Source organism: Psittacula echo, assembly GCF_963264785.1.
Source record: "Psittacula echo genome assembly, chromosome: 5".
NCBI classification, from domain to species: Eukaryota; Metazoa; Chordata; class Aves; order Psittaciformes; family Psittacidae; genus Psittacula; species Psittacula echo.
The window spans coordinates 67,177,158-67,292,129 of record NC_137739.1 but is presented as its reverse complement, the minus strand read 5'-3'; the positions used below and the strand labels follow the sequence as shown (position 1 = coordinate 67,292,129).

Here is a 114,972-nt window from a genome sequence, read left to right as displayed (position 1 = left end):
GGGTTTGGTGCTGAGGTCGTCTTCTGTCAAAGCATGCCCTTCCTCTTCTTGACTTGGCCACCCCAGGGGATGGTGTGTGGTAAAGAAAGGAGCTCACACGTCGTTCGGGAGCTGGGGCTGCTGTTGGCAGAGCTCACCTGGTGCAGGCAGGTGCCCGTACCGTGTTACAGCACTGCGTTTTCGTAACAGCTGGTTGCTTGTTTGATTTGGTGGAGGAGGGTGGAACCCAGGAGTATCAAAACACGCTTAATATATCCAGTAGTTACTCTGCATAATCATTTTTAAGTGTACAAAGAAGATGATATAGGTGTAAGTAGGTCTAGTTAGGAATTAAAAGCAAGAAAGAGAAGTAATTTGTGTGTATTCAGTATACAGGTGTTCTAGAAACAAATCTGTATTACAAAGAATATGAACCTCTGTAGGAAAAAAAATGCTAGAAGTGGTGGGATTTGGGGAAACTTGGTATCTTGGGGGATCTGGCAGCCTAGATCTAGCCTAGGAAGTCAGATAAACTAAACATTCTAAAGTGTAGTTTATCTGACAAACTTCATGCCTTGAACTCTATTCTACAGTGTAAGTAATATTTACCGTGCTTTTAGAGACATGAACAAGGATAGACTTTGAACATCACCCAATAAATAAGTTTGTCTGTTACTTCATCATCAGGACTACAAGATGCTCTGCAACACCTGACTTGCAGAAGAAAACCAATGGACTTGCATGGTGTTTTATCTTCCTTCCTCACTCTCAAATTAAGCTAGTGCCTTACTCTGTGTCAACAACAGGAATTTTGGATTCGAATACTCACTTCTTGTGCAAATGATCTGTATTTCTGTGCATACATATATCTGTCCAGGTGTGTATATGCTCAGGTGGTACATGTGCATAGCGGAGCCACTCTCTCTGAGTAGCAGGCAGGACCCTTTGCATGGATTTGCCTCTATCTGGCTTGCCAAGGTCATCACAAAGTCTGAAGCAAAGCCAGGAAAAGTATCCAAATCTCCTGGCTCTCTGCTTTTGCCATAGGGCTGCTGCTTCATCTCTTCCTTTTCTGTTGCCGGTAGAATATGTGCTTTACAATGTGTTTGTAAAAAGCTGTAATTGACTTATGCTCTCACCCTGCACTGATGAGAGCACTCCTGCCAGCATGAGAAGGTTGAACTGCAGACGTTGGAGCCGGGTAGCGGTGCGCAGCACACTGAGCACAGTAGTGCGGGTTTGCCAGTCCCAAGCCCTGGCAAAGCTGAGATCTGTGGAAGTCCTGTGCACGGGTGTGAAGAGGTATTGAAGTAAACTAAGCATTGTGTTACACATTCTTGTGTTGCTGTTCCATGGAAGCAGCAGTCACTCAGGTAAAATCTGGTGGATAGTTAGGTAAAAATCCTAGGCTAGTTGATACAATAGGAGTTCCACTATTACCCTCAATAAAGCCCACGTTTAATACAGTCCAAATTAAAAGGGGCTGGGAAAGGGTGCAGACGAAGGGGAATTGTGGGGCAGGAGTGTTTCTGTCTTATGGAGTCACGTTTCTGACTGGCAAAGTGGTTTTCAACTAAGAACTTTAGAAGAAATTATCGAGACCACAAAAATAACAGCAGCTGATTTTGCTGTTTTATTGCCAATAAATGGCAACATTGATTGGTGCTGTTTTTTTTCTGTGTAGCAAAGCTTGCACAGGGAATGACAAACTGTATAGCAGCTACTGTCTATTATATTTCATTGTTGCTATATTCTGTTTCTCCCATTTAAACAGATGAGTTTCAAATGTATGCATTTTCTTCTTAGAAATTTGGCCATAGTAAAGAAACTGCTTGCATAGGTTTCCTGTTTCTTTGTTGTCCATAAATATTCTGCAATGTTGTCAGGTGCTACTTAAGCCGCATGCACAAATCAGAAGGTGATTTTTTCCTATCTAAATGCTCTGAATACTCAGATAACAGAATTATGCTTTCTGGTTCTTGTGCTATTGCTATTGCTAGTGATTCCATAAGTGGGACTTAGATGACAATGTTTTGTGTGTTATCCAGAATAGGCTGCAACTTGCGCTTTGAGCTGTACTGGCTACAGTGCTAGCAGCTGTAAAAACTTGTTTTTGCCAGTAGGTTTGGAGAATATGACTCAAAGACACAAGAAGCAGATCTGCTAGTTAAGGTGCCTTTTTATGTCACTGTTTTGGCTGTCCCTGCAAACAGAAAACAATATGATACAAAATGACATCATTGTGGGGAAGAATTTAGATTTAATTTTTTTTCTGGACATTAAAAGTCCAGAATTTTTCCAACACTGCATTGTACAGACAGAGCAGACCCTGACTTCAAGAACGTTTGCAATCAGGGCAGAAAAAAATACTGAAATTGATTACAACTGCTGGACAAAACGTAAGGATTGATTTTAATGTATTCTAATGCACGGATTTTGAGTCTTAATTCTGGAAGAAGGATTGCAAATGAAGAACTGACTGAGGAATTTCTGTTCTACTCACCTCACTTTAAAGGCTGGGGACTGAAGGACATCCGCTGGTAGAGGCAAGTAGAGAATCAGCTAATGTAATTGTTATAGCTGCCTCATTATGCATAGCAACTATGACAGTATACACCTGCTGGGAATCTGCCCAAATATTAAATCATTTTAGTTTATACAAATATATTAGTTTTGACTGATAATTGTTAGCTCTGGTGCAACTTTTTGTGTTTCTGTAAGCCTTTACAAAACACATTTTAAAATGCATTACTTCCACAGAGCTGTAACCACTATTTATGCATTATTATTCCAACACCTTACTGGTTTTTTTTTCTTGTAGAAATTCTACAGTAATCCCAATCAGTGGAAGATTCCCAGGACTGTTTCATCATCAGTGTTGTCTTTAAAACTAATTACTTTGGTTTGAAATAATTTTTTGTATTTGTTTTTAAAATTGCAACTTCCACACAATACATTATCTTAACAGTGTTTTATAGTAGGAAGAAGTATGTGATTTTGAAAATGGCGATGGCAAAGCTATTGATAGAAAAGGAATGATTACTGTCTGCAGCCTGAATCAATAGTCCATGCTCAGTTATAATGAGGCCCAAGTGCAACCCACTGTAAAGCCAGGGTGAAATGTGATTTCAGTGTCAGAGAAAACAACAAAAAGAGAAAAAGTTTTCCTCCTCAGCTTTGTGTCCTGCAGAGACTGAGATCTGAAAGTGGAAGAAAATTTTGTGTGTGTTGACTTCTTCCTTTGATCTGTCCCCATTTAACTTCCAGACTTGCTTTTCCACACAGGAAAAGAGCAAGTCCCCAGGGACAGCAGAGAGTGGCTGTGGCAGTGCAATTGCTCTGCATTCCTCATGGATTGGAGAGATTCAGGCTCTGGGCTGTGACTGTGAGAAAATAGGAGCAAACAGTGGTGGTTCCTGGTCTGTATGCCTCGTTTAATTCCTTACCTGTAAGGCCAAGCACACTGTGCTTTGCCTGCAGAGCCATGTGGCATGTTGCATGAGACATGAACCTTCGTGATGGGATCTCTATCAAGTGCCGAAACTGCACTAATTCCACCACCAGTTGATGCAAATGCCTATACGGATCATGAGCTCTGGGCAGAATCTCTGGAGAGCCAGATTAGAGCATTGCTGTCATGGGTTGGCACAAGGTCAGTGTTCAGAGAAGTGAGAGAACTGAAAATATCTCCTTAGTTTTACATGAACCTGATGCCTTGTAGGTTACAAAGGACAAGTAGCCAGTTGGTGGTGATGCTAGCTCTGAATTTGACTCCATCTGTTTGAAGCTAAAATGTGTTTTATAACAAGCCTCTTCCATTCCTACTAGTGCGTGACCCTATCAGAGCTGCATCTTAAACATAAATCCTTTTGGATTCTTTGCCATCTAAGCCAGGTATGTTACTGTTCCTTCCACATCATTTCCTGAGTGGTTGGTACTGAATTAAAGACTTGATTCGCAAAGTCAAGCTGTGACTGGTACTGAATTGAAGACTTGATTCACAAGGATGGGGAGAGAACAGATGACTGCAGCAGACATGATGTTTTCAAGCACAAATTAGTAACTGATGTGCCCGAGAGTTTATAGGAAGTAACTGTCTTATAGTGGTGAGATAAATTCATATGGTCTCAAAAGCTGAAGTCTCTCTGTGTGGATTTCCCTGACTTGTGTTTGATTTAGATTGTATCTTTCATTTAAATATTACCAGAGGCAAAGAATCTCTGAGCAATCCAGGGAAACTGTCCATGTGGTTGTTCCCCATCACTGTTGGAAACTCTTGCTTCTGCTCTGGACAGGCCTACTAATGACAGCTTCCAGCTATGGGATCTCTCCTGCCTTTGTCTTGTGGATGATCAAACTTTTACTCGCAACCAGAAATCAGCTCAGCCCACAGCCATCTCTTTAAGAGACTGAAGAGATTGAAATCTTGCAGTCTGTCACCAAAAGGCATCCTATTCCAATTTGTAAGCACTAGTGTGCACGTTTTCCCTATTTCATCTCCACCTTATCTGTTGGTCGGTGCTGCCCGTACCAGACATGAACATGGTATTCCAGCTTTAATAACACTAAACCCAAATACAGACATGATACATCATATTTTTCTGATGCCACATTGAAGAAGCTGTTTATCCCTCTCAGAAACTGTAACTCTGAAGTCTGGAAACTCAGGTTCAACTGTGACTCTCTTGCCTTTTTCAGTATCTCCGACCCTTCACCTCCATGCACGTATCCCCTATTCTAAAACTATGCTTTATTGTTCCTACAGTATGATTTTTAACTTGGGTCATACTCAAACGTGCATTGCTTACCTCAATGCAGTTTTGCAAACTGGTTTGCTTTGCACCAGTGGCACATTCTTTAATTTCCACCTCTTCTCTCTGTCTTGGTGTCATCTGCAGAACTCAGTAGTAATCCTTTTGTTCATAGTCCTTGATAAAATACCAGTTGGCGCAGATGAAGAACTGACTGAGCTGGGTTATAGGAACATTTTTTTCTGTTAAAAAATTGTTGATAAGTAGATGCCGCCTTGAAAATTCACACCATGCACTAGCCATCCCAGGGTGGGAAAGGGCTAGAGGGAAAATAAACAACTTGGATCAAACCCAGCTGATTACCAGGATCTGCCAGCAGGTAAAGGGAAGGAGTGCAAGAACTGAGGGATGGATAAATGGTTTGGAGGGGAACACTGAGCCAAACATGCCAGGGTGGCACCCAGGGAGCAGTGCCTGCTGCCCGCAGTGCCCGAGCGCCCTTCCAGGAACACTGTGGTGCTGTGTCGGGGATGATTAGTTTGACAACCATTTTATATGTGTCACGTTAGGTTTATATTGTTCCAGTTTCTTAATCAACATGTCCTGCTGCAACAAGTTGAAGGCCTTAAAGAAGTCCAGGAGTTTTACATCAGCTTCATTGCATGTATCACTCGATCTTATAATCTCCTTGGTGAAAGATAACAAGTCAGTTTGAAAGGGTCTCTTCCCATAAACTCCTGTTGATTGGCATTAATTATATCTCCCTCCTTTAATTCTTTGTTAATCTAGATCCATATGAGTCATTCCATTTTACTGCTGGGACTCGTGTCAGGAGACAAGCCTATAAATACTTAGGTCTTTCTCTCTACCTTTTCCAAAATCTTTCCCAACATCTGCTTTCCTTCAGAGCTTCCCCACTGCCCAGAAGGTTACTGGGGATCACACACAGCTGTCGTACTGTGCTTGTGCATTGAAAACATCCTTGCTAATCAGGCTGACAAAGACAGCTGGATTATATATGCTACTGAAAAAAGGAGGTTTGAACAATGAATTAACTCTACAATCATAAACTACCTTTGCAAAAGCATGGGAAGAACTATTTCATTTGCATGTTTATTTTGAGTTTCTGTATCACAACCTACACAACTATGCCTACAAAGGGCCTTTTTTAAATGCATGGATGATTTAAAAAAGAGGATTTATAGAAGACCAGCCAGAGGGATGCACAGCACAGATGGGTTTTATGTATGGTTCCCAGGATGGTGCTTCACAGCACCTTTGTTGTAGTGGTAAACTACCTTTTGCCTTCCACTCTCCTCAAACAATGACTGAAACCTGGGAGATGGACGAACAGTTCCATACTTATTACTGTTACTGTAGATGTGTACTAATAATCGCTTTTTTGTTTGTTTGTTTCAGAACATCAAGGAGATGACAAATAGATAACATATTTGGGCTTGTGTAATAGCAAAAGATGAGTTGCTGGTTTGAAAATATCTGCTAGAAGGTCAGTAGCTTCAAATTGAATTGGAAAAATTCCACATTAATGCTGTTGCCCCAATACTGATTAGAATTCACATCACATAAGACCATAAAAACACTTTTGGAGAGAGAGAGGATGTTTTATCATCTAAGCATAGGGCAGTTTTCAAGATGTGTAGAAAAGCAAAATTAATTAAGAGTATTTTAATATTATCAAAATAAAAAGCAGGAATTAGGACTGTATTAATTTAATTTGAAACACACAGGTAATAACCTCAACTCCTGTATTCATCTGCATCTGTGTTTATCTGAACAGGTGTCTGAAATTGCTGGTGAGCACCAGGTTCCTCCTGGCTGCCTCTGCATGAGCCTGGCTGGCACTCCCTGCAGGGAGGACATGCTCCCAGCTCGGGCTTTGGAGGAACAGAACATCTTCATCCCAAAATAGTAAGGCCACTGTCTCTGCTTCTTCCCAGCCAAGAGTGCCAGTCACAGCTTAGCCTTTTTTTCACTGATGACAATAAACATTCTGGGATTAGGTCTGTGGTCTATATGAATCACATAGCTTTGTATGACTTGCTAGAAGTGCCCAGCACTATATAAACCTAATAAATGAATAGTCCCTTTTGGCAGTGAAGTCTGTGCATGGTGCAGGTATTCTCTGTTGAGAAAATTCAGCCTGCGGCATACAGCTGAAGAGTTTTCTCCATGTATTATGGAGTTTCCCTTTGAATAGCTTGCATCAATTGTCTTTCCACATGTTATGCAGCATCACATGATTTACAAGCAAATGTCTAACTACAGCTATATGACATTAATTACCATTCATTGCTTTTCTTCCCTTTTGCCCTTCCCTTTTCTAGCATGATACTTCTCCTGGGACTTGTTGGACCAAAGTCTCTTTTCACTATTCATAGAAACACCATTGGAGTGACTGTTGCTGGGAGCAGAGCAGGCAGGCAGCCATAGGAACCCGCTTGCCTGGGGAGTGCTGCTTTGGGGGCTCTACACCCCTGCCCTGCCTCCACTGAATACCCACTTTGCCATCTACCTTCTCCCTGGCCTCTTTACTAGTCTGGCAACAGAGGAATAAGTCTTGCTGGCAGGATATACCCTTGCAAATACAGAATCTCATTGAGCTAATAAATAATTCTCGTCATTGCCTAAGGTTGCCAACAGTAACATTCCCTTCCCCATTTACAGGAGATGCTGAATCTGGCATTGGTACTATTAACACCTTTAACATTCCTCCCATTAAGATTTTCTGCCCATAAAAGGCTTTTCATAGTTTCTGTTGGTTGTGGTTTTACTTTCTTTCGTGGCTACTGAAGCTTGAGCCACCCGGACTTTGAGGGGTCAGCCCTTTAAATTTGTTTTAAAACTCTCACAGTAATTACAGATTTTTCAATCTGATTCTGAAAAGCAAATAGTATTGAAGAGAAGCATGGCGGTATGACTTTGGTTGCTTTAGGAACCTTTTTCATTTACCCCTTTTTTCAGTAGCAAGATGAAAAAAAAGAAAGAGAGGAGCAAAACACCCATGAAAAAAAGCCACCAATAATTTTTGATATAAAACTTCTCTAAGACTTATTGAACAAAGGCAAGGTTCCTCCTTCTGGAAACCAGCAGAACGGAGAGGACAGGGCAGATTTTTAAAGATTCGGTAAATGCTTGTTAATATTTCTCAAAGAGCTTTCACTGAAAGCACTTTGCTGTTTCTACATTAGCAGGTGAAATGGTTTCAACCCCAGTAAGCAGGGAGATGGGGGCAGTGCTGTTTCATGCTGCCTTTGCCCTGGGAGGGGAAAGGAAGCATGGCATCAGAGGGGCTGGGTCTAGGTGGGCAGTGGGAAGCTTCCCAAGGGAGAGAAGGAAGGTAACACACACATGAGACACAAAGGAGGATCTGACAGACTGGAAAAACATACAGATCTGAGGGATGGGGAAAGAGCTAGTGGATGGAAAAACATGTAGGCACTAAACCTGGGAGAATTTTTCTTTTGAGTAAACCTGCTCCTCTCAAAAGGAGGAGTGAACTGAGAGGCCATATTAGGTCCCATGCTGCATATGGTCCTGGATGGTTTGAGTTCTTGTTTCCTAATGCTACCTGGCTTCAATGAATATTGCAGTTGGTTACTGGGGGGATGAGCCCCTGTGACACCCTTTAAGAGGGGGAAAACCATTCTGCCTCCTTATGTGAAGCAGATGACTTGCTATGGCACTTGTCCCCAAGGGACATTGCTGAAGGCCTGAAGCATCACCTCTCAGAACCACCTGAGAGCAAGCCGGAGTTCACCTGGGGCTGAAGTCTGACTGCAATGAGTTGAGTGGGGATGTTTGGAGGATGTTAAAAGGCTCCTTTAATGGGTCTGCCCATTAGATGAAAACGTGTTGTTTCCGTAGGGCTGTGTTTGCTCCATGTTTGCCATCCACTGCCACGTCCCATTACCCCTTCCATGGCATTGTGCCCTTGGACTTCAGGATCTCTCCCAGGGCTTTTTTAGGAAGACCCAGCACAGACTGGGAGAGGACTTGGGAAATGCACTCTGTCCTCAGCAGGTAGCAGTGTAGGGCAGACACAGCCAATGCACCTCAGCAGCGCTGACAAATGCTGTGTAAGCATCCATACATGCACACCCATATGTTTATGTCCATTTGTGTGTGCATACATATAACAGGAAACCACCTTCTGCTCCTTTCATAACAGACCCTTCTGGATTCTGTAAGTATGATGCGCACGCCCCTTGGGAATCCATGGAGGCTAAAATGTATAACAGAGAAGGATTTATCATGCTCTCTGACATGAACCTAGGGAAAAGACTAGTACTATTTTCTAAAGTACTGCATTGGGTTTGGATTCAGCTATATTGCTTTTAATATTTTATGTATGTGAATGTGATGTACTGTAATGAAAACACCCTTGTATCTTTTTCTAGTAAGTGCATCTTTCAAAACAAGGAACGATGTCGAATGATGGAGAGGAGCTCTGGGTCTGGAAGGCACAAGAAAATGCATAAAAGATGAAGTCCTATTTATGTTTCTCGCATGCATAAAAAAAAAAAGCCAATCAAAAACCAGCCCACCTACATTAAAGAAATGCTATTCAAGCTACAAAGTAAAGCAGCCGGCATGTGGCTTCTCTGTACTTGCACGTTAGGATCCAAGCTTTAATTACAGAACTGCGTACTGCCTTTCCAGAAGCTCTGGCATACAGGACCTGCTTTGGGGATGCAGAGCTGTGTGTGGGAGAGGAATCCCCTTTGCTTTGCCACTGGAGGTGGAGGGGCTGCAGAACTCCTGGATGCTGAAGTCCAAGGGAATTGTGTGCAATCAGCTGTAAAGGCAGCACAGAGCCCACACGCTGGCCAGCGTGGAGGAGGGAAAGTCTTGGAGCTGTTCACAGGACTGTGCTGTGTGGTTAGCTGGGTTAGAGCAGGTACCTCTACCAGGAGCAATATAAATGCATTAGCGCAGCAGAGCAGGCTAATTTCCCCTAAGCTCAGCAGTTAAACTGCTTTAGGGCTCGCACAGGGCTGCTTCAGGTATGTTTCCAGGCAGGATTTTTGCTTAGCTGTTGCTCTGCAGGTGCGAACCGTCCATTTTGTGTGTGGAGGTGAGCCTGGCTGGGGAGCCTTGAGGAAACAGTGAAAGGAGGAACATGCAGAGGCAGCCTTCCTTTGGCCTCTCCTAAACTGGCAGCTCTGTAACCTCAGCTTTCTGAAGGTTGCTTGCACCCATGTTTACCTCTGCATGGGCACTCCTGGCTCGCAGGGAACACTGGAGGTTCCCAGCAGGCCCACCATGCTCTGGTGATGGGGCCAGCAGCAGAGCCAGAGCGCCAAGGCCTCCAGGCAAAAGCGTGACAGGAGCTAACAGAGTGTTCATCACAGTGGAAGGCTGCCATCCACAATGTGCCAACTGACATGAGGTGTAGAACCAGAAGGTTTAAGCTGATGACAGAGGAGAAATGCAGATGAGAATATTTTGTTCATCCAAGGCATTGAAGGGACAGGTCCTAATGGGGAGAAGGGACTCCTCTTTCCTCCTTTTGTCCTGAGGTCCATCTCTTCCTTTCCCGCAGCTCCTTATCCCAGCTTGTCCCTCCTCGTCCATCCCACCCCTATATCAGACTTTCCCCCTCCTATTCCCTCTGGATACCCACACCTCTATGTCCATCCCAGAGCTTTCCCAAGAGGTCAAACACAAAACATGTAGTTCCCCAGCCTCACCCTTGCCCGAGCTTTCCCAGCACGGCAGCTAGCTAGCACGTTGGGGGCCAGCCCGGGTTAGAGATTGAAGCCTGGCAAAGCGCAAGTGTCTGAAACAGGTTGTACAGTGAGAAGCCCGGGCTGTGTGACAGCAGGCAGCGCTGCCAGCCTGCGGAGACATCCTGTGCCTGAGCAGCCCACGGGACGGGCAAAGGCATGGCATGTTCCTGCAGACTCCGTGTAGCCATCAGAACACAACTTGTGGGTCGCTCTGCCTTATTAATCTGGGAAAATAACTGGCTTGCTTTCCATGGGCATCCTGCAGCGTCACCAGTGCCCGGCTGTATGGTGAGCCACTTCTGGGAACTAACTCTGCAGCAGGAAGCAGACTCTTCTGCTGGAGCCAGTGTCTTCTGCTTTACACCAGGCAAGGATCTGGCTCTGAAACGCGTTTCAGTTGCCCAATTTCCTGGGAAGCTGAATGCTTGCATGGTCTTGTGGGCTTGTAACCATCTAATAACTTAATAATAGGTCACATTAATTCATATTTTTGCTCTGCTTTTACTCTTTAGAAAGATGGAAGTAATTTTTTAAAAATAAAGCATGGCATATGCCACATGTGGGAAGTGGTGATTTCTAGCTGTGGACTGAGGGGGCAAAACTGTATAATGTATAAATGTATCATAAATAATAAGTCTGATGTCTGCGTTACTGTGATTTTACACTAGTCTAAAAGTGGAGTCATGAAGCTGAGACTCAGCCCCAATATGTTATCACTCCATTGCAGAGCTACTAAACATTGGGAACCAGATCCTTGGCTGAGCAAAAGGAGTTTCATTAACTTTATCCTTCAGTTGAGCTAATGAGCCAGGCTACAAACCCTCTGCATGATTCAAACCCAGTACTTCTGCACCAGAAGGTAGGCTGGGGTAGGTGTGGAGTCCTGGACAGAAATCAAGGGCTGGCAAGATGTCAGGGAAATATCTGCTCATCTGGTCTGCCTTCAGTGCAGCTACCCTGACTTGTCCCAACTGATGAGCTGGCCCTGAAGTCACAAGGCAGCACCCAAACCTGCAGCATGCTGTTCAGTGCTTCTGATTTCTTTGGGAGACATGGGCAGGATGAGGTCCAAACCTCCTCGGCAGTGTGGGTTCAGAGGAGCAGGCATTTGCTGCTGACTTGCCAACGCTTAGTCTTCCTCCAGCATACCCACATCTAACAGCAGATCCGCTGCCTTGGGGGGCTGAGATATTTGAGCTCCATTTGTGGCATACTCATTGAAATGCAGAATATGGGCAGGGGGATAAACCAAACCAAACCAAACCGACCCAACCCAACCCAACCCAGCCCACCAAACCAAACCAAACCGACCCAACCCAACCCAACCCAGCCCACCAAACCAAACCAAACCGACCCAACCCAACCCAACCCACCAAACCAAACCAAACCACAGCAACACAAAAAGCCAAGGTACAGCTGCCCAGGTGGACTTGTGTCCTTCCAGCAGCTGCAGACTGTGAATACAGAAGGCAGACGAAGCCAGCGTGAGGTCCTCTCTGCGCTGCTGGCCCCTGCCATGCCCTGTGCTGCTGGTGGTGCTGCACCAGGAGATGGTGAAATGTGGCTGACTGGACACAGCTGCAAGGGGCCCAGGGCAGGCTCCCCCCCAGTACACAGGCACACACAATCCCCTTTGCAGCATTCTGCACAGGGGCAGACCCATGTGCCATTTGTCCCTATGGGTTTATCCGTTCTGACCCCCTTAGGCTGACGCATCTCCACTCCAGTGCTGGGAACAATGCCCTGCTCCCCATGCTGCTGCTGCCCATGGCTGCCTGCACCTCTTGCTGCTGCAAGGTGGGCTGCCTCTTACTCTGCACATCTGCTGTGAGCTCTAAGAGCTCCTCAAAGGCCTGATCCTCCTTTTCTGCCAGGGAGACAGCTGGTATCTCTACTGCCAGCAGCAAAGTCCTTCTTGATGTTTCCCTGCTTAAATAAGAGAAAACTCAGTCTCCATCACTGCCAGAGAAAGGCTTCCTGGCCAAGGAAAGAAGATATGCCCTTTCCTCCCTTCTTACCATAAGCCCTTTCATTACAAGCATAGTAGACAGTTCACTACAAGCACACAATGGGGGAAACCACAGGTTCGGATGCCAACCACAGGTTTTCTAGTCCAGTGCATCTCATAGTTTTCACTTCCCCGGCAGCCCTGCTCATTTCAGTGCCACCCCCATGGCAGGACTCCTTCCTCTCCCTGTGCCAGAGGGATGGGATGGTCCTTCAGTGGGATTGCCTTTCCACAGGAGAGTAGACTCCATCCCCATCCCAGCTCCCCATCTCCACTGCAGCTCCCCATCCCGTGCACAGGGCCAGCTGCCACGTGCTTCCCCAGTGAGGTTACACAATGGAGCAGCGTGTCAGGACACGGCGTGTGAGTCACCAGAGGTACCGGAGTCTTACATAACCCCAGATTACATCTTCAGAGTGAGCGCACTTCAGCTGAATGGGCTGTCAGGAGCCCTGACAAAAGCGACAGCCTGGGAGGAGCACAGCAGAGAGAGCAAATACTGCTGTTCCTTCCTTCCTTCCCCCCCATCCTTACATCCAATCCTTCTGCTGAGACCTTCTCCAGATCCAGGAGGCTCTGGGCAGTCAGAGGACCAGGGCAGCCCTCGTGTGTCCAGTGGCGTGTGATGACAGCTCCTCCAGGGTGGGCTTCGCTGCAGGGTTTGGCTTTGAATCTGAAGTTTCCATAAACAGACTGATTTCACTCCAAAGCTCACTGTCCTCTGCTCCTGAGACAGGGCTTTGCCTTGTCCAACAGCTGAGCCTGCTTAATCCCACGTTTCCCTCTGTGCTCTTCTCTGTGCCTGTATGACAAGTCTTTCCTAGGATTTCTGCCATTCTGTCTACACAAGCTGTACATACTGGGGTATGGTATCAGCAGGACTGCACACCCAACCCATGACTGACAACACGTGTCTGAAACTTGTACAGGACCCGTTTCAGGATCTCAGCAGGGTCTACCTGGGCAGAAGGACTTTGCTGGACCAGCAGTCAATCCTGAACTCCAGCAAAGAGGCTGTGACACAAACCCAGCTGCCATGCTGGAAATGCAGCATGCTCAGAGGTGTAGTCTGAGAGTGTAGGCGAGCATCAGAAGAGTTTCCAAGTGATGGGATAAATTGCTGATTGCTTAATTTTGAACTGAATCCACCTTCTAGTTCCTGCACCAGGCCCAAGCCTCATGATGGAGTTGATGGGTGAGCTCACTTGTGACATCCAAGGTATTTAGTGTTTCAGGCTCAGCTGAACGTTGATCAGGCGGCTGTTCTGGCTCCAGGCAAACCCAGGGCCAGGGGAGTATAAAGGGGTTCGGCAGTCATCTGGACCACCAGGATTCCAAGCCAAACTTCATCCAATGCTTGCCAGCTCCCACCAGCAGCCTGATCCAGAGCTGTTGGGCTAAGCACATATCTGATCAGCTCTTGCTGGGCTGGTCAGGTTTCTCCACCAGCAGGAAGACAGGGAGTGGGAATCCTGTGGCCAAGTCCTGCCCCTGCTGAGGTTGAGTTGGGTTGGTGAAGGGGAATGAGTCACCCGGGGGGTGGGAGAGGGACAAGAAAGCAGGACAGAGTGCTTCTTGTGTAGGGAAGAAAACAGCAAGTGAGGGAATCTCTCTTTATGAATTGGATGATTTCTGCATAAACAAACCTTTAAGAAAGTCTTGGCTCCATCTCAGTGTGGAAGGGGAACACCGTTTGCAACCACTATATTACATGCTCCCCAGATGGCTGAGGCTTTATGCAGAGCAGCAGAGCACGGCATGGCCAAGGATTGACTCACCAGCAGCTAGGAATGGCAGCTCGTGGGAATGGGAAAACCAGAGGCGCAGCTCTGAGATGGATTTTGCCAAGCAGTGTCCACCATGGATGCCAGCTGGGGCTGGGATCTTTGCTTCCTCCAGGTGTGCGCTAGCTCAGGCTGGGGCACCCTGTGCAGCACCTTACCCCCATGATGCTCAGAGCCTGTGAGGAGATCAAGAGCCATATCTCATGGGTGAGAAGTCCCTCTTCTTGTAGGCAGCAGAACCCAAACATCTCCCCCATGTGTGGATGCCATGAGCCCAACCGCATACATGTGTATCTCCGTGTGCTACAAACACAGGCCAAACCTTCATGCATTGCTCATTCCAGCAAGCCCAGAGGGGTCCTGCATTTGAGCCAGCTGCTTTCCAGCTATTCCTCAGTCTCTTCCGCTGTTGGAGCCAGCCCTTTGGGGTGGTCAGGTTTTGACAGCCCCAGCAGCCTCCCGACGTGGACCAGCCAGGTGCTGCTGCGCGGGGCAGGGAGTGATGGCTCCAGAGTCAGGGCTTCCCGTCCCTGCAAAGCAGCTAATCTTAACCGGGTACATGAGCGTCAACAGGTGCCGTGCAGGGAAGGGAGACGAGGGGATATTGGTGCAGCTGGAGGAAGTATTTATAGCTGCTTTTCACAAACCCCCGTATAGATCACATCTCTGTTAACGTATGTAACACAATCGGGAACCTGAGCTCCGCATCATCCCATGGCTGCAGGATTTCCTTTGGAATCCCCCACGGGACACAAAAACAAGCTAAAAATAAACACATTAAAAATGAGACACATACTGAAACATGTGCATGCCCCTGCCTCCTCTCTGGCCAGTGAGTTGGGGAGTGGCAAGAGGGGCAGAGAAGGGGACAGCCCATGGAGAACTCTGTAATAACTGCTCTGGTGGGTTCCAGTCCCCAGAGAGCTCCATGCATGCAAAGGTGAGAGCATTTGCTGTTGACGGAGTTAAGGTGTCCAAACATAAAAAGCAGGAGGTTATGAAAACGTTACCTGGGAGGAGGAGAGCAGAAGCGGATTGGGAATCCCCAGCACTCCCATATAGTTTAGAGAAAGATGCAGATTAATGTTTTCCTATGAGTCAAGAGATGGACTGGGTCACAGCTGCTGGGCTGCCTGTCAGGCTGTGAGCAAAAGGCAAGGAGAGGGTTTGGGCCCTGGTATGGATGGTCATGGGCCAACACCCATGGGTAGCCCCATGACAAAGCATTGGTTATTGCTCTGCAGGGCCTCCCAAGCCCCCATGGGCAGCCTCCTGCTACTGCCACATCCCTGCAGCCAGGCTCTGAACACCAGCTCCACTGGAAATCATGGCTGTGATAGGATGCAATTTAGCTCCTTCCATGGAAGGAGCAGTGAGGAGCAGACAGGGCCTGGAAAGGGTGGCAGCATGGCCTGGCAGCTCAGCTTCTCACCCTCCCTAGGATTCCTCCTCTCTTCTGGAGGAGGACTGGGATGTCAGGATACTTTCTCCCTTACAATGGGCAAACCCATCACCTTGCTGCTGCTGTCTGAACCAAGACTGACATCTGCATTCACTATAGGATCAGCCATTAACAGCATACATCATTAATTAGGACAGCACCAGAGCTCCTTGGAGCTACAGCGTCCCTTGGAAGGAGGGGAGAGAGATTCCCTGGAGCTGAACTGAACCTGAGCTTCATACCCTCTAATTACCCCAGGCTGCTGTGATTCAGATGTTCCTTGCAGCAAACACGCAGCAGGCAGCAGAGCGAAGGAAGGTGGCTCTTTCTGCGGATAGATTCAGCCGCTGCCTTTGTTCCAGCGCTGCCGCGGCTGCTTACCCCGCACTCCTGTCACTGGATTTTGGCAAAGCACGTGATCCTGGCTGCCACCAGCCTGTGCTATTTGTGGTGTCACTCTGAACAGAGGCAGCTCTTTCCCTGTCCCTGCCTCTTACCACCAGCACAGAGGCAGAAGCATCACTTACAGCATGGACATCATGAGGAGGGATAGATACTCTGGTCACTGCTCTAACTGCCTATCAGAACCTTTCTCTTGCTATGGGGGCATGTGATATTATAAGTAAAAAGGTGCCTTAGACGAGCTGCTCTGCCATATGGTCCCCTTCACCCAGCACTCTGCTATTAGCTGCCAGAGATGAAAAGCTGCAATGTGCAGAGATAGAGCTGGAGGTGTCAAAGATGTCACCTGCAAGCTGCTCCTTGAGGGATGGGGAATGGCTGAGAACAGCCAGCTGGAGGACCAGAGCGGCATCATACTGCAACGGAATGCAGTCAGGGATCGGCTGCTTGGCCTTCTCCCACCCTGTGCCCACTGCACAACCCACCTCCTGCTCCATGTCTGCTTGCATCCCTCACACTGCAGGGGGGTGAGCTGCCAGCATTTTGGGGAGCCCTCCATGCATGGAAGCAGTGGGAGGGAGTGGCACAGCAGAAGTGCTGGGGAGCACAGAACTCATCTGCTGCAGTTCACCAGTTAAACTCCCTTCCCAAAGGGGCACATTGTGCGGAATGAGCTGCACATGTAAGGGCTGATCAGCTTTTAATTTTTGGAGTGCTTTTTAAGCAGCACCAAGGGAAAGGAGGCAGCACACTGAGAGAGAAATAATCTCACCCATTCTGTGCTAGTGGGGAAGAAGGTCCCCAGGGATGAAGGCTATCGGAGTCTACCTCTGTTCATGCCAGCCCATGTCTGTTTGGCTATTTCTGAATATGCAAGCTAGGGAAGAGGAGATAAGGTCCTTCATGTCCAGGCCAGCTGCTGTGGTGGTGACTAGCCAGGCAGGCTGGATTTAGCATCCCACTTGCCCTAGGCTTGGAGTACGAGGCCGCCTGAGTTTATCCCCTGCTGAGGGCAATCCCTGCTTTTCCAGTGCCAAAACTGAGATGAATCAGCCCCCAAACACCTCCCACCCTCTGCTGATATACTCAGAATAGTGTCAGGAGCACTTAAGAAAAGCAAAGTGCTATTAATACAGATTGGGGGGTGGGGGAGAAGGTTGTTTTTCAAAGCTGGATTATGGGGTATTTGGATAAGAAAGACTTGGAGTCTCTTTATGGCATCAAGGCTGCTGAGGAGGCAGCCACATCAGCCTGTCCTACTCCCCATCCCAGATGGATGGAGCAGAGGCAATCCAGTCCCCACAGCACTGCTAAGACGAGGTTATATTTTTGTAGAATTAACCATGAAAGTCCACTGCCCTCTCTCCACCTTTCATTAAACCCGTTTTCCTATGAAACTGGAAGCATTGATTAACAGCCTACTAGGGGAGACAAATCCCTGGAATCTTTCCCTGTGCCCAGGAGGTTGTCCCTGCTCCAGGGTAAATGTATGCCTCATTTTTTGCTCTGAAAAAAAAAGAGAAAGGACTGAGCTGTCTTCAAGGAAGCCACAGATCCACGGGAGAAGAAAAAAATAGAAAGAAAGCAGAGCATTTTCTTTGGAAGCTGTTTTCTCCTAAGAAGTTCTTTCTGCCTTTTTTATTAATAATACAACACCCTGGATGAGTCAAAAAAAAAAAAAAAAGAGAATACATCTCCTGGTGGGGAGCTCCAGCCTCGCAGAGCCAGGCGGTGCAGCCGGGTTGTCATTTGCCTCTTGGAATTTCATTGCCTAATCAACACGTCTGTGAAATCATTGTGTTTTCAAAGCTTAGTTTCCAGAGCTGCTGGGATCAAAGCCTGGGGAGGTGGGGGCAGAGTGGGGAGGGGGAAGCCTGCTGTCTCCATCAGCAGCCCAGCGCTGAGAAAATACCTGCCAGGGAAAGCCTGAACGAGGGGTGGTTTAGTGCTCAGAGCTGGGTTCAGTTTTTCAGAGCCAATCAAGAAAATAGGGATGCAGAGACCAGGCTTCCCTTTTTCCCTAAAAGGACACCCCCACTTTAGGGAAAAATATCCACTTGGAAACGTGGGCAGGGTCTGGCTGGCCCCACCTGGGGTGGGAGTGCTGTGGAGAGCCCTGGAGCACAGGGAAGGGGCTTCAGGGACCTTCCTGGAGCCACTCTGTCCTGCCGCAGGTGACATGAGCGGCACTGCCTTCACGCTGTCACCTCAGATGGCACCAGCACCCAGGCCCAGGATGGCCACTCGCCTGGCTTTTTGACTCTGGTTGTCCCACCTCCCAGAGAGACTTGGGCCAAGCACCTTTCCCCATCTGATCTCACAGTCATCAAGCAAGAGGAACTCAAATACATTGAAATTGCCCATGTCTGGGTCAGACAATGAGGTTTTTGCTTCTCTGACACCTGCAAGGACATTAATTCACTTGTCTGGCAGTCACCTGAAAGCCCTCCCGGAAGATGCAGATTATTCTTGTGTTTGAAGAGATTAGGAAGACTGGGAAGGGGGAAATCTTTGAGAAAAACCCAACTCTGGTGTCTTCATTTATCATGAAAAATGGGGAGAAACAGGTTGGAGCTTGCCTGATGCTGAGCAGATGGTTGTACTGTGAAACCACCACGTTGAGAAGCATCCCTTCGGTTCCTAGGCAAGAGGGAGATGCCCACCCATATATCCATAGCCTGGGTGACTGAGTTACTCGGCTCTGGGATGCATAGAGCTGTTGGCCACATGGATTTGTACCCACTGCTAATTTGCAGCTGCTCTTTGGGTGGCAGCTTGGTCAGCCCCTCCACTGGGCACCAGTAGGTGCAGTATCGTGTGGGGAGAGGCAAATCCATGTTGGAGGTGTGGGATCTCCCTGCGGGATGCTGAGCTGCCCATGCCTGGCAGAGCTACATGGATACAGCCAGATGCCAGCCTCCATCAACCCATCCCACCACCCCTGTGCCACCCCTGTGCTGCCCAAGCAAAGGCAAGATGCTCAGCCTGCCTGTCAAGGAGTAGCTTCAGGCAGGATCATGTAAGGAACTCTCTTCTCCTGCACAGCTGATGCTTTTCCTATTTTGCTTTTGCTCTGTGTGACATGATTGCAGAAAAATAACATCACAAGACAGCATGAAAAAAATCCAAGATGCACAGATTCATCCTAACTGCTGGGCAGGAGCTCCCCGCAGCTGTGGGTATCCCTCATGTTAACACAGCTCTTCGGAGGTGTTTAATTATAGCATCCCAGGTACTAGGAATGCAGATGGAGGAGGGACCATGGGACAGCAGGGTGCTGCATGGTGAGTCATTGGTGAGTCCCAGCACCACCACCACGTCCTTGTGCTGGAGGAGGAAAGTTGAAGCCTCGAGATGACCAGCAGGACAGGGCAGGTGCCCCTCAGGGCAAAGCAGCTCCTGGCTGCGTGTGCAGCTTCCTCGCACGTGGCATTTGGGCAAGCACAGCTGGTGAAGTGGCTCATTCACAAGATGCGTTACCTGGAAACAGTCAGGAGCTGCTCAGAGGATGCAGCTCCTGCCTCTGCAGCATTCACTCTGCCACGTGTGGAGACGTGGTAGTTGTTCCTACTGCCAAGGGTGAGCAGGCTATGTATGGCCTCCAATGTCAAGGGCATCCTTTTGCCCTCAGAGCATGTGAACTGAGGTTACATGGATGGTGGGTTTGAAAGCATCCTGTGTAATACAAGCTGGAGGGTATCAGAACACAAGTCCTCCCTGGGTATAACGTGGATGCACTATATACTTTCTGGAAGAAAACACTTCCTGATTTATACTGTGTGTGAAGGAGAGGCCGCTGTAGCTTCCCCTGTCTCTCTCAAACACTTTCTTGGCAGTGGTTTCGGGAGTGGGTTATTTCCACCACCCTCACCTCCATCCACACCCTGCCCCATCACACAGCTCCCCACTGTTTCCCTCCAAAGGGGCATCTTCTCCACTGCAATGCCTCGACCATCCTAGAGTGGAGAGTGATAAGCTGACCACTGTGCCACCTCCCTGTCCCAAGGCTCCCTGTGTCTCCTGGTGCTCTGTGGCAGGTGTGACCCCACTTCCCACAGGGGCTGCCAGCAGAGCCGGGTGTGCAGCTGGGGCCCCAAACACCACTTCCATCCAACACAGAGCAGTTTGCACTTATTCCCCGAAACGGTGCAGAAGGAGCAGTGAGCCTTGTGGGTGCTGGGAGATTTGAGAGCAATCACAGCAGACCCATAGCCAGAAAGTATTCAGGAGTGTGAAAACTGGAGAGACAGGATTTTTTTTTTTTTTTTTTGTATTTTATTTTATTTTATTTTCTTCTTTTCTTTTTTCTTTTCCCCTTCCTTTCGCTTCCCTTCCTTTCCCTGTTTCCCTGCTCCCGTTTCCCGGTTTCCCTCCCTCGGTCCGTTCCCGCCGCAGAACGCTTTGGGCCGGGCCGGGGGTCGGGAGGTGCCGCTGGCGCACGGGCTCCCCCTGGCGGCAGTTGCCGGGGGTCCGTGCGGGGAATCGAGCACCTCCTGGCCCCGTTCCGCAGGCAGCCCCGGGCAGGCTGGTGGGGCGGCTCGGGCCGCAGGCGGCACCCAGGCCGGGTCCGGGTCCGGGTCCCCTCCCATCGCCTGCCGGGCTGCGTCCCGCAGCGGGTCGTGTCGGAGGGGCCTCACGCGTGCGTGCATGCGCTGTGGGGGAATAGGGTCAGCCCTAGCTGGGATCCTCTGCTGGGTTCTGCTGTGCTGCAGCCTGGGAACACGCGGGGAGCGGGTCTCTGCTGCTGACAAGAAACAGAATTTAGGGAGGGAAAGTGGGCCATGGAAAACTCAGCACTGGTGGCCTCTCTGATAGCCAGGTACCTCTGCAGGCATGGACCTCTCCGTGAGTCAGCCCTCTGCCAGTCATAGCTATCTCCATTACAGACACCAAAATCCATCACCACTGACCAGCTCTGGACCAAGGCAGAGACTGCTGGCCACCAAAGCAGAGCAAGTCCCATGGAGCAGGAAAGGCAGAGTAGTCCAGGAGGAGCCATTCACCCCAGTAGCTGCTCACAGGTTACCAAGTGAAGCCCTGAACAGCAGCCAGCCTCTGTGAGCCAGGGCTGAGAATGGGTTCATGGGAAAGGGGGAGAGCAGAGGAAGGTGCCTGTCATTCCCCACCACCCTCCCGGCCTGCTATGTGCAGGGCAGGTTGAGTCATGAGTCAGCCGCTCCTTCCCCATCCCTCACACATGTGCAGGTTTTCCTGCAGAACAGGTTTTCTGGCATCAGCGATACCACTGCTGCTTTCTGTCTTCAGTTCCACCTCCTGGCGCCGGGAAAAAACTGGAACAAAGGCAGTGACAATGTCATGAAAGACTCTGTAAGGTAAAGAACCTGCAGTTAGTGGCTTGTGCTCGTGGAGCTCCCAGCTCCCTGGTGCACATCACCGAACACCCCCAGAGAAGGCTCTCACGACACACAGGTACCTGCTCTCCCACTTCTCTTCCCACCAGGAATTCTCAGCTCCCCTCGATGATTCAGATAAAACCACCCCCTTGCCTGGGACAAGCCTGTCGGTGTTACCAAGCAGGAAGGCCTCAGAGGTCTCGCATTCCTCCACCACCCATGTACTATGGTCACCTTCACCTCCCGGCTTCCCGCTCATTGACCTGGACCAGCCATACCCATGGTGCTAAGCTCGGCTTCCCTGGTGCCTCCCTCCCAGCCCGCCCTCCCCAAGGGACCTGTCCTGAGCAGACGAGCACCCCGACCTGGCCATGCAAAGCATGGAAAAGCATCTCCAGGTCCATATAAGTGAGGAGGTTCACCAGGACTGGTTACTGGGGAGAGGCTGGCTGCACAGCTCCAGAGGCTCCATGAGCACCTCTTGCTTCCTACGGCATTTGTTTTGCCAAAGTCAAGTGCGTTGCTCCTGTCTTTTGGCATCAGGATTGAGCAGGAGCTGGCTAGGAAGACCCACCACCTCCTATCCCCTTTATTTTAATCAACATGAGGAGCACACAGTAGTTCTGCCTACATGTTACTACTTCTTATGGTGGTTTTTTCAGCCCTGGAAGTCTTGATTTCAGCAAGTTGTGCTACTTGCTAAAAACTGGCTCCTCCATTTGGCTGCAAGGTGAAGGTGGTGTTCTTGGGTGACCTCCACTGGGTAGGATCCAGCCTGCTCCCCTTACAGAAAGGTTTCCCTTCTCTTTTTCTGTACTGCTCCACTGCAGCAGGGACTTTGCTGTTCTGGAGGTGGTGTGTTCCTGACAGCTGCCTGAGTGGATGCGGTTACCTCATTGATCCGGCCTTGTGGGACCTGGCTGATACCATTCATTTAAACTGGTTCTCTGGATTTTGTTAGAAGTCCACGATAGTCAATGACTTTTTCCTTAAAATTGCCCTTTCTGCCATGGAGAATGCTAACTCCTGGATTAAATGTCAGGTGATAAATAGGAATCTGAAAGAGATTTTTTAAAATCCTATGACTTTTCCCACACAGAGCAGTATTTTCCTGTCATCACAGCTGTGCTCTTGCATCCCGTTTCTCCGCTGAGCATCCTTTCCCACCAACCGTAACCACCCTGAGCCTCACAGCACATCCAGCTTGGGGCCATCAGCTCCTCTGGCTCACTATAAATAGAGATAGAGAGAGACTATGAGCACAGGTTGAAGGAACAATGGAGATGAAAGCCTTTAAATCCAGGTTTCCCAGCATCAGAGACCATGTGAAAACCCCTTAGTTTCTTTATTTAAACTGTTCTTTATTTAGTCTTTTCCTTTGTGAATTACTCTGTTCACAATTTGTATATCTATAATTTGTCCATAAGAGTATTATTTTTTTATTCTCACTGAAATAATTCATCAACTATTCCCTAACAACACAGGGATAGGATTCTCGTGGGGAAATATACTTTCTTAATGTTTCTTTTAAAGATGCCAGCTCTCTACTTTAGTTGCATAGATACAAAGTCAAACTCCATTGACGTCAGTGCTGTTAGCTGGGTTTTAATAACATCAAATAGATATAAAAATCAGTACCAAGCAAAAATTCAGAGAGAATAATACAACACCCACACGAACCTGATACTTCCCTTATGTCCATTGTCTGGCTGAAGTGCCTGTGTCCCTAGGCTCAGACCAGATTTGCATCATCTCTTCCCCACTTGAGAAAGAAAATACTGTGCGGGAAATGTGTCTGGCACCACGGTAATGAGGTAAGATTAGCAGTGGAAAAAGAGCACTTTCTAGCTCCAGCCTCAGAGAACGCCAGGGTCCTGGGAGCAGGAACGGGCTCAGGCACCTCTTCCTCCTCCTTGCAAGTGTGTGGCTGCCTGTGGTCAACGTTGGCTCCAATAAGGTGCAGCTGAGTAACCTTGGAGCTGAGTGATGTGGAAGAAGCAGTGTGAGAGAGCTGAGAGGAGCACAGCCTGGGGCCTCCCCACCCTGGCACTTGGGCTGGGGCCCTAGAAAACCTTGAGTACCCACATGGGCAAACCTGTGCCCAGCCACAGGCCTTGCTGCTCCCAGCCTTGCCTTACTGACCTGGTTTCACCCCAGACCTGCCCTATCATGATGGAATTACATGGCCATCACTGGAAGGCAATGGCATTCCATTCACAGAAACATAGCTTTTTGCTGGGATATATTACTAAAGAGCTTTAGCTGTTTAGTAAGCACCAACTCTGAAGCACATGCAAGTAGAAAAACTGAGATCCAGAAAACATAGTTTAACATTTATTGGATTTCCCTGACACCATAACAGGAGGAACTTGACAATAATCAGGTGATCCCCTGTTTTTTTTCAGTTGCTAAGCCAAGATATTGAAGACATTTTTCTTTTTCCTCTGAAAAACATTGAGGTTTTAAGCAGAATTTTACAGAATTGAAAGCAGCATCACCTGAGTGCTGGGGCTATATCCTTGATGGATTCAACTGGAACAGCTCTAAGGAAGCTGTGGAGATACCTTGGTGCTGGTCCTCACTAGGTAAGGAAGTGACATCCTGGGAAAGCTGGTCAGTGGCCCCAGAAGAGCTCCTCGCCAATTCTAGGTCTGGAGACAGACTGACACCTCTGTGAAGCAAGATGATTGTCTTCAAAATGAAAAATGGCTACAACTCTATAAGACTTAAGCTGAAATTTAAGTGTACAAAGAGAATTTCACAGGCTTTAAAGAACATTGTTTTCAAACTGCTTTTTATTCTTACTTCTGGGTTTTTTGTTCCACATCTTCACAGTTCAGTGGTGTTACTGAATGCCAAGGAGTTAATCTTCAGCAACAGCACTCCGAGGCTCTTTCAGATTAATTCCTTTGAGAAGAAAATAGCTGGTACAGTTTGGAAGACTAATTGGTGGGTCAACTAGTTCTGCCCCATCTCTCCCTGCCATTTCCATTTGCTGCTTTCACTGGAAGTCCAGAGCTGCTGAGATCTTTATTACTACCCTGTAGCAGCCCTCAACTGAAAGGACAGCTTTGTTCCAGATCACTACGTTAACTGCTCTTCAGTGATACCTCCTCTTTTCAAACATCAAGGTTCAGAACTCGCATAACTGGAATGCACCCATATACTAAGTATTATGTGAGTTATAAATCAGCTCTCCAGTCTGTGGTACGTCTGGCTAGTGACAAACCAACGGAGCTCCTTGACTTGGGTGGAGATTGAAATGTTTCAGCAAGCATCTCAATCCAAAAAGTAATGAATATCTTAGCAGGGAAGAATGAAAGCCTCATGGTAATGCCTCATGCAAGTGACCCCACAGAGCAAAATGCACCCTGTTTAAAAAGCTGACCTGAGAGTGTCACACCACAGTTACATGGGCTGAGGCAGCCACCAGCACATGTAGCAAGGGGAAATAAGAAGCATTCCACACATTACTATGCCTCCTGCAGCCCCTTCGAATCACTTCCCTTTATCTTTAGTCATTACCTCTCTACAAGCCTGAGCTGTACACCCTCAAGAGCAAAGAGCATCCTTTTATATATATAATACCCAGCTGAGTGAGATGCTGGGCTCTGATAGAAGTTTTTAGGCTCCCATTGATGAAAATGAACTCAGGCAATTCTACTTCTCATGTACACAATGACCACGAGGATTTCAAACTGTGGTTGAAGCTGGTAAACTCCTTTCATCCGCTTGTGATGCTGTCCTGAGCAAAGCTGTCAGTTGAGAAGCTCCCAGTTGTGCTGGACGAAGAGGAGCCCCTGATGAAGGCTGCTGAGCTGCAGTAAAGCACCCGATTGCAGGCTCCTGGAGGGCAATGAAGGTTTGTGAAGCTAAGGCTGATGGACCTGCACTAGACCTACCACCTCCCAAGTCACAGCATTCACAGAGGGCTTTAAACAGAGAGACTGTACAGTATGAAGCAAGGGGAATCACCCAACACTTACTGTTTCCAGGTGCCAGGGAGTCTCTTTGAAGCTTGGAACAGATTATATCTTAACACCAAGTCCCATTTTGAAGATGTACTTGCTACTTTCATCAGATAGAAGGAGCAATAAATTCAAAGACTCAGGAAACTCTAGTCAGACTTCTTCCTTCCCTAAAGAAACACTCATGAAATGAAGACTCATTTCTATTAGCTGCTGAAATCCTTAGTTAAGGATCTGAGTTAGAAACAGCAATATGTGTGAAGGTAGGGTCAGAAGCATGACACAGGGCCAGGAGTTACCGGTGGCCTCAGTGCTTATAGAGGTCTCCCCCATCTGAAGATGAGGGTACCACTTTATAGTACTTAATCTAATCTACCTGTGGGCTACTACTGACAAGAACATTTTCACTCCCTGCATGCTCCCACCACATTTACCCAGAATCTACCATCATACAACTTTGCTGGCATCATCAGTTCACTGAGCCTACAGATTTTTCTTCGGTGGACTTACTTCCTTGCTCCCTACTGACAGGAACAGGTCTGTCCTGCTCATCACTATGTCTTGGGGTAGAAAAAACCAAAGAGATTATTCCCCTCTGGTGGCACCCTGCAATTATTTATGATCAAGTCTGCTCTAAACTGAAACTAACTACATCCCAAATGGAACATCACTGTGTGTCATAGCTGGTAGCAGCCAACGCCATGCAACACATACTTCAGACAGAAACCGTTTCTAGGATGTGACCAGAAGCTATGAGTTGGATCTGCAAAGCTGCATCTGCAGACTTTCAGCATGAAGCAACTGCACCAGCTAAGAACCAGGCTCACAGGATCAGGAGAGGGTGCTGCCCATGCTGCAGAGAATGCTCCAGAGCCATTGGTTAAGGGGCCACAGCAACTGAGCACAGCTTCTCATTAACCCTTCTGCAAAGCCAACTCAACCACCTGCCCAGAGAACTTGCCCAAGGTACAAGCACCCACCTTCCACTGCAACAGACAACTATCGGGGAGGCATTATTTGGCAAGTCTTATCTCCCAGACCATTGGTGCCACTGGTGAATGATTTCACTTTCTGGGTATCACCAATGCCCAAACAGTTCATACAACCAGGCAGGACACCCAGGGCTGAAACTGTGCCTACTAGATGGTGTTTTTAACCCTTCCCTCTTGAGCTTCTGACACCATCCCTCAAGTTTTAGCCTTTTGCTTTAAGACAGCTCCCCAGGTTCCAATCTCCACATGAACTAAATGCTGCTCCGTTTTCTATGTCAGCAGCATTATCTGTAAAAGCCACACTGTACATCACTGGGTCTTTTCCAGAGAATCTCAACATTCCAGCCTGGCAGGCAGGTGCTTGTAATGGTATGCTCACAACAGCTACACAAGGAGGTGTGTGCCTATACAAAAGAGGTGCCTTCCTGGGAGGTCACAGGGATTATTAATCCATCTTCCTGGTTCTCAACAAGCACGAAAATAGACAATTACTTTTAAAATTGAAGGAGAAAAAAAATTTGCTCTTTCAAAGAAGTCAGCGGTAACTTTGTATTTAAAAAGATAATAAAAAAAATCATTGTTCTGTACTTCTGCAGTGAGCACCAATTAAAGGAAGAGTTTCAAATGCTTCATGGCTTCACCCCATCTAATGCTGTTTGCCACATCTACTAGTACCAAGCAACAATTTCACACCAGGGCCACCTGCAACATAACTGCATGTTCCCAGACCTATACCTTGCTGTACTCAAGTTCATCACTATTGTAACTAGTAAACACAATATTCTTCATCCAACTACGTCAAACAGCCTAGCTAGAAAAAGCAGTTCCCTGTAGACTGAAGCCTCAATCTCTTAAAATTCATAATGCCAAACCTCACATAAAAAACCTTAGTGTCACCTTTACCACCCATTTTTTTTCAGAACATAAGGGGGTCAAGGGCAAACACCCCCTCCCCAAACCCATATACTGACCCACACTCTTAAGCCAACCCCTGTTGCTCACAAACCATGTCACACCAGTTTCCCCATTTAGAGAGGCTAGGTTACTTTTTTTGTGTGGTTTCTGAAGGACTCTGGTACCTCATGCTGGCATTTATGATCTACAAGACTCACTTTCAGAGCCAGGCAGGTCAACTTCAGGGACTCTTATGCTCAAAGCACCAGATCATGCCTTGCCCACCCCAAATCAGGCTGTGACAGAAGCTGTCAAAAACCTCAGACAACAGCTTATGCTCCAAAAACCTGTGGAAATTCTTGGTAAGAAAAGCCTGCATAGACCAGAATCCAGAGAGCTGGCTTCTACTCTAAGGAACTGGCAGCTGTACTCTGTACATTACCCAACACCTGCTTCTTGCCCAGGTTTCAAATGTCAACATTAGCAACAGCCTCAAGCTAAGGCTATTTTTATTTTTGTCTCATTCAAGAGATTGTCTCAACATTTGTAATTCTCCCTCCCTCAAATTTTGCACATTTCACCAAGTTGTGCAAATACTTACTTGGAAGAGAAATAAGGGTGTTCAGAGTCACAAATGAAGACTGACCAAAACCAAATCCTTTATTTCCACAACGGTATAAATGTGCTCCAAGTATGTGTCCAACACAAGTTAGAAAAACAAAATAGAACATGCCAGTTGCAAACTAGATCAGTCCACTGACATGCTGACTCCTCGGTATTAGGCTTAGTTACACATGACCAGTCACAGTAAAAAGATACATTTTAGAGTACAAAGAGTAGCAGGATGTTTAGCCATTTCAGCTTGTGCACATACAAGTCACACTCCTGGCAAAAAATGCAGAGACGTTTGCATTACTATGCTGGAAGCTATACTGCATCACTTCAAATGGCATCAATATCAATATCATCATCTTTATTGTTTGCAGGCTTCACAGTTTCAACTTTAGGTACACTGGCAGTTGTAGAGTACACCACCTATGGAGAGAAGACACTTTTACTACAGCACCTATTGACATTAAGCAGTAATTTTAACATCAGGAGCTGCAATACCCACCCACATAACAACCATCCTGTTTAGTGCCACAAGCTGCTTAATGTGTTCTGAACTGCACAGCACCTTCCAGCACAAGCAGGAATAGTGCTTAGAAAACCCAAGTTCAAGCATGCTGAAACAACAACTAGTCTGCCTTTAGAGGGCAGAGACATACATGTGTATCTGTACGAAGCAGGATCTCATGTCCAGGAACAAGAGTTTAGTACTACTGGGAGAGAACAATTCTACATAGAAAAAGAAGTCCAGCCACAATCAGCTGAAGCACAGCTAAAAGCTGTTACCAAGGCCTAAACTATGAGGAAGACAGTCACTTGTTCTTCACCAGCCGTTCTAACACTGACAAAGCATTAGAAACAAGGTGTTCTTCCAGTTTAGCATGCAGTGATACACGAAGTAAGCCACTGAATAGCACACCAAGCCAAGTACAAGACAAAAAGAACGACCTTGAAGTAGTTTTCAGTAAGTGAAGCTTTCCTACCTCTATGTTTTCATCTTCATCCTCTTCTTCATTACCGGAAGACTCTTCTTCAGCTTCCTTTAGCCATTTAATAAATGGTTCTGCTTTGACACGGATTTCTTTGGCAAGCTCCTTTGCAACGTATTTCTTTGAGGCCTGAAAGAGAAAGGACAGACTTTGCTTGAAGACTGAAGGAATTTACATCAGATCATACCCATATACAGCAAGAGAGTAACTCAGAACTCTAACCTCACCCCACTGCGCTGAGCAGCCAGTTTTAAAAAGGTTTCTCCCAGACATCAGCTTACGTCAGATTAGCTGTTTGAAGACACCTGCACAAGCTATTATGTAAAGGAGAAACCAGACACAATATGCCAGTCAGATATTTAGCCGGTATAGTATGCAAGATACTACCTCTTACCTTTTCTGCCCAGCCAAGGATGACTTCTTCTTCCAGAAGATCTGCATCATACATTTCCTTCAAAATATGCGGTATTTTAGAAATAAGCTGAGACTGATGCATGGCTACCACACACTCAAAGCCATGGAGAAGGTATCTCTGAGCTTTCTTGTTGTTGTGGCAGAACTAGAATTGCAATAAAAATAAAGTAATATTAGTTTCTTCCCCCTCCTCTCCAGTCAGGGTTCTGGCTTCTGCACTTGTCTCAATGAGACAGCAAGATTTACAGCAGGTCCTGCTATCCCTCACAGCAGTTCTGATCAGCTTAAGGGGTGCTTTAAAAATCTTTGTCCCTAGAGTACCAAGCAATCCAGACTCGAGTCAAGCTGCTACTACCAAAAGCTTGACCCAACAGTTAACCTGGGTGCAAAAGGAGGGAGTGCTTACACGAAGGAAGTGACGCCTGTATTTCCTTATCTGTTCCCGAATCTTTTCGTCGAAAAGGACTTCAGTGAGAACCAGTGGGCCCATGGCTTTCACATCCAGTCTCTCTGCTTCTGCTACAATGTCTTTGTCAGAAGTATCAATGACACCTTCTTCCTTCTTTTTCTGTAAGACAGGAACACTTTAAATCTACTGAGGTAGCTTTAAATGCTCTGCATCAATACTTCATTGCACTGCTTCCTCCTTCACCAGTGGTGGAGCCAGTACTTTGGTAGAAGCTTATGCAGCTTGTTTGTAGTCTCCTTACTAACATCTTACGCAACTACAGCTCTGTGGCTATGCTAAGTAAACCACGAGAGAATATTCACCTTCACAAAATCAAACAGTATGTTGACTCTTTCCTCTATTGTTCTTTCCAGGTCTTCACTAAGTGTGAGGTTCTTCGCATGGTCACTGATTTCATCCATTCTACGCCTCTGGGCTTCCTCTGTTGTGTCTTCACCCCAGTCATCATCCTCCTCCTCCTCCTAAAATAATAAAAAAAAAAATAAATTAAACCAAGAGATTCATATAATGTTATGACAAGCTTCATAATAGCTGAGAAGCATTTTCAAACAAGTATTTACTTTCCCCTAAAGAAAGAGCTATACTACAGTTTGCAAATGGAAGCTAGGTGTGAGCTTGTAGCCGTTCGCAGGGTTACCTCAAGCAGTTTTACCATTATCTATATCTAGCACACTCATGACATACTCCTGTTCAAGGAGCCTGACTGCTAAAAGAATATGCAGCTTTCACTTGACAGGCAACACAAAGGTTGCTATTGAAAAGCTGATAAAGCTTCTAAAGAGGAGACACAAGGATACTTCTATTACAGAAGTGAAGTTCTGGATACATTAAGAACTTCTAGATGATTGCTGCTCCCTGGTAGTCAGCATTGCACCAGAACTTCTGTATCAGAGCAAGACACCACATACCTTATCTCCCTGCTCTTCCTTCTACTTACCACAACCTGTGGAGGCGTTATCTCCTCTGGTGGTGGGGGTGGAAGTGTCTCATTGCTGGACACAGAACCATTTTCTTTATCCTTGCCTTTTCTGTTCTTCTTCTCCTTTTCTTTCTTTCCTGTACCAGTGTCGCTGCTTTCTGCAAGTCAATTTTAATGTTTTATTCTACGAATCAGAGAAAGCAAACAAGTCCCTGCACTACTACACCTCTGCCAAATCCCCAAGTAAGTTTAGCAGCAAGTTGCATGTAGTACTCATCCCCACATACACTCAGGGCAGCTGTGCATCTGCTGGGAAATGCAGTTCCAGTGAGTCTTGTTTATCATCAGGACATGAAGTTGTACAAGTCTATATAACAGGTGACCTCACAAAGCAGAGACCCCTGGAATAGGTTAGACTTTTCTATTCTAGCAAGCTTAAATTGCAGCAGGCAACTAGATGCTTACTACAGAGTGTTGCTTGCACAGTTCAAGAACATTGCAGTTACCTTTCACTTTTACTTTCTACTTCACTCTGACATTAAGGCAAAACTGCAATGTGCTCCTGCTGACTAGCTCTCCTCCTCCTCAGTTCTGTATAGGTAAACCCAGCTTTTCACAAATACTCTTGCTTGGGAAGGCTACAGGCTCACAAGGGAAGAGACTGCTCATGCTGAAACTATGAGCATAGATACTTCATCCTAACCCAAACATACTCTAAGAGCATACTGGAGTTTTTAGATTTGAATTATACATAAGCAATTTGTTTTTCTGCTTCATTAGCAGCACTCACACTGAAGAGGCTCCCTTTACCCCCAACAAATAAGGATATACACTTACCAGGTGGGTTTTTGAGAATGAACGTGCAGAGTTTATGGTTTGTGTCAAGCATGCCTCGATAGCCACAGGCTTTGCAAGAGTTACCTATAGTTTGTTTCTTAGGATTGACATGCTGTAAAAAAAGAACATCCTCCAGTTAACATACCGCTTATATGACAATTACAAATTAAAGCCTAAATCTGATTTTGACACCGGAGATTTTAAACATGCTCTGTTGGAAGTGACACAAAGTATCTGAAATAGCCATTTAGCTGTGAAGTTTTGAACTGCTATAAATGTAAGACTTTGCAAAGGGGGCACAGATACTCAAGTCAGCTATGAACTTCTCACCACCTCCATAACCACCTAATGGAGCACTTCCACAGTGCTACCACTAATACAGACAGAGTGCACTCACCAGATCAGTTTCAGGATTCTCACACTCAGGACAGAGAACAAATTTTTTAATGAATCCATCCAACATGTCTTGCAGCTTATTCGCCTCATGAGATCCATTGACAATGTAACGGTCATTCTTAACATCAAACTGGGTCTGTGCTCCCAGCTCACAACCAAAAAATTTGGTAGGATCTGTAAAGAAAGTATAGTTAACCACCACTGCCTTTCTATCTTCACGTCCTCCCTGTGCTTTTTAAGCATCAAATAAATATTGTTTTTTTCTGCTCATTATTTAATCCTTAGACGATCACATTTATTTCTTAAGAGTTGTGGAAGAACAGTATCAATGCTTTAATAGCTACTTAGCACTACCACTTCAAACACGAAGAATGAGCAAATATGCTGTGTCACTCCAGACTACTTACACGTTGGAGGCCGATTAAGCGCCTTTGCAACGTCAACCATGTTGACTATAACAGTCTTTATTCCATTTCCTTTGCCCTCCACCTATAAGGGGGGAAAAAAATAAAAAATAAGGGTGTTTTAAGATTATGTGACTGCAACAGCCAAGCCCAGTATGTATGTCCCAATTCACTACATCGAAGTTCCGCTTTGAAGTGTGTCTTCTCAGCAGAGTTAATCTGTGGTTAGTCTGGACAGAAAGGAGCAAGCACCTTTCTTGCCCTCTGACTGGCTGAACATCCTCATTACCTCAGTCTGTTTCTCCTCTATCAAGCAAGAAAGTGTGAAACACTACCTACTTACCACTAACAGTAAGTTACCTTGGCAATCAGACGGGGCATTTTGTAGCGATAGAACTGATCTGAAACACTGCGGTTGACGTTGACAGACATTTTGCCTTATTAGTAGCTTTATCAATAAGATGAAGAGATCTTTGATTGCAGTTTTTTGGTATCTTCTGTCTGGAGAAGACGGGATGACATAAACGACTGCAAGAGTTCTCGGTCTCTGACATGAAAAAATTTTCGCCACTGAGGCTGTAAGGTTCTTGCTTGTATGCTATGTTTCCCCAATACAGGTACCAGTGGCTGCGCAACAGCTCTGCAAAGCGTTAATAAACAGAAAACAAATGAAGTTTTCCTTAACATGCACCCATTTAGTATTGGTACAGAGCTACATTTAGGGCGAAAACTAGAGATAAAAAGTACATTTATGCTATGGCTGTCTTCAATTTGTGGAACTGAAAACAACAGCCTTGAATTGTACTGCTAAGAACTTGTCCTCAACTACAACACAGCTTTCCACTCTCTTCTTTCTTACTACTCAAAATGCACTGAACAGGTAAAGACTATTTTCTGTACAATTAAATCCTGAAGGCATGACGCAATCAATAAGGAAGGGAAAAGCACTGCTTGGTTTATCATGGAGACAAACAGTTCTTGCACCAAAAAGGTCATATGACATGTTTCAGGCTACAAGGCAGAAGAAAAACATGCAAAATATCTGGAAAACTGTTTCAAATTCCACATAATAGCATGAACCTACCACATAAACCAAAGTCTGTCAGAATGTTAAGTAATATCAGCAAGATAAAGCAGCAGCAATCTGTAGCTCAACAGAGTTTTTACATGGCTTAAAATTTTTGGTTTCTGGAGTGGAAAAAGCACTGAAAATTAAATGATTCTCCCTCTCACTTATGGATTCTCCTAGCAGTTTCTGTTGAGTTGTGACTTAACAATACTCCTGATAAAGTCTGACTTAAGTTGCTTCACTGTAGAAAGCCTACCAATGCAGAGGTAAAGAGCAGTGCAGGAGCTTTTCCAGGGTTTTTTTTGTGTGTGTTTTTTGGGTTTTTTTTGTTTGTTTGTTTTTGTTTTTCTTAGGGGAAAGGATTGAGGATGAGGAAGGCAGAGGAGGATGAATCCTATTATTAAAGTTGCCTTAAGCAGTATTCACATATTAACAGGTGTCTCTATAATCAGATCCAATAGTACTTAAGCCACAACTGGTTGACTACACATGCAATCCTGACCCCAGCATGGCTATTCTGACACATCATCATGTTGTTATCATTAATGACAGAAGCGCTGACACACTAAAATAGCCTCCTCGGTATTTACACGTAAGAGCGCATCTATTGTTGCCACGTGATCCAAGTGCCGCTGGTAAGATTTACAGCTTTTTTACGCAAGAAGCGAAGAGATTTGTACGTGCCCGGTGTTCTGCATTAGCCCAGATGCACTTTTGCCCTTCCTCAGCAAAAACTACACTGCAAGCTTTCTTTCAGGCACGAGGTTTCCTTCCTCAAAATGTCTAAGAGCCACCATATAACCAGACCACGTGCTTGCATAAGCATGGAGGAAGCAGGTATCTCGGTGACTGAGCATGAGCTTTCAGAAAAAACATGCCTTTTCTCCTCCTTCCAGATTACAGCTTTTGTCTGCTGTCGACTAAAGCTCCCTCTCCTGGTCCCTACGACACCTCATCCCAAGCACCACCCCCCCATATGCTACGCACAGAGTAAAAAGCGGGAAAGCAGATAGATTCCTTGCTTCAAAGCACCGTTTCCCCGCCCCACTCTACCCTGTGATGAGTCATAAATGCAGCAATTAAGCACTGACTCAGCCTTGGAAGAGCTGGGGTAAGTCACCCCCAGCCACGCATGCGCTCTTCAGTGCGAGAGATGGACGCTCCGCGGCTGGCCCCCCAGTCCCCGGGGCTAACCCTCGGAGGCCCAGCACCCCCTCCTTCCTCCGCGCCGCGAGTGTAACTGCGCCACAGGCCCCCCCTCCCCCCGCGCGCCCCCTCCCCGCCCGCCCACAGCTCGGGGAGGCGCGGCCCGGCCTCCGCCATCTTGTCTCATCGCATGGCGCTGGGGGAAGGGCGGGGGAGGGGGACGAGAGGCAAGAAAAAGTAATTAAAAAATTTAGGAAAAAAATAACGTAAAAGCCTAGCCAACGCTGAAAATGAAGCTCTGGGGCTTTTAGATTTCATGCTTCATCCTCCCTGGTTTCTCTTCCTCTCCTAACAAGGTCCCGAACCATTCGTTACACACAGCCTCTTCCACTAGCCACCATTTAACCAACAACCCGACACTCCAGCCTAGCCTAAGTCACTCGCCCGCACCCCCACCTTACCAGTATCCCAAACCCTCTTCATAACCCAAGCTGCCTTACTCCGCCCAAGTAGAGCGCCAACACTCACCGTTTTCGTCCAATAAAGACATAAACCCAACGCTGCTCGCCCCGGGCTGCGACGAAGCCGAATGTACAAGGAGAACAAGGCCGTAGGGGCGCTTATATGCAGACGGAGAGGGAGGCGGAGGCGGACGCCGCAGCCTCCGGGTCCCGGCGTCCTGAGGCGGGCGGTATCAGCAGGGACAGCAGTGCCGGGCAATCTGCAGGCAAGACACAATCAGGGGCATCATTAGTGGCGACACCTGTGAGGAGAGGGAGAAGGAGGAGGGGGGATAAGGGGAAAGGGAGAGGCTGCGGCCGGCGCGCAGCTCAGGCGGAAGGGGGCGGTTGATGGGACCCGGGCAATGGCTGCCCCGTACTCACCTCTAGAATGTTCTCGCTCTGACTGAACAACGCCAAAGCTGGGATCAATCAGCCAGCGGCGCGCCCCGCCCCCCGGCCCCGCCATTGGCTCACCGCTCCCCTTGGGACGAAACTATTGGCTGAGGCCTCACCGTTCCCCCCACCTACTGGCGGCGACCGCTATCAATCAGGACGACCGTGGCTTCGCCTCCCTCCTCCTTTGCCCTCCCCCCCGGCAGTGCCCCAAAGGACATCGCGTCTACATCGGCCGAGTCTCGCGAGAGAGCGTGGGGCGGGGGGGAGGTGGGGGCTGAGTCGGTGCTATCGGGTCCGGGGTTGGGGGGTGTTGGGCTTCACCTGTCCTCCCTCTCCTTTCGTCCGGCCGTCCTGTGGGGCGTGTGGAGGGACCCCGCTGCGGCCAGCGCCACTTTGCCCCTGCGACTGGGCGGGCCACCCTGGCTTCCCCTCAGGTCCGCCGTCTTTCCTGAGGAGGCGAGCAGGACGCTTCGCGGTCTCGAGGGTCCCTCCGGTGTGGGACGGGCCCGTGCAAGCTGGTGGTGTCGGGCCCGAGTCCCGCTCTCGCTGTCCGCACGCAGGCAGCGCGGAGCAGGCCGAGGGAGCCTGTATCCCCACTGCAGTCCGGGGCAGCCAGGCCGCGGCCGGCCGGGCCTGGAGCGAGGCGTAGGAAGCAGATGATGGAGGCAGAGCCCAGAGCCTCCAGTGCTGTAGGGATGAAAGCTTGGGTGGGTTTCACCTCGGAATTGACCGGCAATGACTGAATGCTTTACATTTGAGCAACTGCATTGCAAAGTAACTTAAAGCAGTTACGTTGGTGAATAAGTTGCGTTCTTCCTGATTTCAGGGAGCAGGAAAGAGCCTATGAACTTCAGTGTCATAAAGACTCAGCTTTGGGTAGCTCTGGGTGCTTAGGCTACCTAGTGAAGGATGGTGCAATCGCCATGCGTATAAAATCTCTATTCTTAATGTGAAACCTTCCTTTGCTAGATTGGGACCCTAGATGAAATATATATTTGGATTTGCATTCACTTTAAAAGCAGAAAACTTCTGTCATTTCTTCCCTTTGCTCTATTCTTTCCCAATGTGTTCCATCTTAACTCTTCCAGTATCACAGGAGTTACATATTTTGGACATTTTAGAGTGTGAATAATATTAAAGTGGCAAAGAACCTTTTTTTTTTTGTTTTATCAATTGAGTGATGAGCCAGCTGTCTTACCCCTATAAGCACTCCCCAGCAGGAACTGTCACTGTGTCTCACTGAATAATGAAAAGCTTGATGGCTGTGTGGGTGTATAGAGGAAAAGAGAGGGAAGGAAGATAAATACTAGTAGTGAAATGAAATAATGTCATATATTCTAAATCTCTTCCTGCCTGAAGTTAGTTTTGAAACATAGGTTTCTTGGCTGACTTTGATAACATGATGTGGTCAAAGGAAACACCCCTCCTGTTGAACCTTCAAGTATATCTTGAACATTTCTGGTGTGATATGCAAAAGTACTGCATTCAAATATGAAGGTGTTTGATAAGTGAGATTTTCTAAGAAATCATAAAAGCTGGGCTATCATGAACACTTTCAGTGACACACAACAATAAAAATCGTGTTCCCTCAGCTGGAGCAACCAGAGGTAAATGTGCACTTCTGGGTGCTGTCTAACAAGGCCCTCCTGTGTGATGACTGCTGTGCCAGTTATAGGTCTCTTTCCAGCCTATGGAATGGCAAATCTTTGTAGCCAGGACACCATCCTCTAAAATGTCATGTGACTCTGTCTTGGACTGCACTGTCTGCATTTGAAAAAGTTAAAAATTCTTCAGTATATGTTAAATGTTTCACACTGCAACACTTTGTAAAATGTGTGAAAGGGTTAGGGCAAAATAAAGATCCTTCTCCAAAATATGGGAGGCTTTGGCAGTTACCATGAGGGGAAAAATATCACAAAAATGTGGGAGGCAAGAAAAGCACAGCAGGAACTCCTTTGCTGTGAAAATACACAGCGTGTATGACTTGCTAAATGCCTCCTGTCTGTGGCTTTAGTTCCATGCTACAGCACCTATGAGGTTAATAAATTACAAGTGTTAAAGCATACTGCTGCCAACACCACTTTATTGAGCAGCAAAAGGGAAATGAGACCCTGGATTTGCTGCTGTTTGACATAATGAGTAACTATATAGTATATGTATTTTATGTAGTATATAAATCAACATCATTAAGTTAAAGAGTTACCTTTTAAGATAGTGTTCCTTCTGCAAAAACAGCAGGTCCCATCCAGATGCAGTCATATGATATTCTCCTGGTTTATGCAAAACAAACTAAAATTGTGGATTATTGTCTTCTTGGTGCATACTTGTTGATTTTTTTCTCACCAGAACAATTAATTAATATTAAATGTTGGATCCCAAATAGTTTTACTCATTCTTCATTTTTATAGTTTGTTCATTTTAGTATTTTGTGTCTCGGACAAGGCAGAAAAATACTTCCTCTCTTCCCACTTTAAAATGTCATGGTTTCACAAATCCTGAAGTTCATCATTCACATTCTTTTTGTGACCTTCAAAATGCAGACTGTGTGTGTGCTTTGCTTTTCATTGGTAGAAGTTAAATAGGTTTTAGATATACTTTTGTAGTTAAGACATTTTAAATGGCATTAGTAAGTCACATTTTGGAAGTGGGTTCATGTCTGAGGAAGTTTTCCACAGTGGACCTTAGGGCATGTTTCATTATCATAGGAATGATTTATTATCATTGGTTCAGCCTTGAACAATTCAAGTTTGTTCTATGTTGCCTTGGTCAGTTTTTATTAAAAATAACAAAGAGTCAATCTCTTTGATAATGCAGGAGAATAAAAAATCTTATTGAAAATCTTAGTGTATGTATTTAAGAAGTAAATCTTCAAAAATGGGCATTGTAATGATGTGTGTTTATTTTCTCTGATAGACAACTTCGTGTCCTGTCTGTGGTTTATTCTTCAGCAAGTTTGTTATCTATTAGTGATGTGGTTGGCTAGAAACATGACCCTATTTCAATGCCCACTTGGTAACCTTGCCCTTGAAGAATGTTTTTTTCCTGATGTAAGCTGTACAGTGGCTGTTTCAGAGCTGTTGTTTTGTCCGGTGCAGGCAGGGACCTTTAGAAGCTGTGTTAGTGATTCCTCATTGTGCCATCTTCATGCTTTGGCTGTAATATCAGTAATTTAAGGAGATGGAAGGAGGGCCAAGATCGTGTACAGTTACACTGAACCCCGAGTAGCAATAGCCTTTCTTCTTCCTATCTTGCAATGTGTAAAGAAAGTTTAATTATTTACATGCCAAGTTTGTGTATGCAACCTTTGGGAAGCATGAGTCCAAAATCTGTTGGGATTGACACTAGACACTGATCAGTAGCAAGAGCAGAGGTTAATTCTGGGTTTGTTGTTCAGGAGCTCCACATTCACTGTTGTCTGCCAGTGTTCATTTTGGGGAGGCTCACCTTGTGAAATGCCTTCCTTTCCATGTTCTATAACATTATTGTTCTTGTGTGCTATTATTAGTAGTTCAGGAATTAGTAAACATGGGGAAAAAAAGGAGAGCAAATGCATGATGTTAGATACACATATAGCCATTATTTATGGTAGTTATTTTTGTGGCTTCTATTACTGTGCAGAAATGCTAAAATCTCCCAGCTACTCTTTGGGTGTGAGTGCCCTGAAAGGGCTCAGTGTTCAGCTGACAGCACGAGGCAGGTCCTGCCCCAAATCTATTGTTACCATCTCTGTAGACATGGTGAGGCTCCCTCCTACCTTCCCTCTTTCTCTCCAGTGTGTGTCTGCCTATGTAAGGGAGGCACATCAGCAAGGAGAAGCAACCAGCTTTCTCTGCAGAATCTAAACTATCATTTGATTGCTGTAAATGCTGAGGGGAAAAGACGCTTTTTATGTATCCCAGGTTCCCTATTGGGATGCAGTGTGGGAGTTGAGTAGAGGCTGGCTAGATAAGGGAGCAGTGCTAAGGGGGTACTGGGCCTGACTCTCCAGTTCGTGCTGCTTAATGTGAGAGCTTCTTCTGGATGCATCTTTTCAGGAATACTCTTTCCAAATAATAGTAATAATGTGTCTTTTCTTAGACCAACTGGTATATCTGGAAGGACTAGCAAGCTTCCTGAACAGTTGAGTAATGCCTGACCACGTGGGCTGAGAGAAGGGCTAAAGGTTGTTGTGTGCATTGCTCAGGTTTAAGCAGTGCGTATCTTAGCAATGCATTAGAAAAGGTGGTGTTTGGCCTATCAGGCAGCATGTACTCAATGGCCATTTGAGCAGTCTCACTGTATCTGCTAGGATACCATGGGTTTTCGTCATGGTGTTTATTTTTCACATGAACATATCAATTTGCTGCGTGTGTCCTTTTCTGTGCTGGTGATTTTTCAATAGTGTACCTTTACCTTTGGCATTGTGCTTGGCTGGTTCTTTGACTGTGGGAGGTGTCTGTTGGGAATTTTACAGGCAGTAGTTATTTGGATGAAAAGACAAAATAAAGCATCGTTTTGAGCAAATAAAACCAGGCTGTCTGTGATTAAATAAAGGCTAACTCACAGAAACAAATTAAGAGTGCAGATGGGGTGGAAGTTCAGTCGGGGTGGAAGTTCAATCAGGAGATGAATTCAGCACATCACAGTTCGGACCACATTTCACACTTCCTGTGAAAGAGGGATGCCCCAGCTTGGAGAGCTGTCTTCATATATCTCAGCAGTATGAGGAAGTGTCGGTGGTAGGAATTGGAGAAGGCAGGTTTCCTCAGTTTGTCCAGGTAGCAGCTTTGGCTTTGGGCTTAACTGGCAACCACTAGCATTATCCAGCAGTTGCATGCTTGTGGTTGGGAAATCTGCCTGCTACATTTGTATGGCTGCTGAAAGAAGTGCATGTAGAAGATAAGGAGTCCCTGAAGCATATATCTTCCAGCGAAAATGTGCTGTCAAAGCTGCCTGCCTGTTCATTATGCCCAATAGCAACCACTGCATTTACATTTCATACTGCTACTTGTCATAGCCAGGCTTCAGACATTAAAATCTGTCTGCTTGTGCCTTAAGTTAAATCTCTCTTCCAGTATCATTTTGGTGACTTAAGCTTTCATTTCCATTTCATTAAAAAAATTGCTCAGGTCTTCTGCAGCTATTGTGTGCTTTTCCAACACCTCCACATGTACATATGTTCTCTCTCATCCATTTTCTTTGGCCTCTTATGGCCTGGCAACCAGGGTTCTGATTATCACTGTTGATTTCCCAGCAGATCTTAACTCTAAGTAGTAAAAAAGGTAGAAATGAGTGCTTAGTTACCTATCAGCTTTCTACTTTTCCTAAGAGGAAGGTGTGGTAGTTCCTGGTTTTGTGAGCCTGTCTCCTGAACCTCCTCCAAGGCTAGGGAGACCTTGAAGATCCTCAAGGCTCTCAGAAGTCCTTCTCCTGTGGGCAGAAACATGTAGCTGCAGAGCTAGTTTCTAGGTGTCTGCACTGCTCGTTGCAGCACATTTTGTTCTTCTATTCTGCTCATTTTAGCATGGAGGAGTTTCTTTGCTTTAGAGTAATATGAGGGCATTGCTGGGAGAGATGGGGTTTGTAGGCAGTACTGAGACCCAGCTAAGGATTACGTTTGTGCTTCAGCTGGAAGATCTAGTAGAGAGGGTAGCCCTGATGTTTGTGCTGAAAGCAAAGGAAGGGTCTGTTTTGAAGGCAAAGGAAAATCTTTATATTCTCCAGAACTAAACCTTTGAAGGTGCTGCTTGGCCTGGAGGGCAGAACCGTGCGTTTGGAAACAGACAGCTACACATATAGCAGGAAAAGTTTTGTTTCCAAAGTCTGATATTATACCCCTCACAGACTTGCCTCTCTTGGAACACTAAAGGTATTTTTCAGGGCATTTCAGGTTTTGTAGTGGATAATGTGAATTTGTATGTTGTAATTCATAATTTGCTGCATGTTTGGTATGTTCTGCCTTAAGCTTGAATGCAGCTGGTGCAGGCCTCTTAATAAAAGTACAGGGATTACCTTTTGTAATGAAGCAAGTAATATATGACTGCACTGCAGTGTCAAAGTCTTTGAATGCTCTGGTAGTTTGCAGCTCAAATATTTATGTTACTAAAGCAAATTATTGGCCAAGCAGAAAAAAAAAAAAAAAAAAAAAAAAAAAAGAGTGGTACTTAAAATAAGAAAATAGAGGCAGAAACTTTGTTCTATGGTTTGCACATGCGAAGTGTTAAGTATGCTTAGGATGTTACATAGACTAGTAGTAATATTAAAATAGCTGATAACACGCATGGTTTCCAAGAGTGGTGTAATCAGTTAAGCCTGGTTTTGGGGATTCTGTTGTGGGTAATGAAACCTGACTCAAAGCACTAATAATATCTCACTCTACCCATCTACCCGTGCCTCATGTACCTGACTATCAGTGTATTTGGAATTATCCAGGGAGCTCAGGAGCAGGTAGCTGGGGCTGAAGAGACAGGCGGGTGCATACATGCACATAGATACATACAACATGATTGCATAAATCTTGCTTGTTTAAGAAACAAGGCTAAAAATACCCTTGAATGTGAGTCCAAGTCAAACATGGTGTTGACTATAGTTTATCATGGTCTTATAATGTAGATTTTTTTCTTTTTGAGATCAACCAACCAGGCTACATCTGAAGGCAGAAATTTCTTACAAGGATATTACCACCTTGAACTGTTTTTAAAATGAGTGTTTGAGAGGCCTTAAGATACACAGTTGGGTCAATGAATGCTTGAATTCATAATGGAGGCTGAATTTTGCCTTGAAGAGCGAGGATGTTAAGACTCTAAGAAACAAATCTTGTCTCCATTGATTGGTTTTGAGCCCTTTACTTGAGATAGTTTTGGGAAACAAGCTTTCCTGAAACAGGCATTTTCACAGAGTTGAAGGGATCTAAAATAAATGCTAATAACATGATTTGTGGCTACCACACTCATCTATGGTACCAACCACTGGATTACATTAGGTGGTAGTTGTAAACATTTTGACAGTGTGACTCTTTCAGAACTTGATTTTAGGATTCCAAAGTCATTGTGTGCGTGTGAGATGACTGGTATAAAGCATTATTCAGCCCTTGGGAGTCTAATTTATACTGACTTCACTCATGTCCTTAACATGCCTTTTTGTTAAGTTAAGCCTTATTTGCACAAATACTTTTAAGCACAGTAGCATTTTTGCTTCAGTACCTGATGTAGTCATGGGGCATCTGAGTAAGCTGTAACTCATGGTTGTGCAGTTCTCCGTGGATTTTGTATGTGGTATGTCTTCTCTACACTGAAGCACACAAAGTAGGACCTCTTAAAGCTGCTCACAACCACACCACCCTCTGAAAGACAAGATATTTGAGAAGAGTGAGACTGGCTGTTTTCAATGTTGCTTTGCTTTAGCTCACCCACAGTTTGTTTTGAATCATTCTCATGAATGATTTACTGTTCTCTTTGTATCATGTTACACTTCAATTGTTGTCTCCAGAAGGCAAAAAACTTTCAAAGGGTTCTTTAGGGTTTAATGTATTGTTTGTCCTAGATATTGGGCATGACTTATTCAGAAGTGTGTAATAAATACACAGGTCCTCTTATTTCTCCTTGTTTGCACAGGGGTCAGATTAATAGATGTCTAGGTGATGGAGGAATTCTCTGTTCTAGATGAAGTTAGGGAGAGTGTGTGCATGTACGTAGGATCTTGAAAGTTGTAAGCAAATGCTTGGGAGCTCATTCAAGTCCTTGGAAATTCACCATTTTACACCAGTGGATAATGTGCCAGTTTAACTTGGAGACTTTACTTCTGGGATGTCTTTCCTGATAGTAGCTTTGTGCATTTATCCCTGATTATGGCATATAGATGTAATACTTTTTTCTTCAAAGATGTATGCTTATAAATGGTTGGCTTTAGTTTGTAGATATCCGGTGCTTTTAGGTAGTAGCAGCTACTGTGTCTAAAGAAGGCACTCATTTTCTTTGCCTTTTTTTTTTTTTTTTTTTGCTGGTGCGCTACGACAAGGAGTGCTGCAACAAGGGCTTTTGATAGTTTATCTGCTGCGAGGGTGAGCCTCTGTGTGAGTCTGCGTGCTCTGGAAGGTGTTTACTAGTACACTCTTGATAAATCTTCTTTTCATTTTACAGGTAACAAACTGGGAATCTCAGTGCCACTGCTGCTCTCACAGAGACTTGTGGTGAACAGCTGAGTCATACAGGTGAAGCCTGAAATGTCTCCCCTTGCAGATACAAGGGCATCCCATTGCGTCCTCTGCAGAGAGTCCTGAGCTACTGTGTTCTGCACCCTGCAAAGTGTTTGGGCGGGCAGGAAGGTGAATGACTTGGCCCCTGCGCCTTGTCCAGCAGTGTGCTAATTCTGGTGCTCAGGGAGGCAGATCGCTTACAGCTTACTCAATCCCTGGAGCTGCAGGGAAGCGGGCAAAGCAGTGGTGGGCTGCCAAGTCACATCCTGCTAGCTGGGTTGCTTGAGAGTCAGCACAAACCTTGTTATCCCCTGCTATGGAGTAAACTGCTCAGTAATGTCTCCTCTTTCCCTAGCAAAGGTCTTAAAGAGGCAGCTCTGTAGCTTACTTTGGGTTGTGGCAGATTTGGCTGATTTTGGCTGTTTACTTACTGTGCTCCAGGTCTGCAAACAGTGTTGCGTCTGCCATAGTGATTCCAACCTATGTATTTCTGCTGAGAGATCTTTGAAAGACTGGTCAGTATTGGAGAGGTTTGTCTCCTTACATCTGTGGACTCTGTGCAGGGCTATTGCACAAGAAGCTGCGCAACATATTCTTACAAACATATTCTTCCAAAAACCTGCTAATGAGAATGAGTGAATCAAAGGGGAGTTATTAGTCATGGGTTTCCCATGGCAGTTGCTTTCAGGGAGCACTGACTAATGGCTGCTTCCCAATGAATAAATAAAATTATTAGATAAAATGAAGTCAAATTCTTAAGCCTTTACCCGGGACCAGCTAAGCTTTAGCCATTTTCTCTGACCACTTTTGGAAGCTTTGCATACATCACTTGTGTGTAAGAGCTGTGCCAGAACTGTGAAGAGCCCCATATGTCTTAACTCATGCTCTTACCGACTTACACTAACCGTGTTTAAAGCTTTTTAGAGGGTCTGTCATTGTGCACAGTCCATGCTAAGGCACTGAGGACAGACAGGATTGCGTTCATAAATCCTGCTTTGAAAACCTCTTCATAATATGTGCTTAGAAGAAACACCTGATTTATTTATTTTATTTGTCCTTTGGCTGTGACAGAATGCCCAGTCATGGGTTAGAATCAAGCTGGCCAAGTCCCAGTACAGAGCAATTTGCAGCTCCATTTAAGTGACTTCAGTTTATTTTGGCCATATCTCTGCAGCATTTCCCAGAGCCAGTCATCTGTGCTTCAGCTGATCAGGGTGCAAACTGAACTCTGGCTTGCCTGGCTGAGCTTGCCAAGAAAAGCATTAGCTAAGCAGAAACAGCTTGTAGCTGAGGGCAAAGGTGAGCATGCATTAAGTATCCAAATCTTGATACAGAAAGGATGTAGCTACACTCAAAACAGGGGAAAGGGGACTGCGCAGACAGACTGTCGCCTGAGGTGACCCAGGAGTGCAGTGCCGTGCTGCTTACCAAGAAAGGCATCTTTGTCTCCCTGCATTATGCCTGCCTGTTGCAACTGAGATGCAGAACAAATGAAAGAAACCCACCTATATGGCCTTGGCAACATTTTTCTGTTTTGTGGAGTTGCTTTGTTGTGCTCAGAAAGGCCTTGAATGTGTTGGACTGTTGTGTCTATCTCAGCCCTAGCCAAGTAGAGAGATTTGTGCAGCTGGCTATGCAGTTCCCTATTCCTTAATGTGCAGGCTAGGGGATAGGGAAGAGTGGCTGGGTGTTGAAGCACCTTTCTAACAAGAGAATTCACTGCTGAATCACATCTGGGAAACAGCAAAAAGGAGGCTGAAGTTCTTCCTCTGTGTCTCGAAAGGATTGGGGAGCAGAGGTAGGGAGGAGACCTTTAACTATCACCTACTCCTTCAGCACTGGCTGGCCTGTCTACCTAATCCTATGTCATACAGCATGACAGCATTTGTATTCCTCCCTTGTTCCCATTTAGATTAGAGCTTGACCAGTGTGACCTGCCTTTCCAGACCTCATTTTGAACATAGCTAATGCAAGCTTTGCTCTGGCAGAAGCCCTGCTGTGTCTGTGAGTATCCCTTAAAGAGACAGGGATACAGTTTTACAAGGAATGCCCTTATCAGAGTGCTTGGACTTCACTTGCATATGCACAATTCTTTCTTGTCCTGACAAGGCTTTGCCACTTTGGTAAATTCAGTCTCTAACATCCCCCCTGCCATAGGCTATAGATAACATGATAAAATGGACTTGACTTCCAGTTACAACTGGTTTTCTTTTCAGACTGTCTTTCATATCTATTTCTGCACTGTCAAAATGGTCTGTGGACTGTGGGCCTTGAAGTCATATGACTGAACATGAGAGATATCAGTTCTGTGTTTCCCTGAACTTTGGCAGCATTGAAAAGATTGGATTTATAACTTGACCTCCGTATTTACCACATGCCTGTTTGGCAAAATAGTTTTCTTGAATGGCATACACCAGTTCTAAATTCGGCTCAGTGCTGTTTGGTGGGGCTGTTTTGTGGAAAGAGGTATCTTCATCCTCCTGCAGCAGGGAGGGTTCAGCCAGGAGACACCTTGGGTGCTGGCATGAGGTAGTCCTGGCTGCTGCTAGGGAGAATCAATTCTAGCAGCCGAGAATGTCTAGAATATAATGTTTATTTCTTTCAGTTGCACCTGCTTTGGTGTCCAGCAGGGACAACCTCTGAGCCCATTGGCATGACAGTAGCTTTGGTCACTTTTGGAAATCTGGGACTATGTGGGTTCAAAACTGCACCTTTTGCATGGAAGGGCTGAGATAAGCTGCTTATCTGAGCTCCAGCCTTGTGTCTTATTTGAATGTTTTCAATTTCCCATTAACTGTGGAGCTTTAAAAGTTAAACAGCAAGTCTCTTCAGACCCTCTTCTTTCTTTGTTGCGTTCATGTTTGTTCTCATTGCAGCTCCCTAAGGAGAAAACCAACTGCCATTTGCAGTTCACCACTGTGTTTTACATTTATTGCCTCGATTTTGCTCTCTCTCAAAGCATGAGCCCAGCTGACCAACTTCTTATCAGTTTGACAGGCCGTGACTGTTGTCCTGGTGACCTGTGTAGTTGCACTATCATCATGTACAGAAGGCAGCAAAAGTGATGCCTCGACCTGTGGGTGTAGCTGTGTATGCACGTGATATGCCAGTAAGTCACGAAGATAAGATCCAAGTCTCGGTCTATCTATGTGAAAGATGAAGTAAAAACAAAATGGAAAAGCATGCAAAGTTAATAGCTATAAAAGAAGAAATGGGAATGTGTGTAGGAGTTGAAAATGCTCAGCTCTTCTCAGCATCTGATCTGTGTACCTGTAATTTAGTGCATTTGTATTTGAGGAGGCTTGCCCACCAGCCTGCTGTCTTTTTGCCTTTCTGTCTTTTTCTAACCATTCCATTTCTTCCATTTCCTACTTATGTTTATGGACATGAGAAAAAGTACTGTTAGTAACACTTCTGAGTCACATTTCCCGTCCAGACACACCATGCTTAACCCATTCATATGACATATACACATTCCTGTACAACATCAACTTTAATTCACTGATGTTTCATACAAGTCAATCAGACTGATTTTGTGGTGCCCTGTCACGGATTATCTGCTAGGTGCTAACAGAATGCCCTACTATGAACATCATACAATCCAAGTGGAAGACAAGGAACAACAGATGGAAAGAGGTGGGTAAGGGAGCACAAAGAAACAGTGAGACATCATTACTCAGCACATAGGCAACAGTGTCAGCACACCAGCTGCCTAACACTTGGGACAGCTTTTGCAGGCTACACAGCGAGTTCTTGTTTCAGCTTTGGCTGGTTTGCTTAGATATTGTCAGCTTTCAGCCATCACAGACAACGCGGAATGGGTAACCGAGATAAAACCAAATCCTGGCTAGTCTAAGCTATAGGTTAGTTCAGGGGTAAGAACATAATTGGGTCTTCTACCTGTGAAAGATATGTAACAAGCCTGCTGGTTTCTGTGCTGAACAAGGACAGCTTTAACCTGCTTGGGTTCAAGCTGGTGTGCCCTGTGTTACATGTACAAGTGGCATGGTCGTGTAGCTGCGGTTGCTGTGGGGAAGAAGTGTCTGGGTAATCCCCAACCTAGCTAATCTTCTGTGGCTAATTGAGAGTTGTATATAGCTGCTTTACTGTAAAGGCTGGCCTTTCTGAACACTTATTCCAGGCATAGCTCCACAGACATCAACAGAGTTCTGCACTAGACTCAAAATCGTGGGAAGGTATGTCTGATCTGCTGCCTGGCTTGTTCTGCTTATAGATCTATGCCCTTAGCATTTCTCTTGCCTGTGTTTGCTTATCTGCAGCCTCCAGAGGCCTTGCAGCAGACAGTATGCTCCGCTAGACCTGCCCACCCTCTGCTCACATCTGTGTATCTCCAAACAGCCTGCATGGGAGGTGGGTTGTGGGAAGTGTTGGGAGGGGGAGCTGATGCAGTGGATCTGTCTCCTAGAACAGTCTCTATAGTGATAACGCTTCAGGGCAGGCTGTGTTTTCAGTGGTGGTCAGTAGGGAGAACTGATATGCTTGTGAACAACATGAGTCAGCCCCCATGCCAGGGCTCCCACGGGGAGATGCCACATCTCCTGGTTGACGGATCAGGGCCCTGCTGACTAGTGAGGAGAGTTTTAAGGATGTTGTGGAATGGAGCTTCTGTCATGTAAAATTCATGGTGCTAGCAGGCCATTGTAAAATAAACATTACCCTCCCTAAAAAGACACAAAGTCTTGATTTCATGTGTAAAAAGTAAAAATCTAGCAAGGGGTGTTTAAAGAAAGAGAGAATTCAGGGCTGTCTGGTGTGTGCCTGGCTGATGTGACCCTGAATCTCTCTCAGCAGCTTTTCACTGGAATGACGCATGCATGTTGCCCATGAGGAAACATAACAGTGAGGGGAACATCACTTCAGTTAGAGGAGAGGACTAGTGTGTTCTGGTTAGCAGAAACAGAGGAGTTGCATTTCTCACCTCTGCAACAGCTTCAGCTTCTAGGGTGGCTTCATGAGCTTCAGTGACACAATGCATGGAGCTGGTGGGCAGCAGGGCAGACCTGCACCTGCTCTCTTGTTACAGGACAGCTGATAACTTGGCTCTCATTACACTTCTCCTTCTGCTTTTTATTTGCCTGCCTATTGTCCTGCACTCATTAGTACTTCTTCTGTTACTGAGATCAGACTGTTTTCCTTGGGCCTTTCATAACTCTCCCAGGTGTTGTATATATTGAAATTTCCAAGGGCCTTGTAAAAGTCCCGTGTCCCTTGAGCTAGTAGGGCATGATTATGTGGCCCTTCCTTTGTAACATGAGTTCTTCCTCTTATGGGAAGCCAGATAAATGAAGAAGAAGCTGTTGTTTGTTGTTGTTACAAAAGGCTCTTGAGATAAATGGGAATCTGGCACCAACAACTAATTGTGTAATTTCAGGAGGGTGACTGAAATGGCTGGAAATGAGTTTTTGTTGCTAATGAGTGCAGTGAATAATTGCTGCCTTTGGCTCTTTTTTAAGGCGGCATTAGTTTGCTGGTTTTAACAATAAGATAAAGAACACGTCTCAGTGACTAATAAAGTGCATTTTGTTTTCATATGAATTGATCCAAAAAAGTATATTTACAGAAAATACAGTGCAATGTCACATGTAATGTTTGCAGGTGGTAGGTAGCAGAAGTGACCCATGTGAGCATGTGAGAGTCTTATGAGGGATGGGAAAAAATGGAAAGTTGGGGTTATAAGAAGTTGTCTTCGTGATATTTATCCCAAATGGTGGTTTTCCTGGAAGCAATGTTAGAATCATGTGGCACAGCAGCATTAGATGGTGACACAGTGATGCATGGCTAACTCTCAGGCCATTCCAGCAAGTTTGCAAGGTATGTTTCATGTTCCTAAAACAGCCCTGAGCATCCCTGCACATAATTCTCACTCACTGCCCCTGAAACACAGAGCTGAGTTCCCATGCTGTGCCACCTGGAAGACAGCCTACCCGTTCCCCATTCATTTGTGCTGTTTCTGTTTGCAGGAAGATCTACAGTTACCTCCCCTTCATAGAGGCCATAGTTCGTGTAGCATTATATACAGTGCGTACCTAATGCTCTGTGTCAGCGTGGTCTTTGCTGGTGAAAAAGTTATTTGTAGTTTGGAAGCTGAATTGGATCTGGTCTTGTTGTCTCTGTCTCTGCCTATGTTGTTTCTTTCGAAGTTCTTGTTTCTTTTTGGAGGGATTCATCGAGGTGGTACCAGCAGTTAGCTCAGGGAGGAAGGGCTGCCTGGGATGGAAGCTTCAGGGCTTGAGATCAATTACAAGTGATGGATGAAAGCAGATTTTCTGAATTTGAGTGTATGCAATACCATCAGTGTTCGTGGATTGACAGAAAGGAAACTGGGACCCCAAAAAAGCCCTAGTTCCTGGGTGAGCACTGGGTCCTCCCAGCCAGCTCAACTCCTTCCCTTTCCCCCCGTCACAGGACCAGCATATGCCCATGCTTTCACCCTCTCAGCAGCAAGATCTGATGTTGACAGTTTTGAAGCCAAGAGCCAGCAGTGTCTCCCAGCCATGCAGAAGCCCTGGCCTAGTGGTGGTATCCTGGGGGTTGGGCACGAAGGATTTCCATGTGGACTTCCCTCCTGCCGAGGTGACTTGCCCCAGGGCCCTTGTCAGATGTGCAGCCCATTGAACTGATTCATGAGCCGTCCCGCTGACCGTGCAGATCATATACATGTGAATTGTTTCATGTGAGTGGAAATTCAGAAGACCTGTGTGCCTGGAGTCTAGGTTTTGACACTTTTTGTGGTGGTTAATTTCTGGAAATTTAACCTGTGGTTCATCTGCTCTGAAATACACACATTGACATCTGAGCTACTTATTCTGAATTTCTTCTATTGTTGGTGGAGAGAATTAGGCAGTGCTGGTATGTTGTTTGACGAGCCTGTTTTTGATGTCTGTTTCTGCTTGAAAGGAAGGGCACTGCTTATGCCTGTGCCTTTTTTGTCTGGTTATAAAAGCAGTCTTGGATTATCACCAGAGATGTAGACTTCTTCACACTTGCCATGCAAATTTAGTAAAAGAATTCACATCCCCAGAACTTGAATCACCTGTTAACTCACACACTTGGCAAACTCTCTGGGTTCCCCAGACAGGCCAGATGAAAACCAGGCAGATAGAGACCTGGACACAGAGGGTCCCTGCTAGGTTCCGCCTATAGGGGCCCTTTTCTCCTTGAGGAGTTCCAATCCTGGCTTGGTTGTCTGATGGATATCTATCAGGATTGTGACCGCTAACCTGCTGAATGAAAAGCTGGTACAGGATTTTGTTGCCTCAAGTTGTTTTGTTTGTGGGAATAAAGTAAGAAGAGGTCTCGGAAAATAAACTTGAATTTCTGTGGAAGATTTCTGTTGCTGAACTTGCCTCTCCTGCTGACTTTTGCCAAGATTTTGGTTTTACTCTTTCAGGAGTTGTGAAAAAATACATGCAGTGTTTTCTATCATCCTTCAAACTCTGCCCGATTCCCCACCTCTCATACTCCCCCCCCTCACATCTTTTCTGCTCCATATCCTTGTCCCTTGATACCTGCATCACTGTTTTGCTATTTCATAGCCTCTCTGGGCTCCTGTCTGGTTTGGTTTGCTCACTGCTGCATGTGCTTTGCTTTGTTGACTGCCAAGGCATGCAGCCTGCAAGGTCTCTTGATTGAGTCTGACTTCGCCTTTTAGAAAGAGGCCTGAGATCTCAGTAACCCATCCAAAAAAATTAAAATAAAACCCACGCCGAACAAGACAGACAGGAAAATATACAGGGGATCTTTCTGTGCTCTCATAAATAAAAGTCAGACAATCACATGGTTTTCTAAAAATAACACACAGAGCGAGTGTTTGGTAGGAATAATACTGACCTAGTTTGCGTGTTGCCCACATGCGAAAAATAAGTCGGTGAGGAAAACCCAACTGCATGATGTGGTATTTGCATTTGCTGAACCAGATGTGAATTGAGAGGTGGTTAGTTATATCTTATATTCTCCTCTCGGCAGCCACTCTGGAGGTTTCAAACAGAGGAAGAGGGGTGCTCTCTGACAGCATGGTCTCAGCAGTCATTTGCCTTCTGCCTGTGCTGGACATGTGGGTTGCGCCTGTGTGGTGCAGTCAGTGAGGGTCTGCATGAGCAGAAGTCCCCTTCTGTAGACTCAGTCCCTGTCTGGAGAAAGGGTGAAATATCTCTGTGATCAGAGGACCTGATGTATGTGAGGTTAGCTGTCTGCCTGCATCTGTGATGCAGATCAAAATGTTTTGATATTGACTGTCTGGCTCCTGCCCTTGTCCCACATGGCCAGCACTGCAAAATAGCCCTGGGTGGGAGCTGTACCTTTGGGGGTACAGAGGGTGTCTTGCACTAGCCCCTGCTTGCCTGCTCCTTCTCAGCCCACCCAAGAGGATGTTGCTCAGGTGCTGGCCTAGAGCTGCTCCCTGTGAGCAGCTCAGTATCAGTGACAGCAGTGACAGCAGCCATCAAGAGCTAGCATCAAGCTGGCATCCATCACAGTGATGGACACACTCAGGGTCCTCTGATCACTGGTCTGGTGAATGTTATTGGTAAATATGAAAGATTACTGGGCCTGGCATATGGAGAGGCCTGCTAGCATCTTGGGGAGATGAGGAATGTGACTGTAGACAAAATGAATCAGTAGCAGAGGCAGGAAGAAAAGGACTTGGAGGTCCTTACTACAGGGCTGACCAGCCTTTCAGTCCCTCTGAGCCACATACCGCCATAATTACATTACTGAGTGCCACACAATGCACTTCCCATCTCATGGAGAGCTGGCAGATGGAGAAGTGTCCTGTATGGTTCACTAGCAGGACATGACATTGCCTTGTCAAGGCCTCTTTTGTGTCCCAGAGGTGATGGATGTGCTCTGTGTCTGCAGTTGGATCCCATCACAACCTGGCAGTGTAGGGATCAGCAGACCTCACCAGCTCATTTCCTCTTGGCATGATGTGAACTGGCAGTCCGTGATCCAGCACAGCCTTGCTGCTGGCAGCCCAGGGGCAGGAGCTGCCTCCAAGCTACTGGAAAGCTACGGGTGGCTCTGGAGCAGCAGGCTGGCCACCCCACTGTGCGGTCATGTCCCCCATGGCTTTGGCACATCTCAGCCTCCCCATGGAGTCATGGCTGCCTGGCCTGCTGTGTATGCTGAAATGAGGGCTGCAGCCCTTTCCAGACTCTGGAATGAGAGCAGAAGCATGTGGAGGAGTGCTTTGTGCAGATTTGAATAAAGCTTTTTATGACTAATGGATGCCATCACTTTTCCTTAAGATTATATCTTCTTTCTTCCCCCACCATGACATGAATTTCTGATTCTCCCAACAGCCACGATGCTGGGAAATGCTCTCATTCAGGCGTAGAATCTAGGTCAGCTGTTGGTAAGAATAGAGCAAGCCTTCATTGAAAGCAGTGGATGGGCCTTCTGCAGGACGGGGTTTTTTTTGCCAGCCTGTTTTGTTCATAGTGAGCTCTGAAAGTTGACAGGCATTTTCTGGATGGCAGCTATAGCTTCCTGCCAGCAGGCTGAATGCAGGCATTACTGATGCAGTGCGTCACAGGGGTAAATCAATAATATGAAACATTGATTATGGCTTTTAGGGTTTTTTTTTAACATAAGATGGGGCACTCAGTAATGAAGATCTGTTCCTCTGTTCAAGAGGATCTGATTTGTGAGATGATATGTTATGAAGATGCAGCTTAATTTTTTCTTCTGATTCCACACCTATAAATAACTGCTTTTACATATAGCATCTAATTATTTAATTGTATATGCAGATTAGGTAGTCATTTACATGCTGTCATCAATGACAGCAATGAATAGCTCTGGCAATTATTTACAGACGCATATGGTAATGCCAAAGGTTTTAAATACCAGTCAGTACCTGCCATACATATCAATATCTCTCCCCATCTCTTCCCTTCAAATAATGTTAGAATAAATTAATATCACAAGGTACAGCTGCTTCTTCTTGGATCTAACTGTAGCACGGCAGATCTGTTGTGTTATATATTTTAGCTAAGACTACAGTCCCTCTTGGAGTTCCTCATTTATCTGTATGTGATAGCCCCTGAGCATGGGTAGCTAGAGGAAAGAAAATGTTAATATGCTTTTTTTCAGTTGTATTTACACATGCAAAGGGTGGAGGAAGGCAGTTGCAGACATGAAGGACTCAGATCCCACTTATACAAAGTGGGATCCATAGCTATTTTGATCCAGAAGATATTTTACAGCTCTTTGGCTTTCCTTTTGCGTAGCCCTAAATGGTAAGGTTAGTAGGAATCAGGGCTAGGGAGTGCCCAGTTCATCTTCTTATCCTCATCAACAAAATCATCACAGTCTTCTTTTTCTGGATGTGAAACATGCATTGAGCACAAAAGCTTATATTTTTCTTCCATGTTACCCATTTTGCCCACCTGAGGTATATTTAACTGTTAAGAGTGTGCTAACAGCCAAGGAGACCTCAGTGAAAATGTAGCCATAATTGGGCTTGGAAGCCTCCCATTAAAACCTTGCACAGAAAATACCATTAATACCAAATACCGAAACACCCATTTGTTCAAACAAACAAGCTCCAAGGCATCTTCTTTAAAATTCAACGATTCTGTGCTGTGTCAAGATCAGCCATATTAAATTGGTTTGCAGTTTGTTTGATTTTCAGAAGCTATTGACTCCAAGGCATTTGTTGCCATGTAGCCATGAAGCATACAAGTACTACTTCACCCCACTATTTCCTGCTCACTAAACAGATGTGTACAGCTAAGAGGCTAATATTCTCTTTGAAACTAAAGGAAATAGTAATTTACCTAAATCTTTTGTTGGAATGTGTCCTTAATGCTTCTTTATTAACTGAGTTTCAAGAGTCCCAGCTCTTGACAGCCAGTAGATAACATGTGCTGGAGATCTGCGGTCATAACAGTACAGATGACTTGTCCAGGATCACAGAATCACAGAATCTCAAGGGTTGGAAGGGACCTCAAAAGATCATCTATCTAGTCCAACCCCCCTGCAAGAGCAGGGTAACCTAGAGTACATCATGCAGGATGTGAAAAAAATAGTGTTTCCATTTTTAATTTGCTTGATAATTTAGAAACATCCTTACAAACTACCTAATTTTAGTTCTTCAAGGACCACATCTTTCTCCTTTGCAGGGAAAATCTTGCTGTGCACGATGAATGCTGGCAGAATGGCTGCAATGAAGGTGGCAGAGGAACACTGCCAATGTGCTGACAGTTGGTGCTGTGCAGCTCTCGGGAGCTGGGTTAGTGTCTCTGAATCTTTATATAGCACCCCCTCCACGCTGCTGAGAAGTGGGAAGTAGCAGGAAGATGAGTTACATCCTGATACTGGCAGCAGATGAATGCATTACAAATGCTCTTCCCTTTTCTTTACCTTGCTTGTACCTGATGCCTCCCCCCATCCTCCACAGCTTTTGCTCACCTCTTGCATTGTTGGTATTTCTTTAATTGCTGTAAGAATGGGTCAGCAAAATGTGGAAAGTCTCAGGGAACTTCCACATCGTGTAGCAGTGCTGGATTTTCTAGTGCTACATCTCCTCTAAACACTTCTCTGGTTTTGGAAGAAAACGCAGTGGTGCAGTGTAAATTGTTTTATCACCGTGTGTTTGGGAGGCCTGCTTTATTCAGCCTGAACTCATGCTGATAAAAAAATAATGCTTCTCTTTGTGCTCATGCCTAGTTCCTCCCCAGGGTGTTTTTCTGTAACAGTTTCAAAGGATGATTACCTCTCTCCTAGGACCCTTTTCCTGCAGCAAACCCCTCATTGTAGCTAGCTAGCTCCAGTGATTAGAGATTGCAAAAATCTCTTAAAAGGGACCTTTTTACAGCATGAAATGGTATCTTCTTGATTCTCCTGAGCTTTACCAGGGCTAGTGGCTAAACCAGCTTCCCGCTCGCTATGGAGTGGGAATGGAGTTCTTACTCAGACTGTTCAGAAGTGACAATACGAGATGCTAGGTGCTGTTTCTGAAAATGTGATTTATTTAGGTGTCTGTATGAAAGCTGTTCTCTTTTCTCCTACCTCCTCTCCTAAATAACCTGTCCGCTGTGTCAGTGTTCAGCAAGGAGGATAAGGGCTCTGAACTGTGTTGTTGATATATCCCATCCCATAGAACAACTCTTATGGCAGTACATGTGTGTGGGGCATTCCTGCCTTAGTTTGCAGCCAGAGATGGAGAGTGGAGAAATGGTTGAGTTTGGTCTTGTGTTCATATATCAATGTGCCCAGCTCCTATCTGAGAGGTCTCAGGATGTCTTAGAAGCCAACCTGTCGTTATGATTTTTAGCCTCCAGATGGTGTCCAGCAGATGTGCCTGTGGAGCCGTGTCAGTACAGTGGGGGTGAAACATGGGAGACTGGAAATCACTCGCCTCTTGTGGCAGCAGGAAAAACATACAAATGATGTAATGTGGATTTTCAGTCCCAAATCTCTGCATATGTTGCTCCATGTAGGGCTGTGGGTACAGATGTGAGTAGGAAGTTTCCTGCAAAGTTGGACCTAAAGTTTTTTACTGCTGAAAAGAATATATATGAAAGCGTATAGAGGAATCCTTTCAATCTAAGCCAAATGAGAAGAATCAAATAAAACCATTTTAGGCTTGTCCGTCCAAATGGAGATAGAATATTTATGATACAAGCTTTCAAAAAAAAAAAAAATCAAACAAACCCAACAACAACCCCCTGGATAAAATCATGGATCATCTCAAAAAGAGACATGGTGGTGGTTGAGGTAATGCATTCTTTACCGGACTAGCAAACAATATCCATAATTCATTTTTTAAGGAAGCTTTTTCCATCCCAAGGATAGCAAGCAGCATTTAACTTGTAGTTTTTCTGTGGCAGACCTGCCCCTGGGATCTCCCTTGGATAACTGTTCAGATAGTTTGTAGGATTAGAAACCAAGCTGTTGGGTGGCTGCTCTTCTAGGGATGTGACCAAACTGACTACCAGTAGCACTGCAGTGCTTTCTATGGTAGAAACACTTCCCTCAGCTGCTGTTCAGGACTTGGGCTTTCTGGGCGCTGAAGTGGCCAGGGTGGACCCTGAATAATAGGATTTAAGGTGTCAAAAACTACCCCTGGAATATTTTGCCTTCATGTTTTCCTGATCTCTTGAGGCAGAGAGGCCAAGTGGCCTGTCCTTCAACCCCCTTCTTGGCACAGTATACTTTGCAGTTTGGCATAGGGTATATAGTGTCTATATTGTTTATGTGGAGGTATATATGGTCAGAGAACAAGGTCAGATAGTACCTCTTCTTCAGCTGCTGCCCATGCAGGACTCCAGCATCCCTGGGCAAACAGATTTTGTCAGCCTGCCTCACTTTGCAGCTCTGATGTTTTCCATGCAAGCTGCTTTCCCTGGTAACTTCTTGCCCATGGAGAAATTAGAATAAAGCCCTCAAACCTTTACAGAAACTTTACATCCTGCCCAGCCCACGCTGTAGCAGGCAGCGGAGGGCATATACCGAACCATGGTGCCTGATGCAAGGGGATGGAGTTGATGGTCTTAAGGAGTTGTTGTCAAAAGGGAAACATCTTCCTTAAAGCAATGCTTGTGTCATTCTGAAAAAAAACCCAAACCCAACCACAAAACAAACCAAGACCAGAATTAGGCAAAATCCCCAGGAATTAGCTAAAACTGTTCCAAAGGAAAGGCAAAGTAGGTTACTAATTAAGTGAAAATTGAGGTCAGTTTGGAATAGGGTCCTCACAATCAAGAGGAAAACAGAGGCAGTGCAAATTGTACATCACATCCAAATGTATTTTATTCCAGTATTCGGGGCAGGGAAAGGGGCGGTATTCAGTTCTTCAGGGAATTTATTCTTAGGACTTAGTGTGGTTTCTGAAACCGGTGGGACCATGCAGGCTGTCTGTCTATCAATCCGTCTGTTTCCTCATCATAAACTGAATTCCTCCAGTTTCAGGCAAATCCTGAGCAGGACAGAAGTGTCAGATTAACTTCTGCAAAATGGGATGAAAATCAGTAGCTGGCTGGGGAAGAGCTACTTAAGTGAACATGCTCAGTAGCAGAAAGAAGAAAATTCCTTATTTCCCCTTTGCTCTAACCATGGCTGTCAGGCAGCAGTGGCAGCTCCAGATTAGCTCCAAAGTTGCAGCTCTTTGGTCTGTTTGGTGTAGCACAGGTCTCGAGGAGAGGAGAGGGTGCAGCCTGGGGCGAGGAGGTGCCGCAGGGAAGCAGCTTTGTTTCAGCTGTTGCTGTGGGAAAGGTTGCTTGTATTAAATATTTGTGCTGCTTTATTTACTCTTGCACACACAGAGTTTATCTGGAGAGTCAACAGGGGATTTGGTGAGGAGCAGAGGCAAGAAACCCATGTCTGTGTACCTTAGGACTGAGCTGCTGGGTGTAGTATCTGGTGTCTGATAAAGGCTGTTTTTTGCCAAGTTTTGTTTCTCAGCAGGAGCAGTGAAGGTCTATGTTCTCTCCTCAGCAATATATTTTCATGATGTACTATTTTGTGTCAGCCACCCTCTGTCAGTTTGGTTAAAACTAGCTTTAAAATTGGTTAAAACTGACTTACAGGCCAGTCAAAGTTTGTTAGGGGATCAGATGAACACAGAGATGCATACAACCTGTGGCTGCATTGTCTCATTTCTTTAGGAAGTAAAAATAAATATATGCTTTCCACAGAATGACCAACAGCTAATTTTGCACAACTAACGAAGTCATCTCTTGCATATGACCACTATGGCAATGCCAGCTGCAATTTCAGACTGGAGGGGAAGGTGTTTTTGTACTGTTTGTTTGTTTTCTCTCTCTCCAAAAAGCCTACCTTGCTTATAATACAGACTGGCTGTTCTTTGATTGCTGACGAAATCACAGATGCTGCATGTGGGTGGAGGAAAGCATTGTCAGATTACAGCAGAGCTTCACAAAGTGGTTTTGCGTGAGTTTGTATCCTAGGGAACCACCATGTTTCTGTGCCATACTCTGCATGTTTTATTATCGTAATTAATATTTCTTTCTGCCGTCATTTATGCCTTTGGTTCAAAGTTGTAGAGAGTACCAGCATGTTCTGGAAACAAGAAGGGAGTTGAAAACACCCCCAGATACTGCAGATCCAGTTCGCCTGCTAGGACCAAGTGTATTTCATAGAACAGATGCTACTGAGCACGAAGTTTCCATTGTATATCCCTGACTGTGTTCATGCGGAGTCCCTGCAAAGCAAGCAAGGACATCACTGCATTGCTGGAATTGGAATATTAACGTAATTGGACTCTTGCAAAGTCATTTAATTTGAAGTGCTAATAGTCTGACTTCATCTGATTAGCATCCAGACCAAAGAGCTATTGTTCAGATCAGGCACACAATGCAATTATTATGAAGAGATTTTATCTATAAAGGCAAAAGAAATGGGAAGCAGCAAGATAAAGAGTTAAGTCAACAGAGAAACAATATAAAAATTTATCTGAGATATTCACTGGTTGAGTGAAACATCCCACAGACAAAGGAATTGCAGTTTTTCAGAGATAGAAACACAGGCTCAGTGACGTGGGGAGGCTGCTGGCTTTTCCAGGAGCTCCAGTCAATGGGGGGAACTCCTGAATGCTGGAGATGGTCCCAGAAGACAAACTGCTCTTTTGCAGTAAGCATAGCATGGGTCAGGGTGGGAAGGAGAATGAACCCCCTGCAGAACCTTGCACTGAGGATAAATAGAGGCATTGAAACACCAGGAAGAAGAAGGGGCTGGGACAGGCTTCCAAGAAGTGTCTTTTGAGGAAGAGGAGGCTCATTTGGTACACCTGACAAAGGAGATTGCTCGGAAGCAGAACAGTGCTTGTCACAGTGCTGTGTCTTTGTGGTTTCCTACTGACCTTCTTTCTGCTCGGAAGAACTCCCCTTGGATGAGCAGCTCAGGAGCCCATGGAAGAGGCAGGTGAAATATAGCAGTGTCCCAGTTTCGCCGCTCAAGATGGTGGTTTTGGACAGCAAACAATCCCTTTGTGTTATGTTAATGCTTTATGAAAATCCTTTGCTCTGTTTTGATCGTGACATTTTCAGCTCCCTTGCTGTAAAGGTGTAGCTTCCTTGCAGACTTTGCTTGTCTAGTCATAAAACCATTCGTGGGAGCACTGTGATAGAAGATGTTCTTGAACAGCAGACCATCCCCATGTTTAATGGCAGAACCTGAGCAGTAAAATAGCATTAGAGACAGAGGGGAGAGACATGTGCATCCTGCATGTGCTGTTAAGGCACATAGACCCGGAAAAGCAGGCTGCTGGGTGGCCTTTTGGCAGCTCCTGTCTTGTTCAACATCTTTGTCGGTGACATGGACAGTGGGATCGAGTGCGCCCTCAGCAAGTTTGCCGATGACACCAAGCTGTGTGGTTCGGTTGATACGCCGGAGGGAAGGGATGCCATCCAGAGGGACCTCGATACGCTTGTGAGGTGGGCTGATGCCAACCTGATGAAGTTTAACCATGCCAAGTGCAAGGTCCTACATCTGGGTCGGAGCAATCCCAGGCACGGCTACAGGTTGGGCAGAGAAGAGATTCAGAGCAGCCCTGCGGAGAAGGACTTGGGGGTGTTGGTCGATCAGAAAATGAACCTGAGCCAGCAGTGTGTGCTCGCAGCCCAGAAAGCCAACCGTATCCTGGGCTGCATCAAAAGGAGCGTGACCAGCAGGTCCAAGGAGGTGATCCTGCCCCTCTACTCTGCTCTCGTGAGACCTCACTTGGAGTATTGTGTACAGTTCTGGTGTCCTCAATGTAAAAAGGACATGGAACTGTTGGAACAAGTCCAGAGGAGGGCCACGAGGATGATCAGGGGACTGGAGCACCTCCCGTATGAAGACAGGCTGGGAAAGTTGGGGCTGTTCAGCCTGGAGAAGAGAAGGCTGCGTGGAGACCTCAGAGCAGCCTTCCAGTATCTGAAGGGGGCCTACAGGGATGCTGGGGATGGGCTATTCATCAGGGACTGTAGTGACAGGACAAGGGGTAACGGGTTCAAACTTCAACAGGGGAAGTTTAGATTGGCTGTAAGGAAAAAGTTCTTTACTGTTAGGGTGGTGAGGCACTGGAATGGGTTGCCCAGGGAGGTTGTGAATGCTCCATCCTTGGCGGTGTTCAAGGCCAGGTTGGATGAGGCCTTGGGTGACATGGTTTAGTGTGAGGTGTCCCTGCCCATGGCAGGGGGGTTGGAACTAGATGATCTTAAGGTCCTTTCCAACCCTAACTATTCTATGATTCTCCTGGTACAGTGCATTCCCTGTCATTGATGCCATACTTCAACCCTTGCCTTTGGAAAGTAGTTGTGAGCAGAGGTATGCAGAGTGGGTGATGATGGACTGTGGCTCCCTCTGCCACAGTTCGGATGTGGCATCACCTCATGGTGCTGATGGGCTCAGCGCCCACAGTCAGACAGGCCATCCCCAACTTGCTGTCCCTTCGTAGAGTGCTCCTACTTGCCTGCTCCCCGAGGCAGCTGCCTGGTTTGCCCATACACAGACATTAGCCCTGGTTTGTGAACAACGTAAAAGTAGAACAGGTCATCTGGTTGTTGGTGTGGCAATACTCAGGGATGTGCTCTGAGGGCACTCTCATCTTGGGGATCGTCTACCATGGCTTAGATTGGGTGGAGCGAGTGGGTCATGGAGTAAGAAGTGGTCCTTGCCTCAGGAAATCTGTCCATCTCTGCTCAGTCACTCCCCACAGGCTCATATTGTATTCACTTGAAAGAAGTTTTCTGGGAAAATACAGCAATTCCCATACATCATGTTGCCCCAGGTTTGGGCACAATCTGCAGTTGTGTGTTCGTGATCTGTGTACTGCAGAGAATCTTGCCTGCAGCACTGGTGCTATGACATCCAGTTTCCTTCCACAGAGAGTCTAGGGAAATGGTTTTTGTCAGAGCTGGCTTGTTGGAAAAATGCTGATGAAGTGAAACATAAACACATTGTGTTGGAATTTTCATGGGAAAATGTTGGTGAAGGGTTTCAGCATGCCTGGAATGCATCTCTGCAGCACTAACCCTCCTTCTCCGTCTTGTATTCATATACAGTGCAGCTTTAATATTCCAAAAGAAATATTTTAACTTCAGCTGATTAAAAATTAAGGTCAAAATGGAATGTACGTAAATCCTCTCAACTTTCAACTTTTTTCACAACCTGGGAAAACACTGTGTTGTGCAACCTCAGTATTTCCCACTGGCAACAGCTCACATGTATCACCACTGCTGGAATTTCTGTTTGTCCTTCCAAATGAAATGCATTTATTTCCTCCTTCCTATCATTACAAACGAATCAAATGGCTCCATGATAACATGCTGGTGGAATTAAATGCTTGGTAAAAGAGCCAGAACAACATAAGGTTTACTTGTTTTCCAAATAGGAAACAAGTGGAATTTTACCGTCATGCAAAGGTAGAAAATCCTGGAAGAAACTGCAGGCGTTAAAACCAGAAAGGTGAATGCACATATTTAGAATATCCTAGATGCTGTGTGGAAAAAAATGCCTCTTAAATTCATACCCCTCAAAATCAGTGTATGGTTTTGAATCAGTACAGCTTGTTAATGGCTAATGCAAGACTGTGCTCAAATGATGAAAATCCTCAAGTTCTTGATTTCATTTTTATAATGATGGAATGGAGAAATAAAAACCAGTTTGTAACTACCAAGCAAAGAGAGCATGGTAAGGGCAGCAGGTCAGCTTATCTCCAAGTGAGGTCTTTCTCACAGCAATGCAGGGACTTTTTGAAAATCTATTTTGACCATATGCTCCTGAGTTAAATGGTACTTTCTGTGTAGGAAAGGTTTTCTTTGTGTTCTGAGGTCTGTGGTCAGAACCTTTAGCAGCCCTGGACTTGCCAATACGGTCCTTGCACTCAGTGGGCATACTTCTTTCTCTTCACTGTGGATGTTGACTGGTGAATAGACCTACATGTGTGCATACACATGTGTATTGCTGCAATGTTATGCCATTTATATATATATGTGTGTGTTTATAAAATGTAAAAGAATATGAAATAGTGTATATAGTTGCTGTGAAATTGCAAAATCCAGAAGGCTGAGATCGCTCTTATCTCCTCTGAATGGTGCTGCTAAAACATGCAGACCAACGTCCATTCTCCAGGGCTTTACTTCCCTGTTGACTAACACCAGGATTGCTGAGAGGTGAGGAAAAATTTGGCTACAAAGCAAAGCATGATTTCATTGCCAAGAAAGAGCTCAGGTGCAGCAGGGGCGCATGGGTGGAAAGTGATAAGTCCTTCATAGAAACTATTAATAATCAACTCCCTTAAACTGAGAAGATTGTCATTGAAACAACTGGCAGCATACAGGGATGCTTTGGTAATTCAGAAAATGCTGAAAATCCCGCTGGCTTTCCCCCAGTGCTCGTGGTTAGATTGGGGTGAGGTTTTGACATCATTTTCCTAGAAGAGAGTACATAAAAGGGCAGGCAGCCTATAAAAAAGTCCTCACCCAGCATGGGCAGGAACCAGGTTCCACTTCTTTAAAGGCTGCTGAAGCCTGTAGCTGCACAGAAAGGAAATACAAATCTTGGGGAAATTGCTTCTCTGGCAGACAGCTGCTAAGATCACCTTACGTAGTTTTCTAACATTTCTAACTCTTGTTTTCTGATAACGTTCTCAATTGGACAGAAGGTGTCTGAACCTGCTTGGATGATGAGGAAGACAAAGTATTTCTGGGGAGCCTTTCCAGGAAGAGGCAGCAAGTGGGACAAAGTGGCTGGGGAAAATGCAAGGATGCTGCCCAGGGCCACGCATGAGGAGAAGAAGCAGCAGGAAGCAAAGAGGAGAGGGAAGCTGAAAACCATGGCAGGAAAATTGCTGAAGGCAGTGGCCAGTGAAAAAGAGGCAGTGGAAGAGAAGGCTGGTGGTGTGGAGATGGCAGGGAATTTGCTGAAGATGGCAACCAGTAGGAAGGGAGCAGAGGGTGGGGTGCTTGCAGGTAACCTTGAAGTTATCTCTGGATCCAGTCCTGGACCTTCTCTGCCTCTCCCAGCACTGCAGGCTCTTGTTTTTGTTAGTTTCTGGAGTAGGTGCTTTACACTTTCCTCCTTCCCATCCTTCACCTGAGTTCATGTCCTTCATGAACTGTGGGCTTGCTCTGCATTTCACTTGCCCTTTGCCTCACAAGTACTTCTCTTTGCTGTTCTTATTTTTATCTCTGCAAAGACTGCTGATATGTCTTGTGAGAAAAACAGTGTGCTTGTGACTGACATGCTGCTGAGTGTGACTGTGCTGCTCTTCCATAGGCGGGGAGGGGGAGGTAGGTTGTACATGAATTAATTGTTCCCAGTAAACATTTCCTGTGTGTTGCCTGTATTGAGGTAGGACAAGTGCAGCTTGTTAGACCCCTCTGGAGCAGCTTGCCCATTGCTTTGCTGAAGATCCTTGCATCAGCCCTTCTCTATTTTGTGTCACAATTGTCCTTCCAGTCCTGTTTGATTTAACTCTTACTACATAGATGAGGTGTTTTCATAGATGAAAATTAAGGTACAGGTGATAGCTTTTTGCCAAGGAAGGTTTGACCTGATGATCCTTGAGGTTCCTTCCAACCTGGTATTCTATGATTCTGATAGCGAAAGCTCACATGCTTCTCATTCTTTACTCTATACCCAAAGCTGTATCCTGAATGTATTTCAGAGTCCCACGGCTTCTGGCCTTGTTTAACTTTCCCTGGATTCTCATCAGGTTTGATTTTTCCTCTGGGCTCTGCTCCAGATATCTTTGGACAAATCTTCTTAACCCTTTATTGCTCATTTTTGTCATCTATAAAATGCATAGGACGGAATCTGCAGCTGTTGTGAAGTTACATTTAACTGTTAGTGGTGGGCTGGCTGTGGTAGGTAAGATACTTTAGAAACAAGCACTGGTGGAAAACTTCTTCCAACTACTGAACTTCAAGGATTTCGTATCTGTCTTGATGGGGTGTCTGGTCATCAGGACAGTGGCTCAGTCGCCACAGCTTCCTGCAGACGTGGAAGTCATGAGGGGGTTACGTGAATTCCCATTGCTGAGACAGTGCAGATAGGTAGCCCACCTTCCGATTTTCACCTTTGCGCAAAATAGCACATTGGCCATTTGGCCTGGTTGAAAAGTCCTGGCAAGGAGAGGACTGTGCAGTCCCAGTCTAAGACAAAAACTCACTGGCAGGAATGACACCCTACCAGACTGTGAACAGGCAGGAGAGACCTCACAAGACAGGCCTGCAGCACTTTGGTCCTGCCAGGGTTTCTGCAGAGAAGGCAAAGAATTCCTTCTAGGCTTGACTTTCACCTGTTGGCTCTTGCAGAAGGTGGTCCCTTCTCTAATGCTTTTCTTCTGGACAAAAACGTACATTCATGGTCATTAACAAACCTGCATTGCCCACATGAGGAGGTCTGCTGGGATGATGACAGAAAGCTACACTCTGCAGGCTTAGTTAGCCTGAAGGAGAAAGGAGGAAAGAAAGCAAGAGGAAAGAAACTGCTTGCCCTGAGGAAACTGAGAAGTGCTAGTGCTAGACCTTAAGGGAGGTGATCTTGAGTAGGTCCTGAGAAATTTTGGGGTACTTATAAACTACATGCTTCAGTACTCAGATGTTAATGTGATGGGTCCTATAGAGGAGTGAAGAAACATTGTTGTGTTGTTACTCTCTGTGTTGCAGAGGAAGCGATCTGTGGGTTCATTGAGCAAGGAAAATTTCTTGAAGCTTGTGATCATATTTATAACCTGGAACATTCTGGAAACGACAAGATGGGAAAGTCTGAATCACTTTATAAGCTACTGGCTGAACGAATGTGGACTGTGGTGGGCGAAGCACTCAGTGGAAATGGTAGGATGTTCCTGGAGCCATTGCAGTCAGTGGGGGAATCGCTGAAGTGGGAGAAGCAGAAGGAAGCAGAGTGGCTTGGCAGCAGTCAAGAGACTGGGCCTGTTTCCACCTGGAGTCCAAACTTCTGGAGGAAAGAACTGGAGGAACAGCTAATACAGTACATGACAGCCCAGATTCCCCCGCTGAGTTCCTCTGCTAACGCAAATGAGACTGCATTAAAACAGCATCTGAGTCAACTGGAAACGTCGTTTCTCCCCAGCCTGGAGCACGGAAGTGGTGTCTTTGAGGAAGCAGGACTGCTCAGCACCTACACCTACTGCTGTCATGCTTCTTTGTCTTCTCACCTTGCCATGCTTACTGACAGTAGCCATTTCAGCTTCAGCCAATGCCTTTTAGTTTATGAATGGGGCCTTAAAATGTACAAAAGGTATGTTTGAAGGACTTCCTTTTCTGTACATTTTTTCTGTCTCTATTCAGTTCCAAGCATGATCCCTGCTTCCTGGTAAGGCAGTGATGTTCAGGACTCTTGTTGAGTTTAGACTTGCCCACTGCCTGCTTTATCTTCTGTGCTCTCAGGATCAGATCCTTTTTACATTGCAGTACTGCCTTTTTCTAAGTCATTGGTATTGGGCTCAGGGACTTACCAGAGGTAGGCAGTTATTCCTCTGCTGGACTCCTACTGGACATGCACGGGGTCCTGCTTTCTTCACCAGTTTCTGTTCTTGTATTAAGACTTTTTTAGCAAGGTCCATGATACTCCAGTTACCCCAGAATAATTTTATCTTGCCTTTATGTCATCATGGTGCTCTGCAGACTTTTCTTATTGGCTCCATGGTTCTCTTGCTGCTTTATCTGGCTTGTAGTTCAACCAATTTCTTTTGTATTTCCCGCATTAGTGTTTAGATCACAAGAAAAACATATAGTAGGTTATTAAATTCCTGCCCAAGATTGAGAAAATGGATGTGGCTTTCCCCATGATCTGAAGAGCAGCACATCTGGGACCTTTTGTCTCAGTGTGAATTAAAAGCCTGTGGGTGTCATCAAAGCCTGAAGCTTTCTTGTGCTATCTTTTTGTGTGACAGTGGTAAATGAGGTGTTTGATTCTCTGTGTCCATGGTTACTTTGCCATTTTACAGCTCCAATCTACTTATATCCTAATAGTTTTCAGCCCCTTTGATTGCTGCCATGCAAGATTCCATCCTTTATTCCTGGTATTGATTACACTTATAAATGCTTGATTAGCAGTTCGTCAGGTGGGGTCTTCCCCTCACCAGCTCCAGAAGGAGGGAGGCATGGTGGTGGGTACATGCTGGTGCATTCTGTTCTCAGAATCATAGAATCATAGAATAGTTAGGGTTGGAAAGGACCTTAAGACCATCAAGTTCCAACCCCCCTGCCATGAGCAGGGACACCTCACACTAAACGGGTTGGATGTCACCCGTGTCACCCATGTCACCCAAGGTTCTGTCCAACCTGTCCTTGAACACCTCCGTGGGAGATGTGTGGCTAGGATATGCCCATTCTACTGCTGCTTTTAAAATAGTAAAATTTTAGAGTGACGGATTGATGAAATATTGAAAACTTGCATGAAATTGGAGGTGAATAATTATGTAATCTAAATATATAAAGGAAAGCTCAAAGATAGGAACAAATGTGTTGTGCAAATGCTGAATTCCTTCAATTAAAAAAAAAAAAAAAGAGGAAGAGCAGCCCCTGGCTGTAGTAAGGTCAGAATGTAGTGAAGAAAGTGGAACGGAAAACAGCAGAGATGCCAAACTTAACTATTTGAGTTTTCCTCTTTGAGTACAGTTACAACCCTAATGAAAGCTCATGTGTAGTTGCAGTTGTCCTGGTATATAGCTGCTTCTTATTTCATTCAGGGAGAATACGTGACACTTGTAAAATGGTGCATCCATGAAAGTGTGGCTGGGCGACTCTGCTCAAGCCCATGAAGGAATTCAGCAGCAGCAATGCAGGAAGGGGAGAGGGAAACAATGATCAAAATGTGTAATTTGGGCAGCAAATATAGGAAAAAGGAAAAGAAAAAGCACAGAAGAATAGTTGACAAAAGGTTATGATAATAAATACCATGCTGCAGCTGCCCCGACACTGCAAACACCACTGGGTGCTTGCAGGGCACCTCATTTGCTTGGCATGAGGCCATGGTGCCAAGCAGGGTGTGCCTGGTGGGTGATGGGCTGTGGAGCAGTGGGAAGCTGCCCCTCTGGCTGAGCTCTTGTTTCTGTACACAGTGGCAGCAAGACATGTCTGAGACCCAGGCAAACCCCCCAGCACAGCCTTTCCTTTGGTGTACGGTGTCTCCTGTGGATTGTTTTGAAGACTGAGGAAAAGTTACTTGCAGTTGCCAAGGTAAGAACTGAGGAGTTTTACCCCAATCTGCCTGTTTTATTCACATGGTTTTAAAAATCCCGTTGTTAAATTAACTGCTCTCTTGCTAGATGAGCCAGCTCGGCTCAGGTGTGCTTGAATCGAAGCTCTCCATCTTGGACGAGTTTCATTACAGAGCCCAGAACGAAGCTTCCTGACTCTCTTCTGCCAAAGGGGTGCTGCCCTGCTCTTGCTGCTTAGCAAAGTGGTGCCGGGACATTTGCAAATCTCCCTCTGTCTCTTTAATGCATCTTTTTGCTGCTGCAATCTACTCTGCTCAGAAGCCAATGTATCTGGAAGAAAGGGGGCTATGGGTGAAATCCACTTCCTTGTTGACGGCCATTTCAAGATGCTATTCATCGTCTCTCCAGCTGCTAATGAGCCCACAGTGTGCAACAGTTGGGGGTTTTATAGCCCTTTTGCTTCAGCTATGCAGGATATTGATGCTTCAGGCTTTGTCTGCACGTGCACCCCTCACAGCCTTCCCCATCCTGCTGGACTGACACTGCTGAGGCTACAGCAATTGTTTCCAGAGCCCAGCACAAGCAATCCTGCAGCTGTTGCACACCTGGCACAGCCCTCAAGCAAGGTCAGAGTAGGGCTTCCCGCCTTGTGATCTCACTGCTGACCTCAGTTCCAGGGCTGCAGCATCTCTCTCTTTTCTCAGCAAAGCTCCCCCTTTGAAGAATGTTGTTGAGGCACATGGAATACAAATGAAGTAGGAAAGATGTGTTGTAGCAACGGGGAGCTCCAGGGGAAACCATGCTATTTGGAAAACTCAGCAGGGCCTATTAGATTCAGCTAAAGCCAAAATGCAGCAGCAGGAGTTACCATGCTCATGTCACTTGCTTTCCCTTTCCACCAGCCCCTGGGAAGCAGAGGAGGGGAAATTCCGTGGCAAACTGCTGAATCACCCAAGGGAAAGTACTCTAAATTGCAGAGATTTTCCTCAAGACCTATTCCCTGAAGGAGAACATGAAGGTAGTCACAAACATGGAAATAGAGGTCCCAGCTGGTGACAGGATGCTTAAAGCCTGCTGATTTCAGGGTTTAAAAATGAGGATCCCTATAGCCTGTTTCTAATCATTATCCTGGGGAAGACCACATGTTCTTAAGGTCTGTTTTAGAACCTGTTTCATTGAAGGAAATGACTACTCAGGGTAGTGCTCAGGTTAACTTAGAGCAAGTCACTGGATCATTGACAAGCTCAAAGATGCTGACGAACAGTGATGGAGAAGTTAACTTTTTTTTTGTTCATTCTAATGTAAGAGCTGGAGAAAGCTTTTGTTTAACCATGGGCTTTCTCTTTTCCTGATACCATGCATGGAGCAGGCTGACCTAGATCTGGCCGTGGTTGTACTATGCTGCCCTGAGTTGGCTGCATTTTTTTGTGCCACCTTGAATGTAGAGCCTTGTAGCTCTACACAGCGCCATGTTGTGCATAGAAAACAGCTGGAATTGCTGGAGTACGTGGCACAGCAGAGTCTTGGCTTGCTTCAAACCCGGCCAGCTTAGGACCAGCTCCAGGTTCAAGCTAATGAGATCAAGTAGAGATGAGCTGACTCCATATGGAAAAATGATGGATGTCTCTTTACTCAGCTCAGTGGAATAGCTGATAAAACCTGTTTTATCAGTCTATTTCTTCTTCCAGGATACTCCAGCCCTTCATTATTCCAAATACACAGGAAGCTGCTATTGAGCAAATATCCAGTCAGTTATCTCTGAGTGACTGTAGTATATAATCATGACTGTAAATCACCCAGTGTGTGTTTTGTCACTTCAGTGGATGACTAAGTTTTTCTAAAAGAAAAGAGACTGAACAAAATAAGCTATGGTTTGCTTTGCTTGTGAATACCTGGCTTGTCACTGGGAGTGCCAGCCTGATACCTGTGCAAACTGAAAGCACTTTAAACAGAAATTAGTGATGAGAACTCTGACCACATCTGAAGGTGCTGAGAGCTTAGATGCCACGTGGGGCTCAAAACCACTTCCAGACACCACTGTGGGGAACTCAGCCAGCGCTGCGTGGATGTGGTGTTCCCTCAATCTGCGCATGTCTAAGGCAAGGGGGCTTTGTGCCTTCTGAGGCTGCAAGGTTGGGGAACTAGAAATTATGGTGCCATCGACTGGGTGTTGATCTCTCACTGCCTTGGTGTAGTGGGGAATTTTACATGAGTGTAAGGCAAACCCTCCAGCATGATGTCAGGGTTCATTCTGGTACTGAGAGGTGGAAAATGAGCTTTCAGTCCCCTGCTTCTGCAGCCTCAGCTCAAAGCTGTCTCTTTGTCCAGAAATGGAGATGGCAGGGCCAGACATGCACACATGGACAAAAACTCAAGGCAGGTTTACACTGACCTTCAAAGGATCACTTGGGTTTGCGTCTTTTTCCCTCCCTTCATATTTTCAAGTAGACGAAAGGAGGACTGAGAAGTTCATGTGCTTTGGAGTTTGGGCTGAGGCCCTGCTCCTGTACAAACGAATAAGGCTGTGTGGTTGTTCTGCCCCCCCTGCCTGCCGCTCTGTTGGCGGTGCCCATGTTGAGCATCTTAGCCAATTTTGACCTCATTCGATAACGATGTAGGGGTCTCAAGGATGTTAAATTCTTGCATGTGTTAGAACAGCAGCTGGACAGATGGGGGCACCAATCTATAACTCAGCCCTCTGCATTTTCTGAGAGGAAGTGGTTGGTGGGGCAGTCAGCACAGGTGAGCTGGCCATCCATGGATCTAAAGCTTTACAACATGGGGTGCCGTGTCTTGGTCAGACAGGGAGGAACAAGGAGGAAACTGGACCTGTTTATTACAGCAGAAATTCTGGTCCTCTCCATGTTGGAGCTTTGGTGCCTGAGGTGCTTGTATTAATTCAGACGCATCATCTGATGTGTCTAAGTACCATGGCTCAGCAAATTATTGCCTTGCAGTTACTAACTAAATGCGTGCTTTGTTCCATTGGGGAGCAAGATCTCCGTGTTGGCTTAAGCTGACACATTTTACTGTGCAACTGTGGCAGGCTAGAAGTGTTTGTGCAGCTCGGCTGGGATGTGTTATCTCAGCATGTTGTGTTCACACAATTGCTCACAGTCAGGTGATGGCACTTGGGAAGAAAGGAATTCTTCTTGGGTTGTTTACAACTGCTTATGCGTCTTCGATGAACACTTTTCAGTGAGTATGCAGAGCAGCTTTTTGTGTATACTTTTGATGAAATTCTTAAGTGACAGCCACAAATTTCCTAATTCATCAGCCAGAACAGATCAAAGACAGAAAGGGAAGATCAGACTTTACATTCTTTCTATTTTCTTGGAGGAAGGTGGAGAAATGAAAGAGTAAATAAGCGAGACAGACTTTTGAGTTTAAAGCTTCTAGAAAGGTCAGATCATGTTTTAAGCAATGAGCCCTTTCTCTGCAGTGTTAGTTTTGGTTTTACAGCCCATTCAAACTAACATAAGCCAGCCAAGTCTTGGGAAATTTCCCAGCACGCAGCCTCATGGGGCTCATCTCACCATGACAGTAGCTCTAAACAGCAACCCAACTCCTCTTGGCACTTACAAGTCCCTAGCTCGAGTGAGGGAATGCTTTTAATTAACACTGGCTGGTTTATGTGGGTGCTGGTTGGAGCTAGGAAGGGTGGAAAATCTCAGCTACAGTAGCTGACAGCACAGAGTTGTGTCTAAGTGTTGTTTTGCTGTGTGGGTGCCTTCATCTGAGTTAAGCTAACTAGGGAAGACTGTAGATAACCTGAGCTGACACTGGGATGAAAGGAAGCTGCAAATCATTTAAACTCAAACAAACAATGTGGAACAAAACAGAACAATGTTATTAGGTCAGCTGGAAAATAGCCAGGCTTTGGGTTAAATGAGACAGCCAAAAAAATAGAGGCAGAAATTCATCTAGTCCAAATGCACAATGAGAGGCTAGGAAACCTAACTCTTAAAGAATGCCATTGTATCTCAACTGTTTTTTCTCTGTTCTCTAAATATTTAGAAGGAAGTAGGCAAAGCCCTGAAAGAAGCCTTTGATATTGGGAAACCCCCTTGTGCAGATGCTGCAGTGATTCAGGTAAACTGGTGGGGACTGAAAAGCTCTCATACTTTGGGGCAGTCATGGTTTTGCATGCAAGATGTAGGTATTTGGCAGGACCCAGTTTTGCATGTCTTGGGCTAAGCTTGATGTGTTAAAAGTTTGCAAGTTAGCTGCCATCCTTAAACTGCATCTGTTTGCTCCCAGACTTGTTTTTGTCTTGTGCATACGTAAAGAGAACTAAACTAAACTATGTAAAAAAGGATGAGCTGAGATTAGCTGATTCAAGCTGAAGCTGCATTTTTATATATTCACTTGGATTTTCATGTAACCTGTTTGGGAAGTCATGGTGTATGTTCTGCACAGCACCTCTATAAAACCAGCGAAAGCTGTGGAGCCATGGCAGGTCCCCATACGTGGCAGTGCAAATGTGACTGCTGCCCCGATGGGCTAGCCAGTGCAAGGGACTACTGCAGAGCACAGTGAAGGCAAATGCACAAAGGGCATTGCAGAAGCATGCTCTGCTGGTGTTTGAGCAGTACATACCACAGCCAGAGGGCACTTGAATAAAGACTCTCAAAAGGCTTAAAATAAATCCTGGGATTTACATGCTCAAGTGATGCTAGAGATCAGGAACAGACTGCGGCTGCCATGACTGGGTTCTTTGATAACAGCTGGTTTTATAAGGCTCCAGTCCAGATGATGGCACGTGGGAAAGGTTTAACTCACAGAGGCAAAAGGATGCTGGGGCATGAATTAGCAGGGCTCATTTGGAGAGCTTTAAACTAGATTCGAAGGGGGATGGGGTTGTAACTGGGCTTGCCCCAGTGGGGCAGCACTCTAGGATTGATGAAGACTGGGAGGCCTCCTATAATCCTAGGGTGAAATTGGTGAGCTCAGCTCCCTCCTTGAAATGCCTGTACACCAATGCGTGCAGCATGGGAAATAAGCAGGAGGAGTTGGAGACCTGTGTTAAGTCAGGAGATTATGATCTGGTGGCAATTACAGAGACGTGGTGGGACAGCTCGCATGACTGGAATATAGTCATGGAGGGCTATGTCCTTTTCAGGAAAGACAGGCCAGCCAGGCGGGGTGGTGGGGTTGCTCTTTATGTGCAAGAGCAGCTGCAATGTACTGAGCTCTGTCCAGGGACAGGGGACGAGCGAGTTGAGAGTCTGTGGGTGAGAATTAAGGGGCAGGCTGGCAGGGGCGATACTGTTGTGGGTGTCTGTTACAGGCCACCAGATCAGGGTGAGGAAGTTGACGAGGCCTTCTACAGGCAGCTGAGAGCGGCCTCACAGTCACAGGCCATGGTCGTTGTGGGGGATTTTAATTTCCCTGATGTTTGCTGGAAGGACTACTCAGCAACCCAGCCACAGTCCAGGAGGTTCCTCCAGTGTATGGATGATAACTTCCTCATCCAAATGGTGGATCAGCCAACCAGGAGAGGAGCGCTGCTGGATCTCATCCTCACTAACAAGGAGGGGCTGGTCGAAGCAGTAAAGGTTGAGGGCTGCCTTGGTTGCAGCGACCACGAGATGGTGGAATTCAGGATCTTGTGTGGTAGGACCAGTACAATAGCAAGTAGAATTGCAACCTTGGACTTTAGCAGGGCAAACTTTGGCCTTTTCAAGCAATTGCTAGGGGAAATCCCATGGGCAAGGCTGCTTGAAGGTAAAGGGGCCCAAGATAGTTGGTTGGCATTCAAGGATTGCTTATTCCAAGCTCAAGAGCAGAGCATCCCGACACGTAGGAAGTCAAGGAAGAGGGCCAGGAGACCTGCGTGGCTGAATAAGGAACTGCTGGGTATGCTCAAGTGGAAGAGCAGAGTTTATAGGTCATGGAAGGAGGGGCTGGCCACTCGGGAGGAATATAAGGCTGCTGCTAGAGGATGTAGGAAGGCAGCTAGGATGGCTAAGGCCTCCTTAGAATTAAATCTGGCCAGAGGGGTCAAGGACAACAGAAAGAGCTTTTTCAAATACATAGCTGATAAAACTAACACCAGAGGCAAGGTTGGCCCACTGGTGAATGGGATGGGTGCCCTGGTGACAGAAGATACTGAGATGGCAGAGTTATTGAATGCCGCCTTTGTCTCAGTCTACTCTGCCGGAGGCAGTCCTGAAGAGCACTGTACTCCTGAGACCTCAGATGAAGTCAGGTCACTGGAGCAGTTTGCCTTAGTCCATGAGGAATGGGTTAGGGACCAGTTGAGCAATCTGGACATCCATAAATCCATGGGTCCAGATGGGATGCACCCGCGGGTGCTGAGGGAACTGGCGGAAGTCATTGCTAGACCACTCTCCATCATCTTTACCAAGTCTTGGGAAACGGGAGAGGTGCCTGAGGACTGGAGGAAAGCAAATGTCACTCCAGTCTTCAAAAAGGGCAAGAAGGAGGACCCGGGTAACTATAGACCGGTCAGCCTCACCTCCATCCCTGGGAAAGTGATGGAACACCTTATCCTTGATGCCATCTTAAGGCATGTCAAGGATAAGAGGGTTATGAGGGGCAGTCAACATGGCTTTACCAAAGGGAAGTCATGCTTGACCAACCTCCTAGCCTTTTATGAGGAAATAACATTGTGGATGGATGATGGCAGAGCGGTGGATGTGGTCTACCTTGACTTCTGCAAAGCATTTGACACAGTCTCCCACAGCATCCTCATAGCTAAATTGAGGAAGTGTGGCCTGGATGATCAGGTAGTGAGGTGGACTGCGAACTGGCTGAAGGACAGAAGCCAGAGAGTTGTAGTCTATGGGGCGGAGTCCAGTTGGAGGCCTGTATCTAGTGGAGTGCCTCAAGGGTCAGTACTGGGACCAGTATTATTTAATATATTCATCAATGATTTAGATGAGGGAATTGAGTGTACTGTCAGCAAGTTTGCTGATGACACTAAGCTGGGAGGAGTGGCTGACACGCCAGAAGGCTGTGCTGCCATCCAGCGGGACCTGGACAGGCTGGAGAGTTGGGCAGGGAGAAACTTGATGAAATATAACAAGGGAAAGTGTAGAGTCCTGCATCTGGGCAGGAACAACCCCAGGTTCCAGTATAGGTTGGGGAACGACCTGTTAGAGAGCAGTGTAGGGGAGAGGGACCTGGGGGTCCTAGTGGATGGCAGGATGACCATGAGCCAACACTGTGCCCTTGTGGCCAAGAAGGCCAATGGCATCCTGGGGTGTATTAGAAGGGGGGTGGTCAGTAGGTCGAGAGAGGTCCTCCTTCCCCTCTACTCTGCCCTGGTGAGACCGCATCTGGAATATTGTGTCCAGTTCTGGGCCCCTCAGTTCAAGAAGGACAGGGACCTGCTGGAGAGAGTCCAGCGCAGGGCGACAAAGATGATTAAGGGAGTGGAGCATCTCCCTTATGAGGAAAGGCTGAGGGAGCTGGGTCTCTATAGTTTGGAGAAGAGGAGACTGCGGGGGGACCTTATTAGTGTATATAAATATATAAAGGGGGAGTGTCATGAGGATGGAGCCAGGCTCTTCTCAATGGCTAACAATGATAAGACAAGGGGTAATGGGTACAAACTGGAACACAAGAGGTTCCACTTAAACTTGAGAAGAAACTTCTTCTCAGTGAGGGTGACAGAACACTGGAACAGGCTGCCCAGGGGGGTTGTGGAGTCTCCTTCTCTGGAGACATTCAAAACCCGCCTGGACACATTCCTGTGTAACCTTATCTAGGTGTTCCTGCTCTGGCAGGGGGATTGGACTAGATGATCTTTTGAGGTCCCTTCCAATCTCTAACATACTGTGATACTGTGATACTGTGACTGTATCCTTCTTCTCTGCTGCCACCACCACAGCGACAGTCCTGTTTCAGGTCACAAGAGAGGGAAGTAGCTCCATGGTCTTTTGGGATGGCAGATAACCTCAGGCACCCCACTGGAGGCTGGTGGTGAGCATTGCAGATCAATAGCAGCTGGCCTTCCTGGAAAGGATACAGCTGGCAAAAAGAGGCTTTTCTGACCCAACTCAGACCCAGGTGCCATGTGCAGAGCTCACAGAGAGGACTGCTCCCTCCTCACCTTGCCCCATCACCTTGGAGTGGTGGAGCAGTGATGTACTCAGTGATGTATGTGTTCTAGGGTAGCGTCTACCTTTTTATTTCCTGCTTTTAGCTGACAGAACAAAAGTTTCTAATGGGAATCAGGCCAAAGCCTGGTTGAATGCTGTAGTCCTCATATCTGCAACATTTGGCCATGCTGAAGCATGGCCAAATTTTGCTCTGTTGTGTGTGTAACTGACAGGCTAGGACACTCTGAAGCAGGTGATGGAAAAGCCTGGATAAATAGGAAAGCCTTATGAAATTACCTCCTCCTCGTCAATTTTCTCAGGGTGACACTTACAGATCAGATAGAAAATGAACCAGGTGTCATGGAAACTCATCAGCCATGGTTTCCTGACACTTTGGGCTGGCATATTTTATCCTGTCCGTTTGAGCGAACTTTTGCATCTGTTGTGAGCAGTGGAAAAACCCGTTCCCGATGTGAGTCACCCTTTGTTTGCGGCTGGCGCTTCCCAGAGCACTGGGAGAGCACAGTGTATGAGTCCATCTGTCTCCTTTTATCCATCTGGCTTTCCTCCCCTTGCAAGCTTTTGTTTCCACAGAGCTACTAATGGGCAGCATTACGTTACCACCTGCTCCAGGCTGCCCAATATGGAGTGGATTTTGGCTGTCTGGCACAGCCCACCTCCCACAGGCACCTGGGCTACCCAGCTGGGGTCAGTGTGGTGAGACAGACACCTTAGGGTTTAACATGCATTGCTGTGTCAGGCATGAGAAGTGGTGGCTGGGGAAACAATGCCTGTCTTCTTCAGTCACCCTTGGTGGAGATCCTGGTGGAGGAGCAGGGCAGTGAAAGCTGCCTAACCTTCTTTATAGCATCTGAACCCAAGTTCATCTGTGAGGGTGTCACAATGAAGTGCGTGCGGGTGCTCCTGCAGATAAGATAGCAGGTCTTCAACTGAGCTGAGCTGCCAGGCTGGACATGGCTAGCAGAGAACATCTATAGGGACAGGCTCTTCCCCAAGCACAGGACTTGACTCCAGCCTGTTGACTACAATGGAAGTAACAGTAGCAAAGGTAGAGGATCAGGCATTAAAATGAGGCTCCTAAAAATTACTTTTATTTCCACAAGGGCTTTCAAAACCGAAACTGAAATCGTTGCCCAGAAGGCAAAGGGATATGCAGCAGCATGAGGGATGGGATGTATTCCTGTTCACTACATAGGGAACAAATGGCTTTGGCCTGCTCTCCTCTCACACCTTGAAATCTGCAGATACTAACAGAGAAGACGGAGGCTGCCTGGCATGTCAGTGAGAGCCTGAGTGAGAAGGTGGAAGCTGTATGCCTGGAGGAATGCCTGAGGTTCCTGGAGAGGTAGGAAGGACGCTGTTTCCTCCTTGGGAACTTCCTCAGTCCTCAAAAGAAAGAAATACCTGATAAAGCAACTGGTGATGCACTGTTCACCTGGATCTGCCGTTGCTCTTCTTTAGTTTGATGGCTGTTTACCATCCAGCTGTTACTGGAGAGGCAGCACTTCACTGCTCTTCATAGAATCATAGAATAGTTAGGGTTGGAAAGGACCTTAAGATCATCTAGTTCCAACCCCCCTGCCATGGGCAGGGACACCCCACACTAAACCATATCACCCAAGGCCTCATCCAACCTGGCCTGGAACACCGCCAAGGATGGAGCATTCACAACCTCCCTGGGCAACCCATTCCAGTGCCTCACCAACCTCTCAGTAAAGAATTTCTTCCTTAGATCCAATCTAAATTTCCCCTGTTTAAGTTTGAACCCATTACCCCTTGTCATGTCACTACAGTCCCTGATGAAGAGTCCATCCCCAGCATCCTTGTAGGCCCCCTTCAGATACTGGACGACTGCTCTGAGGTCTCCACGCAGCCTTCTCTTCTCCAGGCTGAACAGCCCCAACTTTCTCAGTCTGTCTTCATACGGGAGGTGCTCCAGTCCCCTGATCATCCTCGTGGCCCTCCTCTGGACTTGTTCCAACAGTTCCATGTCCTTTTTATGTTGAGGACACCAGAACTGCACACAATACTCCAAGTGAGGTCTCACGAGAGCAGAGTAGAGGGGCAGGATCACCTCCTTTGACCTGCTGGTCACGCTCCTTTTGATGCAGCCCAGGATACGGTTGGCTTTCTGGGCTGCGAGTGCACACTGAAGCCGGCTCATGTTCATTTTCTGATCGACCAACACCCCCAAGTCCTTCTCCACAGAGAGAGGGCTGCTCTGAATCTCTTCTCTGCCCAACCTGTAGCTGTGCCTGGGATTGCTCCGACCCAGGTGTAGGACCTTGCACTTGGCATGGTTAAACTTCATAAGGTTGGCATCAGCCCACCTCACAAGCGTGTCAAGGTCCCTCTGGATGGCATCCCTTCCCTCCGGCGTATCAACCGAACCACACAGCTTGGTGTCATCGGCAAACTTGCTGAGGGCGCACTCAATCCCACTGTCCATGTCACCGACAAAGATGTTGAACAAGACCGGTCCCAACACCGATCCCTGAGGGACACCACTCGTTACCGGTCTCCAGCTGGACATCGAGCCATTGACCACAACTCTTTGCGTGCGGCCATCCAGCCAGTTCTTTATCCACCGAGTGGTCCACCCATCAAATTGATGTCTCTCCAATTTAGAGACAAGGATGTCATGTGGGATAGTGTCAAACGCTTTGCACAAATCCAGGTAGATGATGTCAACTGCTCTGCCCCTGTCCATCGGTCTCGTAGCCCCATCATAGAAGGCCACCAGATTGGTCAGGCAGGATTTCCCTTTAGTGAAGCTATGCTGGTTGTCACCAAACACCTTGTTGTTTTTCATGTGCCTTAGCATGCCTTCCAGGAGAATCTGCTCCAAGAGTTTGCCAGGCACAGAGGTGAGACTGATTGGTCTGTAATTCCCTGGGTCATCCATTTTCCCCTTCTTGAAAATGGGGGTTATATTTCCCTTTTTCCAGTCGTCGGGAACTTCACCTGACTGCCATGATTTTTCAAATATGATGGCCAGTGGCTTAGCAACTTCATTCGCCAGCTCCTTCAGGACCCGTGGATGGATTTCGTCAGGTTCCATGGACTTGTGTACGTTTAGGTTTTTAAGATGGTCTCGAACCAGATCCTCTCCTACAGTGGGCCTAGGGTCTTCATTCTCACAGTCCCTGCGTCCGCCTTCCAAGACTTGGGTGGTGCGGTCAGAGACTTTGCCAGTGAAGCATGAGGCACAGAAGTCATTAAGAACCTCAGCCTTCTCCAAATCCAGGGTAGCCAGTTCTCCTGATATCTTCCGGAGGAGGCCCACGTTGTCCCTAGTCTGTCTTTTATTCGCTACGTACCTATAGAATCCCTTCCTGTTCCCCTTAACATCCCTAGCCAAGTTCAATCCTAACTGGGCCTTAGCCTTCCTCACCTGGTCCCTAGCTTCCCGGACAGCATCCCTGTATTCTTCCCAAGCCGCCTGTCCCTGCTTCCACCTTCTATAAGCCTCTTTTTTCCTTTGAATTTTCCTGAGCAGCTCCTTATCCATCCAAGGAGGTCTCCTGGCCCTCCTGCTGCACTTCCTTCTAGTTGGGATGCAACACTCCTGAGCTTGGAGCAGGTGATCCTTGAATAACAACCAACAGTCTTGGGCCCCCCTGCCCTCTAGGGCTGTATCCCATGGAGCCTTACTAAGCAGGTTCCTGAAGAGGCCAAAGTCTGCTCTCTTGAAGTCCAGGGCAGTGAGCTTGCTGCACGCTCTTCTCACTGTCCTGAGGATCTCGAATTTGACCATCTCGTGGTCGCTGCAACCAAGGCTGCCCTGGAGCGTCACATTTCCAACCAGCCCTTCCCTGTTGGTGAGCACGAGGTCAAGCATGGCACCTCTCCTTGTCGGCTCCTCTGTTACTTGCAGAAGGAAGTTACCTTCCACACAATCGAGGAATCTCCTGGATTCCTTGTGCCGGGCCATACCTTCACTCCAACAGATGTCAGGGTGGTTGAAGTCTCCCATGAGAACAAGGGCCTGTGAGCGTGAGGCTGTTCCTATCTGCCTATAGAGCACTTCATCCACAGATTCCTCTTTATCAGGCAGTCTGTAACATAGGTGTTCTCTAACCCTGACCCACAAACTCTCTGTCGACTGCTCACTCATCCCCAGACAGAGTTCCATACTCTCCAGCCTATCCCTAACATAAATAGCAACTCCCCCTCCCCATCTGCCAGGCCTGTCTTTTCTAAGGAGCCTGTAACCTTCCATTCCAACACTCCAGTCATAGGAGCCATCCCACCATGTTTCTGTGATGCCTACTATATCATACTCCTGCAGTCGTGCACACATCTCTAATTCCTCTTGTTTTTTCCCCATGCTACGGGCGTTTGTATAGAGGCATCTGAGCCGAGCTCCAAATGAAGCCGGTTCATTGGCTGGAGCGGCTGGAATTTCTCTGCATCGCTCCGAGCATTTATTATAGGTGCTGGCAACTGACTGGGTGTGTTAGGATGAAACGATGCCCCCCTCCCCCAACACATCCAGTTTAAAGAAACCTTGACCAGCCTGGTAAGCCTCCTACCAAAACCTCTCTTCCTCTTCTTTGCCAGATCAGCTCCACTCATGTGCTCAGCATTTGCTGTTGGAGTAAAGCTGAGGGAACAAAGTGCACCTGGACTTGTCTTGACAGGTTAAAGCCTTAGGGGATGTTCTGGAGAGGCTCAGACATAAAAACAACCAGAAAGAGGGGCAGCCATGTGGCCACTGTCCAGGCTTGGTCCCGCTGTAGATCCCATCTTGGGGAGTGAAGCTGTGCATGCTGAAAAGACAAATAGTCATGGAACATTTCTTCCATTTACTGCTGGGCTAATGCTGTCAGATGTGTAATGAAGCACACCAGTTAAAGATGTGTCTTCCTGTTTTAATTTAGCTATGAAAATGAAGTAAGAAACTTTCTCCAGCTCGATGGCTGCCCAGAGATCTGCAGTAGCTTATGGATCCTGGAGAACTGCTGCATTCTCAGGTTAGAAACCAGGCCCTAGTGGCATGGGAAGTGAAATTAGTTTTCTGCTGTCTGATTTCCTTCTAACTCTGCTATGGGGTCAGCCTTGCCTCCATGGATGATCAGCTCCATGCACACCAGCCCTTAAGCATGGAGGGAACCAGCTGCAGTCAGCAAGACCCCTCAGTGCTGTCCCAGGAGAGGGAGACTCAGGTAGGGGCTGTACCTGTGGCCAGGGCCATGATTGCTGCCTTGGCAGCATCATGATGCTGCATCTTGCCTGCTTCCAGGCCCTGCAGGTGCAGGGGCTGTATCCTGTGGTCCACCATCTCACTCTTCCTGGTGCCCACAACACTGAGGCAGGCAGCAATGCTGTGTTGCATGTGGGGACATTATTCTGGCCAACCCTGCCATGTGTTGTTGCGTGGTTCCTTTCCCTGACCTCATTCTCCTTCACTAAGAAAGCCTCACAAACATTGCACTGAGATGCATGTGTTAGTGCACTTAAGGGTAAGCCCAAGCTTAAGTGCTTTGAAACCCAGTTGAACATGACAGGCTTCCCCTGGGGTTGCTAGGAAGGGGGGAAGCAATAAAGAGCAGAAGGGTGGGGGAGGCTGTTTGCACCTATGAGCTAATTTCAGGAGTGCTTGCAGCAATGAAGAAAGCAAGGCTGTTTCTCTTCCTCCTATGCAAAATTATCCAGGGATCTCTGGAGCCAGCAAAATGCCCAAATCCAGCATATGCACAGTGCTTACTTGACATCAGAGCCTTGTGTTGAGTTTTGTTTGTTGTATTTGCATGTTGCTGGTCCTGAATCCTAGACTGAATACTTATGAGGCTCTTTTATGTAATTCTTTACAGTGATACTGAGAATGAAGTTGCACACTGAGATTTTCCAGAAAGTAAAATGTCCAGTTTCAAGCTGGTGACCATTTTAACCAGGATTTCCTGACTTGAGGGTTGTTCTGATGGAAGATAATTGCTTGTCTTGTATTTGTAGGGTGTCAGAGGCACACAGGATGTTCATCCAGCCCCATTTGTCAAAAATACTGAATTTTTATCTAACCTCAGTAGTGATGGGTACAAGTGGCATCTGTGTGCTTTGAGCTTTTGTGTTCTTGTGGCAGTATCTTAATGAGAGCCATCCAAAAGTTGGGTGCACATATGCAAGCCACTGAGCTAGTCTTGGACCTGAGCATGTGTCCATTCAATTTAATGATGTGTTGGTTACAGTAGGAAGAGTTTCGATCTGAGAGAACAGCCTGATTTAATTGATTTCATCTGATCAATACTTTCCATATCCTTTTTTTAACAGGGCTGTCTGGTGTAAGCTAACATACATTTGCAGTGCCAGCACTGGTCAGGATGTTAAGGTAAATGGATTTCTAGACAGGATGGAAGATGAGATTACGGAGCATTTTCTACGAACAGTGGCTTTTAAAGTCAAGGTATGGGAAACCCACATTAACACTGAATATTTTCAGACTGTAAGGCAGACATGCACTTCACTCTCATGTCCTCATTTGGAAGGAGTGAAACCATAGTTTGAACTTCAGGCCCAGTACCCTCCTCTGCCTTGTCTGAAGCTGCATATTGACAGCTCCATCTTTTCCACTTTTTGGAATCCCAGTTCCACTGTTGGTAATATTTGCTGTTGTGCTACAAATGGGCACCTCATGGTGTTCCTGTGCATCCATACCCCAAGGGCTGAACTTCACCTGGTACCTACTCATCCCCAGCAGCTGGGCATCTTCCCAGGCCAGTGATAACTCACAGAGCCCAAGGCTGTGGTGGATAGTCGGGATGTAGATAGAGAAGGCTGATCAGAAATCTACCTGTCCCCTGGGATAAGTTCCCCTCCCTTCATACTTCCTAATATTAGACTATTGACTCAGACACCCATATTCATATCTGGTGCTCCATGTCTAAATTACACACAATTGCAGACTTCTAATAGCATGTGGTTGTGTATGCTTCCTTGGGAAGCTCTCCTGAGCATCTTCAGGCCCATTGCACAGGCTCCCTCAAGCATGCTGAAGGCAGCAAAAAGAAAATGACAAAAGAAACTCTAGCCTCACTGCACAGCTTTAGTCTCCAGAGCTCATTGCCAGCCTGTCCCGTGGGCCCACATGTCAAGGTGAGAGTTGAACGTGGTTCTGACAGGGAGTGTGGGCAACCCTGGGGAGGAGCAGGAGACCTACGTCTCAGGCCTTCAGTCCTTCTCTGACTGTGTCAACGTTGGCTTTGAATTTATGCCCTGCCTACCTTCTAAATGATCTCTATACTTTCCCACTGAATAAGAGGCAACAGCCATGCTGGGAGCAGGATATCAGAGCAGAAGGGTGCAGAACGGCTGGCTCTTCCTGCACTCCCCGTCCAGAGGGGCACGTTTTACATAGTTCCCAGATTACAGCTATTGTCACCCGTTTTTTATAGTTTTCAGTCTTCCAGGTTTGGGCTTAAGAACTTAACACATCCTTCCTGAGTTTGAATTGTTTCTTTCTTTAATGTTTTCTTTTCTTTGAAATGAAGGCACAGGATGCTGCAGCTCAAGGAGGAGTCTGTTTCTGAGAGCAGAAAAAGCAAAAGCACAATAGTCCATGTCTACTGTCTTTGTGCTGTCTCTACATGTGTACCCTTTGACTCTGTCTGCCCCTTTTCCTCAGGGAACACTGAAGGAGCACTTCAAAAAGTGTGACAGCAGTTTTGACCACATCCTTGAATCCTTAAAGCAAAGTTTTTTGGTATTTGGGAAGAAAAAGACAGACACATACGAGGTAAGAAATAAGTAAGAAGGTAAGAACAAGATATTACTCAAGAAATTACCAAAACTAGTCCTTGAACCTCTGGATGGCACAGTATTTGAACATGAATTCAAACTACAGTTTTGTCTGTTTTTAAAAGAGCTTTAAAAGTGATGTCAGTCCAGTTCCTCTATCCAACAGAGTTGGATATCATCTTCACTGTGACAACTAGGAGCTTTCTGTAATCTCAGCAGAGAAACCAAGTGAAGAGATGTGGAAAATGAATGTATCTCCCAAATAGAGAAGGGGAGCATTGGGCCATCTCTGATTCTGCCATTGCCCCAGTAATATTGGAAATCTCAGCTTCTAATGTGCTTTAACGTTAGCTGTAAGGAGTATTTACGCCTTTGATGGAGAGTGGACACACAGAGAAGGGAAAGGGCCAAATCCCCCAAAACACACAGTCTCTCAGGCAGAGGGTTGGGAAAGAACAAGCTCACAGAGTACCTGAGTTTTTTCACTTTTAAGGTAGCCTAAACAATTTTTCTAGAGTCTCACAACACCCTTAAGTCTGTCTCTTTGGTAATGAGGTTGGTACCTGGGGTACTCTCTTTCCCACGCAGTTTGGACTTGCTGCTGCTACCTGTGCTGCACATGTCCCCTAAGCACTGGACTCCCAGGTCTGCAGGCTCTTTGTCAGTGCTGATTTTAATTAATATTTTGATACGTGGAAAAAGGTAATGGAACAGAAAAAAAAAAAAAAGAAGCTATTCTTTTGTTGTTCAGATCCTGACATTATGTCAGATTATGACAGATCACTGGACATTATGTCACATTAATGCTGGGGCAAGCAGCAGCTTGGTAGTGGAGCACTGTGCCAGAACTGTCTGTCTCTTGCTTTGTCTGTTTTGGACAGGACTGAGGATTTCCTGTACCTTTGAACTGCAGCCTAACACTGCTCTGATTTCAGCTGCTAGTGAAATGTGGTTTAAAGCCCATCCCCCTTAGAAACCTCACTCTCCCTTTTGGGCACTGCATGATCTTGGCAATAGGGTTTCTCAGCAGGTAGTGGGTGGCTCAGAGATGCCCAGGTGACTTCTCTGTCCCCAGCCACAACTGTGTGCCCAAGGGTATGGCCCTAGGCCATGTCTGGTGGGGATGATCCAGGGAGGCTGGATCTGGCTTTGGAGACCAAGCTGTCACCTGGTGATGTGTTTGTTAGCTAAGGCAAGTGTTGCTGCTGCTCTGGAGTGCCAGTGACCTTTGGGTCAGCTAAGTGATCCCATTGCTTTTGGTTGGATTCCTCCACACTTACCATCAATGTTTATGTCATCCACATACAGCTTGGAGGTACTCCATGTATTAAACCAGGCATTTTAAAGGAATGCTTAAGCAAAGAAATGGGGCAGCCAGCTGCATGGACCGAATATCCACTGTCTACACTGGTCAGAGCCCTATAGGTATGATTTGGTGCTTGCTCAGTATAGCGAAGTTAATCTGTGTGTCTTTGCTCTGGAGTAGGCCCTCGTCAAGGCTGTCAATGCCATCATTATTGCAGAGTATGTGCAGGCCCTCCTGACCACTTCCAGGAAAATGTCTTCTGTGCAGAGGAGGAGGATTGTCAGCAAGATGGAAGAAGACCATAGGATGCTGCAAGACATCTTTAAAGAATGCTTAGTAAGTCTTTGATATGGTTACAGTTTTGCTCTCTGTCATCAAGAACAGTACCAGCAGAGGAAAAGGCTCTGAAAGCAACAGAAAAGCTTAAGGGGTCTTACCACAGTGGCATCCAGCTTCACAGAAATGACAGTCAGATGTGCTGATGGCCCTTCTGATCTGCCAGAAGCTGTTAGTTTATAGTTTTGAAATGTGTGACTAGAGGAGACAAGTTTCGCACTCCTGCCACTGACATAAGAATGAGGCGAGTTCCTCTGAGCTGGTGTGACAGCTCCAAAGCTGTCAGCTCCCCCAGGCAAGCCTTGGTACATGGCACGGGGGTGCAGATGAGGAAGAGCTGTGTTTCCCCCAGTACTTCCCTTTGAGCCTCTGGACTGATAAACCAAATCAGATGCCCCACATCTTCACCTTCTCCGTGTGTTGCCCTGTATGATTGCTCCTCCCTGGACATTGTTGCCCTTCCGTGCGGCCTCCTGCCCCCCCCAGCAGGCCCTTCCCAGCCCCTCAGAGCTGAGCTGATTGCTGCATGAGCCATTTTCCTGTGGTGCAGCATTTCCTCACAGGCAGAAATATGCTGATGCTGTTGTGGTTGGTGACGGCTGCACAGGGAGGCATGAGTCTTCCTGCAGGGGAAAACTCACCATTAGGAGGTAAAGATGTATTGCAGAGGGGACAGATGGGGTGTAAAACCAGAGCCACACCTTCAAAGAAAACTTGTGGAAAAATGTTAGGTCTAATTTGCAGAAAGAACTTTGGAAGCTTAAAAAGGTCTCTTTGCTTAATTCATAACCTGGTGTAATTGGCAGTGCTGCACACAGCATCTGTGGATGTCACCAGGCTGTCACATGGGTCTGTTGATTACCCAAGGGCAAGGACTGCAGTGCCAGCAGCATCCCCCCCTGCAGCCACTCAACCAAGCCAGAGAATCACTGCAGTGCAATGTGCCCCGGCACAGCCCTTTTGTAAATGCAGGCTGAGAGTGCCCACATAGTGCCTCATAAAAGGCTGGACTGAGCATCACGCTAATGGTTGCAAAGTCAGTCTGGTAACAGGACTCAAATGTGACAGAGCAGATAAAAGACCACAACTTTACTGGTTTTTATACTTTCAAAAATCCTGAGTCATTTTCACAACTTTTGAATTTAAGTGCTAGGGATTGGAAATCTATTTTTGCCCATTTGAGTCCCCCTGCAAGTCATTTGTCAGCAAATTCTTACTTTGTCCAAAGAATAAAATGAAATTGAAATGATCATCTGTAGGCTCCTTTAAAAAGCTGTCAGACTCATTACAATTAATGCACTAGTTTCATGGTAGAAAGCTGGAAGCTGCCAGTTTTTAGCCGAAGACCCACTTCTCCTGGAGTGATCAATCACAGATGAGTCAATGCTTTGAGCAATTGAGCCACTGGGAATAGCAGGAGGATTCTCTAATCTTAACTCTGAAGTTTACCAGTAATGTTGCACTCAGCATCAGCCTTGGATGTAATGTGCAAGGAAAGCTGGTTTTACAGTGTAAAGGAGATACAGAAAATCTAATTCTCTACTAAACCCCTAGATTCAGCTTGGGTGGAAAAAGTCTTCATCTAGTTAGCACTACTTCCCATGCGTCCCCAGCCTGTTTGCTTTCTTACTTGAAGTGGAAGCACTGATTTGCAGGGAACAGCCTGATCCTCACTCAAATGAGGTACATGGTTATTCATGCAAAATATGTGCTCTGCTATGGACTGAATTTATCGTGCAGTTGCTGCACAGGCTGCACCTGCTCCCTGCCCTGCTCTGCCCTCTCTTCAGGCTCTTCCTTCCCCTCCATCCTCAAAACACATTAGGTAATACCTTGCTTCTTTCCGATGAGCAGTACGTGTCAGAGGCACTTAAGTACTGCTGACAAGACACCTCTTTGTTGTCCTTTTAGATTGCAGACTCTTTACCTCTGACCTTGCCTGTCTATATAGTGCTTAACGAAATCTGACAACTTCAAATTAATTAGCATTTTGTAATGGTGAGCTTGCCAAGTATGAAGCTGTGCAGTATCAGTGCCTTAGGAGCTGAGTGCAGCTTGTGCGGTATGCAGAGCTAGATGTGCTGTGTATCTGCAGTGCAGAGGAAGAGAGAGAACACTGTCTTTGGATATTGTTATTAATATTTTCAATTTATATTCAACGCAGAGGTGAGCCCCACAGAGAACATGGCCTGCTGTTTCTAATGCCCCATGGAGATCAGGGGAGCCTGGGCTTCTCTTGCCCCAGTTTCGCAGCCTGTTCTCCAGGTTTGCTTTGTCACAGAGTCTCTGTTGACATGATGGCATCAATAATTCAGGGAAACAATTTAATCGCATTACTGCACCAATGAAAAATGTGAGCAAGACCTGAAGCTCTCTCTTGGCAGTTCATCTGCATTCTGCTTTATCCGGCTTTGCTAAAAATGCTGTATGTTTCTTGGTGAGGCTTTCTTCTGTGTGCTCCAGTTTAAAGACAGCTGGCCACATGCATCTACCAGCCATGTCATATCCTTTACAGAGTCCAGCCCTGCTTCCCGTTTTTTCTGTTTTGCTAATAGAGGATCTGGTCCCCTCACCCTCTCCCCAAGGTTGATTTTCTGTCCCTGGGCTTGCTCCAGGGCAGCAGAAATGCCAGCGTGTCTGGCCAACAAAGCTTGTTTTCACATAGGTACAGGGCTGTGCTTACCTCTTCTGGAAGCAAAACACTTCCCAAAGGACAAAACGGCCTTGAGAGGACAGGCAATGTAGGGGATAATATGGAACATTTGCCTGCTTTGCCAAACGAAATGCAGGAGGGGATCCTGCAGTGCTGAAGGTAGTCACCCAGCCCTGGAAGAAATCTGTGGCTACACCCCAGTTTCTTTTCTCCTATTCTAGAAGGAAATCAGGCTTCTATACATGCACAGACAGTCCTGCAAAGCTCCTAACCCGTGCAGCGACATCCTCAGTCTGATGTGAGTCCAGCTTTTAACACGTGTGCAGCTCCCCTTGCCCTGAACACACCTTTGCTCCTCTCTCCAGGGTCCTGCAGCTGGTCACCTCAAGGATCCTATACGAGCAATTTTAGAGCTTATTCACGCTTCTGATTCTGAGGGGATGAAAATAGCCCTTTTGCCCATTCTCAAAGAATTTCCTGATCTAAGGTAAGGTGTTTTATTGGTTTGACTTCTTGCATGATTGCTTGCCACTAGAAGACCTACAGCAATATTAGTCTTGTGATACGTTTAGCAGTGTGCTCAGCCAGGCACAATGTTTACCTTTGAATGTGCTCAGTGCTGCCTATTTGCAGATGCTGATTAGCACCGTTTATAACGTTGCCAGACATTAACCAGTGGAGTTGAGATGTCCTTCTGTAAAGGTGAAGGCTTGATCAAATGGTTGTCAACAAAGCAGGAGTGTTGTGGAAAAATGCTACTCAAATGGACAATTTACAGGCACATGTGTGCCACATATAGGTTTCAAGAACATCCTTAACTCAGGCATTTCATAACTTCCATGTATTTGGCATTTGGCTTTAATACTTCACCAATCCTTTTCTAGGTGTAACTATTTCCACAAAATTCTAGGTGTATTCAGCAAGAATATATACTTCCATTTCCCACAGGAAACTGTTAACAGAAAGGAAACTCAATTTTTATCAGAGAAGGTGAGATCTTAGTAACTGCATTTGTTCTAAAGTCTGTGGTTTCTTGCATCTATTTTTTGTTCTGACGTCTTGGGCTAATGACTGTGTTTTTCCAACTTAACATGATTACAGTGTAGGGCTGTCTGTCACAGGATGCTGTGAAGGTCAAAAGTGTGAATAGCTTCAAGTGGGAAGCAGACAATTTGTGGTAGATAATTATTTCAGTGCCTATTCAACATGACAGGCACAGTATAACCCCTGGTGAAGGAATTCCCTAAACTGCAAACAGCCAGAAGCGAAACCCCAAGAAAGACAGAGATCATGTTATGCTTCATCTGGTTTCTGTATTCTTTTCCAAAGTGTTTATTACTTTTGAAGATGCTATTGATTAAAAGCTGCTTATGTGATAGAGTATAGCAATTCTTGTTCTCTTGCATATATATATACACATATTTATAACTATATATTTATATATAGTTATATAGCAAGTGGGCATAGAAAGTACTCAGAAGATTATTTTGATCCAGACCTCAGAGGAGGTCATCCTGGTGTGAGTAGATGCACAGTTCTTGATTTCAGCAGATTCCTGTATGTTTAAAATTGTTTGGCTTGGATACAGTTGCCCTGTTTGTTAATCAGACTAAAATGTGTGGCCACACTCAGCAAAGCAATGCTATGTAGAGCAAAAATCTTAGAGTCTTCCAGATGAACAAAAAGTAGCTCCATTTGAGGCAAGAAAAGATATAAAAAATGCTTCCAAATGGTCAAATGCAGATTCCAAATACAACCTTTTTCTAGGAGAAACCTAAACTGAAGTTTCCTTCAATTTCACTGGGATGCTGTGGGCACTACGCTTGGTAGTCATGAACTCAGCCATATCTCACAGAGCTTTTGTGTTATGGCCTTCTCCTTGTTAGGTGTCCAGTGGGTGTCAAAAAGCAGCTCAGGAGTTTCCAATCTTTGATCAGGTCCAGCAAAACTGAGTGCTAGAAAGAATGATTTTTTCCTTGACTCATTCACTGACCTGCCTTCTTATTCTTTTGGAAAGGAAGGAACATCTGAGTGCAGTGCTGAACATCAAAGTTTCGCTCAACCAAGAAGACAGAGCTGCTCTCTTGGAGGCATTCCATGATAATTGCAGGGAGTCGAAACCAGAAATGAACTTGCTTTTTTCAGATATAGAAGTAAAACCTGGAAAATATGGACTCTGTGCCTGCCTCTGCTGTTAGCAAAGGTATGTGTGTGAGTGTAAGCATGCTTGTGTGTAACACGCATACCTGCGCAGGCATAGGCATTTCTGCTTACAGGGAGGTGGAATGACTGTGGCTATAGCATCACCTCCCAAGGTCCTCATTGCTGTATACACTGGTTCTACTTTCCTCTCTCTGCCTGAAAATTTCTATGTCATGAAGCATCATGTTGTAGGCAATGCAGGGTGCTGAATGCCTAGATGTGTGATTCAGGTTACAGCAGGGACAGAGAAGAAGACAGGGCTCTTCCTCCCTGTTCCTTGCTCTTGTCTGTGTGCCTCCACAGCAAGGTCTCTTCACAGCGTCCCTTCCCTCCCAGCTCTTACCATGTGTGCATGGGCAGGGTCTCCCAGGCAAGCGCTGCTGCCTCCTGGTAGGGCGTGCTGTGGGATTTTCTCCTCAGTGGTCCTCCTGCTTCCCTGGTGCTGAGGTAGGGATGTGTGAGCTCCACTGCAGCCCCCTCCATGACAGCTGCATTAATTAAGCTGGGCTTGGTCCTGTTCAGGTGACTGTGCTGCAAGCACCAGAGGTGAGCATGCTCCCTTCATGCTGGCAGCAACAGCGGGTGGCAGAAGTGAGGAGGGATCAAAGTCAGAGGGATGACTGTCACTATAAGTCTTTAATCCCCTGGCATGAATTGCCAGGGCTCATTTGGATCACCTGCAATCACTTCTTGGTTTCCCAAGTGATTCCTTCTCAGTCACAAATTGGGCTTTTTTTGGGTGGGGAAGGAGTGTTAGGGGATAAGCTGCAGCAGATCTTGAAACTAAGCTGGTCCTCAGGATTTAAAAATACGTCCTAGTGGAGATCATGCAGCTGTTTGCTTCACTTTGAATAATCTGCAACTTCTTTTTAGCCCAAATTTGTCCAGCTCCAGCTAAGAGCCAGAGAATCTTGTGTTATCTTTGCCAGGCCAGAACCCTCAGCTGTCAGAAATAGTGCCCCCTTGGTTAATATGTACAGATTGTCACCAGTCGCCTTCTGTTGGATAAACTGACTAGACTGAGTATCTCAGGTTGAGAAGCACAGTCTCTTTCCACCTCTTCCTCTGCTCTCCGGTGTCACCATTTATTTATAGCTCCCCATGTTGACGGATGAGGGATGAGTTACACTGAGCTCTGACCTGAGGCCTCCAGGCACAAGCAGGCAGCAGGCTACCCTGGTATCAAGGAGAGAAAGCAATTAAAGAAACTATTAATAAGGACACAGCTTTCCCTCCCTAATCAAGACTGATTGGGTTATAATGAACTGACTATCAGCCATCCCGTTTTATACCTTCCTTTAATCAGGAATTACCCATGGCATCACCTTCGCTTTAGAAGAGGTGTTCAGGAACATGTTTTAAAACACCGTAAATCAGATAATCTCCTATTTGCTGAAATCCCCTGGGTAAATAGGCTCTCAATCCCAGAAAACCTGGCTGAGTCTGCAGTGTAGTGGAAGCACGTGTGTGGCACAGGTTGGCAGCTTCATCCGAGCTCAGTGGTAGCAGTAGTGGTGAAAGCAGTTATGGGATGTGCTCAAAGGAAGGTCACCTTCCTCCTTCCACCCCAGCCCTGTGATTTTGCTGTTCCACTCCGGGGTGTGACCTGCAGGTACATTGGGGATCATCCGCTTTCTCCCAGCCAGGGACACAGTAGTTGCTCATATTTGTCCTTTCTGTATGTGGAAGTGGGAAACCTTTGGAAAAGTGTTGTCTTTGATTATTTCATGTTAGCATGAAATGACCTCCCAGAAGAGGAGTGAGCTGGTTTGGCTGGAGTGGGCAGGAAGCAGCAGGGATGCTGCCCACAGCTGTGGGCCCATTGATTATGTTAGCTGGAGTAGCCCAAGAACTGGAGATTTTCAGCAGGTAAATGTTGATACAGCTTCATGCAAGACCCTGTGCATAGAAGCAGTGTTGACTCTTGCACATGTTCTGCTGAGCACTCAATTACCCAGCTTTTTTCTTACTTTCCCTCAGGCCTGCTGTGAGAAACGCAAAGTTTCGCTCCATGTGCGCTGTCTGCAGTCACAGCTCCTTGAAATCTTCAGTGACCCATGCAGCCTGATGTACGGAGAAACCTGACAGCTATGGAAGGCAATTCCTGCACTTCTGCAGGAAAATCACGTGACCCAAATCCTAATCTTCTATGCAGAGTCCAGGTGGAAGGTGAATGGAATATGGCAGAAAGACATTCTTAGCTGAGTCCTGGCAGTTATTCCCAGGATATGGCATGGTGGTGAGTGGAGGAGGACAGTCCCCACTTGCCAGATTTCTCTCTGCTTCCATCCCTTGTTTCATACACTCTCATGTAAAAACAGGGACTGCTGCAGCACAGTGTCATGGCAGATGACATGGCATCACAACCTTCACCAGTGACCCGAGACTCTCTGTTAGGGAATCCTGCCTAGCCCATGGTTCTGGTGGTGCCTGCAGGTTTGAGCACCTAGATCCACACCCTGAAAACCCTGCACCAGGTGGGGTGCAGACAGAGCTGCCTCTTTTCTCGCTCCCCACACACAGAGGCTGTGACCTCATTTGGGGGCAGCTTGCCATGACACTGGCTGTGGGATGAAGAACTCTTCCCATATGAGTTTTATAGCTCTGGAGGAGAGTCTTGCATTGATTTTTATACCTCAGTTACTGGAAATTTCCTTTTGGAGAGGGAAGTGAAAGCCTCACGGGCAGCAGGCAGTGAAAGGAGATGTTTGTCCCAGCCTCTGGGCAAGGTTTGTGCTGTTTTCAGATGTAAATAGGCAGTTCTGCTGGGAAAACACTGGCTTTTCTTCCCAGTTATCTATGGACTGGTCACAACCTTCAAGCTGGATTTGGTTCAAGGCCCTCCTTTGGTATTGTGTTAATGTAGGCCATTACTGCTCCTCTCTGGCCATGTAAACAAGCAACAAAGCTCTCCTACCTCAGCAGTGCCACTGCTTTTCTGGGCAGCCATTCCCCCTCAAATCTGCTTCCCTAACAAGAAAAGGGGCAACAGGGTGCTCCATGTCCAGGGAGTCTCTGTGGGCTTTTGGGGCACCATAAGAGGGCAACAAGAGCTGTCCTGTGCCCTTCCTGACTGCATTCGTGCCCCAAAGGCCCTGCTGCTGTGTCCTTTGCAGTTTATAGCTGTCCATTGCTGCTTCAGTGACACCTTTGCTGAACATGGGGAGCTGGTGGAGCTGCAGCCTGGCTGTGGGGTGTGGATCGAGCTGTGGGGCTGGATGGACCCTGCCTTCCAAGGGTGCCAACTCTGCCATGCACCCTCCTCTACCACCCATGGCACATTCAAGAGTAGGAAGGATGACGGAGTCCACTGCGACAGTGGGGTCAGAGTCAGCTTCTGCTGATGGGAATTTCGAGCAATGAACCCTTCAGAGAAAATAAAAGATCCTTTGACATTTTAATCATTAAAAATAATGCCACAGCATGTGAATGGCTCCTGCCACATACATGTCGATGTCTATGTAACATCTCTGCCATTTGACATTCATGGTCAGATAAGGGTATGTTCTACTTGCAAGCAGTGGCTGGTAACCATAGTGAATGCTGGGCTTGGCACTACTGACCTGGAATGAGATGGATGAGGACCAGCCTCATGCTATCATGGCTGCTGCTGTGCCTGTCCTCCCTGGGTGGGCAGGGGATGAGCAGCACCTTCTACTCTGTGTGTGTGTGCAGATGGGCGCTGTTTTCAGTAAGGTTTCTTAGCAGCAAGTTTCTGCACCCTGTGTGTAGCATCCAGCCACGAAGAGACTTGAGTGAAGACTTGAATTTGCCCAGGAGGTTTAGCACTGGCAGCACACATGAGGTTTTTCAGAGCCAGAGGGCCCAGGGACATTGGCTGGGGTGGACATGAGGGTGATGGGTAGATGCCACCTGGTGTGGAGGCAGATGGTGTGGGAGGGATGTCCTCATCCACCTGCAGGTCGCTTGGGGAGAGCAGATGGTGTGTGTAGGTTCCAGGTGGGTCCCCGGGAGGGGAGGCGGTGGCAGAGGGGATGCTGGGTCCCTACCTGTGCTATCTGGGGTGATCAGGAAGGAGATGAGGGATTTCCCTTGTTTGGGGGGATTTTAAGCCACCCCACTGTGTGTCCTGACCTTCCCAAGTTGACCCAGCCTCCTCCTTTCTAGCCTTTACCCTAAGCTGGGGTTAAAGCGCTCGGGTGGGATTTGTGCTGCTCTCTGTAGAGCGATGGAAAGCAGGGTCACACTCAGGATCCTTCTGCAGGATTATCTTGTGGCCTCAGGATGTGGGCAGGAGCAGTCTTGCTCTTGCCCTCAGCCTGCCATGGAGCCATGCTGAGCATTTCCCACTTGCCTTCATGTTCTGCAGCTTCACCATTGCAAGCAGGACAGCATCGCTCGGAGCTCAGCATCCAGAGGCTTCCTGCATAAAGACTCCCTCTCATCCTGGGTTTCACTGGGATCCCCTTGGTGTCAGGGTCATGCCACTGTCATGCTCACCCATCACCTGGATGTGCACTGGGCAGCAAGGAGTGACACGCTGCTCCTGGTGGTTTGATGCTCCGGCTTTTTTGGGAGCTGCTTTCTGTCCATCACCCCTCTGGCTGTGCACCAGGCCAACAGGTCATGCGGTGAGCAATGATTTGTCACCCGTGTCCCCCACACTGCTCGAGGCCAGTTTGGCTGGGTGCTTTGAAGTGCTGCGTGTGGCAGAGCCTCGCCAGCCACCCCGTCATCTGAGCTCCCGTCTTGGAGGGTCACCTTCAGTGCTCGGTACTGAGGACGGAGGAAAGCAGACGCTTCTTAACTATGCTGCAAACTCTGAGGAAAGACCTGACATTTGCTGAGCTGCCACCTGCGCTTCCCAGGTTTACTTAGTGGCTCTGCCAAGGATGTGTGACAGCAAATGGAGGGCTTAATGGTGAAAAAGCAGGTAATACTGAGGACCTGAAACATGCTTGAGCTCTGTTGGATAGCAAATGTGCATGAGGAGAATCAATGTCTAAAACTGTGAGACCTCAGAGAAGGCAAGTTGATTGCAAAATGTAGTAACTTGTATTTTATTCCCTTTCATCCACACTCCCAAGGAGAGCCTGTCCATGGTGGGAAACTCATACATTCATCCCAATAGTAACCAGAATAACTTGCATCCACCTTTGGAACTTTCCTGTCCCACTTCGGGCTCTGCCAGCTTGCAGCTGGGGAGCAATGCCTGGCCCCTGGACGGGAATGCCAGCAAGACAAAAGCCATGACAAGCAATTCCCCCACGGGGAAACACCCAAAACCACCGCTGAAGGTTCGATTTTAATGCTTGAATATCTGCCTTAGCTCCAGCACCCCATGGTCCATGCGGGACGGAGGAGAAGGCGCCAGTATCTGCTCTGCACCAAGGGCTGGGCTGGGTCCCCCGGTTTCCGCAGTGGCTCTGGGGACACACTGGGCTGGGAAGGTACACGCGTGGTGCCATCTAGTGGCACTTGGACACGGAAAGGGCCGTGGCTCTTCTGTGTTTATTGTTTGTATTATTATTATGGGGCATTACCGGGGTGTACGGCTGCGTGGAACAGCAATGGTGTGGGCTGTGAGTGGCCCCTTTCTGGGGTGTGAGACTTGCAGGAAAACAGAAAGTTGGGAATTCTGCTGTAAAGTAGGGTGCACAGCACATGTAGGTATTCCTGCCAGAAGAATAATAAGTGGTTTTGTGCGTACATTGTGAAAGAAAGTGGTGAGCAGAATTGTCAGGGTATGTCTTGTGCTTTATAAAATGAGCTTGTGGGTGTACGGAGGAGAGGTCCAGAGGCAGTGCTGCAGAACTAGACTCCAAGGAACGGATTTCTTCCCTCTTCACTGCAGTCGGGGTTTCTGCAGCAGTGAAGGGATTTAGGAGAAGGTTTTAGTTGGCAATCTGACCTAAGACCATATTGGCAGCAGAAGATGAGTTTCTGCCCTCACCCCAAGGTCTCTTCACACTACCTCCATCATATTGGTTCTAGGGGTTTGCTCCACTTCTGTGACAACCTGTGTCTGCCTCACGCAGCCTGTGTGGGGCCATTACATACTGCTGATGGGCTGTTCTAAAAGGGGTGCCAATCTGCCAGCAGTTAAAATACATGGCCTGGGTTTAAAACAACTGTTGGGAAAAACCCTGTGTTCAGGGCTGGGACAAAGTATTTGCAAGAGCTTTTGCAAGAGCAGACTGTTTGGAGTGTTTTGCTGTACCATATCCTTGCAGAAGGACTGGGGAAAAAAAAAAAGTAAGCCAAATCTTGCTTCCCTGATCAGTGTCAGGTTTTTGCTTCACTGGATTATACCCTCCAAACTTCTCCACACTGATCTTTTGTGCCTAACAAAATGGGCTTGTGCTATGCCAAATGATGTCATTTTATTACACTCCCAACTGCCCAGTACTGGGAAAGACCTGAATCTCCATTCCCAGACACAAGCAGCAGCTCCTGCCGATGCTGCCATGTGATCCAATAGCCCATTTTGCTTCTGTCTGCTGGGGTCTCATCCAGCAGAACCAAACCTGGGAGGGAGAGCTGGGTCTGCAAGGGGAAAGATGAGCCCATGCTGAGCTGGTGTTGCAGCCCACAAAGGAGGTGGGATAGCCACTAAACATGAGTTCTTTGTTAAAAGCTTGTGGAAGGGGAAAAGCACTTTTGTGCACAGGTTGCACTCTGCCTGGTCCGAAGTACCCATGTGTAGAGCAGCAGGGCGAAAACTTTGGCATTGCACAAGGCTGGATACGGCGATTCTGCCACGTATGTTAGCAGCCTCGCCCTTGCTTCATGGGTGACTACACACCAGAAATGTTCTGGTGTGAGTGACAGCACCCGTCTGTGCTTGCAGCTCTGAGCTGTGGCCACCAAGGGCACCCTTGTCACTTCAGGTCTGAGCTGCTCCTTTCACTCACCGGTCTCCCTACTGCGGCTCCAGGCAGGGTTATTTGGGCAGGGAAGCCAGGGCCTTGCTTGGCACTGGTCTGCTAGTGGGGCTGGTCTGCTGGTGGAACTGGGGAGGCTGGGGGCTGCCGCCTGCCCTGGGTGCCTGGGCACAAGGCTAAAGCACAGGCTGCAATGGGCAGCACACAGCCACAGCTGCAGCACTTGTCTGGGTAGGGGATGAGAAGGCGCCAACCCCTCTCCTATATACTGCGACCTGCCTATATGTAACTATACTGGGAGACAACTCAGGCACTTGCTGGCTTGGACGGACACCTCCTGGTGTGCTCCCACCCTTCAGCAGTTTGCACCGCCTGCATGTGCGCTGATGCCTGCTGGGGCCCACTCAGCCAATACCACATGTGCTTGTGGATGTGGGGCCTTGCTGTAACCATGTTTCATGACCCTTTCATTATGAATCTTCTTTCTCAGGTTGTGCCTGGTGCTTGGGATTTGGCCCCGGGTTGGCTGACAGGACACACGGGTGTGGGCTCTGATGGTTCTCTCTTGGAGCAGCAGTGTGAAGGGAATTGTAAAGACCCTCTACCAAGGTGTGACCCTGGGCTTGGAATGCTGCAACCTTCGCTGTCAATAGGATCTGGGTTTACCCCTTAGCCCTGTGCCAGAGGTGCCCTGACAGAGGGGCTGCTCGTTGCTGCCAGCTCTCAGGGCAGACCCCAGACACAGCCCTACGTGTAGTCACCTCGCCCCCCAAACCGAGGAGGTCTGATTGCCCCAGCCTGAAGCCAAGCTGCCTCGGGTCCTTGGAATGCCTTTTCTCCGCCGCTGAGGGCCCGTATCAAGCTGTGAGCTGCCACTAGATGGGGGTAAATCCTGCGGGAACTCAGCAGTGTGAGCTCGCAGCCCTGTAACCAACAGTGTGCTGGGCAGCATCACCGGCAGCGGGTCCCGCAGGTCGAGGGAGGGCATTCTCCCCCTCTGCTCTGCTCTTGTGAGACCCCCCACTGCAGTACTACATTTAGCTCTGGGGTCCCCAACAGAAGAAGGACCTGTTGGAGCGAATCCAGAGGAGGCCACCAAGATGCTCAGAGGGCTGGAGCACCTCTGCTGTGGAGACAGATTGAGACAGCTGGGCTTGTTCAGCCTGGAGAAGACAAGGCTCCAGGTACACCTTAGGGCAGCTAAGGTCCAGAAGGAGCGTGGAGTTGGCAGCAAAGTTTGTTCATTCACAACGTATGAGGAATCCTTGAGCGAGTGGGTGGTTTCCTGATAGTGATGGGGGAAAAGCTGCCATCACACAACCAGGGCTTGGTATCAAAGACAGCATGGAGCTGAATTTCCCCGATGACAGCTGTGCCTTGCCTTGTCTTCCGCTAACTTGTTTGAGGGCCACCATCTTGTGTAGCCACAGTCTTTCCTAAATCAAGCTATGCTGGTTCCTTCAGTGCTTACTCAGACATCACATTTCTGGACTATCAGTCATTCTCTCTCTAGTGTTTTGGGCTTCAGAATGCCAAAAGCTGATGCTGTACAGTAACTGAGTTTTGAGGATGGCAGCTGGAGAGGGGAGTTTCTCTCCATGTTTTCCAGGTGTCACTCCTATTTGCAAGTCACAGCTAGAAAGTTTTCACAGTGTTGACACAACCTGTTCATGACCCTTCCTTACTCCAGAGTGTTTGGTTTTTTGCAGACTCATGACTGGACAGGCAGTTTCCTCCCTGTCTTTGTGCAGTTGTTCGGTTCGGTGTCCTTGCTGTGTACTCTTCTTATCCTGCCTGAATGGCATCCTATCAATTTATTTTTTTTCTAGATAACTCCAACATCAAATCCTGTCCCCTCCCCCTGGCCACCACGCTTGCAGTCCCTTTATCTCTCGTGAGCATCCTCTGCATTTCAGCATCCAAACCATGAATAAACCCAGCTTAGCCTAGTTCCATGGACTCACACTCAACACCCCATGAAGTTTTGCTCTGATCATGGATCTCCATCCAGTTTCACGTCTGCCTCCCAGAAGCTTTGTAAAAAGAGATCCCCAGCCCAAGGGCTATACACCCAGAGATCTGTAGCACTTCCCAGACTTGCACCAAGCCATGGCTAGCAGTGACATCCCTCCTGCTCCCCTGCCTCATCCCTGCCAACACTGTCAGGGGCAGCACGTGACACTGGCAGAGACCACAGTTCCTACCACATTTATTTACATGAATGATGATGGTGTCAGCAACCTTACTGAAGAGTCCCAACATCTGCAGCTGCTCTGCTTTCAGCAAGGAGGTGCTCCTGTCATGGAGGGAAAGAGAAAAGATTTATGCAGAACAAATTCGATTAGAACAATCTTGTTGTATTGCCTTGGTATCCTTCTCATGCTTTAAAACTCGTTAATTTTACCAATACTTTCTTAGGAAATAATCCCAGGATTTATTCCAACCCTAACTATTCTACAAATCTATGGTTCCTCCCCTCTTTTAAGGTCAGCACTGCTTGCTCCTGCCCAGGGAGCCACCTCGCTCTCGGCCATCACTGTGGATGGCCGAGAGATTGCTTTGATGGGTTTTCCAAACACGCTGTGCTGGGACAGTTGGGTGGATGGAAGCCACCTCTGGCAGACTCCCGTTTATTCAGCCTGCAGTTGGAGGTACTGTTTGTTAGCATTAACTTATTTCATTTATTTTTTTGGCAGCGCTGTTGGCATAAGCAGTGTGAACCCGTCCCTGGTGCTAGTGCAGCTGTGTGGGGATGGGGAGCTGGCAGTAGCGACAGGGCTGACAGGGACAGCATAAGACAAAGCTGCTGATGGAGCTACTGCACATCTGAGCATTTGCAGTTGTGATTCTCATCCCTCGGTACCAGCATCTATGCTTCAGCTTTGCAGTTGCTCCCCAGATGCTTGTGCCGCAGTTTTACATGAGTCTTGTGGAATCTGAATAACTTGGTTTCTTTCTGTAATTCCTTCTTAAATTTCAAGGGATTAAGGAATTTATGATTCAGCTGAACTCCCATAGTGCTGCGCACCCTCCTTCTGCACTTGGAGATTTCTTTATGCCTTTGATGTTATTTCCTGAGGAGCTGCCTGCCCCTCTGAATTCCACTTTCTCCTTGACTGACCTGCCCTGGGGTCTCTCCTGTCATATTTATGTCTGCTGCAACCTATCCCCAGAGACTTAATTGTCCCGGTTCCTCCTGTCCTGAGAATTGGTTTCTCTCTAGTCTCCCCATCCCTGATGCCTACCTTCCTCTCTCCATGAAGAAGGGGATCAGGAAAGCAGTGCTGAGCCCTGTATACTCAGTGCAGGAGTGAGGAGCACTTCCCAAGGCATCCATGGAGGCTCAGGCTCACGACAGACATCCCTGGGTCAAAGTAGGGCAGTACACAGGTACATCTAGGTACAGCCACTCTGGAAGCCAGGGGAGAGGGGGAGAGCAGAATGAAGGGCCCTGGAAGGGAAAGGAGGTCTCTCTGAAATAGCAGCCTGGGGAATATGTGGATATAAGAGGTTCGAGAAGCAGGATAGCCCAGAGGCTGTCCTCATGCACCTAGGTGCCTCCAATGCTGCCAGTCTCTGGGGATTCACAGGGCAGTTTTGGAAACAGGAACTGCCCTGAGTTAGTGAACTCCAGCTAAATCACTTCTGCCACTGAGCTTTGGCTGAAAAGGCTGCAGAATGCCCCAGGAGACCTCAGCACATGGCCCTGGGAAGAGCTGTCAGACAGCAACACTCTGCCTCAGTTTCCATTCTATGCTGCAGCACTGCTTCTAGGTGCCCTGCCATGTTTTGCCATGCGTGTCCCAGCTGTAGGGAGGTGCAGGGGGTTTGTCTGTCCTGTCCTGCTGTGAGGCTGTGCAGGCAAACACAAACTGGTGTCTGGCTTGTGAGTGTCCTGATCTTCAGCAGAGGCTGAGCTGCCAAAGACGCTGGAGGTAAGGAGTGTGTTTGGGACTTTTGCTCTGTATTCCAGCAGAGGGCTGGGATTGTATTTAATGGCTGGCATGGCTGGAAGGATGCAAGGAAAAGCAGAGATTCTGGGAAATCACATCTCCCCAAGCTTTTGGAAATGCTCAAGGCTGCCAGGCATGACGCAAGCTCGTATTTGTGCATGCTTTAATGATTGTGTCAAAGCAGGGCTGTAGCTGCTGTAACTGTAACATACTTACAGCTACAGTTGGTGCAGCCGTAACAAAGCCAGAGCACATCCTGAATCATTTGTTGGAAAAGCTGTATCTTTCCAGAAGAGCAGCTGTCCTCTCCTGGGGAAATGACAGCATTTCTGTCTGCCCCAAGGGAACAGCGTTCTAGGCTCATTTAGACACCATCTGATTTCCATTTTCATGTATGCAAAGACGTTTATGTTAGCCTCAAGCGTTTTGCACTATGCTGAGCTCATATAACTTCTGTGTTGATGAATTTCCCCTTTTGCGTCAGATAGGATGCAGCTGGGTATCTCTGTGGTGGCTGTCAGTGAGGGCTGGAGCTCCTGGAGCAGTTGGGCTCTGCCAGCGTAGGCAAGATAGCACAGCCACACCAACGAGGTGTCCTCCAGCATCTTCCCCAGGGCTGTGCTGGGAGCCAGTGTTAGTAGTGCTGGGGACAGCAGCCTGTCCTCTAACAGCCACCAGTTTCAAAAAGACATAGCTGTTGGCCAGAAGGATCTCCACTGAAGTCCTCCACATCTGAAAACACATGCAGGATAGAATTGCTCCAGTAATGGATGTGTTGTCAATGAGAGGGTCCAGCGGATAGGTCTAGACAGTGTGGCTGATGTACAGAGGTAAAGAAGAAGATAAAAGACAATTTGATAGCAAGCTACAGGAAAGGTGGTTACAAGGGTGACAGAGTCGAACTGTTCTCGTTAGCAGCAGGTGATACACCAAGAGGAAATGGGCACAGGCTGTGGTTTGAAAAGTTCAGGTTCAACATTAGGGAACAAATTCTTCCCTAGGAGGTGATGCAGTCCAGAGGGATAGTGGACTCACTTAAAGGTTTTTCGAGACTGTTAGGCAAAACCGTGGGATGACCTGAGCTAGTGCTGGCAGTGGCCCTGGTTTGGTCAGGAGATTGGACTGAAGGCCCCCAGAGTCCCCTTTGAGCAGAGCTGTCATCCTGTCAGCCCTGTGGCCAGACCAAGCTTATTTACAGCTTGTCTGAGTGCTTATTTTTAACGAATCATCACTTCTCAGCCACCTGAAAAGAAAGAGGAGGTGAATGCTTTGTGGACTTTGTCTGAAGAGTTTGTTCCCAAGCATGGTATAACAACGAGATTGATGGAATGAAGACCCGAAGTGAAGAACACTCTTATCCATCTGTCATTTTTTAACATTGACCTATTGTACTAAGAGAAAGGGTAAACAAAGAGAAGGAAAACATAATTGAGAGCAGACTTGAGGGGTTTGCATCTCCTCAGAGTCAGCAGTCTGTTTTCTTCACCACACACCATGCCGGGATGGGACCAGATGGGACAAAGTTCCTGCCAGGGATCAGATAAGAGCAGAGTGGAAGGAGAGGAATTTCCTTGTGCCACTGGATGGTCCTTCCCAGTCTGTAGCCTGTTGGCATTGAGGACCTATGTTTTTGTATTGCTTCCCGGGAAGGAAGGCCTCCCAAGAGCCTGTGGCAACAGTGGAATTTCCCACAAGGCCCTGCTTTATCAAGGCATTGACTCAAGAAGTGATTTTTGCTCAAGATGTTTGTTCTTGTTGAGGTGACTGGAGCATAAACACATGTCCTAGCTGCACACAGAGACATGAGGCAGATCTCCATGCTCCATGAAACCAGAACTCCACAGGGAAAGAATCTGGGAGTTTTTGGTGAGCTAAAGTTGATTTAAATTTATAAGTGATAGTGATGTTCCTCTTGTAAAGACATTTTCTACAGTTAACATGGTTCCATCTTTGTTGGTTTTGGTTGGTTTTCTTGTTGTGGTTTTTTTTTTTTTTTTTTTTTTGGTTGGTTGTTGGTTTGGTTTTTTTGCTGGGTGGCAAAAAGAAAGAGCACAGGAGATATTTTTTTGGGAGCACTATGAGAAGACTGATTTACCAATCTGACTTCCCATACTGCCTTTGGGATTGAAAATGAGCACAAATGAGATTTGGCAGAGTCTGAGGGTGACCTTTCACAGAGACACTCACTGCTTCTCCCGAACCTCTGGGCACTACATCAAAATTATTCAAATGAAAACAAAATTCAGAGGGTATGGAGCCAAATGACACAATCCACAAACCTCAAATGACATGGGTCAAGCAAAAAATCTCTCCATCTCTGTGTCCTATCCATGACAGTCGCTTGTGTAGATATCTGGGGGAAAAAAAAGGGATGGGAGAAGTACAATCCATCCCCATGTACTGTCCCAGGGACTAACAATTTACAGCTTACACATTTCCTGAGCCAGAGCAGTGCCTGTAATTTAAAGCCTTCAGTGTTGTTTTGTCACAGTTGCTCCCTCTCCACCCCTCACTGTCTGCTCTCTGCCTACAGCTTAGCTTTTAGCAGCCACAGCATTCTGCAGCAGGAGCTGCTGCAGCCTAATTACACCTTGTGTGAAAAAAGCTTCAGTTTTCTGGTTTTGGGTTGTGGTTTTACCACCTTCATCTGATACCTCTTGTGTAGGAAGAAGCAATTTTCCTCTTTCCACCCTCTTTAGTCCTCCAGTATTCTGCAGACCCCCACCCTCAGTTGTCCTATTTCCATCTGAAGAGTCCTGTCCTGCTCATTCAGAAGCTCTGCCATGTCTCTGCTAACCCCATGCTTTTCCTCTGGACCTTCTGCTCCTCTGCTAGCACCTTTTAAGATGAAGGACCCCAAACTGTGCCCAGAACCTTGAGCTGGGTCTGTCATGAGTTTTTGTCACGGCATGATTTCTTGGTCCTCATTCACTTTTTTCCTTCTTGTTAACTCCTCACTTTGAATTTGAGATTTCTTCTCCCTTCCTCACATTAGGTAACATTTTTCACAGAGCTATCTGTCCAGGGTCTCATTTGGCTCCCCTGTTTTGAATGTAAAACAATGATTTTGCATCCTTTTGCATAGCTCTCCTCTGCTACTTGAACACCTGCTTGCTCAGTATCATAAGGTCACCTTTACTGTCACGAGTCATTTGACATCATCTGCAAAAGCTGTCACTTGCTTGTCCACCCCTGCCCAGGGTCCTGTGGAGAGCCCTGCACAACCCTGCATGGAAGGACACCCTGCCAGTACGAAAATCGCTCCTTATTTCCTTATTTCCCATCTTTACCCTGTTACCCATGCCTGTGAGAGCTTCTCTCTCATTCTATTGCTTCCCAGCTTCTCTCAGAGCCTTTGGCAACAGCTTGTCAAATGTCTTTTGGAAACCTCAGGAGGCTGCAGAAACTGCGTCTCCTCTGTGCCTCCTTTCTCACCCCTCCCAGGACACCACTTGGTTTGTGAGGTGCCAATTCTCCTTGCTGAGCAGGGCTTGTGTAAGGGATTCTCTTGTGCATCACCATGAGAAAGGTGAGAAAGGCACCTGCCTTTCCAGTGCCGCCCAGAGAGAGGGACCAGGCTCTGTGGGTGTCTTCCAGGTTATTTGGGAACATCCAAGGGCTGCCCTTGATACAAGGTCCATGCCTGCTGCATGCCAGAAGACTCCATAGGCCTTCTGGCTGGAAGGAGCCTGCCCATCCCTGCCCCTGTGAGGAGCCTTTCCTGGGCATGGGGCCACAGTGCAGAATGGGTTATCTGCCTTGTTCTTCTCCAAGGCTCACCCAACAGTTTTGTGTCTGCTTGATACAAATCCACTTGAATCTGCTGCAAAAAGAGACAGATCGATCAGGTTTCCTAAGGCTTTTACGTATGTCTGTCCAAGCATATCACATACGTGTCCTTTCTCCATCCCCAGGTTACATTTGAGCTTTCTGTCTCAGGGTGCAGGAAACCTCCTTGTTGTCCCCAAGGCTTTTCAGTTTTGTTTCATAAGAAACACAGATAGGGACATGCTGGTGAGGTTACTGCCTTGCCTTACACCAGGGATGTCCTAGCTGCAGTCTGGAGGGACATCCTGTTGAGAGAAGCCATTACACCCATGACAATGGCTTTCCTGTTTCCTTTTTATAACCCTGGAAGTTTTTCACTTGATTTCAAGCAAACAGGATTTGAAGCTAAAGCTGGAAGCATGGAGAGGGGGTCACAGCTGTAGATTCTGGTGGGGGAAGTTTTCTTTTAAGTTGGAAAATCAATATGAGGGACACGTGGCAGACAGGAAGGGTGTCTGCAGAAAAGACACATAGATGGCAACCAAGTAGAACACTTGGATGCTTTTCTGAGGTTATTTAATGGTAAAAACAGTCAGTTGAGATGGGGAAGTGACCCAGTTGTGAGTGGGAAGGAGAGCACATGTTTGGGGACACCGTTCATGCGACAGTCATCCTCTCCTGGTGTGCCCCATGTGGGGCTTGGCCTCTGATTGCTGCTGGCTTACAGCAGTGCAAAGCCCATGGGTTCAAGGGAGGCCCTCCAGAGCAAGATGCAGACAACTTTGGATCCAGGAGAACGATTTTAAATGGTCAGATTTCCAGAAGCCCCCAGAAATAAAATTGCCCCAAAACTGTAGCTTTTCTTCAGGGGGGCTCCGGGGTCCCCATGCAGGTGTGGAAGTGGGCAGCTGCCCTCAGTCATGGGGTACAGTTTGGGTCATTCCCTCCACATGAGACTGATGCATTCCCTTTGGCCAAGGACACAGTGATTTTTCTCTGTCCCTTCTTTTCTGTAGCACAGTTAAAATATTGCATGTTCTAGTCTGCAAAAGATGATTTATAAATGAAGTCAACCCTTTAAGGCTGTAATACGCAGCTCTCAGCCGAACCCACCCCTTGCTGGAATACACCAAAGTGCTCTAGGATGAAAATTCTGCCCCAGAACACATTAACTGGCTGGAGGGAACGTTTTGAGGAAGAAAGCAGTGTTTCAAGACCTCATGTTCTCTCACAGCCCAGTCCTTTCCCCGCACACAGCTGCTGACTGGACCTTGTTTCCTGGCCCATGTGGCAAATTAATCCACGTTGATTGTGTTGCAGGTTCAGCTTGTGTTGGGCAGCATGGGAGGGCGCTGCAACCATCCTGGTTCACTGTCAGGGAAAATGGAAAGCTTACTGTTAAATCCTGTGATAACAGTTCATTGGCTTTGCTTGAGGTCAGAGACTTTCAGACAAAGAATTGAAAAAGCGAAGTGAGTCAAAGCAACAAAGGGGAAACTTGGAGTTATCCGCTGACCTGTCAGTGACAGTGACACAGGGAAAGTGCAGGGAAACAAGCTGTTGTGTCAGAGCCATGGTCTCCGTGCGATAACAAGGTATTGCAGGACCTTTATATCCTCTCCAGTTCCCATGCCCATTGTTTTTGTTATCTCCTGTGATATGACTGTTTTAAAGGGTGCAGACTGGCTCTTAGGGAGGCCTCAGGCATGCAGCAAGGGGGGTGTGGGGAAAGAGCAGAAGGAAAACATTATATCTAGGTCCTTCTGCAAGTGGTGGGTTGTGGCTGACCATGCTGCAGAAGGAACTGCTCTTTGAGGTTGACTCTCCATTTAGCACACAGACTCCATTGTGCATCTGGCCACAGATGCCAGTAGAGGTGCTGGAAGAACAGGAGATGAACAGCAATGATGGCAGACTTCACCTGATGGAAGTCCTGGAATGACTATGGTCCAATACAACTGAAACCATCCATGTAGAGGGGATTAAACTGGTTTACACTATTCATGAGGTGTCCATTCCTCATATACCCTGCTATCCTTGCCCCATAAAGAACAGCTAAAGAAACCAGTGAACCACCACTGCAATCAAACCCCTGCCATTCGTGGTGGCCAGGGAAGGAATGGAGACCCAAGCATGCCTGCAAGTGATGCTGTCTGCCTCGTCCAGCCCCCAGCAGCATGCAATGCAGGGACCTCCTGAGCCACTGCCTGCATCTTGTTGATGGTGCATTTTGCATTGCAGAGTCCAAAGTATTGCATGATAGATGTCAGAAGGAAGGATGACAAGAAGACTCTTCTCCATTTCCAAACTTGCTGCCTTAGCCCAATTGAAAATCTGTGCTGGTTTGATGACTGAAGAGTGCACAGGGACATTTGGGCTCAACTATGTCCTACTGCAAGCTCACAACAAATGTCCAAGGGCTGGTGATGCGTGTGTTTCATCTCCTAGTCTGTAAAATGGAGCACTGCTCTTTTCCCTCATACACACAGAGTAATACTCGGCACTGTGATCCTGGGCACAATGGGCCATCTAAATAGATGGTTGTTCCAAGGAGGAACAAGGCCAAACACTTCTTCCCCCAGAAAAACATCAGTGTGGTTCAAGTCAGAGCACAGTGTGATTTCTTCAGAGCTATTGCTATGCATCTGGTCTGAAAAGCTGTAGATCACTTCTTGGAGAATGTTCTGGCTTGGCTTGATTCTATTTACATTACAAACTGAAGCATGTTTCAGTGGTTGCAGGCAAGTCCTTTTCACTGGAGATACAAAGCAGGCAGCATGCTGTAGCAAAGGCTGTTAAGCCTGGCTTATCTGTATGCTTAAACCTATGCAGAAAAAATGATTTAAAATCACAAGAGTAGTTAAAACTTAATATAGGTGTAGCAATATGGATTGTAGTATTCAGCTGATAGGATTTTGACTAAACTATGCAGGCTGTTTGGGTTTGACTTCTGCCAGCCATTGGTAATGAGACTTGAGATTGCTTAAAGTTCTCTTGTCAGTGCTTTCCTGTAATGAAGGATAAATTAAAGCAAACAAACTCGAAGCGAAACAAACAAAATTGAACTGTGTGGAGGAAAGCCAACAAAAATAATGCCTGATGTCCTCATTTGTTGCTTGATGTGGGCTGACCTGATGGATGCACATTTTGGCTGTGTCAGCTGGACCAGGGCATGGTGAAATCTGTGTGTACTGCTCTGCCTGACATGCTTGACAGCTCCGATTATATGTGAAAAATGGATTTGGCTAGGCATCAAGCCAGCCGCACACACAGCAGCCTCTTCCCTAAAAAGTGTTGGACAGGAGAGAGAAGTGAGAGAGCAGAGACCAGAGGAAACATGAGACTAAGGACCAGTAGTGCATTCCAGGCTGATGAAATCACCATCTGTCTTGCTTCAGTGAAGGGTAAATACAGTGCCCATAGTCAGTGGTTGAGGCTGGAGGGAGGCTGAGGACAGCACTTGCCCAGCTGTGGGTTTGGTGGGTGCTCAGCCACTGCAGGCTCCCTGCACACCTCTGTGCTCTATTTGCCCATAACCATCTCTCTAGGTAGCTCTTGGGAGGAGCAGTTTTCAGCCGAAGGTGCAATTGCTACCCAGGCTAAGATCGCAGAGGTTTCCTCCTCTTCCCAGCTGAGCAGCCACATCAGGGTCTTCGCACACTGCTGATGAATTTCCAGTCTCCTCCATGAGTTAATGTAAGAAAGACCAATCTGCTGTTCAGAGCTATCAGGTCCCCTCTGCGACTGACACTGTGTGTCCCTTTAGGAGCCATCCTGGTGCACACTTCCTGAAGCGAGCCCGCAGACTTCATCTCAGGCAGGATGCACCCTGAGCTCCCCACAGCCAGATTCCTATGCTGCACAATCCCCTAGGTTTCCTTTCTCTTCCATCTTAGGTGGGTTATTGTCAGAGATAAGTGAGATAACAGCATCCATCAGGGCTTAGTGAAGTTGAGGTGGCTGATCACCACTCCATCAGCTCATGATGCACATGCTGGTGGCCAGCAGAACTGCTGGAGCAGGATCAATGCCCACTGGGGGTGGGACCCCACAGACACAGCTCAGCATATTCTGGCTTGCTGTAAGTCAGAGGCACTTCTCTCCCGTGGCTCCAGCATTGCACAGTGCATGTGAACACTCTTATTCTGTGGTCATCTCCCCCTTCTTACTGCTCCCCCCTCAATTGATCTGTATAATGTGCAGCGTTTAGACATTTTAGTCTGGCTACAAGAGATCATAAGTGATGCTTGGTGACCTAATAAGCATTACTTGAATAGCATTAATAGCATTACTTGAATTCAGCTGGAGGAAGGACAGACAAAAGGAGAGGAGACACATGCTGAGCAACAAACTCCTCTGCTGTAAAGAAAATGCCTTGATCTGGGCTGATGGCAGCTAAAATTGGAGCTAGGAAAAAGCTTTGGACAAGCAACCCAAAAGGAGCCTCTGTTTTCTGGATGCTGCGGCTGAAGGCAGAGCTAAGTTTAGGACAAGATGTTGTTTGCGGGACTGGTCACTCACAGACTGCTGAAACTGTATCTGCAGGGCTGTAGTTCCTGCACCTGACAGAAGGAGAAGGCAAGGTAAGGTTCTTCCTGCTGCTTAGCTAGGTTTTGGCTCTGCTTGAAACTTCACACAGACTGGCTTCTGTGTGCAGCACAGCTGTGGCTGACAGCACCGAAGCTTTGCAGGTTGACAGAGAAATCCTGACTAGAAAATGAAACCTCTGCCTCAGGTTGTGGAAATACCACACCATTTCTTTGCACACTTGGTACTGTATAGTAGGAGGGAAATAATACATTTTCCACTTGTTTTTCTCCAAGGGAATTGAAACTGCTTTAAAAACTGTTAACCACACAGAAACACATGAAAGTCAGATGGTCTGAACCTTGACAACATATCATCTATAACTGGCAGTGCTCGTGTTACCTCTGGGAACGGTTGTCCTGCCTACAGATCAATGGAAAATGAGTACTTGCTTCTAGCTGGTTGCATCACTGCCAAATATAGAGCCACATGTCTTTAGCTGGTCATCATTTGACCTTTAAGACTGTCTCCCTCTGGCTTTCAGTCGCAGCTGTGACATCCCTCCCGTGGCTCTGCCTGTGTCCACACACTTGTCCCCAGTGTACCAGAGAGTCACCAGGCCCTTGCATATCATGCCTGTGGTTAGGGAGAATTTGGGGGAGCTGTGGCACTGCCTTATGGTGCCTCACCCCCAGATTATGGTTTTGCTGTGTCTTTGGACACAGGCCTGTTGGGATAACCCATTGCTACCCAGTCACCTCAAGCTGCAGTTACCCAAGCCAGGTTAAAAGCACAAGCACAGCCAGGTATCCATGATTTGTTCTTCCACCTGAGGACACCATTGCACATGCTCATGAGAGATGTAAATGAAGACATGAAAGACATGCAAGCATCACCACTTGCACTAATGCTTCACCAGAAAGGCTCCCTGCCTCCTCCTGCTCCTGCAGTATGGCTTGTGCCCCTTAGGAGCCCCTGACAAAGGAAGTATTTAAAGAGCTTTGTTCAGAGACCCTCTCTGGGTCCTGTTTACTGGTGCTGGTGCTAGGTCACCCTCTCTTTCCGCAGCACAACCATCCTCCTCTGACACCGACGCCCAGGCAGGTATCACCTTCCTCCTGGGAACTGTTCCTGTTCCCTCCCTATCCAGCAAATAGACAACCACTTGATTACATCAATGGTCGTTTCCCATCCTTACATAGCAGGGGTTTGCCTCCTGCAGCAGTTGTGTGATAATGGCTCTTTGCTGCTGGGAATGGTGACACTGACCCCAACCTCTGGTTGACTTCTCAGCCTGTCCTACAGGAGAACACATCCTTCACCAGACCTCACAGGCTGCCCTAATGACACACAGGTGAAACATTTGAACCAAACAAACATGTAGCTCATCACTGGCTCCCAAGACCAGTCACATCAGCTTCTGGGGGCTGACGCCCACCTTCATCCTTTTGGACATATTCTGCATGCATTTGTCTTTGTATACCAAAGTGTCAGAGTTTAGAGAATCCAGAATTTCAGCACTCCCAATTTGTCAGTCCTGAATACTGGAAGCAGAGGTAAGATTGAAGTTCATAGCATGTTTTCTGGTTATTACATTTTTTTTTATATTATGTGGGAATTGCATGACCAAAGCACTGAGGTTCTTCATGGCTCAAAACCCTGGAGAAGACAGAGAAGTCCTCTGCACATGATCTGTATTTCTTTCATATTATGTCAAAGCTCATATGACATTGTGAACTTGCATGGCCTGGATTTTCTGGTGTTTTCCTTGAGGAGAAAGTTACCAGAAGGAATATTGACCAAAACCCAGACTGGGACTTGTCTAAGTACACACTGTGGCAGAGATTGAGAAGAGGAAGGGGGTTTCACGCATTGGCACAACCAGCTCTTGGGCTCCAGACTTCACAGTTTGAGTTTGCAAACAAAATATCCTGGAGAAATATACTGAATTTCCAGAAAACTGTTCCTTGAAGGGCTGAAACTGGGGAAAAGGCTGGATAGAGGGTGTCTGTAAGAAAAACAGTTGTCGGGGTGGTATCATCTGTGTGGGGGCAGTGTGTGCATGTGTGATGCAGGAGTCTTAGGCTAAGAAATCATATGAGGATCCATTATAAACAACTCCAGGTATCAGCTCTTAAAACCCTGCAGATTTTATTGCCCCCATTTCTGTCTTGAAAGAACCCCTATGAAGATCTTTTTTCTGTGCATAGGGAGAAGTGAAGAGATTGCAGAAATGTGCTCTGTGTTGCTTCTCTTAATGATAATTTGCACATTAAGCATTGCTCCTGTACTACTGAAAGCAGAGATCTGTTTTTCAGGTCAAACTGTATTGAAATGTATGAAAATGGGCAATTAGTATAATTCTGAATTATAAACTGAGGCTCGTGATATAGAGTTGTTCATAAGAAACAGTAGAACCTTACACTGGAAAGAACTTCATAGGTGGATAGAAATAGTGTTATTTTGTACAGAAGCAGGTTTTGCACAGAAATAGTATTACAAGGAGAGATTTGATTTTGCCCCTTGCCAAGAGGGGACATGGAGGGTGAGGTTTTGAGGTAGGTGGAAGAAAGGTGGAACCTTTTCTTTTCTTAACTGTGGTTTCTACCCAAGAAAAGTTGGCTTAAGAGGTTGTTCTGGACGATGGATGAATATGGTCTTTCTTCATGCTGTACGTGCTGATCTGACAAAATGTTCCCCAAGTAAATGCAATCTGAGCTCCTTGAGAGAGGCTTTGTAGAGAAATCAAATCAAACAAAAATAGGAGCTTGGGCAGTTCACGCATTCCACAGTAATACTTTGGTCTTTGTGATATTTTAATGGATCAGAAGAGGATGCTGAGCTGGACAGTTAAGCAAAGACCAACAAAAGACTTTTGAGCACAGCCAGAGGCATGGCAGGTACTTGAAGGCTGGCCTCTCACCTCAGTCTCTTCTTCTGCAGCCTTGTTTCTCCAGGGCACCTTCTACGTTTCTCTTACTGGTACCCAGCAAAGATTGTCTGGGTTAATGCTCCTCCTACCTGTGTGCTTCCTCCAGGAGCAGGTCTAGCCCACCCAGCATATGTTTCTCCCCCTTTTTTTGTGACTCTTATGGGTCTCTTTGCCCTGTGAGTCACAAGGCCAGTCTGTGGGTGCTACCTGCCTCTCTTAAGCTACTCCAAGCCCTGTGGTCCCTTGCAGGTGGCATTGGATGCTCCTTCCAGAGGGGAGGAACACAAGGCACACAGAGCTGTTTCCTGAAAACCACCCATGTCAGGCAGGACAGCCATGACATCCCTGAATGAAGTGTGATCTCTACAGGTGCCATTCCTTTCACACCTGCTTGCTGACCCAGGGACCTTAAGGCCAGTGTGGTCCAGGAGTGTCTGCACAGCTGGGTGGCTGCCAGGATCCTGATGGGTCAAATGCATCTCTTGAGGCATTGAAAATACCTCTGTCACTCCCCCCATGTTAAACAGAGAGAGCAAGTAGCTTCAACCAGCTTTTCTGGGTCTGCACAGTTCAATGCAGATTATGAAGGGGCTGTGTCACAATGGTTAAATTTGGGATTGGGACCTTGACAAAAACAAGGAGTCTGCTGTGCAGAAATGTGAAGATGACGGTTCCTGCCCCACATCTCAGATGGCTGTCACCACTTCTTGTAGCCATAGAGTAGGGTAGAGGGGACTGCAGTGAAACCAAAGAGCAGAAACAGTCATCTGTTACCTAGGACATAGCACTGTTTACTTTATCCTGATATTTTCTCTAATCTGTACCTTTGGTTTAGCTCTCAGACTGCACTGCTCTTGCCTGTGGGACTCAGGGTTTGGCCTTCAGCCCTGGAGATATGACTCCAGTGTTTAGGATAAGGCTCAAAAGCTCTTGAAGATGCCAGGACCAATATTGTTCCATCCGAGAGTTTGTTATAATCTCCTCCCTTTCAGAGCTGATCTCTCCCCATCACAGCCATTCCAACATTAATGAGTACTTTTGAGAGCTCAGCTTTTCTGCTAAATGATAAGTTATCCTCTTTTATTAGTCTGTTAGGAGCATTATTACAGCTCAAGTGCTCTGTTCTATTTGGATGAAAACCACTTAGATAAATAGCAATGAATTCTCTGTCCTCAAATGATGGTCCTTCTGGGTGCTGGCACATGAGATGCTCTGGTGTGTCCCATCCACTGAATAAAGGGTGGGACGGTGTCGTGGTTTAAACCAGTCAGCCATAAATCAGCACACAGTCTCTCTCTCGCTCCCCTCCTTCTTTCCCTCCCCCTGCTCCCAGAGAGGTGGGGAGGAGAATCAAAAAGAATGTAACTCCCACAGGTTGAGATAAGAACAGTCCAGTAACTAAGGTATAACACAAATCACTACTGCTACCACCAATAATGATAATGATAAAGGAAATAACAAGGGAAGAGAATACGACACCTCACGACCCATCGACCAATGCCTCCCCCCACCCAGCAGTGATCCAGCCCTTCTGGGTAACTCTCAGTTACCTCCTGGGCATGACGTGCTGTGGTATGGAATACCTCTTTGGCTAGTTTGGGTCAGGTGTCCTGTCCCTGCTTCCTCCCGGCTTCCCCTCCTCCCTGACAGAGCATGAGACTCACAAAGTCCTTGGTCAGAGTAAACATTTGAGCAGTAACTAAAAACATCGGTGTTATCAGCGCTGTTCCCAGGCTGAAAGTCAAAAACACAGCGCTGCACCAGCTGCTAAGGAGAAAAAATGACTGCTACTGCTGAACCCAGGACAGACGGTTAGGAGAAGGTATCTCAAGGGCACTACTGGTAGTGTTGGGAGGGATCACAAGGCTTGTGTCGAAGGTGAAAGAAGCAATTGAAAACATCTGAAAGAGAACCAAGATGAAAAATGGGTTTGTAGGAAAGCCTCCAAACTGATCAGTTCAAAAGGATTTTGTTTTTAACTTGATTTCTAGAGGAGAAAGCACTGGGTAGCAATGTGAAATGGTGTCCAGCAGGTGTGAACATTCACTTCACAGTCACTTAAAACCTTCATATTTCTTTAAAAAACACAATTGACCTTCCTCCAGTGCACCTGAACAGCCCAATGTGTGCATCTGCTCCATTGCACCTCCTCTGGATTTCCCCTCAGGAGGTGAGGCTGCTGAACTGATGAGTACTTCTCAAAATCCCCTGACATTACCTTCTATCTCTGTTATTGTGGCTTCAGAAGAGCTATTTTGTATTTCCAGGATATCAGTGTGGGTGGAGTGGCTGCATCCTCTTTTAAGTCATTCAGGAAGGCAGTAATTATTCTTATGGGTTTCAGTCTACAGTATGGGAAGGCAAAGCATGATTTTGCCCATGTGACACCCAAGCTTATCGGCCTCTAGCCTGTTACCGAAATATCCTCCCTCTCCAACACTCAGTGGTGCTGACTCCTGCCCATTTGGTCCCCAGCACCAGCTTTTGACCCAAGATGTGCAAAGCAGAGGAACTAATGGGGCAGCATGTGAAACTGGGCTGAGAGACACAGGATCCACAGCCTGTGTGCCCTAATTACCCTAGGGGAGGGGGCTTTGCCATTCCTACTCAGTGCAGGTGGACCTTTCATTTGGGATGCTCCATGCATTGCTCTCATGGTCTCTTCCCACTGGATTGGAGTTTCCATGTTTTCTCCTATTAAAGTTCATAGCAGCCAAACTAAACACAAGATTTGCAAATGGAGGTCAGCACTTTGCTCTCACACTCTTTGTACATACTCCTTCTGCTTTACATTAACTAGTAGGTGAGTGGCTGTGTCACCT

The 114,972-nt window shown here is 46.7% G+C and overlaps 3 protein-coding genes across 4 annotated transcripts; 1 reads left to right on the top strand and 2 right to left on the bottom strand.

Moving 5' to 3' along the window:
* Positions 1-20,066: 20,066 nt before the first annotated feature.
* On the bottom strand, positions 20,067-21,801 carry LOC308221948 (uncharacterized protein). 2 transcript variants are annotated; one of them, XM_080619397.1, is made up of 3 exons: positions 21,550-21,801; positions 20,939-21,441; positions 20,067-20,856 (listed from the first exon to the last, which is right to left on the bottom strand). In XM_080619397.1, exons 2-3 carry the CDS (start codon positions 20,994-20,996, stop codon positions 20,396-20,398), a joined length of 519 nt encoding a protein of 172 aa, XP_080475523.1. In that variant the 5' UTR covers positions 20,997-21,441; positions 21,550-21,801; the 3' UTR covers positions 20,067-20,395. The 2 variants fall into 2 exon arrangements, with proteins under 2 accessions (XP_080475523.1, XP_080475522.1); XM_080619396.1 differs by having other exon boundaries at positions 20,939-21,801.
* Positions 21,802-27,958: 6,157 nt separating this feature from the next.
* Positions 27,959-35,609, bottom strand: EIF5 (eukaryotic translation initiation factor 5). The gene is made up of 12 exons (XM_080619395.1): positions 35,460-35,609; positions 35,104-35,296; positions 32,721-33,000; positions 32,364-32,445; positions 31,958-32,130; positions 31,561-31,672; positions 30,742-30,881; positions 30,107-30,265; positions 29,742-29,903; positions 29,316-29,480; positions 28,916-29,050; positions 27,959-28,358 (listed from the first exon to the last, which is right to left on the bottom strand). Exons 3-12 carry the CDS (start codon positions 32,790-32,792, stop codon positions 28,266-28,268), a joined length of 1,293 nt encoding a protein of 430 aa, XP_080475521.1. The 5' UTR covers positions 32,793-33,000; positions 35,104-35,296; positions 35,460-35,609; the 3' UTR covers positions 27,959-28,265.
* Positions 34,562-93,284, top strand: LOC308221240 (exocyst complex component 3-like protein; the record flags this gene model as incomplete). The annotated part of the gene is made up of 17 exons (XM_080618226.1): positions 34,562-34,665; positions 35,122-35,302; positions 35,498-35,741; positions 35,909-36,119; positions 44,822-44,946; positions 63,258-63,584; positions 65,286-65,880; positions 67,706-67,823; positions 71,822-71,896; positions 77,139-77,239; positions 80,778-80,870; positions 82,165-82,297; positions 83,516-83,626; positions 85,115-85,270; positions 88,289-88,410; positions 89,941-90,126; positions 92,106-93,284. 16 exons carry the CDS (start codon positions 34,562-34,564, stop codon positions 90,119-90,121), a joined length of 2,877 nt encoding a protein of 958 aa, XP_080474352.1. The 3' UTR covers positions 90,122-90,126; positions 92,106-93,284.
* Positions 93,285-114,972: the final 21,688 nt, after the last annotated feature.

Bases quoted from the DNA above. Each gene is read 5' to 3' on its own strand.
- LOC308221948 (XM_080619396.1), bottom strand. From the start codon at position 20,996: ATGGAGATAGCTATGACTGGCAGAGGGCTGACTCACGGAGAGGTCCAT. The intron at 20,857-20,938 runs GTACCTGGCTAT...TCTTGTCAGCAG, and splicing joins AGAGGTCCATGCCTGCAGAG to CAGAGACCCGCTCCCCGCGT.
- EIF5 (XM_080619395.1), bottom strand. From the start codon at position 32,792: ATGTCTGTCAACGTCAACCGCAGTGTTTCAGATCAGTTCTATCGCTAC. The intron at 30,266-30,741 runs GTAAGTAGAAGG...TTATTATTTTAG, and splicing joins TAACGCCTCCACAGGTTGTG to GAGGAGGAGGAGGATGATGA. The intron at 29,051-29,315 runs GTAAGAGGTAGT...TTTCTCTTTCAG, and splicing joins TCCTTGGCTGGGCAGAAAAG to GCCTCAAAGAAATACGTTGC.